This window comes from Mastigoproctus giganteus, chromosome 8 (assembly GCF_048544385.1).
Source record: "Mastigoproctus giganteus isolate SK-2022 chromosome 8, ASM4854438v1, whole genome shotgun sequence".
Taxonomy (NCBI): Eukaryota; Metazoa; Arthropoda; class Arachnida; order Uropygi; family Thelyphonidae; genus Mastigoproctus; species Mastigoproctus giganteus.
In genome coordinates this window covers 194887245-195031423 of record NC_143582.1, presented here as the reverse complement: position 1 = coordinate 195031423, position 144179 = coordinate 194887245, and the positions used below count along the sequence as shown (strand labels likewise).

General features: G+C 36.5%; 1 protein-coding gene across 1 annotated transcript; it reads left to right on the top strand.

Moving 5' to 3' along the window:
- Positions 1–39138: 39138 nt before the first annotated feature.
- Positions 39139–122607, top strand: fy (fuzzy planar cell polarity protein-like protein). The gene is made up of 10 exons (XM_090380002.1): positions 39139–39395; positions 83488–83609; positions 88266–88419; positions 90752–90868; positions 97004–97201; positions 98955–99050; positions 99273–99376; positions 105536–105729; positions 116669–116801; positions 122506–122607. The coding sequence occupies exons 1-10, from the start codon at positions 39243–39245 to the stop codon at positions 122561–122563; spliced, it is 1329 nt and encodes a 442-aa protein (XP_090236128.1). The 5' UTR covers positions 39139–39242; the 3' UTR covers positions 122564–122607.
- Positions 122608–144179: the final 21572 nt, after the last annotated feature.

The window sequence follows — 144179 nt, the reverse complement described above, 5'->3', positions numbered from 1 at the left end:
ATGCGGGTTCTCGATCGCCCAGATATGGTCGTTATGCGTGTTGAAAATTCCTTCCCTTGTGAAGGATGCCTCATCGGAAAACAACACTTCAGCAGGAAAAAGGGGATTTGTAGCACATTTTCCAAGGTACCACTGTGCGAAAGCAATACGAGGTTGAAGAAACTTCGAACACTTACTTTAATCCATGTACCTTTTGCTTCTTTTCATGTATTATTAAAACGATTTCTCACTTACGGTCTCTTTTCTTTTTATGGTGCTTCTGTGTACAACACCGCTTCAGGAAAGCATTTCCGACCCCACATTGCTATATGATTTCGAGTTGTCAGGATGTACCCTACCCCTCTTAGAAGTTCTGAAACGTTTAACTGAAACACCCTGTATATATATAATTTTCTAAATGAATTCAACAGTTCGAGATTTATATAGTCTGGATGGCGCACTTAAATATTAAAAGCTAAAAACCTACTCTCAGTAATTGCGCGTTGATCCCTGGTTCCTGCGACTTTGTAGTCCTGGAGAAGCTGCTAAATTCAGCCTTGGAATTCACCCCCAGACATTTTAATTCTTAAAGGTAAAATGCATTAAATTTTATTTGTATACAGCATAGTGTATGTTTTCTTAATTATAAGTTTAGGAAAAAGTTATATACCTGCCTATAAGTCAATCTTTGAAGCACAAAAAAAATCTAACATTTTAAGGATAGACTTATATGCCTAGTATAAAATCCTAAACTTTGATTAAAGGGACATGCTTAAAACGACACTAATTAATGCCGATATATATATATATATATATATATATATATATATATATATATATATATATATATTGTATTCTATGAAATTCTCGAAAAGTAAACGTTTGAAATTATCATGTCTTAAATTGAAGTCTTTACAGAGAAACCAATTTGCAGTACAGAGCTACACGGTCAACAAGGAACAGCCGTTTTATAATCAAAGCCTCCTTATTGATACTATGATATACACATATACTTTATTATTATTATTGCCCCTATATTATTTCACCCTGATTGTGGCTTCCACCTCGTGACAGGTATTGCTACTAAGTACACGGGGTAGCTGTTATTATGTCTGATGTTACTGTTGGTCGAGAAACTCTCTGACTATTCTACAGGTGTTCAGGATTGCGACTTTCTGGAGTTCCTTGTAGACTGTATATTATTATTATTATTATCCATAATATGGTACAAGGAAGCCTGAGGCTTATGCTGCACCAGCCAAACAAATTTCTGAGTCACCCTGGGAGAGAGGAATATCATAGTATCAATAAAAACAATTCAGTCGTCACCTGTGCTGTCTGTTTCGTGACCTACATAAGGAAGTACTATATTCGCTTACCGCTTTCTTTACAGTCTTCTATCTAACTTAATGAAATGTAATATTTTAAAATAAAATACATTTATTAAAATAAAAAAACAGAATTAATTAAATTAAAAAGTTGACAGTGGTTCTTAATGCATTTTTTTTTTTTTTAAATATAGGAGGGGGTAGTACTGTAACACCAATAACACGAAATGCTAAAGATAATTGTAAAAAAGGTGCTTGACTTATGCGGCAAATATATAATTAAGCATGTGTTTTCAATGCAAAAAATTGAACTCGACTTTAATATGGGTATGTTAAATATAAAATTAATCTCTTTATAAGCCTACTTGTCTAGGTAGTGGATACTTGCCTTCCGGTCAATGATTTCAAGTTAATACTTGGATATTCAATGAAATTAATCACAAATCGTCATAAACGTTTTGGACCAGTACTTAATTTGTCCTAAAAGTTCATGTATTCAGTTTTAATCGAAGATACGCAGCATTTTTGCCTTGTTTGATCCATCTAAGTCTCCAACTCTTATTCTAAATATTGGAAATTATTATTTATAATTTTTTTTAAATTGTATGATGCTATAACCCAACTTGATGATGGCAGTAGAGTGCTTTAGGTATAATTAACTTTGCCGCTACCTGTTTTTTTATGCGGTATTTGATGCATGTAGTGACATCGCTTCAAAAACCCCATCGTTCATGTTTGACTCAAGTATGTAGATTTTTCTCATTTGTGCTCGACTTGGTTTTTATCAGTTTTCCCACGTTGGTTACTGCCGGGTTAACAACACCATTAGCCTTACCTTGCTCTTCATAGATGTATTTTTGTGAGCTGTTAGCCTTAGGTTGAGAGATTAAAAGAAAAGGCCGAGAATAAGTACTGATAACAAAACAAAAGAAAAATTCATTATCATTACCAATATCTACTATTGGAAATCGTGCCTAGGAGGTCTTTGCGTTCTTTGATGAAACAGGTAGAGGGAGTGGCTATTCCTTTCGCATGCCAAAAACGTATCTGAAAAAAAAAGAAAGCCTAGACCTGTCGCCAATGGCTTTTTTGAACCGGTTCCTTGTCTCCATAGTTTGTTATTGAGGATGTGCCTATAGATGTGTGCTGAATGTCGGACACAGCGGAAATGAACGTCATGATCATTACTGGGAGCTGATGGGTTCGGGATGGGGTCAACATCACTCTCTGAGGTTCACTGAGCACATAGCACGTTCACCTCGCGGGGAAAAAGAGTAGCACAGCAAGTGTTGCATCTCTCTTGCTCTCTCTAACTCTAGTCATGTTTTAAGCCTTTATTTTTCTTAATAGTCTCTAAAACTTCGTGATGCATATGGGATCATGATGCTACCCTGACTACCTGAATTAATGAAGAATGTTAATGGATAATTTTAAGCGCATAATTAGAAATTGATTATATGAATTATCTATCATGTGCATTCTTCCTCCCTTCTATAAACACACGAATGGAGGGGGGGAATGAATTCTAGGATATGGGTTACCAAGAAGCAATTCTCTCTTAGCCCACCTAAAGTAGTGGACATTATTAATCAAAATAAAATTGGTTAGTATAGTTAATTTTATTGCTTTTTTTTTTTTTAAGTTGCGGAACATGGAAATCATTTGAGCTATAAAAGTACTCATTATAACAGCGCCTTTATTTCTAATCTAACAAGATAGAGAACCCATCTGATTAGGTTATTTCTTTCCTTAGAATGAAAAGTAGACTTCTGAAAGGTTCGGAGCAGTGGATGCCTATTGACATGTTCAAGGTTATATCAAGAGGAGGCTTGATGGAAAATAAAGTCGGCCACGAGTAACAATATTCAGAAACATAAGCGCCAGTAGCAAGGAAAATGGGGAGTTGATTGATTGGTCATTATAGTCGCATCAGTGACTCAGGCCATATCGCGTCGTATATAATGTCTGCAAATTCTGGGTCGATTAGCTATTTGCTGCACGAAAAACCGAATTTACGGGAGAGAAAAAAAAGGTACATTCGCCTGAGATCGACTAACTCATCCACATTCTGAAAAAGGCCCAAAAAATTCCTCCCATCATTGACGGTATTCAAACTCGGGTCTTTTCCACCCAGTGTGAAGAGGACGATGATTATATCAACTGCTATCCAGGAGGGCAAACTGGAAATACCGCCCACGGTCTGCAAACTGCGAGGATAAATATATCGCTTCAGCTCCTGCTCATTCTAAATAAATAATTTGCTTTTATAGGGTTTTAGGTGCATCAACAACTTAGGTCATTTTGCAATTTACAAACAATATACTGTATATGTACACTGGTGTTCAAAGAAGGTGCATCACCCCTTAAAATTGTAATTGTCGTCCGAATAACGTAAGTATATCGCAATATTTCTTACAGATTGCATCAGATAACATTGACACGCGTAGATAATGACGTAATATTGCAGGCGCCTCCTTAGCCAGGTGGGAAGGAGCAGCAGTGCGTAGCACACGCTTCTTGATTAGACCGGAGTTCGAGCCCGTCACTACCAAATACGAAGGATGCGGAAAGGTCAGGGAATGACCACCGCATATCCCGGAGCAATATGGCCTTAGTTGCTGATGCTCCTAAAAACCAAATAACAACAACAACAACGTAATATTGCATCTGCTGTTACTTTCAGCTATATAAGCACTGCAAGAATTGCAGTCATTCCTTGCTTATGTTAGGACAGCGAGTTACATGCAGTTGACGGCACAAAGAAAGAGTGCTTTTGTTGCTTTACGTGAGGAAGGATGTTCTTCCCGTCATATTGCTTATAGAGTGTCTTGTAATCAGTCGACAGTGAGTAGATTTCTTTCCAAACTCAAGAATACTGGTTCTGCTGATAGGAAAAAAGGAACCGGACGCAAACGAGTCTCTACGTCAAAACAGGACCGTGGTTTGAAGCTCTTATGCATTAAAAACGGTAAAGCTTCTTCGTCTGAGCTGAAAAGAGAATGGGAAGAAATTACAGGAGTGGTAGCAAGTGCAGTAACACATTCAGAAGACGCCTCTTCAAAAATGGAATTGTAGCCCGTCGTCCTAAGAAGAAGCCCCTCCTCACACAAAAAATGAAAAAGGCCTGATTAATTTGGTGTAAGGAGCATGTCAAATGGACCCCGAAGTTGTGGAAGTCAGTTATTTTCTCGGATGAAAAAAAATTCAACCTGCATGGCTCTGATGGGAGACAAACGATTCGCCGTAGACGTGGTGAAGAATACCACCCAGACTGTATGGTGTCTACAGTGAAATTCCCTACCAGCCAAATGTTATGGGGGTGCATTTCGTATCGTGGAGTAGGTCACCTGCAGTTTATAAAAGGTTCCGTAAATGTCAATGGATACCTAGCTATATTGGAAGGCTGCCAAATTAGGCTCTCTAATGCTGCCAATCATTAGAGACCATATCAACCTGCCAAGTAACTGCATCTTTCCGACTTTGCCCCTTGTCATCGAGCGAAAAGTATAAGTAGGCATGTCTGTAGTTACTTTAGCTTCATTTCTGTATTAGAGATTCGACAGTAATGTGTTTACATTTGTTACAGGTGAAAAACTGGTTGGAAGAACGGTCCATTACAACTCTTAGCTGACCAGGAAACAGCCCAGACCTGAATCCTATAGTGAACTGTTGGCATCGTGTGGAATCTGCAGTTGCCAGAAAGAAACCAAAGACCTTGAACTTCAGAATGCCATAATTCGTGTTTGGAACCACGAACTATCAGTTGATTATCTTCAGAAATTGATCTTGTCAATGCCTCGATGGTCTACTGCTGTCATTAAGGCCAGAGGCGATTCAACTAAATATTAGTGTGCACCTGGTGAACCTTTCATTTTGTTTTCCATTTAAAATGACAAAGTGAAGCAAATTGAGGTCTTCTGATAACATTTCAGCCATAATTGTCATGTTTACCAAAACTGTTGTATGAAGGTTGCAAATGCTCATTTTGGAATATTTTGAAAGCATCTGTCAAATATTACTTAGCTTTGCCTTAACTATTAATAAATATCTTTTGTTTATATTTCTATTTGTGATGCTAGTCATTAATGTAACATACCATCGCGAAAAAAGGTTAGAAATGTGAAATTCCTAGGTGATGCACTTTCTTTGAACACCAGTGTATAGTTGGTGTTTCAGTTAAAAGTTACCGAAGTCTGTCTCTATAGTTTAGTCCGCGCGTGTAGCACAGTGGTAGCGTCACCGTTCTCCCCCACACCAGATGGAGAAGGCCCGAGTTAGAATCCCGTCAATGATTCGAGGAACTTTTATGGGCTTTTTTTTTTTTTTTTCACTCCATAGCTGAGTTAGTCGGTCTCAGGCGTAGATAGCAAGGTTTTTTCCCTGGGAAAAAGCAGACAAATCGACCAGAGAACACACTCAATTTACAGACACAATACACATGGGCAGATGAATTAACTTTTCAGGTGATCTTAATAAATAGTTTTATTCCCCTAGTTTTTAGAGTTAAGACGTCGTGAGGAAGGATTTTGACGTATTTGAGCTGAAATTTTTGAATTTGAAATTGAGCTACATATTACCGTTTAGATTAGATTTCTAAACCGTTCGCTTCTATGCTACTTTCGCTTCTCAGTACACCCGTTTAGTACGAGTTCAGTTCTTTTGCGTCTTCTCATGCTTACAAATCATTGTTTGTTTTCTTTAAATGAAATCGGTTTGGGTTCGTTTGAAAAGTGCACCGATGACAGTTTTAAACTAAATTTAGAGCTGTGAACAACTTTCGCATTAGGAAAAAAGCAATTGATTAGACAAAATCTAAATTTATAAATGGTACAATCCATACGGTAATAGTCAGTCCAATTTTAATATCAAATTCATAAATTTCAGTGAAATTTTCAAATTCACAAATGTCTGTGAAATTTTCAAATTCCAAATGTGACAGAAAAAGTCCAGATGACAAATAGCCTAAACCTAAAAATAAGTGAGAATAACTCAGGTGCTATTTAATGGAAACATTCAAACACTTGTATATAAAACTAGCTTGTTCAGTCAATGTCACCTGTGGTCTTCAGATCTTGATGTCAGGAAAGCTCCAGATCCAGATAGCATTTCACTTGTTCTCAAACCTGGTGCGCTCAGCTTACTCCTGTTCTATATTGCCTTTTGCGCTTTCTTTTGTACCAGTATTTATTATTCTGCTTTGAAATTTTCTCGTATTATCCAGACAGTCCCTAAAAAGGGTGTCATGCCCCTCTCTTCCAATTATTGTCCCATTGCACTTACCTCTATTCTTTCCAAAGTAATTCAGGAATCCATCAACTGCGAACTCTTAAACTGTTTCCAAACTTTCCATCTGATCAATGATCTCTAATATGTATCAGTGTCGATTCACCGGTAATATGTCAATCACCTTTGGACAAATTCCATGGGAAAAGCTCAGTAAAATTCAAACAAATACTTTTGACATTTTGAACGTTATTTTGTCATAGTTTGACATAAAGTTATTCTAAACAAGTTCCCATCTTACGGATTGTCTTCTGTATTTGGAAACTGGGTAGTCATTTTGCTTTCTGACCGCTCGCTGTAGGTGATGATAACTGGCTGTCTGTCCTCTTACTTCTTGACTAACGCTGGTATTCTCCAAGGTTCGGTTCTTTCTCCCACTCTTTTCCTCTTTTAAGTTAATGACCTTCGTCCACCGACTGGAAATACTATACACAGTTTTGCTGACTGTAAAGGCTTCTATTTCTCCTTCAATGATGCGCAAGGACTGAAGAAATTGGATATTGGCAGTCACCTGCCTATTCGGAAGCCAACTTGTTTCAGAGATAAACAGAAATATCCGCTTGCAGTGGCGCTGAGAACGTCATAATGGGACAGTGGAATAATGGAAGAAAGTCACGTGGCCAGACGACTCTCGATACACTTTGTTTCGCACTGATGGTAGCCAGAAAGTCTGGCGAGAATCCCACAAAACGATAGACCCTACTCGCCTTGTTAAGACAACCCAAGCATCTGGAGGTAATATCATGGTATGGGGAATGTTTCGTTGGCACAGACTGGGTTCGTTGATACCAATGGAAGTGTGAATGTTATCCAGGAAGCGCCTGAATTTTGTATCAGATCTACTGCACTCTGCAACGTTACACTTTTGTCCAGAAGGTGATGGTCACTTTATAGATGACAATGTAACAGTGCATCGTGCAAGATGCACTGTTGCATTGTGGCTCGGAGAACATGACGTGGGGGGAGGGAAGATGATCTCAATCCTATTGAGAATGTGTGGCATATACTGGAGAGAACTATTTGACAACGAAGTCTTCTTCCTTCAACTCTATCGCAGCTACGTGATATTTTTCTAAGGATTTCAGTTAGACTAACACACACTAAAACACCTTATAAAACCAATTCCACGCCGCACATTTGCTGTTATTAAAAACAACAGCAGCCGATTCGATACTGAATAGAGGTTCGCATTTTTTTGGCCAGTGTGTCTGTCTTACTTTGAAGGGCATTATTCTCCATAAAAATTAATTTAGGATCTGTGACACTTCTGAAAAGCCTGGGTACTCAAAGATCAAGAACAAAGTGTAAAGTGTAAAGTGTGTTTAGGGTCTAACGGCACCAGGGGTTACCCCCATCTCCGTGTAGTCTACATTGTCGCGTGTTACAGAACACTGTAAAGGCCAGAGATTTAAAAGTGTATGGATATTGTTGGATGTAGTGTCGTGTACCGTTGTTCATCTGGCTATTTAGCCGCTGGACCCCTACTGAGGCCCAACGTTGCCCACACTTAGCCCCGTGGAGGCAAGCCAGGTACACCAGTATTTTTAAATAAGTACTCTGGCAGGTCCTGCCACCTAATTTCCTGGGATTTCAGTGGCTAGGACCAAAAAAAAAAAAAAAAAAAAAGTGGGGGGTGCGCTAGAGGTTGGGTCAGGCCAAGGAGTTTTAAGTTATACAGTGTGGAATTAAGAGTTTTGGGTGTAGGGCTAGGATAGTTTTGACATGGGATGAACGCTAGTTGGAAAGCTAGAGGGGGAGGGGAGACTAAAGGCTGGGGGGTGAGAGACAGAAGTATAGGGTCGATAGAGTAGATGACCCCAAAATCAGTGAGGCAGGCCCATGCCACACCAGAAGGAAAGAGGGGGTGGCAGGGAGGAGACAAGGGGACCTTCACCTCCTCCCTGCCAGGACAGGGGAGAAACAGGGCCGCGCAAGGGAGCACGGGTTCAGGATCGCCACGTGGCATTGGCAGCAATGCTGCGTGAAGTCATAGTTGGCAGAGTCCAGTCCGAGAAGGTAAGATTCGAGTAGTGCAGTCCTGGGACAGACAGGTCCCGTCCGGGTGGTGAAGTCATTTCAGTAGTGAGCTGCATGAAGATGTATTTGGTAGAGTCAATCAGAGAGGATCAAATCCGAGTAGTGTCAATCCTGGGACAAAGAAGTCCCGTCCAGATAGTAGAGTCATTTCAGTGGTGAGTCAACTTGGTGGGAGGCGAAGCCGGAGCGGCAGTCATGATAGATGAAGGTGATGTTGAGACTGCATTGTAAAGGCACAATTATTGTGCAGGTTGAAAGTCTTCACGGGGATTGCAGTGTGCTGAAGCAAGTAGTGGTCTTAACACATGGCTGTTTAGGCCGTTTCATTGTCTGGTTGGGTCTGATTCTGTGGTTGTGGTAGGGTTTTCCGCCTCGTGAAGAGGCCCTGAGCAAAGTTCGAAAAGGCTGTATAGGTATGGTGGTCTTCCAGGAGATGTTGCTCCTGATCTCTCGGGATGAAATGAGTTTGTGTGATGAGAGAAGATCTGAGGTCATCATATAGTAGGCAGTCATGCATCAAGTGGTCCCAGGTTTCCTGGGCACCACAGGTGCAAAGGGGGCTGTCGGAAAGTCCAAGAAGGTTCAGTTTGCTGCGAAAGGCACCATGCCCTGTTAGGAGGTACGTGGTTAGAAGGCCTGGGGAGAACCAGGATGGTGATTTGGGATATACTTTGCATATGTCTGGTATAAATTTGCGGGTGATGGCCCCTTTGGTGGATTCAGACCATCTGGCTTGCCAGGTCTGTTGTAAGTAGGTTAGGAGTCTGCTTTTTTCGCTGGAATAGGTGTTAGCAGGATCCGTGGTAAAATCAATAAAGGTGGTAGACTTTCCTCTGCTGAGTTGATACATCATCCCCACATGGGCCACCTCAAGGTCTAGGGGCAGTACACCGGCGAGGACTTGTAGGGCGTGTGTGCTGGAGGTGCAACATGCTCTGGTTATCGTAAGGAGAATTGGCCGTTGAATGATGTTCAGCTTTCTTCGTCCTACCACAGTGGAGGCTTTGGTGAACCATATGCCAGAACCGTAGGTGATAGCTGGTATGAATATGGCTTTATACAGTAAGGCTAGAGTGCGTTTTTTGAGCCCCCAATCTCGGCGGGTCACCCTGGCAACCAGTGCAATGTAATTTCTAATTTTCTTTTGTAGATAGTTGAGATGTGGGAGAAATGTTAGTTTGCTGTCGATGATAATGCCAAGGAGTTTCAGCTGAGTAACAAGCTTGATGGTTGTGCCATGTATCTTGATTTGAGGCGGCCTCCGCGGATCAAGATAGCCCTTCAGGAGAATGGATTGAGTTTTTGTGGATGAGATGGTCAGATGGTTTTTCCGGACCCACGCTTGAAGGGTGGTAAGAGCTCTGTTGGCAGATACTTCAAGTTGGGCCCTGGAGTCCCCTGCCAGGATCAGGGAGAGATCATCAGCATATGCCAAGGTCTGGACATCGCCTAAGTCAGTACTGAGAAGCTCGTCGAGTACAGAGTTCCAGAAAAGGGGGCCCAGGACAGAGCCCTGAGGGCAACCTCGGTGGACAAGACGAAAGATCAAGAACATATAAACTAGCCTCCAAAACGTAGTGGAACACTTTTGTTTTCGTAGTCCATTAGACCTTCCCAGATAAACAAGGGACTCAGACCGCTACATGATGAAGATGCACGAGTCACACATGTTAGTTGTTGTTGTCATGGCAAGTAGAGATGAGCTGACGGATTTCGAGTGAGGTGGTGATGATGTTGTCATAGAATTGAAGCGTGACGGTAGTACCGTCACGCTTTAGTTTTCCTTGTGCGTTGCTGGTACCGTCTAGCAACGCACAACGTAACTATGTTGTCCAGCAACCCTATAAAACATCAACCACCAGTTTAAGGCATAAACAGGGGTTGAGGTCTGTACAAACACTTTAGGTGCCGATAAGTCCTTCACAGGGTACAGCAGCTTTGCTCTTAAATTGTTGTTTTTCTGCCACATTTACGCCTTTAAGATTTGGAAGAACCGTTGCTTTCCAGATGGCCTAAAAACCTTTCAGATGGCTGCTTTTGAGAAACCAGTTATGTCCTTCGTTTCTTGAATCGTGGCTCCTGCTAAACGTGCATCCACGATTAGACCTTTTCCAACGTCTGATAGATCATGCGTTTTTCCTACTCTGGCTTCAGATTGTTGCAGTCCAACAGCCTTGCAGTCTTTATACTCACGAGGTAACATGTTATCACTCCACATAACAGTTTTCTTTGCATCTACCTGCATGTATTTGCATTTATTTGCATTTCTTCTGTCTGTGGATGTCTTAATACAGAGGTTCGTAATTGTTTGGACAGTGTGTGTATTCTTTGAATACAGCAGCCAGCCGTATCTTCGAGCCTGAATCCGACTAATCACGTTTGGAAATTTCGTGGAGATAAATTTAGGGTAAACGGAATCTTTCTTACCCTGAGATCTGTTCTTGAAAACACCATACGAACTAGTTAACGAATTGTCTCTCTGTAGGAGTGATCATACTCCTTATTAAAAAGTGATTTATGTAGGACTGGCCCCTCAGTTTCGGCAAATTGTGACCTCATGATTATTATTCACGAAGATAGACATATTCTTTACAAACTGAATATGGTTGCACCTTATAATAATATTCACCCACAAAATATTTCATACAATTCCATGAAGTACACATTGTTCTGAACATGTCCGACTTAATGGTTGTAAATTAACTCTTGAACATCAAGAATATTGTAATGCATAAATAAATTTAGTTTACGTTTTGTTTTCGTGTTTTGGAAATGCTACACCTAATTACTTCCAGCAATTAGGTGGAACATTAAGGCCTACATGGAGCCACTAAAGGCTACTTTTGAGATAAAACTTTACTGGAAAAGCCAGTGTACCAAAACAGTATCCCTATATAGCCTTTAGCCAATTGGTGGAGTGCTAACATTAATGATTACCGTCAATTAACCCCATTGTTCTCTTATTCTCTGTCAATTCTCCAAAGTAAGAGTCGAGTTTTTTCCTTCTAAATAAAAAGAAATAATTGGACTCTTCGAGTTCATTAGAGTTCTAAAATCGAATTGCTCTGATAACTTCTGAAAGGGCAAAAGAATTGGGGCAGTAAGCAAAATACAAATACTTCAAACACCACTTCTCACTAATGAGTGAGAAATGGTGTTCGGAACAGTCACTGCTACTAAGAAACTGAAGAGATGTTGCTCAACTTGCCATCTTGGTATAAGCTTTCGTAATCGGCTCGATATTTATTGAACCAATTATGGAAATGTGTACTAACGACAGGAGGGAAAAAAATATTCAGCAGCTGCCTTGTTACATTTAATACACGTAAGGCGAGTTAGGGAATTTTAATTCCGGGAAATAGGCCTTAGAAAATGCTTAAAAAAGCTTTATTTTAGAAGCGGACCTAGGTAATCTATTTAGCTGTGCAAATTGCAAAATTAGTATTAGTATTATAATGGCTAAATTATGGAAGGAAGCGGCTTTTTCAGCATCTGCCAAAAAAAGGGAAATTTTTCCTTTTTTTTTCTTCCCTTTAACCAAAGAAGAAGCTATCCAATTTAGTTTTAAGCTTTACCAAACTCTTCGCTTTGGCCATAGTCGCAGGAAATTCGTTCCAGTTATATAGAGCACGCTTCCTGAAAGTAAACTCCATACGGGCAGCGTTCTTCTTAATTCTGCCAGTGAAAATATACTTCCAACGTTCATACTGAATCTCTTCAGGGATTTATTTACCTCAATCAGGTTCCCCTCTTCCCTAAGGGGTCTAGTTGTCAAGCTTTGCTGTTCTAAGCCGTTCTTCATATGGACATTTATTAGCACGCCCTCGCCAATCAGGTTGCCATTCTTTGAACCTTTTTAGTATTAGAATTAGTATTACTCATAGTGCAAAGAAGCCACAGGCTTTTGCTGCAAAAAGAATTGCCCAAAAACTAAAATAAAATAATTAAATAAAAACTAATAATAAAATACCGTAAATATAATTTGGAAATCATCCATGGATGATTCTTTTACCATGTGGATAATAAACTAACTTTGTATTATCCACGTGGTAATCCCTCCTGATATAGGTAACTATCCAGCTGACCTTTGAATTTTCCCAAATTGTCAGCCTCAACTTGCCCATAGAGGTAATCTGGCTAAAAGAAACTTCTTGCAAATCCAATCTAAATCTCTTTCCCCGTAATTTGCATTTATGACCACTAGCTTTGGAATCACTTATAATGCCGTTATTTATTTTACTATGCCCTCCCAGAGCTTTATGGACCTCAGTGAGGTCCCCTCTAAGGTGCCTAGTTGTCAAGCTCTGTAGCCAACGTATTCGAAGTCTTTTCTCATACTTTTTTGCAGATCTCACCAAGCGTACTGCCCGTCTTTGGACTCTTTTCAGATGCTCTGTGTCCGTCAAAGTGTGGCCTCCAGACCTGAAGACAATATTCTCTATGTGATCTCACCATCGTCTTATATAAAGACAATGGCATCCTTTTCTCTTCTTGCCAAGGTCATATATATCATAGACAGGACACCGTGTGCTTTTCTAGCCACTTGTTTGCACCGCATTAAAAATTTTGTTTGACTGAATCGTAACCCCTAAGGTCATCATCCTGAATCACTTTTAGCTCCACACCCTTAGCATATAAATAACTCCTGGCTTTCTGTTCCCCAAGATGCAAAATCTTACATTGAGAAGCATTAAAATTGAATTTTCATCAGTGTCGTTTCACTAGAATTTTCATTAAATTCTGAGTTTCCCCCTCACGCCAGATTGCCGAGCAGGTACACACGTGACCTTTAACAACCATACCAAACTAGCCATCGAGTCCGTATTTCAGCAAATACTGTTTTTCAGTTTCGAGTAGCTAAGTAGAGATTTAAATTAAAACAATAAATAAAATTAAAAGATAAGAAAATGGAATGCTTTTTCACGGATATTTTTTCTGGGTTTCGATTGATACAGGATCTCCAACCGGAGTTACACAAAACCAGCGGGTTTTCGTAAATCCATTTTATACGCCTTAGCATATACGCGTAATACCTATTACCTTCGCCATGTTCCATCTGTCTATCTGTCCGTCCACATTATTATTATTATTATTTCTCCCTGATTGGGGGATTCCACTCCGTGAAGGGTACTGCTACCAAGTACACAGGGTGGTTGTAATGTCTGGTGTTACTGTCGGTCGAGGAAATCTCTGACTATCGTACAGGTGTTCAGGATTGCGACTTTCTGGAGTTCCTTGTAGGTGTTCTCTGGAAGACCTATTGCTGCTAGGCTGCTATGTAGAGTCTTTGGTACCATACCGGTGGTTGACACGATGATTGGGATGGTTGATACTTCTTCCGTATGCCACATCTCCTTGATCTCATGTATCAGGTTCGCGTACTTCCTAATTTTTTCCTCATGGGTTTTCATGTCCGGTCTGTTGTGCGGGATGGTCATCCGTTATTATGGCGCGGTCCCAGTACAGCTTGTGGGTTCGGGTCTCTAGTACTGCCTGGGGTTCGTACTTGTAATATGGTACACTTTCTTTGGTCAGCTGGTATTTCCTCGCTAGCTTCTGATGTATTATCCTGGCTACCTGGTTGTGTCTATGAGTGTACTCAGTCTGGGTGATCACCTTACACCCCGCGGTGATATGTTGGATCGTTTCTGAGGCCAGGTGGCATAGTCGATATGTGTCATCTGATATTCCGGGCTCCTTTGCGATGTATTTTCTATAGTTTCTGGTGTTGATTACCTGGTCTTGGATGGCCAGCATGAAACCTTCAGTCTCGGGGAAGAGCGTCCCGCTTGTGAGTCATGCATTGGAAGCAATGTTATCGATGTGATCTTGGTGGAGGTCATTGTAGTGTCTGCCATGGAGTGTCTTCTTTGCCCATCTTTCTAACTTCGTTTCTTGTACCGTCTGGGCGGGAGGGGTTTCCTTGCTTAGGTTGAGTGGGGTATACCACTTGTCTATCTTCCTTATGGCCTGGTGGAGTGCTGTGTTGTTCTCGAAGTAATCCTTCAGGTTAACTATCGCTTTTTCTATTGTTCTATCAGGTCTATCAGGCCCCTTCCTCCCTCGTTTCCGAGGTATTGTTATTCTCTCCACTGCTGACTTCGGATGGTGTTGGCGACTCTTGGTCATCATTGTCCTTGTCTTTCGCATGATATCTTCTAGCTCGGTGTTAGTCCAATCTATGACCCCGGATGTGTATGTTAGTACTGGAGCTGCATAGGTGTTTATGGCTTTAACTGTGTTCCCTCCGTTCAATTTTGCTTTCAGCAGGCTTCTGAATCTCTGATGATATTTTTCGGTCAGGCGCTTCTTGATTTCCTTGTGTTCTAACTGCTCAGCCTGCATCATCCCTAGGTATTTGTAGGTCTCTCCTTCTGTCATAGCTTCGATCTCTTTACCAGTCAGTAGCTGGTAGTTTCGGCCAACTAATTTTCCCTGGTGCAGTGTGTGGGTCTTGCATTTTTCTATTATTATTATTATTATTAGCTGTATGGTGCAAGGAAGCCTAAGGCTTTTGCTGTACCAGCCAAAAAAAAAAAAAAAAAAAAAAAAAAAAAATTCCTGAGTTACCCTGAGAGAGAGAGAGAGAGAGAGAGAGAGAGAGAGAGAGAGGAATCACCAAAAAAGAGAAGAATGATAATATCCAGCTCAGGACCCTGGGTGTGCCAAGCCCATACTCACCAGATGTGAGCCCCCTGGGGTAATGTAATAACTCGATTCCTAATAGACGGATTTTATAAAATTTTATATTTTGCTCTTTTAGAAAAATTTGTCGGGCCATTCCGAATTTCATTAAAATCAAATCAATAGAAATCTCAAAGTTATTTCTTTATCTGTCCGTCCTCATGTAATAACTAGATTCCCAGCAAATGGATTTTGATGAATTTTTATATTTAGACCTTTTACAAAAATTTGTTGAGCCTTCCCAAATTTCATTAAAATCAGACAGATAGAAATACAGCAATTAGTATTTATTTTTTTGCTCCCTAGGAATGCAAGTCAATTCAGTTTTTAATGATCTGTAATTGACTTGCATTCCTAGTAGATAAACCTGCCTGTCACAAGTTTTTCCCTTTGTTTTTTACCTAGTTTTTTTACTATCCCTTTGTACAAAAAATTTTTAAAAATGGTAAGACTAGAATTCCAAAGAATATTACACCTCGTGTTACTTTAGAGTTTCTAGAGCAATAAAAAGGTCTAGCCCACTGGCTCGGAAAATATAGAAGATAACGTCTTGTGTTTTTAGCTTTTGCGAAGATAGAAAAGCATTAAGTTTATGGTCTCGCAAAAAACTATGCTTCGGGCATCATTGATTACTTCAACTGCGAGATAATCGGTCAGGGGTGTGTTCAAAATTGTATCCTGACAAATAGTTTCAAACTGGTGTCCTTGTGTCTCATTAGGTTAAAGCATTCCTTTATGTACATGATTAATTTTCGAAAATTCCTCAACAATCAATGGTTACAAAATGTCTAAAGACAGGTTTTACGACTGGACATCCATGTTTAGTCTTTGGAATCCTTTCTATGGGGTTCTAAAATTCTAAACACGGCGGACTGAATGGGCCCACGGTGTTTGGAATTTTTCGTTATGAAATTCTTTTCCAGCAAGAGAATAATGTACCAGGCACTCTTATATATGGCCTTTCCCTGTAGTTTCGGGTTGGCATATTCCTATAACATTGCAAGATAGCTCAAGAAGTGCCTGGATTTTTAAAAAAGAATGAAACAAGAATACTCCCATACTACTGCCACAGTCCAGAAAGGATGGAATTGTTCTCATAGCATTCATTGTTCCAGAAACGATGACCAATGGTTCAAGCCAAAATCACAAGAGAAACAATCCTAGGCGCGGTGTAAATTAAAGTGTAAAGTGTTCGATGTCTAACAGCCTCAGGGGTTTTCCCCATCTCTGCGTTGTGTACTCTGTTTGTGTATCACAGAACTCTTTTTTTTATTGAAAGCTCCACTTCCAAATATATTATGGCGATCTTTATCGATTTTGAGAGCGGTTTTGATACTTTGTGGTGGGAAAGCACCCTCAGTAGACCGTTCCAATCATTGCTCTCTTCAGCTTTATAAACTTGTTAGGAATTACTTTGCTGATGGCAATGTCACCGTCATCACTAAAAGCACGAAGACTCACAGATCTGTCTCCCGTGGTTGCCCCTAAGGATTAATTTTGGGTCCCTTGATTTGGAACCTAGTTCTTGATGATTGGCTGTTTAGGACGACTGAATTTCAAAATGTGCAACAACTTGCATGTGCAGATGACGTTGTCATTTTGGTGAATGGAAACTCAAGATCTGATTTAGAACTCCATGCCAATAAAGTACTCCTTGAACTATCGTCTTGGTCCTCTAAGAACAAATTGAAATTATCCCCAATCAAATCGAAGATTATGATTTTTAAACACAAATTAGACTATGGCAGACCACCAGTTGTAAAACTTGACAACAAATCACTTCCACTTGTCATATATGCTGCCATAATCCCAATTACAACCTATGCTGCCAGTCTTTGGTTTAGACGTACTGCACATAAAACTGTACAAACTAAGCTATCTGCTATTCAACGTTGTTTTCTCCTTAGCCTACTTCAAGTTTACCGAACAGTATCCACTCCAGCTCTACAGACTCTTGCAGGCACTATACTACTTGACCTGCATGTTGTGTTTAGAGGTCTTTGTTTTTACATCCGCCGAGGCATTTCTACAGAATTTCAGAGATTCATTGTCAATCCTCAGGTGATCCCAAAACTGAACGAACCCGATGCTAGAATTTGTTAGTCAACACCTGGCAGAATAGATGGAATTCTACAAAAAAGGAGCTATTACCAAAAAATTCGTTCCTTACGTAACTGCACTACTTCATCATCCACCAGAAAATGGTTTTCGCCCTCACTGTGTACCTCCTACATACTAACTGGACATGGTTCGCTTAACGCAAAACTCTACTAATTCAGACTTTCTAATACAGTCTCCTGTCGATGTGGGCTACCGGAAGACTCTCTTCACGTCCTTTTTGAATGTTCCATTTATGAGGACCTAAGATTGGCTCTTAAGGCAACAGTTCCAAACTTCTCTCCTGGATGTGAGAAGACACTCATATCTCTCAATAATTTCCAAGCCCTTCAAACCGTCTGCAATGCGTAGTTTTCGCCTACCTTCCCGTGGTGTAGACGGATACTGGGCAAGCTTTCCAGATGATCGCTTGCCTGGTGACAAAACCGCCAGAAACAACTAAACAACACAACACCCACTGCACGAACATAATATTACACCCATTTCTGGCCTGTTACAGCGCTTTGTAACCATCACAGTGTTCAAAGGTGGAGTTGAACTTTCGTTCAGGTGCTGTCCTACCTAAGAGACTATACACGTTTACATCACAGAACTCTGTAAAGGCCAGAGGTTTAAAAAGTGTAATTTGTGTGTTAGCGTTGTGTAGTGTCGTGTTATGTTGTTCTTCTGACCAGTTAGCCGTTGGGCACCCTAGTGAGACCCCCGTTTCCCACACATAATAAATAATAAAAAAATAATAAAAATAATAAAAAAATGTGATGTTAGAGTAGGGGTAGAGTCTGAAGAAGGGGAGACGGATAGAAACATGGGGATGATAGGGAAGACAACTCCAAACTGGTCAGTGGGGACAAGCCCCACCAGGAGAAAAGAGAGGAGCAGGCAGGGGAGGGGACGGAAACCATTTCCTCTCCCTGCCCAAGGGATGGGGAGTAAAATTGAACTGGGCTAGAGTGTCTCGTTCAGGTCGCCAATATCAACAGTCACTGTCAGGTAATGGATCCATTATCCCAGACAAGAAGTACATTAAGGAGGCTGGCATTTAGTGTTATTTTGCCGCATCCGGATGTTTCTTGGTCTTCCTTGCCTTATAAATGGTCATTGTCTGGAAAAGTCAGGTCCAGTTTAATTGCCTCTAATAGGACGAAGTCACAGTTAGGAGTTGATGGTCTGAGTTTTCATTTCTCAAGGACAGCCATGGTGCATCTCCAGTGGCTGTGCTGGCTCCCGATCGAAGTACGACACATCCGGTCTTGTAAGATCGCTCCTGGTCAACAAAGGTAAGGTCGTCAGCGAACAGTTTGATTTCACTCTCATTGTTTCAAGTCAGTAATTGGTAGTAGTATATGTCGATTCTCATAATGGGTACAGTCCTGAGGGTATTGATCCATCCGGTAGGTGTTGTTATTCTCAGGATGCAATTTTAAGTCCAGGGTTTTCAAGTCCAGTGGTTTCAATTTCCTGTGTCTCTCATTAGAAGCATCATTATTTTGTCAGTTCATCCAAATGGTTTGTCAATTTCTGGTCAGTTTAGAGTATAGCCATGTAGTCAGTTCCATGGCATGCACTGACGGACACTGACATGGACCTTTTAAAAAAGGTTTATGTCAGTGTCCGTCAGCTAACTGTTTGATTTCGCTGTATTGTTTCAAGTCAGTGATTTGATAGTAGTACATGTCGGTTCCGAAATGGTTCCTAGGGTATGCTCTCTAGTAAGTGTTATTTCAAGGTCCAATTTCAAGTCCAGGGTTGTCAAGTCAGGTGTTGTCATTTTTCAGTTGCCTCTCATTAGAAGTATTTATTTTGTTGGTCATTTATATCAGCTCAGTTTGTCTAGGTAGTTTGTCCATTTCCGATCAGTTTAGTCATATAGTCAATTCCATGGCATGCATCAGTAAGGTCCATGCTAGTGGTCTATGTGGATGGCAATTAATGTCCTGAGTCAGGCAGAAATCTCCTGTGCATACCTAAGTAAAAGCCTTGTACTCTTCTGGTGAGTCGAGGAGATGTGATTCCAGATTCCGCGGGAAGTAAGTGATTGTTGTCATTAATCGGCAGCGAAGGTCCTCATAATGGGTACAGTCAAACATAATGTGTTGCCAGGTCTCTGCCTCCCCGCATGTGCAGCATGGGTCCTCGATGATCCCAAAGTTGGTTAATTTTGCGTTGAATGATCCGTGGCGAGTCAGTAGGCAAGTTGCGAATAGTCCGGGATGGAACCAAGTTGAGGGCTTTGGATACACCTTGTCAATATTGGGCAAGAACTTTTTTGTGATTTCGCCTTTTGTTGATACAGCCCATCAATCCTGCCATGCCTGCTGTAGATGCATTTGAAGTCTAGTTTGACGGGGTGAGGGGCGGCAACACATCTGACAATCTTCATATCTCGGACGACACACCAGCAACTTCCACCGGCATCCACCAGATTCCAAACCCTCTCAAGTAGCACAGTGATTATAAACATCGTCCTCTCATGCCGGGCGGAAAATCCTGAGTTCGAACCCGGGGAAGGAGGAATTTTTAACAGCTATTTCACAACCTGTCTGAACTAGCCAATCTCAGGCAGTGGAGTAGAGTTTTTCCGGCTCTATTCCGGATTGTTCTCAGCCCGCACTATTTGTAAATCGGTCCCCCCTGGAAAACACTATTACAGACATAATACACTTATTGTCATGAACGCACACTTGTTGGGGGGGGGGCGTTAATATCATTACCTATTCCTGACACGTGTATGATGAGAATGATTCATTATACCAAAATCACTACAATTGTTTTTGGTCTTTGGATAAAGGCTGCGTTTTCGACACAAGAGTATTACGTCTGTAAAAGCGCGTGTGTGTTCATGAACTGATTTTTTATGTTATGCGGGCAGAAAAGATCCAGAATAATTCGCAGAAAAAAAAAAAAAAAAGAATTCCCTACTCCTCCTCCACCTCAAATCGGTTGTATACAGTCAGGATTGAAGAAGTCATTAAGAGCGCCTGCAGTTTGAGTCCAGACTTTTCCAAAGGAGTGACAAGTGTCGAACTCAGTGAACTGTCACCAAGGTCCTGTTTAGAAGTGTGTTTCAGAAATGAAATATGCGATAATGCCACAGGTAGGAACTAAAGTTGTCCCGTCCACATATCTCTTGTTACGCTACTTATCTTCCCCAACCTCCCTGTTGTATAAAAAGTGGTCAAAATGGAGTCCACAGAGCGTAACGGTAATGACTGGAGGGTTTTTAAATTGTAAATTACTCAACTGAAACGAAGCTTAACGGATGCAATTCTGGTATTCAGAAAAACTACGATTTTTTGTTGTTTTTTTTTTTTTACTCCTTCAAAACAGCAGATGAAAATACAGAAAGTTAAAGTTACAGAGCGTGTTTGAATCAGTTGTTTCAAACCATAAATATTTATAATATTGTACATAACATAGCCTTTTTTATGAGCTATATCGGAAAGACAAATCGTAAAACCTGATAATTCCTTTGAGCCAAATATTGATACAAAGTTGCTCGCCATGACATATTACTAGATGTAAGTTGCATTTAAAATCCTGGAAAATAACCCTGTCCTGCAACCATTTTGTGGAAAATCACTGGCACCGCCGGAAAAACACACTATGTCCACGCTATTTTCTATAGCTTAGAGATTCATTTAGTTCTCCAGGGTTCGTTATACCGAATTCCGTTCACCCATGTCTAATCCTACATCAATGAATTTGACGTGGATCACCCGTATCATACGCACTTCTGTCCTGGTTGCTAAGCAATCCAGAACAGAAGTGCTAAAAAGACCTAAAAGTGCTAAAAAAAAAAAAAAAAAAAAACAGAAATCACGTTGAGTAGTTGTAAACGCGTCTGTCTTGAGGTAACGTTCTACCACAAACCCACACTCATCTATGGACCATGTTCATTTACTGCTTGCACTGCTCATGCGCATTTGCAATTAAACAGGCTATCAATAGATGACTATACTAAGCACAAAATAAAGAATGTAATTTATAAACTTTGTCTTTAGCTCTTTTACTCGAAGCTGTTCTCATTTTCATAGGCTTTTGTTTAAAATTATCACATGGTATTAATCATTTGCTAATCAGAAGGTAGTTGGGTATCATATTCTTCATATACGAGATGGGATTGACAACAGAAACCATAAAAGTGAATTTTTAAGTAACTGATTGTGTGCGTGTTTGGCAGCTATGTCATTGCACAGATAATGGCAATTACAGAACTATCTTAAAGTTATACAAGTTCATCCCCCCCCCCCTCCAAGAAGAACATTCCGCGTTTGTTAGTCATATACACGTAGGAAACCACTTGCCAAGAAAGACACATGTAATGGCATTTTGACACGTGACTGGACTGCACCAGGAAAGAAAAATGTTACCAGGAGGAAATTAAAGTCGACATCCGGTCAAATATCCGGAGAAGGTATTATGGTTGTTGTAATCCTTATTACCATTACTAGCTCAAACAAGCACAATTTATTTCTCTGAACTTTTTCAATAATTTGGTTTTACTTGATATGAATTCATGTAATGGTACTTCTTCTAATGAAAAATTGCATCTTTGGTCCATGCTGCAGATGATACTAGCTGGTGGGTAATAAAAACGTGGAAAAAATATTTAATTACTTATATTCTTATGCTTCGTGCATCATGCCACATAAGTTTTAATGGATCCCAAACACGAAAGTTTGTTGAACCGTAGCAGTAGTCTTTATCGTCGCTGAGAATTAAAAAAAAAACTAGTCAGTGTTGCATACTATAAAATTAAACGAGCATAACAAAAAATATTCCATATTACAATTACTCAAGAGAACAAACTCATCCAACCATTTATATTATGTTCATTAATTGCGTGTATTCTCTAGTCGGTTCGTCTCTTTTGCTGGATGAAAAACCAGAGTTTCGGGGGAAAAACGTGCTATCCTCGTGTGATACCTACTAACACATTCACGGTGTTTTTTTTTTTTTTTTTTAATGAAAACCCGAAACACGAGAGGTATCAGGACCTATAGCACTTAGTACCGTGCTTGGGTTGGAGGTTGAGAAGACTAAAGAAGATATTTGTTGACATTAGACTTGAACTTTTGTAGACTGTAATTTTCAGGAAATACGTGTGAAGGTTGTTCCAGAAAACGGCAGTTGATGAATAAACGAGGAAGATGAAAAGTTGGCTCTGTGAGTTTGAAGTTGGACAGTAAATGGGTGTTGGCTGTTGCGGCACGTGTTCGGACTGTTTTGAAAGAGAGAGCGGGAATTATAGAAGCCAATTCAGAAGAACAGTGCCTATGGAAGTATCTGTAGAAGAGGCATGCAGCAGAAACAGGACGTCTATGAGACAGCGAGTGGAGAGACTCTGTTAGAGAGGAGTCATTGATTAACCTAACTGCCCTCTTCTGAACGGAATCAAGAAGACTGAGAGAGGTTTTGAGGGCACCGACCAAGATGTGGGAACAATATTCCATGACAGGGCGGATTTGCGATTTGTACAGAGTGAACAGCTGTTTGGAAGAAAAGTAACACCGAGAGCGAAGGAGAATATCAAGTTTTTTAGATGCAGAGGAAGCAATATTTGTAATGTGCTTGTGCCAAGAGAGATTAGAAGTCAGGATAATCCCCAAAAGAGATATATCATTTTGCCTAGAAATCGGAGTGTCACCAAAGATAAGCATAGGAGAAGAAGAATCCTATTTGCGAGATATAAAACAGGACTGAGCTTTAGAAGGATTGAAATCAACTAAGTTGTCTTTGCCCCACTCGAGAATTACCTGAAGATCGGCATTTAAGGAATTGGCAGCAGATTTTCGAGAAGTTGAAGCTGATTGAGGAGGGCACGGTTTCTCAAAATGGAAAGTGGAATGCAATGTGCTATCATCGGCAAAACTATGGATAGAATTTCCAGTCAATGGAAGAAGGTTATTAATATACAAGAGGAAAAAAGCGGGGGAAAGAACTGAACCTTGGGGGACACCAGCATTAGTGGAAAAGTTAGAAGACAGAGAGCCATCTACCATCACCCTCAGTGAGCGATCACAGAGAAAACTGGATAACCAATTACAAAAAACAGTTGGTAAACCATAAGATAGACGCTTGTTTAGAAGCCCTTTATGCCAAACACGATCGAAAGCCGTTGAGATGTCAAGAGCAACTACTTGTGTTTCACCAAACTTTTCCATTGAATTTGTCCATAAATGAGTAACATAAGCCAGAATATCACCAGTGGATCGACACTGACGAAACCGATACTGGTGATCGTTGATCAGACGGAAGGTTTCTATGTACTTTAAAAATTGGCGGTTGATTGATTTCTCCATTACTTTAGAAAGAGTAGAAGTAATTGCAATGGGACGATAATCAGATGGGAAGAGTCTGTCACCCTTTTTAGGAACTGCTGGATATGAGCAAATTTCCAAGCAGAAGGAAAAACACCTTTGGAATAAGAAAGTGAAAAAAGGCGGCAAAGAACAGGAGTTAAGTTCAGGAGCATAGGTTTTGAGAACAAGTGGAGAAATTCCATCAGGACCTGGAGCTTTCTTAGCATCAAGATTCGTCAAAATTCTGCTGACATCCTTTTGACGGAAGACCACAGGAGGCATTGAATGGAGCGTGCTAGGAATGGTGGGAGGTGTTTTACCAAGATCATTAATACGTGAGTTGGAAGGAAAATGGGATGCTAGCAGGTCAGCTTTATCCTTGGCCGAAGTGACAACAGAACCATCTGGTTTTGTCAGAGGTTGGAGCAGAGATGGGCAAAAGTTGCGGCCAATAGCTTTGGCAAGAGACCAGAATGCTCGGCTACCATTAGGGCAAAAAGCAAGTTTTCTACTCTTAGTCTGTTCAAAATTTAGTTTGGACTGATTAATAACTGCTTTACAATTGTTGCGAGCTTTGGTGTAGGCAGAAAATGAAACTGAAGAATTGGAAACAAGCCAATTACGAGATGTAACGTTCTGTTATGGACCTTTTTTCCACGGTGTGGAAAAAATGCCCATAACAATTCCCCACGTCATTGAAGGGGATCCAAACCTAAACCTTTTCCAGACGGTGTGTGGAGGACGATGATTATAATCACTGTGCTACCATCGAGGAGTTGGGCATAACATAAAATATAAAATTATGTATTTCTGCGCACGTGCTCTGTAATATGAAATATCTCAGAGGAAAATATCACATCTATCTTAGTTATACAGAGTTGTACAGCAACATCTTGAGTCCAGATGAGTAGTTAATTTTTGGAATCATAACCTCACCCTAACTTTTCTTATAACATATTTGATTTTCATTATTAATATCGTAACTCTACAGACTAATTAATATATGAGATAAAGAATGTTTTAAGATGCCATTATCATTGTCTTCTCCTTACACGGCATATCGAATAAGTTCACCAATTGAGACCATCGGCTATCTGATGAGGGACTAGAAAGTCCCGAAACGTATTGTCATAATATCTTTTAAATAAGGTGATAAATTGGTAATACCATTTAGTGCAATACCTAGACAGCTTTTAGAAATATGAAATTTGCTGTATGATGAGTACGAAGATTATTTGGATATTCTGTGCAGTTTAAAATGTTGTAGCTGCAAAAATAAAACCCACAAAATCACACATTTTCTTCATATTTTATTTCTGTATACAACAAAGCTACAAAATCAATTTAACATTACAATTACATTAATTTGTCTTATTAAACACAAATAGGTTTACTACAAAAGCATCAGGAGCATATTATAAAAAGATCACCACGAGTGGCCTCAATTTCACTCTTCAGATACAACATTAACGTCACTTCCTTGAATGTTTCGTCAAATTTCCTAGAACTCCGCTCTCTGTCCTGATTTCAAAATTTGAAAATATGGTAAGCTCAGCTCTAAAGCATCGTTCAGGTTACCTGATACAGATAAACTTATACAGAATTTTAGCCTTAAAAATGCTAAGTCAGCTCATCGGGTTCTGTCAAAGATATACAGGAATTTTGACAGAAGGGGCAAGGAGGTAATTATTCTGTTGCATAAGGCAATGGTTAGGCCGCACCTTGAGTACTGCATACAAGTCTCGGAGCCTCATTTTAGGAAAGGTGTGGATCTGTTGAAACAGGTGAAGAGAAGAAGAACCGTATTAGTCAGGGGCACAAAAGGGTACTATTACCAAAAATAAATAAATAAATAAAATAATAAAGCTTTAAATGGATTGAGTAAACTAAATGCCTAAATGCCGACGGCATTCTTACTCTTTCTTGGATAACACACATAAGGGGACAGACTTAAATCGAAAAAGAGTGGTTGTAGGATAGAGTGTTAAAATTTTCTTTCGGTCAGAGTGTAATTGATTGTTGAAACACACTTCCATCGGTGGTAGTTAAATGTTGAATAAATCATTAGATAAATTAGACGTGAATTAGATAAATTATTGGAGGGGGGATGGACCCATGAAGTGATTTTTTTTTTTATTTGCTCTTTTCTTGGCTGATGCTGCATAAGTTTGTTCCTTACACATAATTCTACTACTGATAATAATTGCATACTAACAAGTGATCGCTGTACTTAGGCTGAGTATATGATCAGAGCCACATACATCAATAAATTTGATGTCTATAATTAAAAAAATAAAAGGATATGAAGTAACATTATGTCAATGGGTTACGTTTCATTTTGAATTCATTGTGAATTCCTCTAACAGAATTTACAATGATTTCGAAAAGGATGAAGACTGTTGGATCGGGTTGTTATGGTCCCGGGAAACTATAGATGATTGGTCAAAGCAAACCCACATCAAAAATGGATAAGGAAACCTATACTGGATAGTTTAACTGCCACAACTGCCTTCCCTGTGTCAGTTTAAACAGGGTTTCACATTACTGAGCTATCTTTAAAAAATCTATAAAAAATGAAGATGCATGAAAACAATATAGGGCACAAAAAAAGCGAGGCATAATTTTAATGTATTTTTTTATTTTACAGATAATGAATTATGGAATTGCTGAATTCCCATGAACTTTTCACTACAACAGAAGAATAAATACGTGACTGAGATATTGGAGATTTTATAGGCGCATCGGCGTCTATGGCCATAGTGGACTGAGATATAACTTTTACACTAGATCGGGTGTAACTCTTATACACACCTGAGTCCGAAGAATTAAAAAACGATCACAAACATTAAACGTGAAATTATTCGCATGACTAATCTTAGAATCAGTTAAAGAGCATTAAATTTGGGAAAATAATGATGATTTTCAGAAAATGAGCTGAAGCAATTATGTATATTCACTGTGGCAATATGTTTTTTAAGTTAATATTTTTTTATGTTAGAAACTCATGAGCAGAAAGAAATCGGCCGCATCCGTCCGTTGAGTCATCCGTAGCTTAAGCCTCATTGCGATCTGCAGCTGACATCCGAAGCAGATGTCTGTAACGGTTATTCAGAAACAACTGCTGCTGCTGAGCCATCTTGCTTGCGTACCTCTGCAGCCGCTTGTTACTATAGCATCAAGAGACACGCGACACTCACGAGCCTTTAATCTATGGCGCGTGCCACCAGGTTAGTTCCTACGGACCCTATTGTATTTGGAAAGCAGTTGTAGTAGGCAGCTGTGATGGAAGGCGTCAATATCGTCATCTGCTGGCAGTCTGAAGTAAGAGTACAAAGCAGTTTGGTGAATGCAATCAAAGTTCCAGATATCGAAGACCTTGATAAAAAAAAAAAAAAATCAATGAAAAGGTTTCCGGGAAGACCTTAACTCATCTCTCATGAGCAGGAGTAGGATATCCAGGATTTCCGAATGGGGAGAAGAACGGATATCTCTAGGATTATTTATATACTGTATGTGGGTTTTGTGTAATTCTAGTTACATCCGTTTCTCTTCCCATATAAATGTATCATTTAATATATTATTTCGTATATTAAATATATATGGTCAAATCAAAGTTTAATACAATATTATTATATTAAATAATATAATAAAATTTTTTCGTTAATTAATCAATAATAATTTTATAATTCATAGTTTTCATTTAACATGACGTCATACTTAAATATCGAATGCGCTTGGGGGCGCTACCACCTCAAATACGTCACTGAATTTTTTCAGATTATAACTGAAAAAATATATATATATATTTTAATATTTTATAAAATATTTAAAAATATATAAAATAAGATAAAACTATAAAATATTTTTTAAAAAATACTATCATGGAACTGGAAATATGTCAAGCAACATAGGGACAGATAACCTATTCAGTTTATAAAACTTATATTACATTTATGTTTATTCTTTCATCAAAATAAATAATTACGTTCATCAAAAGAGAATTCTTCTGCTTATGATGTTATTTCAGATATTAAACTTCATTAATCTTTAAATTTAAGTTATTTCTGTGAAGAGATCTGCAAATTTAGATTTTAATTTATCCACTGATTTCCCATATTAATTTGGCCATTAAGACAGTAGAAAAGTAGGCTCTATATTCACATTTCGGTTTAAAGGTGAAATCTATGTCAGCCTCCTTAAGACCATTCTATGTGACCCACTTATGCATAAAGATTGATAACTACCTCTTTAATATATTTAAGGAACTGTCCATTTCCTTCTGTAAACTGTAAGCAGATAAGAAACTATAAGTAATAAAAATAATTTTTAAAAATCACTAAAAATCTAAGGCAGCATCCAGTCTTTCCTTGTAAGCGCCATGCTTTACGGTTACTCACCTCTAGATTTCTAGTTTTCACACGATAACATATCCTCAAATGTCTGACAATGCGAACAACCCTTGTTATTTTGTCCCAGTTACAGAGCCGTTATATTATATAGAATCAGTCGGACCAATTCTTTTCCACACTGCTTTTGTGGATTGCCTACCGCTACTAAGGAAATCTTCCCTGTGTTGATGGTGTCATCAAAAACACCTGAAAACCATAAAAAGAGATTGTATTGTATAACAAATACATATAATGATAGCAACTCTATGATCAATAAAATACATCTTATTCTTCAAAAACGACAAACTTTTAAATTTTTCCTACTAATAAAGGAAATTTTTGTCACCAGGAAGGGCAATCCTGTTTCAAAAGTGGTTGTTGTTGTTGTTATTATTGAAGGTTTTGGTACAAGGGCTACAGCGGCCATATCGTGCCTTTCAAATTAATATAATGTTTCAAGTTTGTAAGTTTTTAAAGGTGAGAGAACATCCTTATCTTCTTTAGAAAGCAGAAAAATTCATCTAGGTTTGCTTCATTTCCCAAGATGTGCTTCATTGTTATAGATTCCTGTAAACTTCTGTGAAATAGAAATGATTCTAGCCTTTCCTGCTGATAATAGGGGCAGTCAAGTAAAATATGTTTTACTTAGAGAAAATTATGGCAGTGAATACACCGTAGAGGGCTTTCGTTTCTGAGAAGGTAAAGATGAGTTATATGAGAGTGTCCAATGCGTGCTCTTGGACACTTGTTAACTTGGAAACTTGTTAGCATGCAAGAACCACTTATTTTCTTACTTTTCTGGTGCTGTAGGTCAAGAAGGATGGCTGTGTCTTAATTTCTGTAAGTTTATTGTTGCTGTGTTCTTGCCCTATATTTTTCCATTGGGAGTAGTAGATTTTTAGATAAGGGTTTTGTAGTCTTGCACAGGAATCTTCATATCAATTATATTTGAATTTATTGGTTATTTTGCTACCTGATCTGCATTTTTATTAAGTAATAAAGAATACATACTTTAAAACACAATAGCAAAATAAAGTAATTGTGTGTGTGTGTTACAAAATACTTTTATCTTCCTCCCCTCACACGCAAACAGGAATTGATAAAATCTCAGCGGTTTCGAAAATCTCTATGAAGCAGGTCAGAATTAAAGACTAATTTTTAGAGCTGCAAAAATAATGCACCTGGAAATTCGCTTAGAAATGAACATATTTTGACTTTTTGGCACTTACAATAAAGTAAAAGTAAAATTCCTGTACTGTATATCATTGACAAAACCCCACGAGCTGTCCTGGCAGCCTGTTTGCGCTGTCCAGAGAACTTCATATCAGACTGCACAATTACCCCCAGGTGTTTTTCATTTTCCGCCACCCCAAGTGAAGTATACTACACAGTTGGTACATTACTCTGAGATCACTGTTCCCATATGCAGTACTTTGAATTTGTCAAAGTTAAACTTCAATTGCCATTTTCATTAGCACATCTGCCTAATTTTTCTAGATCCTGTTGCAGTAGCATACCGTCAATACTGTCGTTAACAGAATATGTTCGGTATTGTCCAGATCTGTAGCTTAAACCAAATATCCGGCGGAGAGTTCTATGTATTTTTAAAATTTAAAATTATAATTTTTTTTTAATGACGTTAACGATTGTTCTTCCCCTCGCACTGTCAGTATTTTTTTAGAAAGATTTATGACGACCTTTTTTAGGATTCATAATGAATGCATCATCGGTTTTTCAATCTTGCACTTTTACACTTCAAGAAAATTAAGTTTACATTTAATATTATGGATTACAAAAAGATTTACATAATTTAGAAAATTTAATAGGAAAACGAACTGATTTTTTTTTTAAGTCAAATGAAATTAATTCAGAGACCTTTTACGTTTTCTTATAACACAGGTGGTTCCTACCCTTCTCCTCCCCCGCCCCTCAATATCTGCCATATTTTGATAGTGCACTGTACTTTCAGTAGTCCCTCTTTTTACCTTCAAGTCACCTTAAATACTTTCCCCTTCATCGGTCTACAAGAAAAGTCAGTTTAAAGAATTTAAATCCTGGGCGACCACAATGGTTGACAGGCTATACTGCAGGTTTGGAGTGACTAATCTTGATATTGATAGTAGACACTTTCAACATTTGTTATGCGTTTAACCTATTTCACGTAGTCCGGAGTGTATTCAATGCCAGTTCTCTACATTTACAGACATTTATTGAGCAGATTCTACGTAGTAGATACGCCCTATATTAGTGGCATTATTACAAAGGATTTAGCTGATGCAGGGAAACAAACTATTGTATGTTCCAAAAAAAAAACAAAAAAAAACGCAACCTTCAATCTGGCCATCCAATTCCTAATTGAACTTTCAACCTAATAGTATAAACAATGTTGAATCAAGACTTTTCATCCCGGAGGAGGGAGATAATAGTAAATTTATTAATTTTCATAAATAAAAACAACAAAATATAAAAATATTAAAAACACAAAAGTGGAAGGCTATAACTCACTTTTCCAATATTAGGACAAAAAACCTATTGTATATTAAAAATAACAACAATTTACTGTTTATTTCCTAATAAATATTGGAGAGAAGTCGGGGAAAGGCATTAGCTGCCACATTCCAGTACCAGGAAGGACTGGCAGTGCATAACCGAAATACCTAGCATGAATAATATCCATAATATCTCCCGCGTTCAGCCCTTTTTATGGAAAAATAACTTAGTTCCGGATGAAACTGTTCCCCTTCAGTTGATAAATCATTCGAGCTTCCACCAAAATATGAATAAGATATTCAGGCTAATCCGATACACATTTACAGCACTCCTGAAATTTTCAAACAGCACAGGTCTTCAACTTCTTAGTAGTAATTTTTTTCTTGTTGTTTTAATTAGGAAGTTTCATTAGTATGTTCTCGTTCATCTAGAACTAATGCTGATGTATTACCCTTGATCGGGCCTTTATTTATTTATTTTTTTTTAAACCTTGCATGTCAACTTTCAAGGATACCCTGCAGTGCCAATATGAAAAAAAAGCGAGTGTGGCGAATTGAAGAATAAAGTAAACTAGACCTACTACTACTGTGTACTAACGAAGCCTAAAGTTTAAGACTTGTTCCACGAATTCTCATAAAGTTATAAACAGCTCTTCCCTCAGGACTTTCTGTTAATTGCAACCCTCATGAATCACCGAAAGAAGGAAATAAGAACGACCTGGTTTCTGACAAGTTCTTTCCGAATTGGTGGCCACAGACATTAGATCCCATAATGGACAGAGGTGAGAGACTCAATGGTGTCGACGACTTATGTTTTTATGTAGGAAAAATTTTCGTATTTTATGCAGCTTTTGTGTTACATCCTAACAAACTTTTAATTAAAACTCGAGATAATTTAAGTTAATTTTAATTTAAATTTGTGGTTTCATGGTATGATTATAATGAAATTCAACATGACAAGCTCTTCTTACAGTCCTAGTATATGACAATACAGTGGGTTCGCCGGTTGTCATTCATTTGGAGAGGTTTGAGTTTAAATCCCACCCGAAACTAAAGAATTTCTTGATGGCTCTTCAAAAGAGGTTGTAACTATTTAGTCAGGTGGGTGAAATGATGGTAGTGTGTTAAACGCCAAGTAGTTAAGGCTATGAGGCGTCAGTGTATTGTATTGTATATGTAATTGCGTGAATTTTTAGGTCGGTTTGCTGGTCAAAAAACCCGAGTTTTCAGGTCCAAAACACCATTCAGTTCTCACCTGAGACTGAGAACTGAATGTTCTCTCACGTTTATGAAAATAAGAGCCCATGAAAATTCCTTGCATCATTAACGGGATTCGAACTGAGGCTTTTTCCCGGTGTGGGAAGGCGGTGATTATAATTTATAACCACTGTGCTACACGCAAGGATAGACAGAGAATAGAACCCACTCTCCCGTGAGTTATTCCGGTTTTCATCCTGCACAACATGAAAATCGGCCTGTGGACACACATGCATAAATGTGTGTCCAATGTAAATACGTTTATACTGTGGATATTGAATATAATAATTGTCTTCTTTCTAGGCAGATCAGTAAGTTCTGCATAGTCCTGATTATGTAAGATATGGAAGTACCGTTAACTGAATGATGTTTTTTTTTTTTTTTTTATATATATAGCATTTTGTTTGTTTAAAATTAAGGAATATGCAATGGTAAACAAATAATGGTCACGAATTATAGCTGATAAAAGGAGGAGTAAAGAAAATTTTCGAAAATCGAAGCAGTATGTCAAAAATCTACGAGTCTTTGCAAGAAATTTGTGTATGTGATCTTTCATTAGAGACACTGTTTTCTCTCGAGTGAATCCAATATTGAACGTAAATTTCGATGTGGAAGACCTCAAAATACTGACGGAATTATTGAAAACGAAATTAAACTATCGCCAGAATTTTGAGGCTGATTTGTAATGATGATGAAATTGTAAGTGTTTATATCATTTTTACAGGATATTTGTGAAAGAACAAAATTGGATCTCGTTAGATATTCCACGATTTCACTTTGGTGAAAATTTAATGGGAAAGGGATGTTTCCATTTTACAACGAACCATTGCGATTGACGAAGTATGGTTGGATGTTTTGAATATGAATTGAAACGACAATCAGCTGAATGATGCCATATTTCAAACCCTGACTCAAGAAATTGTTCTTTTAGTGAACATGATGATCAGGTAAATAAAAACAGAGAAAAGCGAAAATTTTAAGTACTTCAACTTATGTAGAATATAACCTATCTTTAATTTGTTAAAGGAATAATCTACAGATAATTCTCAAGCATTCTGTGGTTACCTGAATCACTTAGGAGGTGTCCAAGCGGCTCGCTTGCTGCCCATTCTTTCACATTGTCCAGTCCGTGGTCATGTAAGCAACCCTAAAGTGTTATACGTTTTTCGAGTTTAAAAACACTAGCGTGTCACAAATACAGAGTCGTATTGATCTTTGAAAATATCCGTTTTTAGCAATATTCGATTTTTCTTCAGTGTTTTCTTGTAATGTTTTTATATATCTTCTTGTGCATTTAGCAATATTATTGTAACCATATGATTAGAACGCTACCAGTGTTATATAATAATTGTTGAATTTTTGTTATTTAATTATTAAATGTAAAAAATAAATAAACTGTAAATATAGAATTTAATTTTTGAGAGCAAAAATTAAATTCTGTTCGAATAATAAAGTTATTTAGTGCCAAGGAACTGTTCTTGCAGCCTAGTGCCCGCTAGAATCCATGCAGCCTTCAGCATTTTATGTTTCGGCCTCTGACCAATCACGGTTGGACTATCCTGACTAGGTGTGTGAAGGATAGCAATAGGTGTAATTATTAGGATAGCAATTCAGTCACCGAAGAAGTAGTAGTATAGGAAGTACCATGAACGTCTGAGAATTATCTCTATTCCTTTAAGAAATTAGACAGATTTAACCCTACGCAAGTTGAAGTGCATAAATTTTCATTTTTCGCCAGACCCAAGAACGAAAAAATAAATAAATACCAACAAATATTAAACAAATGATCAGTACTGCTTATACATCTTCAGGTATTCTTTGTGGGATCCTAAAGAATAGTCAGTCGACAGAGATTATTATGTTTAATTTCCAAGAATATTTTTGAGACCGACACTGACAAAGAGCAACCAGACTAATTAAAGCGAGGTCCATTAATTTCGTATGATAATGTGTCCTGTCACAAGGCCAGTATAGTGAGTGAGCTGTTGCAAGAATACAATTGGGAAATTTACTCCACCCTGCCTATATTGAAGATCTCAGACCCCCAGATTTTGATTTGAATGAACGATCTTCATTATGAACTAAAGGGAAGTACAATAACTTAATACATAATACCTGTCATAGCGAGATGTCAGGGGCTTAAATGAGAGATTATGAGAATAGAACAAAAAGGTATCTCAAAGACAATGTAACATGCAGAAAAACTGGTATAATGAAAAGATAAATTATAATACATGCAGACTGCTGTACAGTGTTCTTGAAAGGTAATCGTACTTTACACGAAATGTTCAGCACATTTTTTGTTGAATATACCAACAAATATTTTAAATAAAAAATTATAAATTCACGGACAGGAAACATTGTTTCAACATTGGCATCCAACTCGTCTTGTTGTCGACATTTTAGAATCTGAATCCTTTAGGAGATCCAGTCAACCAATCTGGCCAACCTATGGAGGATTTTCATTCTGTAATGGGAATCTTACACGAAGGATGTAAATCAGAGTCGGAAGAAATCTTCCTGAGAGAGAGAGAGAGAGAGAGAGAGAGAGAGAGAGAGAGAGAGAGAGAGAGAGAGTCTATTGTGTTAAAGCATGGTAATAAGATAGGATTTTTACGGAGACAGAGCTTTAAGAGGGCTATTTATTTCCAAAGTCGAAGAAGCTCATTTACGGAGGGGAGCCCAGGTTTTTCACTCTAGATAAACTCAGTATAGTAGTGGACAAGATTTATACATTTTGAAAACTCCTTTCTCATTAGAAAGCAAATTAAAACTAACACTCATAAGTTGGATTTCACGCATTGCAAAAAAGTACTGGTTACAGTTAGGTTGTCCAAAGCACGGTGGGACGCTCGAACAACTGGTTGGAAACTCTGATCTACAGTTGTGCTGGTTATCATTAAAATGTCTTTTAGAGTAAAACCAGCCAACCATTATAATGTTACTTTCGATTTTATCATTTATTTGCAATTGAAGTATAGACAATTAATCTCTTATTTTAATGCAAGCTGGTATTCTCATTATATAATAAAAATACTCTCAAAAATCTTTAGAAGTTTTAGTGATTTGCAATTTAAAATAAAATAACTCATTTTGTGTAAATTTATTATCTTTTAAACAGCAGTTTTCTTTTTATTAATTTTTTTAAAGTAATGAAATTACGAATTGCCAGAATTGAGAATCCCAAACACGAAAGGTTTTAGAACCTATAGTGCTTAGTACCGTGCATGAGTTGAAAGCTGAGAAGACAAAAGATACTTTTTGACATTAGACTTAAATTTCTATAGATTTTGAAAGAAGGTTGTTCCAAAGAACAGAAGTAGAAGGGATAAATAAGGAAAAACAGAAGTCATTCATGTGAGTTTAGGGTTGGATACAGTGTATGTTTTTTGCCAAGCGGTGCAGCTTGACAAGATATATTGACATCTGTAATTCCACCCAGGACCGTGCAGCGGTACCGGGGACCAGGGCTACATGGCTGATTTTGGGCCCCTCCCCCTTTTCTTCTATTGTAGCTATGTCATGCCATTTAAGAAACTTTGGGGACCTGGGTGCGTCGTATCTAGCGCATCTCCCTTTTGCACTAATATCTGTCAACAAAAATAAAATTAAATATATTTTATGTCGAAAGTTTATGTGCCAGTTTTCATTGGTTGTGATATGCGGAAGCCATGATTAAAATTACAAACGTGCTCGAACTTGTAATCGTCAGTGACCATCTTAACGTTCTGGAAAACGTTTTTTTTTTTTGGAAGTTTAACAACCGGAATGCTTTAAGCTTGATTAAACAAAAAAGAAAAAGAAAACTTGTCAACCGGAACGGCGTTTCAGTGTGTTTCAGCTCAACTTGGATGCTATCAACACCCAGTTTGCCAACCCGAAATATTTAGGAACCCTGCTAATGACACATTCTATCCCCGCCTCCCTTCCTTGAAATAATATAAAGATACAAATAGAGGACACCTTTTACGATTTCTGTTAATTCCAGTTCGATATCTCAGGTTGGTTCTGGTTGGATTTGGTGGAAGAGAGAAAGTAGGCCCATCATGATTATTCAAAAAATCAGGTACAGAAAATTGTAATGTAGCAGCTGGGAAGATTAAGATTGCTAAACAACTATAACAAATTGATAGTTGCTTATAATAATTATCAGTAGCTTCTCTAGCACTGCGACGTACAGGACATGCACCGAAATATATTTGTTTATTCATTATTATAATGTTTTATTATTAAGTTATTCATAGTATGTACTTTAAACCCTTGAAACTCAAAATCATTTAAAATTATAAAATCTTTATTACTGTTATTTTTATAATTGATATTATTTTTATGCCCGCCATATCTCGAAATTTGGACTTTTGTCCTTCCCCCCTCTTTTTTTAAAATTCCTACCGTCATTAACGGGATTCGAATGGGGATCTTTTCTTTTCTACGAGATGTGGGGAGGAGAGTGATCATAACAACTGTACTCTCCATGACAGTAGTATGATACCTCTTCATGATATACAGTATCATGAAGAGACTGCTAATTATATAAGACCAAGATTCTGAACAACCGAAAATAATTTTCATGGACAGTGAAAAAAAATGTACGAACAGCTGGATATTTTTTACAGGCATATTTTTATGTAATATTAAAAGGGGCTAAAAACGACAAAATGGACGATTTAAGCCTTTAAATGGTTTCAACAAGCTGAATGCTGATGGGTTTCTTCCTCTTGCTCAGCTTATGCATTTGAGGGGATGTAAATTCAAATTGAGGAAAGAGAGTTGCAGAATAGATGTGCAGAAATTTGCGTTTAGCCAGCCAGTGGTTGATTGCTGGAACAAACTTCCATCTGTCGTTGTGGAAGTTGACAGCTTAAATAAATTCAAGGAAGAACTAGACAAACGTTTGGAGCGGATGGAGAAGTGAATGGGAAGTGTTTTTTTTTTTTTTTTTTTTTGGCTGATGCTGTATAAGCTTGTTTTCTTGCATCATATGACTACTACTAATGCTAATGCTAAAGTAATGGAAGTACACGCCTGAAATAGACCTGTAGTACCACTGGAAGAAACCTGTAAGCGGAAATGGAAACTAAATCCAGCACATTGCTCACCCCACGATTAATCTTCATGGTTTTGATCCTTTTATTTCGTTAAAATGAAAATGTGGAAAATGAAAAGACCTGGGGATAATTGCGCAGTCAGATATAAAGTTCTCCGAGCAGTGCAGACAGGTTGCCAGGACAGCTCGTGGGGTTTTGTCAATGATATACAGGAATTTTGCTAGCAGGGATAAGGAGGTGACTATCCCATTGTATAAGGCAATGGCCAGGCCACACCTTGAATACTGCATACATGGTCTGGAGGCTTCATTTTAGAAGGATGTAGCTTCTAGAACGAATACAGAGAAGGGCAATGAGATTGGTGAGGGGAACAAAGGGATGCTCTTTGTGCAATTTGCAGTTCTGTAAATTGCAGCGTCTGGAGACTAGGCACTTGCGAGGTGATCTGATTGAGGTGTTTAAGGCTTTGAATAGATGGAGCAAGCTCACTGCTGATGGGATTCGTCCTCTTCCTCAGACTACGCACGTGAGGGGGCATAAATTCAAATTGAGGAAGGACGGTTGCAAAATAAATGCATGGAAGTTTGCCGTTAGCCAGCGAGTGGTCGATCACTGGAACAAACTTTCATGTGTTTTTGTGGAAGTTGATAGCTTTAATAAATTTAAAGAACTAGACAAACTGTTGGAGGGAATGGATAGGTGAAATTGTTTTTTTTTTTTTTTCCTTGCATCATGTTACACTAATAATGCTAATGCTATAAAGAAAGGATCCGATCCTTTCAAAAATGAAAATATATAATCTTTAAACCTTCGAATTGTCTTAATGTTTTTACAGAGTTTTATGATTAACTATAAAAGTCCGTAAAAACATTAAGAAAATTCGAAGGTTTAAAGATTATATATTTTCATTTTTGAAAGGATCGGATCCTTTCTTTATAGCATTAGCATTATTAGTGGAATATGATGCAAGGAAAAGCTTATGCAGCATCAGCCAAAAAAATTCACCTATCCATTCCCTCCAACGGTTTGCCTAGTTCTTTAAATTTATTAAAGCTATCAACTTCCACAAAAATCCCTCGAATTGTCTTACTGTTTTTACGGACTATCCATGATTTATAAACATTTGGAAATTCTATACAGGACTACGTACATGTATTAATTTCTGAGCAATAGAAGACGACTGGCAAGAATCCGTAGTTTTCCGATGGGAGAGCCTGACGTAGCCCAGTGGCCATAGCACGCGTTCCTTGAGTGGACCGGGGTTCAAGTCCGTGACTACTAAATACGATAAATATTTGTATTGACGATTAATTGTAAACTCTACTGACTTGGTTGTCGTGCCGGAGTATAAACAGAAAATGTAAAATTTAAAACAATATTTCCACTAATACTATGCAAAGTCCAGAAAAACGCATTTGTTATTGAAGTTTTCCGTATTACTTTTGTACGATAAGTTTTATTAGAATAGTTGTATTAATCAAGAATATATGAGTTAGATTTACTGAATAATTTTTCATTACAATTTGCTTCACAGATATCACAGAATTGTAATTTTATCTAATGCAGGTGGTGTAGTTGTAGAATTGTTGATCTGCTCCTTACACTTTCAAAAGTTCACCAATAATCGTATGACTAGTCCTCCCATTTCATGACGTCATGGAATGAAGTACCGCCTCACCGTGGCAAAGAATCAGGATGATCCAGGACTGTTTGTAAACGGTGGCAGTTGCGTTCGTGTTGTCAGAAGTGCGGTAGAGAGAGCTAGAAAAGGTTGCGCTCTGTACGTAATAGGATGAGTTAGTTTTTAACTAGACAGTATCATAGTTTTTTTCATCTTTTAGATTTTTTCTTTCTTGTGATTTTTAATATTCACCGGTAATATAGTCGCATCGCATTTTTTTTTTTTTTTGGACTGTTTTAGTTAATAATTGTCCATCGAAAACTCAGAACCCAAAAAGGGATCATTAATGACAATTTTCTGCGCATGTCATGTGGTAAAATCAGCAATAATGTGTTGAAAAGTTTTCCTGATTCATCATGTGTGTATTTGATTTTTTGCCAAGATAAGATGAGTACTGCACTTCACTTATGAGAAAATCACATGGATTTATGAGACTGTTTTCTCCATCATTTGACTATCTCTATACTGTGATTGTGAATAGAACGAAAATCTTCCTCCTTAAAGTCAATTAAGAACACTTCCAATGTTGCGGAAATGTCTTATTACAAAAAATGCATTAAGTGTAATGCTTAATTTTATGCAAACAGTATAGGAATATCGCACTTACATTGAGTGTTACTGTGCATTGGAGCACTGTCAGCTGGGATCATGGGAAAGCGTCCACGTTCCGGATTACCTGTGACAACAGTACCGAATACGCATGCGTCAATTCATGGAAGTAAAATGGCGGCTCACCTCTTGGCATTGACAGCCGATGGAGGTGTGCCGTTGTTTACTCGTAAAATTGGAGATGTGAAAGCAGTAAGTCTCAGCCTTGAAAATTTTATTATTTACAGTTGATTATTTAATTAGTATTTACTTTCGATAAGTGAAATAATTTTATTTCTCTTGTTGGTATTAATGTCCTAACATTTTGTTTTTATCACTTGGTAACAGTTTTATTGTCAGCAATAAATTGCGAAACTATTTGACATAAAACAGCTGAGATATTCCCTAATAATTAGTGAAGAAAGCATTTTATGAAGAAAACAACAACTTTTATTTACGTTCAGGCTTTTTAATTAAGTATTGTTTTATGCCACAGCTTAGGACTAATCTTGCTGCTCCGTAGAGTTACACAACTTTTCCAAGAAATGGCTTCAAAAATATACACAAAATTTGATGCGAGATGCATATTTACTGCATTATTAAGTGTTGTAATTTTTGACTAGCAGCATTTTTATATTTTGGTGTTGGTATATACTTTCCTCTCCTGTGTAATTGGTAAATTGTAATTCCGGGATTGATAGTGTCTGAAGAGCAATATAAATAACAGTAGCATTCTAATCTAGCGTTTAGATTTGATTGTAGTCACCTCGGATCCACTGTTATTCATTTACAGTGTAAATGGATAAAAGTGGATATTTTTACTCATTTTGATTTTTGCTGATAAAGTAATTGTAACATCTAACTTAGTTTATCATACATTAGTAATTAACTTTATTGTAATTTTGAAATTTTAATGTTTTCACTGCCTGCCGGCTACGTTTTGGTCTTTTTGTTGCTAATCCAAGACCTGAAGAAAGAAACAAAATTAATATATATATATATATATATCCCAGTTTCACAGAATTAAAAATTACAGTTTCTTGTCTGACAACGTTTGTCCTTAGAGGTTTGAAAAAAAAAAGTTACTTTAATATTAGTTAATCCTTAATTAATCTTTTACACACAGAAAAAATAAATATAACTTAATAGTATGCATAATAACATATACCTTTCGGAAACCTAAAATAAATATGTGCAAATTTTTGACATGAATGCAAATAAGTACCTGCTGTCTTCATACATAAATAATACCATTATCCAATATATTTATTTTAAAACTATTTTTTTTTTTTTTATTTGTGAAATTAGTTTTTTATTTTCTGATTAAAATCCTCCAGTTTAAAATGTGTGAAGTACTCACTTGAAGGTTGAATGAGGATTAGTCTTCATTAAAAAACTGTATCATTGTCTTATTTCTGTTCCACAACTGAACAGAAACAAAAGATTCAACTTTTCACATGGTATTTTTATAATATAATTGTTGATCTTTTTTTACTTTCATCTGTCTTTTTTTTCATGATAGTTTTTCATGCAAATCACCTTATGGTAGGATTTTTAGTTTCACTGAACACATTTTTAAAACTGTCACCAAGTTCCAGCAATTAGAATGGCTTTTGTAAAATTCTGGAAACATTTGATTTCCATTGGAAAATTTTTGCGCATACTAGATGAATGCTACATAGATTGGCAACTAGATTTTGTTTATGAAAGTTTATATCACCAAGTGATATAAACTTTCAAGTGATGAAAACATATATTACTTAGTGAGCTACTCTCTAAGTAATATATGTATATTTTTAATTAGTTAAGAAAGATGCATGTGCTACTATGAAATTTGGGGAAAAAGGATATTAATGGGATTTTAGAGGTGAAGATATATACATTCAAAATAAAGTGCAAAATTTTAACTTTGCATATATATAAAAACCTTTACATATATATATTTTTAAGTACTTCATTTTGCTATACATAAAATGTGTTTTAAATTTTTTTGTCAATTTTGTGCTCCTTGTATTTTAAGAATTTTTTAATTTAAACAAAACATTATTGTGGTTATTTAATGGAGGATCAGGTGCCACATTTTCCAAAATTGTTATATTTGCCAAGATTAAAATATGCTTTGCTTTATATGGAATATCTTAACTGCACAAAGTAGTTAATTTTATGAAGACTGCAGATTTCTTTTTTTTTTTTTTTTTCTTTTTTATCATATATTATTGCAATACTAATGTGTTTTCAAAGAACAGAAGTTGATTTAATCACACTGAAAGGTTATTTTGTTTTGCTTTCGAATGTTATTGAGTTTAAAAGAATATTAAAAGTTGTTTTTTAAATTATTGATACACACTACTTTGATCAGCATTCTTCCAGTGATCCCGAATGGTATTATATGCTTGCTTTAAACTGATTTTTTTCCCAAAAATTCGTTAATTTGATGATAAACATTAACTTTTTTAATATGCTATTTTCTTTCACTTTATTTAGGTTTAACTATCCAAATGTTGTGATATTAATTACGTTTTTAAACATTCTTATCAGTAAAATTAATTTAAATACACCTAATTTAATTCATTTACAAAAGGCAATGATAGTATTAATGATGCTCATTTATTCTGAAATACTGTTTATGTGATGTATACAAATTGCTTACAATGCAGTGCTCATTTTGTTGTAATCTGGCCTTAGCCTATAGGGCTTGTGAAGTGTAAATGAAAATGCTAAAAAAAGTTTTTGTATAATTTTAAAAATGTTCTTGAGTGTAAAAAATAAAGAATTATTTTTTAAAAATTCTCATTCCACATGTTTTAGAGAAAATGTTTTAATAAAACAATTGTTTCTATACAAATAGAAATATATTGAAAAATTGAGTACACTGAATATAATTTTATAAAAAGTTTTTAATAAATGGTGCATATGTTAATCTTTAAAATCTTTTATTTTGGTGAAAAAAAATTAACTTGTTGGCACTCACAAGACCAGCTCTAGGGTTTGCATAGAGAAAAAAATAACTGTACGGCAAGGTGCAAAATAACTGCTAGCTTACTAGTTAGTATTTAAGAGACCTGTCTGTTATTAATTTTACAGATAGGCTTAGAACAATTTATCATTTTGGAAACTTTTGCTTTTCCACACCTTTTGGCATCTCTTACCTTTTTGAGTTTATAAACCATCAATGAATTGTCAGTCTATTGGTGAGGTACTGACAAGCAACAAAATAGGCATCTTGGAGTGTCCCCACATTAATGAGTAACAGTATTTGTCTCTTTTTAGGTGTTACTTATTAGTTTTTTTTTGTTATGTTTGTTATTTGGTTTTTAGGAGCATTAGCAACTAAGGCCATATTGCTCCGGGATATGCGGTGGTCATTCCCTGACCTTTCTGCATCCTCCGTATTTGGTGGTGACGGGCTCGAACCTTGGTCTAATCAAGAAGCGTGTGCTACGCACTGCTTCTCCTTCCCACCTGGCTATGGAGGTGCCCGTTACTTATTAGTAGTGCAGCATAAGGTAATTTATGATGGTAGCCTTACAATTTGAGAGATCAGTGCTTTTCATTAGATTGTCTTTTTCTGCCTGTGCTCTGAAATATGCATGCAAGTCTATTTATTTAGCATATTTTCTTTAATGTGTAATTTTGTAAAAGCTTAAACTGATTGGAAGTTCGCAGGTTGTTCGAGTCTCACTGGTGGTATGCATATTTAAGTTACTGTAGATAAGTTGTGCATAAATGTACCTAAATGTTTTAAAAAATATTAATTGTTTATAACTAAAAAAAGGTGGATTTATGAGTTTATACAAATAAATCCTGTTTACAGAAAAAATTAATTTATATAAAAATACCATTTTAACCCATAATTGGAGATGCTAGTGTTTTTCTGTTCCTTACATCCAGCTCATGAGTAACTGTGTCAAAATAGCCTACTAAGTTAGTTAAGCATGATTTTCCCTTAAAAAAGCCATGTTGTGTCCACTTCAGAAAGCCATATCTATCTAAATGTCTCTGGATTACACTCATAATCATTATCTCTAAGATTTTTCATACCACTGAAGTCAGACTAACGGTCTGTAATTATCAACTTCACTCTTAGAATTGGTGATACGTTGGCACTTCTCCAATCCAAAGGAATCTCTCCAGAATCCAAAGATGCCCTCATAATTAACTTAAACGGTTCAATATACTCCCTAGTGGCCTCCTCAAAGTTACTGGATATATTACGCCATCAGCTCCAAGAGTCTCACTTGCCTTTATTCTGAAAAGGTTTTATAATAAACAATCATCTCTAATTTACAAATTATTAGTGTCATATGACTCAGCCTCACTTGCGCTCACCCTGTTCTCAGCATCGAGGGCCTTTCTTCAGTAAAGACAGATGCACAGTACTTGTTCAATTCATCAGCTAGGTTGTCTAAGAGTTTCCCACACCCAGTGCACAAGGGTCTGATCTGATTCACTTCTTTTTTTTTTTTTTCCTTGTATTCACATACATGAAAAATTCCTTGTCCCCATTCTTTGCTCTCTTAGCCAGTGCTTTCTCGTATGCAGCCTTAGCCTCTCTAACGTTATTTGTAGTACTATTACAAATCAACTTGTAGCTGTTATAGGCTCAAAATAAAACATTGCAGCACTTTAGGCATGTTTTTCTTCCTCCCTTATTTGTGAGTTTTTAAAAATGTTTATCAAAAAATGCACACATGCACATCAACACTTGTATGCCAGCCAGACTCTTCCATAATGCAAAGTCAGAGAGTGTAATGACCAGATGTGTGGGCTTCAAGACTATGTGATTGACTAACATAGGGTTGAAGACACTATGTTAGTTAATCACATAGGGTCTTGAAGACCCCATGGTGTCAGTTATGGGTTTATATTTCTTAAAAAGTAATTCTGTTTCTATTTAATGCTATTATATTGCAGAGATTCAACAGCTGAGTTAGTCTGTATTCAAGGTTGCAACAATACAGTAGGCAGTGATATCAGTGCCTGAGGCAGATTTTTAAATCCTCTTCCCTGAAAGTATTTTTTAGATTAAAAACTGAAGTATCTAAAAATTATTTAAAAACCTATTATATCTCTGCCTGAGATCAGCTAACTCAGTGTACGATAGGGACTACAAAAAATCCTCTTATTACTGACAAGATTTTATCTTGAACCCTTCCATATTGATGGGGTATATGCTAAACTGAGTGCCCCACAGAGGTATTGCATATGGGGGGAAAAGTGGTCACCATAATTAACAGTGCCCCATATGATATTGTATTGGATTATAAAACTTATTGTTAATTGAGTGAATACTTAAAGGGGCTGTAGTTAGCTAATCTTAGAGGAAGTAATGTTTCCTCCATTCCATGTAATAACTCCGTGGGTTATTTCAGGTTTACACACAGTTCATCTACTAATGCTATAAGTACTGACCATTGCAGTTAATATGTCAAAAAGCTTTAACCAGCCAGGCTCATCAGGTTAGTTAATAAATAATTTAACTCACTCTATGAGATGAACAAGTTAGTACAAAGCATCATTTTAGTTCATAATAAATGACCAAAGTTGGTGAAATGGCATTGTGTTTGTTACATCTGATATTAGCAGTGGCAAATGAGGCAAGAAAGCAAGCTTATACAACATAAAAAAAAAAAAAAAAAATGACACCTCACATTTCACCTATTCATTTCCTCCAATAGTTTGTCTAGTTCTTCCTTGAATTTAACTATCAACTTCCACAACAACAGATGGAAATTGGTTCCAACAATCACCCACCATATTATGAATGTCTCCACTTTGAGTTGTCTATTATTGCACTACCTTGAATAAGCAATGCTTCCCCTGTAGAGAAGACTAATGTTACTTATTCTTGGCAGATACCACCATTGATGCCATATCACCTACTTCAGTGATTTACTACAAACTAAAATATTCTTTGCACTCACTTGTTCGTCTAGGAAATTTCCCGTAGTCTGAGGCTTTCAGCCCTAAACCTTTTTAGTACCTCAATCTGTGAGTTAAATCACAGTATTCTGTGCCAATTCTATTCCATCTTCTTTGTGATCAGGTACCCTGAGATCTGTCTATGAGAAATATCAGAATTCTGCCTTTAGCAAGAGGGAGGGTTAAGATATTGATGCCTATAAGCACTAAAAAGTGCTAACTTTTTTTCACCAAAATTTATAATAAACTGCACATTATTGTTATTTGTACACATGGCCAGTCTTTTTTTTTTTTTTTTTATGAAACACGAAAGGTATCAAAACCTATAGTACTTAGTACCGTGCATGGGTTGAAGGAGAAGTATGGGGGGAGGGGGATGCCGGAAACTTTGCTCTAGAGACTAAACATGGGTTTCACCACTCCGCAGAGACGCCCACCTCTCCACTAACCCAGATTTTTCTTCCCGCTTAAGGTGCAAGCCAACCTGGAATAAATGTATTATACTGAAAAACTTGTTGCTTTACTTGCCTGAGTGTTCACTTTAAACCACCAGGAAGGACTTCTTCCTTCTGGATCATATTGTACTTGTACTTCCGGATCTTATGATTAACACACTTGCATAATGTATTTTCAAAAGTTTAGCTTTGCAGTCCTCAGGTGATTAATAAATGCAACTTTGCTTTATTCCCTTTGAAATTAGATTAGCTATTCATTTGTGTAGCTTCCCTATTTGTGTAGTTGTGTATTTAAACTTCCCCATTGCTGGGCAACTTCAGTTTGTTTTATGGAAAAGCCAGCCAATTCAGGTTTTTTTTTTTTTTCTCTCAAGCAGCCCAGTCCAGTTTTTTTTATTCTCATCATCATTTCTCAAAATAGGTGGTTAACTAGAAAGATAAATGAACATCTAGATGTGAATGATTGTGTGTTTTTTATTTTTTAACAGGTACATAGGAACATATTTTGGTGCCCTCCCTTTATGAAGCCCTTGCATCTTATGTTGTTGCCTGTAACATTAAGTGATGGCTTCCACTCTAGGTATTGTTTTTCATTATTGACCTCCTGACTTGTTTGATGTAGTATATTTCATTTTCTAATGCATTTTTCTTTTGCATTCATCCCAAGTTCTTTAATTTGTAGCTATATTTTCTCTCTTTTAGCTGTATAATAATGTCTCCCGGAGTTTGTATTGAAAGTTTAGTCTTCCATCACTTGCACCCTCAATTTTAGCAAGGAAACTTGCAAGGCATCTGTGTGATCCCCCCCCCCCTTTTGTTTTAATTATAAAAAATTACTTTTCAGCTTTTTACTGAATTAAAAATGGTGATTTGCTAAACTCAATTCAAAAATGTGGAATGAAAATAAATGAGAAACCAATAATATTAATAAAGTTTTTATTGTATTTTTAGAATTTCAAGGTCGCCAATTCCCCAGATTGAAACCAAGGTGCTCATGTATGTACCGTGCTGTCTGGCAGATGCAATGTGAACTTCCATATTTTTTAACCTGTTAGCTTGAGAAATCAATGCATTCTGGCAAGATTAAAAACCTGTCACCATTGTCTTATAGATGCTACATGGAAATGGCAGTTGCTTAGGAGAAATATAGAAACTTTTTCTTACCTGGAATCTGTTAAATGTCAAGCAAAATTTAATGTCCCATAATTCATAGTATATTAAAATGAAAACAGGAAAGACTGTATTATAACCAGTTAAAGAATATTGGTGGGCAAAGGTACATGGAAGGATTTGATTTCACTTACAAATAAAAAAAAAAAAACAGAAAAATTTTAAAAAGTGGTTCCTGTTAGATGCCATGCTAGCAGGCACAGAACACAAATTCCAGGCAAAAAATGGGGGATTCCTAATAAAATTAATATACTTGCAATGCCAAGCTTTGTAAGCAAAGGCCACCCAAGACTAGCACTCAGCACTTGAGACCCCTAAGCAAACAATAGAATCAGCACTCCCTCCCACAAACCACAGGTTTATGCTGAGGTTTTTGTTAAACTGGGAAACATTCTCTGAGCTGTTGAGCTATTTCTTAGCAAAATTCTTTTTTATCTTTGAAGTAAATAAAAGATATGAAATATTAATAAATTCCCAGAAATGTAAAGAAGTGAATTGTCATATACCTTCTATATGTGCATGGGAATCGAAAAATTATATCTTTATTTTATTTGTATATTTTTTTTTCATATATTTTTTTAAACATGATTCCCTCCCCCAGATTTGGCACCCTTAACTGCCCATATGGATGAACTGCCCCTGTCTCTGTGTGCACTTGTACAATTTTTGCAGTTGGGAGAGTAAAAGTTTGAATAAAAATTCAAAGAGCACTGTATATCTTTAGACAGTGAATTTCAGTTTGATAATGCACGTGTTTTTATATTGCAGTGTTTTCAGATATTGTGGCTAACCTAATTTCTTGGCTTATTCTGGATATTTTTTCAAGCAGGTTGTGGTAGATGGTCTTATGAGGAGGTGCAGTGCATTACATGCACTTAACACTAGAGTAACTCTCAGTTAGTAGAACAAATAATTATTTTTTGGGTAATACACATAATTCACAGAATAATATACTTCTATGTAATACACAGAAGTTGTCCATTAGTTACTCCTAGTTTCACTTCTGACAGTCATCATTTAATAAGATAATAAGATGCCATTTGACCATTTTGAGAGAAGGAAGTTATACTTTTATAGTTGTGTTCTTAAAATCAATGTGATTCATCAGTAATTCATTAATTATCACAGTGGCAGAATTAAATCTAGATTGCGACCCACTGAAGACTACAGTGGCATTGAGACATTTTCTCAAAATGTTTTTGTTAACAAAAGCACTTGCTATGCATTATGCAAGTAAAATAAAAAAAAAATGAGAATGACTATCAGCTTTTCTTGAAGTGAATATATTTGTTTATTTTTATATCAGATGAGTCCAAAAAATATTACTGTTTAGGACTCCAAATGAGCTAATCCTACTGCTGCATTATCATCTCAAGGAGTCACAAATATCATGAGATACATTAAGAAGAAAAAAGAACATCTTTTAGTTGAAGCATGCTCTTTTTATATTGTGCAAATCTGGACTAAATAATTTTTTGCATAGATAAACCACTTTGCTCATTCATATATAACAGTAACTTTCAAAAAGAGCTCTTCCTTGGTTTTTCAATAGAGAAAAATTCTGAAGAATTTTTGTATGCCTGCCAATGAGCTAACAAGATAATAATACGATATTTTTGTTTTTCTATCAATTTTATTATCATTAAAATCCCAATTTTATCCTTTGATTTTTATTGGATTTTTGATAAATTAAATAAATTCAACATTCTGTTTTTTGGCATTAAGATTCAATTATGGATTGCATCCCACACCTGTATCTCTTGACTGGGAGAGGAATTGCAGTCACTGACTACTTGCATAAGAATATTTGCTCTCTGACTGGCAATACTTGTGAAAAGATCTTTATAATTTATAAAATATAATGTATCCCCAGCAAAGTATAAAGGTTTCAGAATTATATACCATTATATACCAAGCATCGAAATAATTTGAAAATTGTGTACATTTTTGAATTAGCAAAATTCACTGAATTCAGAAATGTTATATTTATTTTAAATTCATTTTCAAATAAATAGCAGATTTTCACCTAAAAAAAGTGAAAACAAATTTATGCTGACTTCAATATTGAGTCTAAGTGAGCAACCAAGTGTTGTATGGAATAAAAACTTCCAATTAAACCCACCAAAGCTTATGTACCTGTAACTTCTAATACTGGACTGCATTTTCCCTATGCAGATATTACAGATTATGGTATTTTTGTTTTTATAATTTTTTATTCATTTTACTATAATTTTTATGAAATTTAGTAACCCTACAAGAGTATAATCCTAATAACTTTAGAGATAATTTCCATTAAAAAAAAAAAAAAATTCTTGGAATGTATTTTCCCAAAGTTGCATTAATTTAGAATATATTAAAAACTACTTATACTACTTCCATATGTTCACACACTTGCATAAGTAGTTTTAAAAGAACTTTACCCTTTGACTCTCTTCTTTTGGTCTACTACATAATTACAGTCATTGTCATTCCTACAATGTGACAGGCAGTCTGTAGTTTAAGAGACAGGATGCTAAAAAATCCTTTGTGTTCATTTGGATGTCATTTTTTTGCAGTGTGCTGACAAGTCACTGTTTGCCCCGTAAGCATTTTTTAAAGGGAGACTAAATCTATAGAGACTAGGTCTTGATGATGCTTGGCTGTCAGACAGTAATGACGTAGTGTCTCCATCTTTTAAGCTCTAGTATTTTTCAGTTTGATCGACTTTATGTTAATGTACCTGCATATTTTATATTTCTTGGAAGTACTTATTTATGAAGTTTTAACATCGATTTAAAAAATGCAGATTATCTGAGCCAAACTATTTAATATTTTCGGTGAATGCTTCAGTTAATATATTTGAAGTTCATCGAACTTCCATGATTGTATATAACCTGTTAGGATTCCAGTCATCCACAAGATGGTATTTTTCTGCATTACAACAAAAATTTACTGCTTTTGATTGAATAATGAATTTTATTTAATAAAATGAATTTAATCAAATTCATATTTTTTATGTTGACAATATCTGATTATTTTTGCAAAAATGTCATCTTCTTATATGGAACTGTTTAACAAAAATAAAATAATTTTACTTACATGTTTAGACAAACAAAGTAATAAACAGGATTTCAGATATCATTAGTGGATCGAGTAATATGCACATGTGCCATTTAATTTAATGTGCTTAATGTAGTCCGCGCCACACTGTCAGTTACTAAAAAAAAAAAAAAAAAAAGAAGAAAAAATCAATTACAGTTGCATTCCGCTAATCGCAACAAGAACTGTTAATTGCAAATAAAAACTTTGATCCCTATTAAATACTTCAATCAATTTTCCTACCAAAAAGTTGGTTAAACTATCTAGTGGTAAAGACATATAGTTGTTATATTTCCCTTTCTATGCCTGCATTTAAAACTTTTCTTAACTTAGCTTAATAAACTGTTTAGGGGGTTGCCTTTAATTAGATTACAAATCAAAGTGCTAGAAAGAGATAATTTTTTTTTAATTTCAAATTTGCAGTTAGTAGAATGCTCATATGAACGAAATTTAAACATTACACTGATTAACTGCTCTGCCAATTCTTCCCAAACTAGAATTTGAACACATTTGTTAGAGTCCCTTAATAAATTTTAGCCAATTCAATATATAAACAAGAAATCACGTAATAGTTGTAAATTAAACTTAGTTTAGCATTCTGTCTAAAGATGTGGTAATAATTTCATGTTGTTTTTGCTTATACAGGGTGTTTCAATTTAAAATGCTGATCTGTATCACTTATTTTTAGGTTTAAACTATTTGTTGTCTGGACTTTTTGCCATATTTTTGGATTTGAAGTTTAAATTGGACTGAGTATTACTGTTTATGATTTCTAAATTTAAATTTTGCTTAATAAACAGCTTTTTTCTAAATGGAAATGTTGTTTTCCGTCCGCGATTTAGTTTAAAAAATCATCGGTGTACTTCAAACGAACATAAACCGATTTTAGTTGAAGAAAAAAAAGGAACGAACACATCGGTCGAGATGCGTTTATCTCTGTCGAACAGCTAGTTGTACAAAGGCAGTTGTATCGCGTCTCCTTTTGCAAATAATGGCAAAAGAAATAACATTCAAAAGAATTACTTAAAAAAAAAAATAACTATCAGGAAAAAAAAAGGAAAAGAGAAGAAAGATAAATAAAACCGGAATTTTTTTTTTTTTTTTTTTTTTGCCGTTTGTGATCAATGACCAGTTATCAATAACATTCAACGACATTGTATGGCTGCTGCTGTTATTTCCACAAGTGATTCTAATAGTTTATTATACAGTATAGCAAAACAGCAATTACCTCTAATAAATTACAATGAACATTCTTTAGAATAACTGTTTTCAGCGCATGCATTGCGTATATTCCCTTTGAGATCGTCTGAATTGTCAGTAGATGTTTCGTACACTTTTGTTTTAACAAGATCTCAAAAGAAAAAGTCGGGGGAGGGTAACGTGGTGGTAAAGACGCATTAACCCGATATCCTATACACTTGCATATGCGTCGTACCTACTGTTGCACTCCTCAGTTTTGTGCAGTAGGTGCCATCGTACTGGAACCAAAGATATCGGACTGTGGTTGTTAAGGAACTTTTTGATCAGTAAAATACATTAATGAGAAGTAATTCTTAATATTTTACCCCAATCAGCGTGGCATGAAGAAAAACTAGGCCGACAGCTTCATCTCCCCTTATGCCTCACCACAGATCAACAGACAATTCTCACTAGATGGCAAGTATTTCTGCAGCAGTATAAGTTTTGACGCATAGGAGTCAAGTAACAGGAACTGTGCCTGTTGGGAAAGCCATCTCGAGTGAAGATGGCTTCGTCAATCTACAGGATATTGTAAGGTAACGGGGGATTTTTTTCCATCTTGGTTAACAGAAAATTAAAAAACTCGAAGCGTTTTGTGTGATCAACTTTATGCAAACCTTGAAAAACAACTGACAGGGACGCAGTTTGTTCTTTCGAGTGATCCTCCACAATTTATTTCTTAAAATTATTTATTTTGTCATTATTTGCAAGAGGAGACGCGACACAATTCCCTTGTACAGCTAGCTGTTCGACACGGGTAAAAGCGCCTATCAAAATCGACCATCACGGGCAACTATTGTGTTCGTTTTTTTTCCCCGTCACATAAAATTGGTTTATGTTTCAGAAGTACACTGATCATGTTTATAAACTAAAAACATCATTAAACCGAGGACGGGGAACAATTTCTCCACTGAAGAAAAAGCAAAGTTAATTAAGTAAATTTATAAATCGTAAAATTCAAACGGATTACCATTTACTTAGATCAGTTAAACACCAGATTTAAAATTTTCAGCCGAAATATGGCAAAATAGGTCCACAAAAAATAACCTAAACCTAAAAATAGGCGAGATAAATCCCTATGCGTTTTAATTGAAACACCTTGTATGTTGATTTGTTGCCAAGACTGCCGTAATATGTGAAGAATAGATGTCTGGGGCAGTTATCTAATGTACGAGTATTGCTGTGGTTCTGTTTGTTGCTCAAATTTTTCTTGTTACCTAACTTCTCTGAGTGTAACCTAGTTCTTCTCTGAAAGTGGGGGCGCCTCCGTAGCCAGGTGGGCAGTGCGTAGCACACGCTTCTTGATTAGACCGGGGTTCGAGCCCGTGACCACCAAATACGGAAGATGCGGAAAGGTCAGAGAATGACCACCACATATCCCCGGAGCAATATGGCCTTAGTTGCTAATACTCCTAAAAAAAAAACAAATAACAATAACAACTGAAAGTGGGATTATCCCCTCCAGTCACTGTGCTATCACTCTTCGTGGTGAGAAGAAAGGAGTTCGCAAGCAGGGCTTGTGCTAGCCTGAATACAGGTTCTGCCTTGGGACAAGGCAAGCTAGGAGTTGCCTCGTGCCCTTTACTCCACAAAAAATAAAAAAAAATTAGTCAAAAATATAATGTTTCATAGATAAAATGCACTCATACCAGGTACGTCTCATAAATTGTTTACTAACACACATTGCTCTCAGGATTCTGACTTTTTTTTGATCACTCTAGCATCTGAAGAAAAGTGTTTTGAAACTAATATTAGAAGCTTACATATGGTCAGTGTACATAAGGTGGTTATCCCATTTTACAAGGCAATGGTTAGGCCGCATCTTGAATATTCTATATAGGTCTGGAAGCCTCATTTTAGGAAGGATGTAGATCTGCTTGAACGGGTGCAGAGAAGGGCAACGAGATTGGTGAAGGGAAAGAAAGGGTGAGCTTACCAGAAAAGCTTTATTTCTGCGAATTGCAGCGTCTAGAGACTAGGCACCTACGAGGTGATCTGATTGAGCAAACTTCATGCTGAAGGTATTCTTCCTTTTGTTCAGACTACTGTACATGCATGAGAGGGAATAAATTCAAATTGTGGGAGGATGGTTGCCGTAGATGTGCAGAAGTTTGCCTTCACCTAGCGGGTGGTTGGTTGTTGGAACAAACTTCCATCTGTTGTGGAAGTGGTAGTTTGAATAAATTCAAGGAAAAACTGGACAAATTATTGGAGGGGATGGACATGTGATGTAGGGAGCCTTTTTTTTGCTAATTCATTGTAAGCTTGATTTCTTGCATCAGCATCATTTGCCTCTTCTAATGCTGTTAATATCGCTTCAAAAACAGGTTAACACTGTTTTGTCATATTAAAATGATGTTAGAGTAAATTAGACTGTAGTGAATTGGTTTTTGTTGTTTTTATTTATTTATTTTTTTAGGAGCATTAACAACTAAGGCCATATTGCTCCCGGAATATGCAGTGGTCATTCCTTGACCTTTCCGCATCCTCCGTATTTGGTGGTGACGGGCTCGAACCCCGGTCTAATCAAGAAGCGTGTGCTACGCACTGCTGCTCCTGCCCACCTGGCTACGGAGGCGCCACTGTAGTGAAATTTAACGGATTGTGCTTTAAGGTGTGTGCGAGTTTATAAGTTGTTTGTTGCAATATGCAACTTTTTTAAACTTTACAATTTTAAGAGTTCTGTGTATCACTTTAATATTCTTTTTTTTTTTTTTTTTGGAATTAGTAATTCATTATTCTATAGCTCCTGCTACTCCTAAAAATTCAATGTTTTATTTTATTTTAAACCCAATTTTTGGCAAAAAGAAAAATGTAAACAAAATAGTCCATTGCAAGTGATATTTAGTGCAAGTAAACTATAGTACACTGGTATGCAAAACTTATGGACTAACACTATTTCTAAAGGTTACAACCACAAAATCTTTACTTAAGGTACTCTTTACTGATGAGAGTATATTCAGTCTCAGCAGCTATTCTGGACGTCAGCTAATCTGGCGAGAGGGTGGCACACGTTATCACCCCGCAAACATCGCTGAAAGAGATCGATATGGCGGTCGAGGTGTTCTCGTCCGGGGAGGCGTTATCTTGGATGGACGTACACAACTCCAGATACTGGAAGACGGTACTGTACTGAGGTAATCCTTCCCCATGTGCGTCTGTTCTGAGGTGCCATTGGCCCAGAGTTCGTGTTTATGGATGATAACGCCACACCCCATCGCACTGCAGCTGTTGATATGCTTTTGGAAATCGAAGACATTGTTCGTATGGATTGGCCTGCCCGTTCCGGCGTCTAAATTCCATCGAACACATATGGGACGCTCTGGGAAGACGCATAGCGCCACGTCCACACCCACCAGAAAATGTTCACCAGCTGAAGATTGCGCTGACAGAGGAATGGATGATGTTACCGCAAGAACTTATCAGCAACTTTGTTCTAAGTATGGACAGGCGGTGCAAAGCCTCATCGACATTAGGGGTGGCCACATCTCCTACTGAGGACCACCTCTTTCCTTTGTTCCATCTTTGGCAGTGATGCATCTGTATCATGGCAGCCAGTGCTATGTTGCCATTTTTGTATAAAGTCCCTATGTACTACCGTTTTGTTTCCGTTGTTGTGTCGTTATTGTTTCCTTCATTTCTGTAACTCACGAGGTTCCTTTGGTATGCTTTTCCCGTATACAGGCCACTCCTATGAGAAGCTACAGGTGAAAACCTGACTGGTCCTTAAATTTTGCATACTAGTGTACTTACCAGAGGGATACCCATCTGTCGTGCTACCATGGGATCTCAAAACTGTAAGTAGGCCTTGATTGTCGCAATAAGCGAGAAGCTTCAGTGCTGAGAGATTTTCCAAAGTGGTACGGTTTAGTCACTCATCGACGACTGGAGAAATTTTTCAACTCCTCTTCAATCGAGGTTGTAGTTAACTGATCTCAACCGAAGGGATTAGGGTTTTTCCCGCCAGTTATTCTGGGTTTTTCATCTCTTACAATATACATATCGGATCATGAAAAGGTACTTATAGGGATATACACTGAATGATCACTGAATTATGATCACCTAACTAATATCGCGTTTGGACCACTATTCGCCTAGACACTGACTCCACTAAATGTCGAAGACGTCCGTAGGTATCTGCAGCCATGTTACCTGCAAGGCTTTCCACAGATGACGGTTGCGTGTCCACACCCTCACTTCCTATTCCCACAGGTGTTCAAAATTGGATGGAGATCAGGCGAATTTGTTAGCCAATCAAGATGGGTGGTATCTTCACTGTGTTCCTCGACCCACTTGTGAACATGCGAGCCCGGTGACACGATGCATTTTTGTCTTGGAAAATACCGTTTCTGTCCATGAAAAAATGCACCATGCTAGAGTGCACAAGGCTCATAAGAGCTGCCCCAGAGATCCTAGTTCTTGACAGCAAAACATTCCCCATATTAAGAAATCGCCGCCACCTTCTTGGATAGCGGGCACCGATGGATCCATAGACTCATGTTACTCGGGCCACACACATAGGCCTCCGTTGACGTATTACATCAGGTATTTGGACTCATCCGACCAGCACATTCGTTTCCAATCCTCCAGTGTGTTGTGTTGTTGACACCACAGCATTCGCCGTCGGCGTTGATAGCAGTGAGAAGAACGGCGCCTCCGTAGCCAGGTGGGAAGGAGCAGCAGTGCGTAGCACACGCTTCTTGATTAGACCGGGGTTCGAGCCCGTCACCACCAAATACGGAGGATGCGGAAAGGTCAGGGAATGACTACCGCATATCCCGGAGCAATATGGCCTTAGTTGCTAATGCTCCTTAAAAAACCAAACAACAAACAGTGCGAAGAGGGTGTCTCTTGGGTCGTCTGCTGTGTCCCCAATACGTCTAAGTGTGCGGCGCATAGCCATTTGGGGTATTGTTCTTGCATTCCTGATATTGTATTGTGATGTCAACTGTCGCACAGTGATCTGTCGTTGAGCCCCTACAATGCTCTATACCCTTCGCTCGCCACTAACATCCTCCTTGCGTAATCCTTTACAGTTCTGTCGGCGGGAGGTGGTTTGACCGTTCGACACCATTCTTTGTATACTTCAACCACAGTGGGACGTGAGTACAGAAAAAAAACGTGCCATTTCCGATATGGAAGCACTCGACGCACGAGCTCCCACAGCCATGCCTTTTTTGAAACTCCTGATATCTTTACGACGTTCCATAACTGTTAATTTATCACTTTGACTTGCCCCACCAGATGCAAATTAAGACTGCTGTAGCATGCGAAACTGTTCGGCTTTTTATGCTGCATAGTCCATTACGGATGGGGTCGTCATAATTCATGTTCACTGAGTGTAAGTTATGCTTGAGAGCCGTTAACATAATAATTTATAAAGTGACACGTTACTGTTCCAGGCGATTGATTGCTCAGTTAACCGTCATTAACGTTTTTCCTCTCCTCTGAAACCCTGATGTAGGTTTATTTGCAAATAGACATGTGAAGTGTAGTAACCTTTTATTGGAAAGTAGAATGTTTTGTATCTGTTTTTTTTTTGTATTTCATATTAGGCAGTTTTTTGAACGGATCAATTGTTCCAAACAACTAGCCATCAGGTGGATGGCTTCCACGTTTACGAAACCAGCAGAATGTGTTAAATATCGCTAATTAAAACGTTAAGAGATAGTGCAATGCCATTTGAGGACTTCCTTTTTACCTTTGAAAAAGTGGGAGGAGTATGGTTTGCTTATCGGTAGGTTTTTAGTAATAAGCAAACCATAATCATATGCAAGAAGGATGTAATTGCCAGTTTTCGTTGTGATTTCATTATCATGAAACCATTAATAGCTAGTTTCATTTGAATGATTCCGATCTTTATTTTAACTCTCGAATCCGTAATATATATTTTAAAAATTCCTATTGTGTTTTTCTTTTGTATTACATTCTTGAAAGGCTTTGTAGCTTGCATCGTTTGATTGCACTACCGGAAACTGATAATTGGCGGTGTTCCTCCGTAACGGGAATGGAAGGGGTCGTTATTGTTTAGATGCAGGATTTTGACAGCTTATCACAGTGGGCATCTCATGAAATCACTTCACCTTTGACGCGATGAAAACGCAAGATCATAATGAAGTGCGCATTAGCTTGATAAGACTGTAGAGGTTATAAAAAGGAAAGGAAAAGGGGGCTAATAGGGGGAGTTTCACTCTTGGTGAAGGTCACCTACAATACAGGAGAGTCCAAAACCGCATGAACACATACAGACGCTGCGTGAGTACATGCGAACATCGAATAGTCACAATAAAGTTCAACACACACACACACACACACACACACACACACACACACACACACACACACACACACACACACACACACACACACACACACACACACACACGTGTAATTATGTCTATAAATCATTCTAATATTATCCATCCCCCATCACCTGTTCCAGCAGCTGGAAACAGGTGCACAACGATTCGAAACCTGTTTCTCCGTTATTATTCAACAGTAAGCCGCAAAGGATGTCAGTATACCATAATGCGAATATTTTAAAGAAAATTGGACTTTCCATCATTTCGTTTTATTTACTTCAATGTATAACATTTTATATATATTTATACATAAAATTCTTTGCATTTAGAGCTTTTTGTTCTTATGGAATTGAAGGACATAAATCATGCAAGTCCACTACATAAATTATGTACGTAGACATAATTATACAGTAATATAGGGTGTCTATAAATTATTCACCTGATTATGAAGCTCGATTAAAATTTTATTGTAAATATGCATTGTAAAATGGTTTACAATATTAAGTGATCTTCATCACTTAATAAAGCAACTCAAAGAAATTCTTATCGTACTTCACTAATCCTTCACATGGTCACCTCTGATAGCATGTAGAATATCAAGACAGTAGCCGATTTCATTCCAAGTGTTTTGAAGCATCTCTTGAGAAATGGAAGTCACTGCCTATTCAATCCGGTCTTTTAACTCTGTGATGTTGTTAACTTTTTTTGCATACGCCCATAGTCCCATACAAATAAATCCATAGATGTGATATCCGGGGAACAAGGAGTCCGTAGAATGAGACCATCCCGGCCGATCCATCGGTTAGGAAATTTTTTATTGAGGAAATCGCTCATATGCAAGCTCCAGTGTGGTGGTTCCATCTTTCTGATAGAACAAATGCGGCTACATATCTTCCAGCAGAGGTGCGGCATACAAATAGAGCATATCTAGATAATTTGCGGAGTTCACAGTGTTTTCGTTGAATTAAAAAGGCCCAATCACTTGACCGAAGGACAGTACGCACCACACATTTACCTTGGCACTGTCAGTTTCGTGTTCACGAACTGAGTGGGGATTATCAGATTCCCATATGCAACAAGTGTGTTAACTTTACCAAACAGGTGGAATGTCGCTTCATCACTGAAGACGACATTTTCCAGGTGTTCATCTTCGTGTCGAACCACAGTGTGCAATGTTACTTGCGGTATTTGCAGATATAGATATTGCTTATAAAATACAGAGATTTTGTAGGGCTTCTGGTAAACACTTCCTGAATTTCCAAAACTTTATCTGAGGTATACTAGGCCTACCTAATCCTTTCTGACGCGGCACACTGCCGGTTTCTTGAAACTGTTTCAGCCATCGCCTTATTGATTGTTTCGCAGGTGGATCTTTCTGTAATTCCCCTTGAAAATGGCTCTTTACAGTCACTGGACATTTGGTATCCCACAACACTCCTGCACTGTTGCCATTTGAATGCTGTACTGTTGGAATGCTTACTGGGATCAAGGCTGCCAACAGCATGGGAAAAAACTCATTGAGTTGCTTTGAGAACTGCAGCAGACCATTTTAAGATACCTATTACAATAAAATTTTCATCCTGTTTCATAACCAGTGAATAATTATAGGCATTGTACACTATGGGATCTTTTTGCTTTGTTAATTTATAGTGAATTTGAGAGTCCAGTTTTGTCGTTGACTTCAAAGGTAAATTCCATTGGTTTGAGTTAAATCTGAAAAAAAAAAAAAAATTAAATTAACTACTTCATCTCGAGTAACGATGAAATTTTTACAAAGCGACATTATTTATAAAATTGCTTTTTCCATTTTTTTGAATTTCCTGATTGTTCACTAGATTTATTGGACGGAAGAGTAACAAGAAATTTAATAAGTTCATATTAAAACTTAAATTTGGATAGGAATGGTTACCGTCGCGAGATGTTTGAATAGTTGCCATAACAATATTTATTATTATTATTGTTTATTTTATTTTTTTAATGGGACATCAGTCATTGAGAAAGTCATAATCAGGGTTACTCCTTATTGCGTCATTGTATTTGTTGCACAATGCGTGGATCGGTTCAGCATTCACTTATGGATGACATTCCAACTGTAACTCTGTTGGCAAGACGGTAGACTGTAGATGGCTTGACATACCGAGTTGTTCGCGCGAATGTACAGTAGCACACGCGTTTGAGTTAACGGTGGTTTAAGCAGAAGTGTAATTCCTTAAATTGACAGATATCGTGTACTCGAAGATATGTGTAGTAATTAAGCACAGAAAAGTTAAATCAGTTCATTGATGGATAGATTATATATATATATATATATATATACTAAATGTTTATTAAAAACTTTCAGAGTGAAAATAAATTGGAGTTGTATTGCGAGATAAAATCGTTCCCAATTATTCATTATAAAAGCCATCTTAGAAGAGGGAAACCAAGGCCTTTTCCAAAGTTAATTCTACAGTTTCTTTTCTTTGCGGATGTGGAGAAAAAGATTATGTGGATTAGTTGCCAACATCAGCTGCAGCTTTCAAAGCCAGATTTATAAAAAAAAAAAATATCAAAATACAAAAGGAATTTGAACTTTTTTCGTTTTTGCACTATTGTAACTGCAGAGTTGCAGCTAGAGATGATTTATTTTAAATTTTTTTTCTGTTTATACTCCGGCACGACAACCAAGTCAGTAGAGTTTACAATAAATCGTCAATACAAATATTTATCGTATTTAGTAGTCACGGGCTTGAACCCCGGTCCACTCAAGGAACGCGTGCTATGCACTCTCGCTCCTGACCACTGGGCTACGTCATTTTGATTGTAATGGTGAAAAAGTAATTGAGATTACTTTTTGAAAAAATAATATAAAATTGGATTTTACAAGAAATACATTTGAAGGATTAGTGTCCAGAATAATTGGTGCTTTTCATTGAAATTTCCATACTTTACTTCAAATAAAGCTTAGTAACTACAAATGTTTGAAAATCATTTAGAAAAAAATTAAATTTGAAGGATTCTTTTTTGGCGCTTTAGCATAATGCCTAAAGCGCCTGTTGTCTTCACCATGTCCGTCCACCCCCATCTAAAAACTCGATTCCTAATCAATGGATTTTCATAAAATTATGTATTTCGCTCTTTTAGAAAATTTAATCCAGCCCATTACGTATTTTATCCGCATGTCTGCATTTTACTCCAACAAGTGGATGGATTGTGATGAAATTTTATGTATGGCTCCTTTAGAACGCTTCTTCAACCGACATATCGTCCTAAAATAGAAATCGTCCTTGTTTTCATACAAATTTCATTAAAATCGGACTTACATAGAAATCCATTCGTTTGTCCGTCCACATGTAATAACCCTTAGATGGATTTTCATAAAATTATATATTTAGCTCTTTTAGAACGATTTGTCGAGACTTCCAGACCTGGTCTGATTTAATTAAAATCGGACAGAAATAAATCCGGCATTTTATTTCTGTCCGATTCACATCATTGTCATAAATGGAATTTCCAAAGAGACCTTCCAAGTCAACAGGGGAGTCCCACAAGGTGGTGTCCTCTCTGCTATGCTCTTTGCAACAGCACTGCATCCTTTTCTGACCCAAAATCAAAAACAATTTGTCGTATATGCAGACGACTTGAAATTTTTCATCACCTCGAATCACCAAAACACATCCTTACAACGAAGCAAACTCCAAAATCGCCGAGTTGCAAGAATACCTTAATTGCATGGGGCTCCGACTAAACGAACACAAAACAGCACAAATGGTTTTCACCAACAAGGTAATAAAGAACCACACATATCAATACGCGTGAATGGCAGCGTGGTCAAAAAAAGTCAGGACACATATTGATCTTGGTCTGAAATGGGACGAAAACCTAAACTTCACGTCGCATTTCGGACATGTAAAGAAGAAAACTTACGCAGCGCTATGGGCCTCCAGACAGGAACTGGTAGATGTCAGGAACCCTGACCTGGTTAAATAATATATTTTACGATGCGTCATCCCCATCCCTCTCTACGCAACTCAGATTTGGTCTTCTGTCCCAAATGCTACCATCAAGGCTTTCATGGGTTTAGAGTACTGGATGCTGAGATGGTTAAACAGGATCACTATGCAGCCATTTACAAGAACTATTTTATATGCCAACTTGGATGTCACGCCTTGGTCTCACATAATTGTCACCAAGAACATTCTCACGCTTGAAAAACTGCTGACCGAGAGACTCGACTCGCCGAAAACTGACTACCTGCTGACTCGGTCCCGCATGACGCAAATGTGGGCGAATAAGACACCATCCCCTCCACTCAGTAGCGCGCTCACGCAGCGGGAAGCCTTCAGCGATTTTTTCCTTTAAACACCATTAAGATGTACAACGATCTTCAAGCAGACCCAGAAAAGCTTTGCACAGAGAAGAGGTACAGGACTGAAATGTTTCAGAATGCATTACTCCACCTATAAATGTTGAGTGAAGCTCACAGATGAAAACAAAAGAGAATGCAGGAAATGAAGAATTAACTGGTCGGGATTGTTTTTTTCTCCGCAGTGGTGCTCCTGTTATGTTTACATTATACGTCTTGTCTTTCTGTTATCTCGTTGTAAAAACTGGTATAGATGTGAACATTCTCTAATTCCTTGTAAAATTGCAAATTATGCTTATGCTCTCTCTCTCTCTCTCTCTCTCTCTCTCTCTCTCTCTCTCTCTCTCTCTCTCTCTCTCTCTCTCTCTCTCTCTGCCTGTCATGTAAAATAAGGCAATGATATGTATAATATAATTAACTAGACAATGTATAATTTATTAAGACAATGATGTGTATATAACTTATATTTGTATATATGAATGTGCACCCCCTGGTTAATAGCCGTAAGCGGGTGTCTCTTAGGAGAAAATAAAGATAATAATAATTTCTTCTTGCTGCTGCTTCTTCCAGCTATCCATATATTGTATTTGAAGCACTAGATATTGTTTTCTACCAGGCGCTGAACGAAAGAATGAATGGGCATGGCAATATACAAGTCGTTGCTTTTTGCTCTTTTTAAGATTGTATCATGAAGGTCGGTTTGTTTTGAGGGGAAAAAAAGAAGTGTATAAATCAGCAGTTTTAGAGAGAAGAAAATTCGCACGCTGGGTTGATATAATGTCCCAAAAAGTCACGCATCCATAAAAGCTATTTCATTTGCTTTATCATGACAATACGTGAGATAGTTATTATAACGAACGCACGCGAATGCTGCTCAGTGATGAGTTCGAGATGACCTCTACTTATTTGTAAAAGTTTTTATATATCTGTGCCTGATTTTGAATCTGGAATTACACACCAGCTATAAAATGTACTTTGCTTTGGTACTAATTAGTTCCTGTTTTTAAGTCCTTCAAGTTGGTTAACTAGGGTTGAACATTTAAAGTTTGAGTCACGACAGTTCAAAACCAGTTAGCAACGATTTATTTGTTAGAACGCACAATGGGGCTGTTAGAATGACTAATGCGCCCCACGAAATGTCTGTTTGTTGTCAAACAGATTGGTATTTTTCACATTTATTAATTGCTCATGTCGACGTAGGTTAGTCGTGGATTATTTGTTATGCAACTCTACATGACATCCAGCCGTGGATCAATTGGTAGTTGGTTTAAATTTTGTGATTATCGACAGGACGACGACCCTATCTTGTAACGCTATTTCTCTTGATGTTATTTATGTGCGGGTACCATTATTTGAACAAGTTTCGAAGTAGGTTATCTTAATCTTGATCATATAATGAAGTATGTTAGTGAGGATGACGTTTTCTCGCTTCCCGATGAGAAAATTTTGTCCATTTTTAATTCCGCAGAGTGATCACTTACTGTACTGGGATGATAGGATTTGTTCATGCGTTGTGTTATTGCTCATCGATAGTGAAAGATGCTCTATTCAATATGAACAAGTTTATTATACAGGCATGACAAAAACATTTATAGGGATTGCGACAAGACTTAGTTGTTCAGTAAAGTAATGCACAGTTCATTTAAGTTCTTTGTATATCTATCATATCTCAATAAAATTTCTTTAATTGAGAGATCTGAGCTCTTTGCGGGTAACCAGTAACGGGAGACAGATAAAATTACTGGCCACTGCCAGTCCACTCCTCTAGAAATATAGGGTGTCCACAAACCTCTTTTACAAAACTAAAACATTATTTGTGTGAATAGGATAAAAGGTAAACTGCAGCCATTATCAATCCACTGCACGATGGAAATCTCCTCAACAATTCATGTTGAGGGAAATGGACCATGATCTGTAACACTGGTCCAGTGCTGGTTGGCAGATCGACTGTATTTAGCAGTCAGGGGCTTGAACCACAGTCTACTCAAAGAGCGTGTGGTACTGCACTCGGCTACATGGCACAAACGCGAAACCAGTTTCAGGTGATCGAGGACGTCTTCAAGTTTTTATTTGCCAACCGAAAAATGTGCGCGCTGCAGTATATGATAGCATAATCACGAAACTAATCAGGGAGAAATTTGTAAACCCCGAAAAGGCGCAGTGCGTTCTTTTGGTTTAATGAGCTTCCACCACTATTTTGCGTATCAAACACGGTATTGAAATGAAACCACCGAGTGGACCTACAGTTCTGCAATGATACGGAAAATTTATAAATGACGTCTCTTTATGCTCAGGTGGTAGTCGAATAAAAGTCAGTGAGCGTACAATGGAACTGGTTCGAGGAGGTTTTACGCAGAGAAATCCATACGATGTGCCAGTCGGGAGTTTTAACATGTCAACCCATATAACGTGTTATGTTTCCGTCTGAGGCTGAAACCATAGAAATTACAGAAGCTGTCGATCGACAACAAAACCAAGAGGATGGAATTTTGTTGGTGAATTCCGTCATGAGTGTTTTGCAGTTATGCTGCCACCTACTGCAGCGGGCACATTTACGTCCACAAGGTTCAAACTATTTGTGTAACATGTTGAGATAAGTTGTTGGGTTGGCGGGATCTGTCAAGAAATACGGAACTGAACAAGTGCATTGCAGCCCGTATCATAAAGTGTGGTGGGTTATTCAGAGCGGTGCGAGTTCGCCTTCATAAGTGAACATTTCTAATTTTTTCACTTTAATCACTACCTTTTTCTCAAGAATATAAATATATTAGCTGCATTACACCAGTAACACTACATTTTTTTTTTTTGATCGGGTTGAACAGCAAATATAAGCTTGCGTACTGCCAGTATGTGCTCGTGGAATTGGTCTTCAAAATAGCTCATTGGAACTAAAGAAATGGAATGATTGTGGCTGCCGATAAATTGATGGAATTGCGTATTAATACTAATTATTAATTTCAAAGCAGTGCTTGTGCGTCATGTTACAATTTATCATATAAAGTAAAGCAAACAAGTTGTTTTTAAACATTACACAGTTAAAATTTCATGACTGGTGACGCCACATGATCAAAAGGTCTTTCACCTGGAAGCATCTAAGATGTGTGCAGAGAGAAAGAGCGAAACGTATGTAGTTCACGGGTACAAATAAAAGTTGTTAAATAATATATAAAAACGTGTGAATTTTTTGCAGCCACTTCCTGCGCGACTCGTTAAATGATTTTAAAAATACGCAAAAAAAAAATAAAAACGTGCCCATAAGTCTCTAAAGCCATTTACCAGGCTTGTACTCAAGCGTGGCAGCCATCAGCATTATTACAACTGTTCTTAGGCGGAGGGCATCCAACTATGGCTAGCGGGCCGGCAAGTTTCAGAGAGAGAGAGAGAGAAAAACAGTGATCATTCTAGCGTTGCTTCAAATTACATCTTGATTACGCTGAAGAACGTTGTTTGTTGGCAGTGACGAACGGTAGTTGTTTTGGAAGATCGGAGGTCAGCGGTAGTCTTACGAAAACCAGGATATTGCTAATATAATAATCAACTTTAGTGATTATCCGCTGGAAGAAGGACGAAGAAAATTACCTTGTCGCTCAAGCACGGTAATCTATTGTTAATTTGACATTGGGCTTTCTGTTTAGTAAATGACGCAGTATTGCCATAGACGGTACGAATTACTAGCGATATCTTCTTTACATACCCTTCAAATCTTTATATATTTGACATTTTAAGATGGATGTTAGAATAATACTCATTATATTTCATAAAGTTATATTTATTAATGGTTGAGTAGTTTTTACAGATTCAAGGGCAAAATCGGAGTCGCAATGCTGCTGGACCATTTAACGATCAACCATTTGTTGTTTGAAAATAATGAGTATGCAGAAGAAAAAAAATAATGATAAACATGGCCAATTTGATTGACCTAATTCGAAACAATGTGTTGTCTTTTTTGGAAAATAATTGTTGAAGCAGTGTTCCATAAGGATCTGAAAATTGACCTTGATCCATATCAACTAGTAAACTATCACCTGGAAGTAGGCGGTATTCTCACGTTCTGATCACACGTCTTTACTATAGTGATGGGACAAAATATGTCATTTTAAAGGTGTGCATCCACCTCTTTAGCTAGTGGGAAATGCTCCTCATTGGACACACCTTTCCGTTTTATGACTCTCAAGTGTCAGGTATTTCTGTTGGGAGTGCTTACGACTGGGGAATGGGAATTTTGAGTACTCTAATGGGTTCGGGGGTTAATGAGGCCTTTAACTGCCGCAAGGGTTTTTCGGTCTACCGAATATGGTTTGGTGTTGTTATCGATGTTTTGGTCTTTGGAAAGCAACGGGTAGTTGTATGTTATTAGGTATTGGAATTTTTACTGACCACGTAAATATTTTGGTCTTTCAAAGATGAGACTATCCGAAAAATCTCAAGGCTGATGGTAACTGTTACTGGACAGCGGTAGCACCATCCTGGGGTGCTACAATACCTTTTGTGTAAACTATTATGCTCATGAATTCTTTCTTCAGAATGCGACTCTTCATGACGTTAAAAATGCTGTTTTAGAAGTAGTTGTTTCGCTTGTATTTTATTTCATGTTCTTTATATTTGTAAGTTTAGAAATGAATTCGCCGATCCAATTGTCTTGTAGTAAAAAACATGCTGATATATGTGGGAAATTTGACCATTGTCGCAAAAAAAATTCTAATGTTTCGTGAATTTTTAATCTATTTTTTTCCCCCGTTTGTATTAACGCAGTCGTTTGATTGAACTTAACACACGCATTATTTTTTATGTTATCGTTGCTCCTATCCATTCCATCGAAGACTGTCCGTGAGTTCCAGTTAAAACCAGTTTTTCGAGGCTTCTATTAGATACGGAATTTCAAAATGAAAGGGAAGAAACCAGTATCTAACACCAGTGATCGATTTACTATGTCGTCTTTTAAAACTTCCTAAATGGATTTTAAACAATGATCCATTGTGTATCGTGATTGCATATTTTGTGATGTCGTGCAGATTCGAACATTCCTACATTTAATTGTTGAATTCAGTTATTACTGGATTTTTACTTTGCTTACTAATTCTAAATCAGTTTGTAACCTATGCATTATTCAAATACAAGGTAATCATTTTAAATGAAAACCACCTGAAAATGTGAACAACTTCCAGTAAAAGAGTGCTAGAGACATTAAAATTTACACGTAACGTTCTTTATTCTGTGCATGATAACACTGCGCATGCACAGTGCTAGTGTAAATGAACAGGAGCGCATGTTCCTAGTGGAACATTACGTTAAAACAGAGTCGTTTAAATCTACACACCCAAGATTTTTGTAGGCAACTTCAGTGTCATAAGACACCATCGAAATCTGGTTAAATGAACATAAAAATACATTTATTGCCATACAGGAAAGGAAAAATAGCAAAACCTTGGTATGGTAATTCAGAGGGGCTTACCAAATAAAAACTTCCTCAATTTAAAAAGATAGCTTACAAACACTGAGTACATAGTCATAAGTAGGCTAGTAATATAATGACTGTAGTGCAACTTAGACTCCATTGATCCTTGTCCACATAAAATGGATTAAAAAGAACCCCAGTAAAATTCAGAAAGAAGGCATCCATTTTCTTTATCCTAGTTAATACTGAACACAGCTGGAAGACATTGCTACCATTGAGACGATCATGTAGGCATTTTAATTGAAGTTATTAACTTTTTCATGGGTTCTAATTTTAAATTATCCTATACATTTTGTAGGAAGTAACGTTCTACTATTTTGGTAGCGTCGAAGTTACAGATGCATTTGATTTAGTTCTTATTGAGGTTTAAAGGAGAGATGAGATTATTCATCCCATTTAAATGAGGTGTCAAATATACCCTTTTATACGCTGTGCTACCAAGCGTGCACACAGCAATTATCTGCTTCAAATTCCAGTGCGTTCGTTAGCGTTGTGTGCCTTTTTTTGGAAATATGATACCACACTAATGCTTTATTCATTTGAATCTGACTGTTATTTTTATTTGATTTTTGTTATTATTATTTTATTTTATTTTTTGTAAAAGTAATTTCCTTTGATTAGTTTTCGGTCATTGAATGACTATCATGGATCACTGTAGAATGACCTAGACTAGAGCAGTGCTTCTCGAACTATCTTTGGTGAAGGACCAGTTCCTTTTATTTAAATTCCGTCTTGGACCGGTACTTTTGTAAAAATACGTCTTCGCGGACCGGTAACAAGCAGTTCGCGGATGAAACTGGTCCGCGGACCCCACTTTGAGTAACACTGGCTTAGAGAACTATGGTTTTGTTTTTAAATTAACATTTCCAGTGTGGTGTAATTAGGGTATCGTGGATGGGGGGGGGGGGCACTGGCCATAGGTACCGAATATGACACAGAACAAAACACTCAGAATAAGCGAATTTATAATTCATTTTTAAGGCTAACAAGCAAACAGATAAGTGTTTTTTCCCATAATCTCGTGTTTCGAGTTTACTGCATAGTGACTATTCCAGAACACTTTTTTAAGTATGTTCTTCCCCCTCACCTTCCTACTTAGCGGATAAATAGCTAAGGATTGCAAACTCATAAGAAATGTATTCACTTAAAAGTGAAATGCTGTGGACTTTCTATTTCCTTTGCCTGTACTATTTTGTCGTGCTGGGTGTTTTAATAGGGTTGCAGGGCGTCTGTTGTAATGTGTTCATAGATCACGGTCCCCTCCACAGTTCTCGACAACGTCAGTGATACCGCGCTTGTTAACCACGATAATAAAAACGAATCTAAAACGATTCGCTTTTTATAGGTTTCCTGCCTGGCATAAAGTAAAGTAGAAATGAGCATTCATAATAACTGGCATAATTATAAATGTGGTATACAGTTTGCCGAAAATCATTTGAGACCAAAATGACTTCTCAGAAATATAAGTCATTATCGGTACTATATGTATTAAATTGAATAGGGGATGAAAAATCATTGCCAATGCCTATCGGCAAAAAATTGAAAAAAAAAAAAAAAAGAGAACGAAAGAACATAAAATATTGGCCTGTTTCCTTTACCTGCCATCTCGTCTCGTTCACCTGTTCGTTGTCTGCCGAAGGCGAGTATTATTTACTGCGAATGTCCTCCCTGAACCAACCCTTAATGTAATGGTGCGGCAAACAGATAAGGCACGGTGACGGTTAATTGCAAGAGGACGGTACAGTGCCTCGAGAAATTTCTCCGGCTCACACGTGATGGTAAGAAGCCCCGTAAGGAAGACACGCCCCTAAAAAGTACAGACTGGAACGCAATCACCCCAATCAGGTGAGCTGCACTTGTTTCTTTGTGAAACAAATTGGTGTGAGCTTACACAGTGAAGAGTGTGCAAGGAAGGCGGCCTGTATTTTCTACCCCCCCCCCTCACCCTCCCCATTTACTTACCGAGGGAAAAACTGGGTCATCTAGCATATTCACAAATGGGATTCCGAAGATTTGGCTCTATCCTCAGTCAACTACTGTACCTATTTTCTTTTTGCATATTGTTAAAGTTCTGTGTACGAAACTATTTATAGCATGAATAGACAATGAAAATTGTCCATAGTTTTTAAGTTAGTTATTAAGATAAATCTTGTGTGTACTAGTTCTGCTTTAGCATGTTTTAAGGCGCCTTGGTTTCGTAAAATTTTACGTTTTGGGCCTTTTAGAAGGACTTTTCGAGTCCTTCAAAATTTCATTAAATCGGACCAATAAGAAATCTGGCAATTATTATTTTTAGTCCGTCCGCTCGCATGTAATAACTGAAGTGGATGGATATTCATAAAATTTTATATTTGGCTCTTTTAGATCGGTTTGCTGAGCCTCCGCAAATTTTATTAAAATCTAATCAATAGAAATTCCGCAATTATTATTATTATTTATTTTTTCATACATACCACAGAATGTGGGCTGAAAAAATCCCGAAAACGCTATTCCTCTCTCCCTTGTGATCGGTAACTACAGGCTAACGTTATTGAAGAGGCCTTTTACAATTCCTCCAGTCTCCGACGGGAATTGAACCTAGACTTCTCCATACGAGTGCCGAGTGGCGAACCAGCTCTACTATCGCGTAGGACTTAATGTAGCAGAAGTTCAGTGTAGAAATTCATTTTTTATAACATTTAACCAATCTCATTTGATTTTCCAGACACGATACCTGGATATAACCACTGGCAGCAGTCCTATTGTTATTAATCCAGACAGTCCAACGAAATTCGCTTCCATTTCGACGAACTGTCCAGTGGTTCAATGTTGCGTTACATTTGTTCTTTTGCTTTATTGTAGACAAGTTTATTTTTGTTTTTCATTTATTGTATACTAGACTATCAGTTTTGGTGTTAGTGTGATATTAACTGAATGAACTTCGTATTTTGCTTCTCTAGTTACATAGTTTGAAGCGTGTTGAAATATCAGGGATGACCTGCTGGAGTTATTCAATCGAGACTTGACCTTTTAAATATAAATATGTAGTGCGAGTTCAGATTTCGAATCACTTAACGCGCGGAGAACTAAGCATGAAAACAGCTCTTACCTTCTGGCCTTCTAATTCCCTACTTTATCTGCTAGGTTATAATTTTTTCAAACAACGTCTTACCGTGAACCACCCACCATGTATCTCTTCTATAAGATCGATTTCCTCGTGATGTGAGTTACACCCTAACTTGACCCGGCATAGTTGACCTGAGTGTCAGGAAGCGCTGGCCACAGAAGGTGTGGTCAGTAGTCATGCATCTTTCTGACAGCCCGAAGTTTGGAGTCTTAAACCCTTCTTACGTGTCCAAGCCGGAACCTCATTTTCCACTGTAAGAGGAAACAGCCAGCAGCTCTTCCCTAATGGCCACTACCTATTTGGATCCCATAACTTGTCTGGACCCTCACCGATAATTGTAGAGTTTTGTTTTCTAGCGCCCTTCCGGCCGTATCCCCCTCTTTTAAATGACCTATCTGGGAATCCTAGTTATGCTCTTCCTGTGTTGTGAGAAAGACGAATTCTTCTCTCAAACTGAAAATGGCTAAACATCGCATGAATGCCCCCACTAAAAAAAAAATAACAAAAAAAAAAACAAACGTATACTGTATATATTCTACCATATATAGGTTACCAGTATTGAATCGACTTTTTTTTTTTTTTCCCATGGTTTCTGCCTATCCATAGTTTAAAAAAAGCCAAATATGCCATATTTAATACTACAGAAGCTATCTTTGGTAATGGTATATTAGCATAACTTTCAGCAATTTTTATTATATTTTTTAGTTGTTGGCTTGGATATCTTCTTACATGTTGAGAATTTTGGATTCAAGATATGCAAGTATACTTTCTTGATTTATTCTGATAGACTTGGTTGCAAAAGCATTTTTAATAAAGATCACTCGTATTGATTCCTGCAGTCACACATTTTTACAAAGAGCACGGAAAAAAGCAACAGGCGGCTCAAGGCAACTCACTAGGCCTTCTCTTCCAGAGTGTTAGTACGGAGTTGAGAAGTCAAGTGAGCTGCATGTTTTTCTCCCTACTTTACTTACTATGGTATGCGTGTGTAGCACAGTGGTATCGTCACCGTCCTCCTCACACCGGGTGGAAAAGGCTCAAATCCCGTCGATAACGCGAGGAACTTTAATGGGCTATTTTCACTCCGTGGCTGAGTTAGTCGTTCTCAGGCGTAGATATGGTTTTCGTCCAGCAAAACAGACAAATAGAGCAAAGAACACACGCAATTAACAGATATGACACACAGCACGGCAGATGAATTTAATTTTTCGGGTAGCCTAAAAATAATAGTTCGGTTTTTCACTTACTATGTTTCTTACTGTAATTTTGTTGATGGGGAGTAAACTGTTTTTTTTTTTTTTGCATTGTTTTGGTTGGGGTTGATTATTTTATATATATATATATATATATATATATATATATATATATATATGTTATGTTGTAAGTCATCGTGTGTCTTCGTGTGTTTTTTATTGTATTTTTTATTATTATTTGTATTTTTTGTGTATGTCTTCGTGTGCGTATGTTTTTTTTGTTATGTTTGTATGTGTACTGTACGACTTCGTGTTTTTTTTTTTTTTTTTTGTTTGAGGGCAGCCCGTGAGCAGGAGTGCTGGCACCCACCAGTCTTGTACTTCACTGGTGGGTGCAGGATGATTATATTTAACTGCACAGAATGAGATAGCGAACCCAGGCCCGGCTCCTTGTGCCAGAGCCGGGTTGCGTTTGTCTATTTGTTGGCTGTTCCCTGGTGGTAGAGAGGCCTAATACCCTTACAGGTCAGGCCAATACGGTTGATAATTTTCTTTTGTTTTTGTATATAGCGGACACAGGTGGAGATACGCTTAAGCCTGGGTGCCACCGATGACAAGATTTTACTTACTATGTTATAAATACAATTTCGATCAACGTGGTGTCCATATTTATATTCCCAGTAAGCGTTGTTAATATTTCAGTTATGTATTGCTTTGTTTATATGTCGATGATGATGACTACGATTATATTTTTCTGTTATACTCCGGAACAGCCATATATGGTCAGAGGAGTGTACAAGATAGTGAGAACAAGAATATTGCCGCATAACTTGGATTAGAACCACGCACTAATGCACTTTGGCTATACCCAGTGCTGTAGTAGTAAAATTATCAGAAGGTGTACTCTATGAATGTTATTAATGATGTTAAAATGTTAAATATTTAATAACATTTGTTTTTTTTCAAGTTTCAAAAGCCAAAAGTTATACGCTACTCACCTAAAAAAAAAAAAAAATCCAGAGGGTATACGACGTATACCCTCCACTACAGCCCTGGCTATAATCATTCGGCTACATCAGTCCTTAAATTTTGGTTACCCTTCTTTCTTGCCATAACTGTCAACTCTTAAGAGTTATGAAGATTAGTTACGAACTTTTGCTTAACTTCAGCAACTCCACAAGACGTAATCTTCATGTGTTTAATTAATTTTCCATACAGGGCGATCGAGAGTGCAGTAACACGCGCTATATGAGTGGTCCGGGGTTCAAGCCGGTGACTGCTAAATACGATTAACGTTTGTATTGATAATTTATTGTAAACTCCACTGGCTTGGTGGTCGTGCCGGAGTATAAACAAGAACATTTTAAATGAGAATCTATGAAAATGCAAATAACTTCGATAGAGAGAAACATACTTTGCAAATAACATTATTTATTCTCTGACGTTAATTTGTGAAATAAAAAAAAAAATGTTTAAAATGAACACCACCAGCACAACATAATGTGAGCATGATGAAGCATATTCGAAAGGCCTGTCTGCAGCATGCGAACACGAGTCAACATTTCTACTATTGCTGAACGCAAGCTTCCATATCGCGATTTTGATAGTGCCTTACGATATCGAAATTGCCTACAAAAATCACGTTATGTTTAAAACTATGCAACTTAGAGAAGTATGTGTGTTCCACCTGAATATTCTCCTTCCTACTCTGTTCGTTAACTGATTGTACTGCGCATGAGCATCCTCTATCTTGTGTAGATAAATTCCACCATGGATATATGCACCTGATCTATAATGCAATTCAAATAGTCTATGGCATTGAAATGTTAATCGACAGCTATTAGGGGCACCTAAATGTAACACAAAAATATGCTTCAACATCATTGTGGCTTCCACAGCCAGCCTATAATGTTTACGCCTGACAAGATGGGTTCATTGATTCAGGCTGCCGTAGCCATATGCTGATCTTGTTTTGACATGGAACAACTGGAACCGGGATTTGTCGAACCAGGCGACCGTTTTCCACCGCTCGAATGTCCAGTTTTTTTTTTTTGTCCTTTTACCATTCCATAGTTTGTTTTTAGCTGAGTGGAACCCGTGCTGGTATACTCCGTCCTTGACAGGATCCAACGCATGCGTATTCCTTGCACACAACTGCTGGGATGTCATTCTTTTAACCGTTCGCCAACCTCTTATATCAACAAGCTGTATCCAGCCATGGAATTGCCGGAGACGCCTTTTTAATATGGGATCCAATTAGATGATGTAGTGAAAAGAATGGTTGGATGTTTTCTGATTGTTGGACCATTATCAGCATACTCTGTATACTGCTATACATGAACGCCCCAGAAGAGCATCATTTTCTGTGATACTTGCACCAGCGCGCACACATTCATTCGTCCACACTAATATTCACTTATCCTAATGTCTAAATGACACGGAGATAGTTTGTATTATTTTGACACACATTTTCATGCTTAGCAAATTCTAATTTGTTTATTGCACATTTGTTTTTCAATTTACACTGCAAAGCTTACTTTGAGTATACAGAGAAAAAGAGATTATTTATTTTTTTTACCCCCTTTCTGGGTTAGTTATGTTACAAGAGGAGTGCTAACACAACTTCAGCGCCCAAAGATGGGACTCACTTAGAAACGTACCTATTACATCTTTATTTTTTCATAAAATTTTCGGTCGGATATTGTTAAATAAGAGTTTATTTATTTCATCCTTTTGTTTTGTTATTCTCGGTGCGAAAATCTTGCGTGTGAAATCAATATTATTAAAACGCATCTTTAATCATATAATGAAAATTAATTAAAAAAAAAATGAGTATCGTATAATGCTAAGACGTTCTCACGAATGTATTTCTTTCGTTAATCAAGATTGCCCACACTCGTGGGGTGAACGAAGGTAACACGCTTAATTAGTTGATTAATGGCTAAATTATAGAGCCAATATATTAAATGGATAGTGTTTAACAGGAGTAATAAAACGTTTGTGGTGATTGGCCCATAATCTCTACTAGGAAAAAATAAAAAAGGTTATCAATATCTTTTTATCTGTTGATAAATGGCATGGGTTGGAACTTGCCCGGTTGTGCAACTGTACGAATCTTAAACGACCAATACATGAGTGAAAATAAAATCTTTTTAGCGGAGCTGGAATGGGCAGTTGAGGTCACGAGATATCGTTTGCCCAACCCTTGACGTGGCTCTCTGAATAGTGCTAGAGATGTGAAGCTATCACGCTGCAAAGTTAGCTCTATCGTTTCACAAAAGGGTGGGGTGGGGGACATTTTTAATACCGAGGTGAATCTATGCAACGAATCGTGGGTGGATGTTTTAAGGATTAGAGAAGAATCGCGGAGATGTTGGCTGCCATCATGTTGTGCGTGGGTTAATCGTTCCAGTTGAACATGAGAGGAAAATGAATCGGGTCGATGAACCCTGCGAAAACATTTTGTAAGAAGCTGATTTTACTCTAGACCCATTCTACAGTGAAATTAGCTTCGTCGAGTATATAACATTCGCGAAACAACATGCATTCGGACTTAATGCACCTGGGCAACCAGCAATCGGAAGGGAGGTTTGACCACAAACACCAAATTGTAATTTTTAAAAATTCACTTTCTGTTATCTCTTTAGTAGCTGTCCAGTTCATCATCTGTAATTGTGATATCCATTATCACAGTGGTTGATTCCTATGGAAGGGAGGAAATAAAAAAGTTTTTTTTCTTGACGTTCATAAATGTGGATTCTCCAAGTTGATAAAGCAGAGAGGTCCGATCAGTCGTTGGCAGCAGAAGATAACGTCACTACAGAAGGTTTTATGGTATTTCATATTACATTTAAGAAACAAATCTTTATTTCCGTTCTGCTTCAGCAAGGAGACTAATTAGAACGGAAGTAGGAGTAGAACTGACCGGAAGTAAGTAGTATTTATACTATTCCTTAGAAGGCTGAGTAAAGTAAATGTTGCTACTTTCTGAAAGTCATTTGTGTTTTGGAACGTACTCTCTCTCAGGAAGTTGAGATTGCATCTATTATTAAAGCCGTCAATGAGCAGTTTTTTAGCTTGCTATGGTAATCCCAAATACTTTTATTTACACACGCTATTAATGTATTTTCTGTATAATGTGGTTTTCGGATTGGCAATATTGCATTCATTTGTATTAATATACAAAAGTCGTGAGTGCCTATCCATCTGTCTTCTATCTTTCTGTTTAAACAAAGTGAATAGAGTCGAGTCTGAGTGAATGCTGTGTGTGATTTCTCCGATCACGTGACCGATGCAGAAAGGCTGCACTACTCACTTGATCACTGCACTATCGTAAACAAAACTGGTACGAGTTGTAGTAGCAAAGTTAAGCGGTGTTGAGTAATGTCAATCTCTCGAGGAGGCGACTTCTTTAGAACATTCAATATGGTTTCCTTCCCAGTTTAATTTATTCAAATTTTATTGGCTTGCAAAGCTAGAATTCGAGAAAGCAGTTATAATGGTAATCCGTATTACGGTTTTGTGAAAAATTTTGTTTATATATTTTATTTTGGTAAATTTAAAATTCGTCCATTTAAAAAAAAAAAGTATTTACAATATAATTTAAAGAGGGTTGGGATGGAGGTGGAAGGATTTGAAGTTGCGCCTCCCCATCTACCATTACAAATTGGTCAGACGACTCGAACAGGGGTCGTCATCTAAACTATTCGGAATGGTACCACAGTTTCATTTAATTTAATAAAAAGTTATTGGCACGAAAGTCACTACAAACAAAGACAGGTGCGTCCAGTCGAATTTTAATTTCAAACTTCATTTTGATATTCTTCCACCGATTTCAAAAATTCACTTGTGGTAGCAGAAACCCCCACACCAGACTGAACCTGCTATCCGAACTCCTCCATGTGTTTTGGTATGGTAGGAGGTTATCCATTATTATCTTTGTAATAGAGGAAAATTCGGATGCTAGTATATCTGCTTTATCCTTAAATAAAGTTGGAAAAGACCTGTATGGATGAATGGGTGGAGAAAATGTGGCCTAAATCACGCAAACCACTATCCCTACGAATAGGATTATGCAGCAGCATCACTAATTGTGAATTTTATCAATGCGCAGGAAAATACATTTGATGGCTGTAAAGGAGAGCTGATTAATTGCAGTTGGAAAGTTCATTGCTATTTATCTCATAGCAGCTGACTATTGAGTTGAAAATAGGGTTGTTTTTCCAACGGAACAGCAGAGCACTAGGATTTGATTTAGAATCGATAAACAAGTGATAAATATTTCAGACTGTCTTCAGTGCATTCCAGCCTTCAGAGATTAGATGTTATTGAAATTCAAGTCTGGTGCTGCTACAGATACTTTCTCGGAGGTTGCGTTGAAATGCTTGTCACATACATGCTGATTTTAGCCTACAGTGATCTCAGGAAGCGGAATCGGGCACTTCCTGACATACCTGAGTGCTTAGAATTCTGTATCGTGGAAGGATGTCTGATTGAGGTATCTGATTCAATCTTATTTTTTTATGTGCACGGAAGTTGATCTGTCTCACTGGTTAATTAATGTCTACTTTTCTTAATTTCATATATCTTTCAGCCATCGACTGACTAAAATTTTTGTAGCTGCGTTTAATGAACCATAGTAATTTATGCTCGTACTTGTCCCTAGAAAAATAGTTCCCATTATTTTTGAAATAGTGTACGTTTCTATTAATACATATTTATTTTGTAAGTGGTGCCCTTGATATTCAAATATAAGGCATGGTGTCAATAATCCTTTAATTATGGGAAACCGTATTTAAAATTAGTACATTATTTAAAATAATTATTTTAAATCAACTTATTTTTATTGTTTTTAAATAATTTCTTCACTACAGAAGACATTTTATTTTATATTAATTATTTGGCTAATAACATGACGATTACTCCTGGTGCCAAACATGAGTATATTTTCTCTAAGGCTCCTAGCATTTTTGCGGAAAACTGTGGCATCCAGGAATAAATTTCTGATAATTACACGTTATAATAGTTTATTAATTTAATCCTCCCTCAAAAAATATCAGCTTCATGAATATATAATCACATTTGACTAGAACGCAGACCGATGATAGAGAGTGGATTGGTGTTCTTGATGGGTTGGTGAAGTGTTTCTGATTCGCAAAGGCAATTCATGCTGAAAGCGTCAGTAGAATGAATGAATGAAGGTTGGTTCAGTTCACAACTGGAAGAAAGCTTCTCAGTTGAGACTGAGTTGAGTGATCTTTTGCACTTGGGCTCTGAGAATCTAAAATTCTTTTACGAATCGAATGGGTTCGAATCCTGTCTTGACTGGAAGAAGGCTTATGGGCTTCTTTATACAGTGATCGAGTTAGTCTTACTCAAGTTAGGGATGTATATTTTTTTATTCTATAGTATGAATCAGAGCTGTAATACTCAATATGTTCTTCGTTGATAATAATATTAGTAAATTAATAAGAGGAGTTTACCTCAATATAATACGTGGAACACTTCCGTATGATACCCTCCAGAAATAAAAACGAAAAAATCGACAACTTACCGGTACATTAAAGTAAATTATAAATATAATTAAAGTAAAATATAAATAATTAAATAATCAATTTAACACAATTCAAAATCAATTCAAAACAATTAAAATTCAAATTAACGCAATTAAAAGAATCTAACGAAAATATTCAAAACGATTTTCCTTCCTGAAGCTGACAATGCTTTTCGACCGACTGTCGTGATCACAGGAATGAAAATTACCGAATCAGACTAAACCTGCAACTTAAATAGTGATTATATGTCTTCGCGCATGCGCGTAAAGGTCCACGCATCGGAGATCAAATATGGCCGCCGAACATTAACAGAATTCTCGTGTAATTTAATTTCAACGGTTTCTGCAATTAATAGTCGCGTATAATTACGTTGAACGTTAAGTATTTTGGCCTCGTTAAATAAAAAAGTATGTTTTTCGTTAATGGCATGAAAGGCTAATTCTGACGCTGCTGAACGAGAAGCACGAACTGAGGCTTCGTGTTGATTTACACGAATATTAAGAGAAAACCGCGTCGAACCCTGGTAAGACGAGTCGCAATCACCGCAAGAAATGTTGTATACTAGATCATTAATTTGTGTTGCGAACGCGGAAAGAACCGAGCGATTGTTCAGTATAGTGTGTAACTTCCGTATAGGCCTAGCTATAATTTTAAATTCGGTATCTTTAAAGAATCTGTTAAGTTGTTTGTGCCACTGTTCAACATATGGGACAGAAATAAAGTATTTTTTGATATTACTATTGTTGATTGGTGTAGTATTTTTTATCCTATCCTTAGCTTGTACCCTAATTCGATTTATTGTGTTAATGGGATAACCCCTGTTCAAGAATCTGCTAGTTAATATTTGTATTTCTGAGTCCAAAGCAGAATCCGTCGTTGAATATTTATAGGCATTTAGAAATTGATTAAAGATAATCGATCTTTTGTAGGTGAACGGGTGGTAGCTATTATAATGAAGAAGCATACCGGTGTTTGTGGGTTTTCGATAGATGCTAAATTGTATTTTGTTCGAGTCACGGACAAGTAAATATAATTTACTTTAATTATATTTATAATTTACTTTAATGTACCGGTAAGTTGTCGATTTTTTCGTTTTTTCCGTTTTAATTTCTGGAGGGTATCATACGGAAGTGTTCCACGTACTATATTGAGGTAAACTCCTCTTATTAATTTACTAATTTTTTTATTCTGTAAAACGGAAACCGATCATGGAATGCATGCAATTTGTAGACACTAAATGCCGATGCATAGTGGCCTTAATTGCCTGTTGCAATTTCGAAAACAAAAATTAAAACTTCCTAAATTTTTTTGTTGTTTATAATGTGGACGCATTTATAACCAAGTTATCCGCATTTGATTCCAGATGACCTGATCACAAGTACTGTATTAGGCAATAATTCTGGCCAATATCTATAATTATAAGAATGATTTATTTAATTTTACGATCAGGTGCATAAAGGACACTTGTTTTCTGTTGAATATTTTTAATTTAAATTTAACTTCCAGTCATTCAAGTTTACAGAGATTACAGATAAGGCAGATATGATTCTGCACTGGATTCACCACATAATATAAGTGCATTGAACATGAACGGAAATTCTGAAAATTTGTGTTATTTCTCTTTACCTCATTTTGTATTTTATCATTGACATTAACTCGAGAATCATCGTGCATATTAATAACGAATTCGTAATGTCCACGACCAGCATACGATTGCATCCTCTGGCGAGTTCATTCACTCACGTGTAAAGCCCTCAACGTCATCTGAGGTCACACCGGCAGACAGACACACCTTCAAAAATGAAATTCAAATTGTATACTCATATTGTATTTGGGTCTTTCGCGGCCTCGGTCTTTGCGGACACGAAACTGTGTCAGCTTGTGAATGTTAATGACCTTTCTTGCAATGTTTGTTTTCTTTCTCACGCTGTCAACTGAACGAACGCCCTTGAAATGTTGTTGATCCACTGTTGGTAGTTATGTTCGGCAATGAATTTGTGTTTGAAGGGTACGATAGCATCTGGATACGTCATTCTTACGAGAACCATCACTTGATGGTTGCTATGCATGCGGTCAATGTGATACAAAGAACTCAACTGCAGAGCTTCTCTCCATTGCAAAAATATTGAGCTGGCAGACGGGGAAAAACATCGTATAAATTTAAGAGAAAAGTACTCGTAATTAGATTTTGGTCTGACTTATTCGAAATACTAGGAACTGATAACTAATATATTTGCCTATATAGGCATTTCTGTGAAATAATAGAAATACATTTTTTTTCGTGAATTTTTTCTTAATAATGCTTCGTTATATGACATTTTCTTCGAAAACTTATTCACAAGAATTAGCAAAATTGCACCATCTATGAGACAAAAAGATGTCGCAAGTATGCAGAATAAAATTTTAAAAAATTCAAAATATAAGTATGGAGGTTACATGTCCAATCTGGGATAGTTTGCAATGCGGGGCAAACGACTTAAATCCTGGACTGTCCGCATAATCCGGGATGTTTGGTCACTTTAGTCTAGTCGGTACCCTAAAATTTTTTTATGGATCTTTGTCCCGATTGTCAAGGTCTTTTTCTTTGATTTCGTCTTCCTTCTTCAGTGGCTTCACGGTCACCAAATAAAAACTAGAGCAGATGTTCAACTGTGGTTCGAGGTTTTTCTTTTTTGCTTCAGGTTTTTAAATGCGACTTTTTCTTTCCCCAGTCCAATGTTTATTTTATAAAGAAAGGTCTATTAGTATTTTATTTGACATACAGATTAAATTTTAACCAATAAAAGTGGTATACTTATTTCTTGTCAAATTCTAACGTAAACGAAATCATCAGTTTTAATATTGCAAGGGGATTTCATTAGTAATGTGTATGTGGGGGCGGGGGGGGGGGCGTACAGATTCGTTTATCAAAGTTTGAGTCCCCTGCCATAGAGCATTTGTAGGAGTCGTGATCTGAAACATGAAACTAATTGAAAATACACTCTTGCCTCATCTCTCAATATTCTGTAGTTCCTCCCTTCCTTTTTTACCACTTTATTCGAAGCCAAATGCTATTCGTTATTTAAGCAATTCTCATTTTATTTGTTTTAATTAATTAGTATAAATTTATATAGATTAATTTACAGTTAGTGTATGCAGAAATTTTTTGTCTCCATTAGGACTGAGGACACTACAACCTCACACATGATAAAAGAGCATATTTTTTCAATTAATTTTTCTTATTTGATTGTGATTTGAATTGCATTCTTATAATGCGGTAGTAAACCTACAAATTCTGTCCCCCCCCACGAGATCACGAACGGCCCCAATTCTAGCCAACCTGCCTCCGATATGATATTTTTGCAACTATAACCAGTTATATAATTATATCTGAAGTGTTTATATATATATATTTAATTTAATAGACATTATCATACAGAGCTTGCAATCTCAATTCATTGATACCAGATTACTGATATCAATAAAAATCATTTATTTAGAGAAATGTGTTATGCGATAATTTCAAGTAAACAAATAAAGGAAAATAAGAGTTCAGTTTAGGTTAAAATGCATTTCAGAAAATGTTCCCAAGAAGTTCACCACGGTGATCTTTTATAATCCTTAGACCGTACTTCCTTTTCTCAGTTAGCCAAGCATGAACCGTAACGGGAGTTGTGCAATATTTTAGCTACAACTACCACCATTGTTCTAACTGGAACATATTTCTATGTACAAATGAGGTGTGCCTTAACCTGCACAAATTAGTGGGATGTAGTTGGAGGTTTTGGTTCTGTTGGGTACATTTAAATATTGGATTATAAAATATAACACACACACACACACTCTTGTTTATATAGTTAACAGAAGCTTTTCGTTGTCTTTCAATAATTTTTTTATGTCGAGCTCTTGTGCAAGGCTAATGGCTGTTTGCGGGCCTAAGCATGATGTAAAAGAAAAATGCTGTGTCGTTTTTCTTATTTATTCAGTTCACTACCCTACTAAAATATTTGTACGCCACTTTTGGAAAAACACGTTTTTCCAAAAAAAAACAAGTTGTAGACACCTTTTTGCCTTAGTGACAGCATTACTCCGTCGTGGGCTTTCGAACACCTGTAGTAAGAATTTGTATATTCCTGTTTAGCCATTTTAGGGCGGCGTCTTCATCACGTTCTGATTTGGCGTTCCAGTTCAAGCCACAGATCGGATTCAGGTTTTGACTCTGGACTGGTCAGTTGTTGGGCATCGTTTTCTTCGAACCAGGTTTTACTGTATCTACAATGAATGTAGCATTGGTGTGCTGGAACATGGAGGAGCTCATTTTTTACGAAGCAGCATGATGGAATTGTCCGAGATTGCAGTTTACGACTCCACATCGGGTGTTTTTTTTATTTATTATTATTATTATTTTTTTACACTACAGTCTTCTTGTGGTCCGAGTTTGAACCACTTGAAGCAGCCCCCATGCCATTATCCCGTATTCTCCGAATCTGTTATATTGGTAAACACACTGGTAAATTACATTCTCCACACCAAGACCAGCCCATCTGGTCTACTGACTTTCTGTTTTCACCGTTCTATGGTTTAGGAGCTACGTGCCACAGCAAATTACGTCTGGTGTTTGTAGGTATGTTGTTGGGGCTTGTGAGCAGTCTTGCCTTAAAAACTCATAGCGTGCAATTCCTTTTATGTAAATGCTGTTACGGACACTCCTGTTGACAGCTGGAATTCCAGGGAAATATTCTCCAAGGATATTGCTCGTTTTGTTTCAACACTTTTTTCAGTTTGTCAATTCCTACTTTATTTTTTAACTGACTTGGCCGTTTTTGCACACCTACACCGGCCTCGTGGTTCCAATTGTTTTTAAACATACAAAACAGTAATATAAAATATGTAATATCGATTTAACTTAGATGAAATTAAACTTAGATGATCGTGCTTTTAATATAAACCTTTTACAAAACCAATGCCTGGTTAATGGTGCATAAAATATGTTGATATGTTTTAAAGAGCGTTGTAAGTTTGCAACAAACTGCACACTGTTTACGTTACAGGCTTAAATGAGATGTGGGATTGATTATCAATAGAGCAGATAAGATAATGACGGGAAATTTTTAAGCGCGCGCACACACTACATGAATTACATTACACGTGTTCTTTATGGTATTAGTATTTAGTGATAAATAAACAAGGAAGTAATAGCATCAGTATTAAAATAAAATGAAATAAATTCCCAATCCGTTTGCCTATCCTTTCTTATAATTTTCCTTCTTTAAATTTATTCAAACTACTCACTGCCACACAAAACCAAGTTTGAGTTAAATTTCCACACGTGTATTCTGTAACTATTTGGAACTTATTAATGTCCATTCTCCAAGAATTTAGGCAATAACGTTACCACGCACATCGCGGAAATAAGTTTGATTATGATATTATAGACCAATATTACTTAAATATAGCGTGTTTAAATATCAAGTTGCTGCAAATTAACTTTCTCTGATTATTTTTAGCTGCCTTATGCCACAGTTGGTACATTGAATGGACTTCACATGTTTTCTCGACTGCGTGGTTCCGAATTGTTAAGTACAATTACTGCTTCAGAGAAGCTCATATGGCGTGTCTATCACGACAGGTATGTGATTTAAATAATTGTAGTGCTGCCATCTACCGGCTAGAACGTTATTAACATTCTTATTTTTTAAAAATAAAAGTAGTTTTATTTATTTTTAAGTTATACTGCTGACAGTTTTTATTTTTGGTGTGATTAAGAAATTAATGATAATCTTTACATGTTAATTAGTTTTGTGTTTAACTTTATTTTGATGTTGCCAGAGAGCTTGTATCAATATTCAAGGTGGCAGCAAGTTTACTTCACATCAAGAAATTTAATATTTCACGTTTCTTATAATTTCTTTAAAAAATCGCATGGTTATCTTGCTAATATAATACTGTTTGCAGTAAATTTTCACACTGCCTTTAATTACCCCATTTACTGGCAGTGAAAATTGCATTTATGCCTCAGCCTTCTTTAATATTCTTTCTTATAAGTCCGTAAACTATATATGCACATTTTAAATAATTATGAATTGATTTTTTTAATTTTAAGGTTATGTAGCTATGTTATCTGGAATTACTGTGTTTTGATTTTCCCAGGATTTTAAATGCCATAAAGGGTTTTATTTATATTAAGTCATTTCAGCATTATACTATACATTTATGTTTTTATTATATTTTTGGGACTCTATATTAGTTGGTCTAGTGCTTGCTGCCATTTGTTAGCCTGACTTAATACTGTTTATTGATTATGATTAAATAAACACTAAATACCAACCACATTGATAAAAAGATATTTAATAACTTTTATACATATTTATATATATTCTTAGATTAAGTCTGACATGTAAGAATCACAGGCTATGTATAGTGTAAAATTCTGTTTTGTCCAGATTTAAGACTGACTTTAATTTGATAATACTGTACTGTAAAAATATATATTAAAATTATTTTTTTTTTTTTTGTAAAATAAACAAGTAATAGTAAAACAAAATGAATTCTAATTTATCTGATTGTAATAAATTATGTAATATTTGATTTTTGCTTACATTTTAAAAGAAAAATAAAATCATATATAAATTATTACTCTTATTTATTAGATGCATATCATCTGTAAAATGATGCTATTTGAATAAAAATATCGAGATTTCGTCGGAAAAGGAACACATGCACTAGATATTGCAACCTGGTAAAAGGGTTGATATGAAAAGAAAATTTGAGAGCGAGATGCGATGTGATACTTGAAATTTGCAACTACAAAAAGTAAAGATAGATGAGGTTGCAAGGGAATAGTTCTGTTCTTATTCCTTAGGAGCTGTTAGTATTATTCAAATGGTGCAAGGAAGACCTAAGGTTTTGTTGCACCAGCCAAAACAAAGAAATAAAATAAATAAAAAATAATACAAGATGATGGACACTTCCACTCAAATTCTCTATATATTCTTGAATCAACAACTAAAGTTGCGAGGGGGACAAATGCCTCATGGTCACTCACCTGACTTCCCACTCTATACTAATGGTATGGAAAGAGAGCCCAAGTAAGTGACCTTGAAGTTCTTGTTTTTTTTTTTTTCCCTCCTTAACAGTGATTCTCTGCCCAAATAAATACTTATCCAGCTCACTTTTGAATTTCTCCAAGCTGTCAGCCTCAACCACCAGTGGAGGAAACTTATCCTGATAATTAATGCACTGATTAAAAAAAAAAAACTTCCCAAAATCCAGTCTAAACATCTTTCCTGTAATTTTGATTTATGGCTCCTAGTTCTGATATAATATATAACTGTGAAAATTTTACTGTCCCCTCTCAGATCTTATAAACTTCAGTCAGGTCCCTTCTAAGGTGCCTAGTTACTAATTGCTGTAGCCTGCAAATTCAGTCTTTCCTCATATGGATGCCCTTTTGCTGATTTCACTATATGCATTTCCTATCTTTAGATCCTTTCAAGAAGCTGTCTGTTTTTTTTTTTTTTTTTTTAGGTGTGACCTCCCTACTTGGACACTGTATTCCAAGTGTGGCTTACAAGTCTTGTACAGTGGGATTATGACCTCCTGTCTCTACAAACAAATGTTTAATAAATAATTGATAGGACACTATTCCCCCCCCCCCTCCACTGCCTGTGTGCACTGTATTGAGAACTCTGTTCACAAATCTTTTTTTTTTTTTTTTTGTTTAAATTCAGTCTGACCAAGTGTATAAGTTATTTTGGGATTGCTATTCCTCAAGTTTAAAACCTTGCATTTTGCTGCATTAAAACATAGCTGTCACATTTCCATTTCTGATGCCTATTTAAGTAGCCCTGATCATTAGCTGCTCTTAACATAATCTTCAAATTTTGAAATCACACCCTGTATCTTTTTGTCAATGTCATCAGAAACAACAGTGATCTCAGTATTGACCCTTGAGGTGGGCACCACCTCAGACTTTAACCAAATTTTAGAAGTAGCCATTAATCACAAACCTTTGCCTCCTGTAACCACCATGCAATCCACCTGAGATCCTGTGTTCCAGTATATATAGTAACCTGTTATGGGGGACTGAGTCAAATATTTGCCTTACTACAATCTAAATAATGTTGAAATTATTTCCTATATAACCTAAATAGCTAACCTGGTTGGTTAAACATGATTTTCACTTTACAAAAACAAATTGTTTTCTTCAGAATTCAGTTCTATCTACATGATCATGTGTTGCACTTTTGATCGTTGCCCCTATGGTTTTTCCTACTACTAAAGTCAGGCTGACTGTAGTAGTAGTAGTAGCCCACTTCGCTCTTATATCTATCCTTGTGTATTGGTGACACCTTTCCAATAAAAAAGGAATTGCACATTATGACCAGCGAGTCGTTATGCAAATCGAAGCAACTGCAGGTGAACTATGGCATGTGTGCAGGTCAGGACACGGTATAAAAAACACCTGATACTGAGCTCCATTAATCAGTGTTACTCTTGTTCTTCAGATGGGAAAGGCAGTGGACTTAAGTGAGTTTGACAAAAGCCAAATTGTAATGGCCAGACAACTGGATCAGAGCATATCCGAAACAGTATGGCTGGTGGGGTGCTCACAGTCAGCCGTGGTTAGTACCTACCGAAAGTGGTCCGAGGAGGGAAACCCACAAACCACTGGCGAGGTGTTGGACAACCACAGCTCATCGATACTCGAGGTGAGCAAAGGCTCTCCCAGATGGTACGTGGCAACAGAAGGGCGACTGTGGCGCAACTTGCCGGTAATTGGAATGCTGGTGATGGGAGTAAAGTGTCACAACACACAGTACGTTGAAACTTGCTGAAAATGGGGCTGGGTAGCTGCAGGCTGCTCCGAGTGCCCATGCTAACCATGGTTCACTGGTGACAGCACCTACAATGGGCACACGAGCATCAAAACTGGACCTTGAGCGATTGGAAGAAGGTCATCTGGTCTGATGAATCACGTTTCCTGTTACACCATATGGACAGCCGAGTACGTGTGTGTGTGTCATTTACCTGGGGAAGTGATGGTGCCTGGATGCATCGTGGGACGAAAACAAGCCGGTGGCTGCAGTGTCATGCTTTGGGCCATGTTCTGCTGGGATATTCTGGGTCCAGTCACCCATGTGCCGGGCACTCTGACTGCCACCTACCTAAACATCATTGCATCTGTACACCCTTTCATGGCAACAGTCTTCCCCTCTGGCTGTGCTGTCTTTCAGCAAGATAATGCGCCATGCTGCACCACCCGAATTGTTCGAGACCGGTTCGCGGAACATGAGGAAGATTTCTAGGTATTGCCCTGGCCTCAAAATTCCCCAGACATCAATGTCATCGAGCATCTGTAGTTTATGTTGGAACAGCAACTCCGATCTGTGGTGTCTCAACTACAGCCCTTACAAGAGTTAAAGGATGTGTTGGTACCAGATACCACAAGACACATTTAGAAATCTTGTAGCATCCATGCCTTGCCGGATACGAGCTGTTTTGGCTGCACGTGGAGGACTAAAATCATATTAGGTAGGTGGTCATAATGTTTTGGCTCATTGGTGTATGTGACGTGTTGAATATTCCATGGCTTAGAGATTCCATTTTAGAAAACTCAAGATGTGGCTCTGTTGGAAGGGGGTACATGGTTGGAAAGTGCAATGATTAAGAGCACAAATGGGTATTCTCATCTAGAAAGAGACTTGAGTTTTGTAAGATGTGGTGTTTGGAAACTGGGTTTCTGTAGGATGATCCAATTGAGGTGTTTCGAGCCTTGAAAGGCATTGAGTAAACTAAATGTGGAGGGAATTTTTATGCATAGTCATGTAACAAATTTAAATTGAAAGGGAATAATTGTAAACTGGATTTCTGCTAAATTTTCTTTTGGTAACCTACCTTCCTTCCTTTATGAAAGGTGACAGTTATTACTTTTTTTTTTTTTTTAGTTTGATTTAATTTTGGCTAGTGCTACATAAGCTTGCATCTTCAATTTTGGTGATTATATATGAAAAATTCCATTTTTTCTCCCCAATGTATGTCATGTTATCCATAGAAAAAAATTATTATCCACTATGTAACCGGTACTTTGCACTTAGGTGCAGGAAGTGGATGAGATCTATAGTTTTGTTATCATGCATCATATAACAAAACTGCCATTACATGTAAAAATATTTGTACTTTTTTTTTTTTTTAAGCTTTATTCTTAAGTTGCAGAAGGTGATATTTAATAACGTGTTGTTAATGGTTGTTTTTTTGGCTATAAATATGACTTTTTTTTTTTCAGCATTGTGTTAATACTAGTCACAGCTGATGACAATGCTAATAACTGCCATCTGAATCATTTACTGGATAATATCTTTGCAGCTATGGTACTTTTTGTTGGCTTAGATAATCTGTGCAATGTTCATAATGTTGATCGCTTGAAGAGAGACCTTAAGGTAAGTGTGCTAGACCAAGTCTCTAAAATATGTGGATATATGCTTGTTTTAATATTTTGATACTACTTCTGTATATATTTTGGCATGAAAATATTAGGAACAGAGCCTTCTAATACAGGGTATTGCAAAGAAATTAGTGATTTTAAAAACTAGTTTTTTTCCTTAGTAATTTGGCTACCTATGTTTTTGGCATCACAGCATTTGGTTGACTATAGTGAAGTGGTATGGTGTGTGGCATTCATTTAATATCATCATTGAAGTGTATTATAAAAATGATGATAGACTTTTTTTTTTTTTTTTTTCCTGCCATTTCACCATCAACAGTAATAACTCCAGTACTGTCTGTATTAAGAACTTTGAGAAAATGGTTCTGCACTAAAGAAGAAGCCTCCATTTTTCAGAAAGCATTCTATATGGTGGTAACCATGCAATTTTGGCAGATTCTGACATTTCAAACAGGAGTTATGACATATTTTGCATAAAGACAAATTTCCACCTACACAAAATCCAGGCAACAAAAAATTACAATTCTGTTAACCACTCAAATTTTTATCAACTCCTAAATCTAGATGAGAATGAAAACTTTATTCACAGCCTGTGTATAATTGATGAAGCACATTTTCATCTTTCTGGATTTGTTAATAATCAAAATTTTTGGTATTGATCAGACAAATCTCCAGTGCTGAGGTTACAGTATAATATTTATTGTAGTCTTTTGGCATTATTGGCTCTTGCTTCTTTGAAGACAGCAATGCAAATGTGACAACATTGATATTGCCCCCTCACCACTGTCACAATATTGATGAATACTGCCGTGCAGTAGCTTTTTCGCCAAGCATGTTATGACCAGGGCTGGGGCCATTCCATGTCTGCAAGATCACCTGATTTCTTAAATAAAACATTTTACTGAGTTCTTGAAATTTTATAATTGCCCATTTCTCTGCTACACTCTATATAAATTTCTAATGATGCCATGAAGGAACTGGTAATTAAATCTAAAATTAACTCAGTAGGTGCTACAAATAAAATTTTTATATATAATGAAGTTGCTATATACAAAACCTCTTTTCTGTGATATTTAGTTCCTCTACTCCACCATAGTAGAATTAGTGTTAAGTGGAAAACGATGGAAGGAAGCAAGCTAGCTTATACAGCATCAGGACAAAAATTACCACCCACTTCATCTGTCTATTCCTCGCAAATAATTTGTCTAATGCTTCCTTAAATTTATTTATACTATCCACTTCTACACCAGATGGAAATTTATTCCAACAATCAGTTACTCTCTGGCTGAAAGCAAATTTTTCCACATCTATCCTGTAGCCATCCTTTATCAGTTTAAGAATATGTTTCCTTATGTATTGTCTGAGAAAGAGTAAGGATACCACCAGCATTTAGTTTACGCAATCCATTTTAAGCCTTAAACTCTTCAATCTGGTCTCCTTGCGGGTGCTTGGTTTCCAAGTGCTGCAATTTGCAGAACTGAAATCTTTCATGGTAGGAATTCCCTTTTATGTCCTTGACTAACCATATTGCTCTTCTCATTCCAATAGTTCCACACACTTCCTAAAATGAGACTTTCAGACCTGCATGCAGTAATCAAGTTGCAGCTTAACCATTGCACTGTATGCAAGCAATGGTTAATTTTTTTTGAATTACTCAAAAAATTATCTGCCTAAGTAATAAAGAAATGACCCAGTCTAATTTTTTCTCAATATATCTCCCCTTGAGGCCAAAGAAGAAATACTTAGTCTTTGTCATTATCTCTGAAAAACACACTTACTGCTTCCTTGATTGTCATCACTTGAAAATTGATACTCATTTAGGTGTTTCTTCAGATACCCAAAGAGGTAATAATCACTGAGGGCCAGGTTCAGACTGTATGATGGTCAGTTTAACTCATGGAATCCACAACCTCTCAGAGCATAAATTACTCTCTGTTCCTTTATGGCTTTCTCTTAAATTTTTGAGAGCAGCAGCAGCATGCATCCCCAGTGATTGTTTTTCTTATGTGTCAGGTAGTCCATCAAAATTCCTTGGACTACCTGATAACCTAACTGACTGCTTCAGTTTGGTTATCACTCATTTAGGAAGTGTTATGGAGGGATTGATTGTGCTTTTAGGGTAACAAATATTACTTAGCGTGTGGAGGTAGGTACTCACCTCCACATGCTAAGTACCCTTACCCTACTTTGTTCATTTTTTTAAACTTTTTTTTTTATGTGATGCTGTTCAAAACTGCACTATATCTAAATTTACTTCTTTTTTTTTTCTATGTTTTGGTATAATATTGTGAAAGTTATATATTTTTTTTTTTTTTTTTTTTTTATAGGTTTCTTTTGGATTAATTGATCATTTATTATTGCAACTGGATCAAGACTTATCCACTCTGGGTGACTTAATTGGAGCTGTGGACTGTATGTTATGTAAAGAGAGTCAGTCACTTCAGGTATCATAATTTATATATATATATATTAACAGTGCACATTTACAATGAATGTGCTACTGACAATTAGTAAATATCAGCATTAATGGGAATTATAAACTGAACTCTTACCCACTAATATTATCTCTGTTAAGTGATAAAGCATTCCATATAAAAGAGGTCTAAAGAACACTGACTATACATTCCAGGAAAGCACCATTGTACCTGATAACTAGACGTGCACACACACTGCATTGCACACTACTGTGAGACATTGCAACTGCTGCATCATTATATTCAGTATAAAAGATGTCTAAAGGAGACCTTTTGCCCACAAAAGCACTGTTGTACTCACTAACCAGGTTCTTGCACAGATTCACATTATGTTATGTTGTGTGCTACTGTCAGACATAACAGTGGCCACATCTCTGTATGTAGACTTGTACACATATTGGTTGTCTATAGAGCACTGCTTGAATTCAAACATGTAGTGCCCCTATCAGCAACCTACTAACATCCATCTTGTGAAACCTGAAAGCATAACACTCAGTTTATGTTATATATGTGAAGGTTTTTAAATATTAGGTTTTTTTTCTCATCTTTTAATTATTATAAACCGTTGATGTGTGAACTGAATTCTTTAGCTATTAAATTAATAATTATTGAAGCACATGAAATTCATACATCTTCTTTTAATCTTTTTGAAAAGAACTGATCACTGCTCAATAAAAATCTAAACATGTTATATATTTATTATAGGAAGGGGGTTCAAAGAAGGTTTCTATTCACCCAGAAGTAGTTGTGATAGAAAGATGAATTTTTTTGTTTAATACCTTGAAATCTCTATAGCAGCCACCAATTTTGGTTTTGACCTGACAGTTAATTTTTTTTTTCTATTCAGTGCTGAATGAGAGCAAAGTGTTGCAATGGATAAAGTGGAATACAGATTAGTGATCTGGTTCTTCTTTCTCTAAGGGAAACACTCCAATACAATTCATGAAGAAATGGTCATTGTTTATGGAGAAGATTACCCAAATTAGTGTTGTTGCACATTAGTATAAACAATTTAAATGTGGAAGAGGCTCAATGCACGATGAAGATATCCCAGGATGCCCAGAAACTGCTGTAACAGAAGAGTGTTGCAAAAATTGAGGCATTAATCCTGGAAGATTGCTGTGTTAGTGTCAAAGAACTAGCTGCAGAGTTCCAAATTAATGTAGGGTCTGTGGAGAACATCATCCAACAGTTGCATATGAGTAAAGCATCTGCTAGATGGGTTCACAGATGTCTGACCCATTACCAGAGGAAGGAAAGGATAACAATGTGCACATGAAATGTTATTGATGTGCCAGGAGAAAATTGAAATAATGCTGCATCCTGCTTATTCTTCTGACCTTTCCACCCTTGGATTTCTTCCTCTTTCCTGCCCTGAGGTCCTTTCTTTGTGGAAAACACCTTGCTGCTGATGATGAGGTGATTTCTATTGCAGAGTCATGATTTTAAGGACAGTGAGAGAACTTCTACAAAACCAACTTGTGGAAGTGTATTGAGATGTAGCAGAAATGTCATTTTGTCTGGTTATCATGTTGAAAAATATATGTGGTGTTTGTTTCAACCTTCTGTCACAACTGCTTCTGGATGAATACAAATCTTTTTTTAAACCCTCCTCCCTTCATATATATATAATGTTTTATATTTCATATAATTTTCAGATTTTTATCCTAATTGTGCAGTGTTACATTAATTTAGATAAACACAGAAAAGTATGTGCCTGTTTATTTTTTGAATGTTCATTTGGGATATGCATTATGTTCTGTATTTTCCTAAATATTTCGATTGTGCATCCTATTTTTCATCAACATTGTGTCCTATTTTTAACACAGCTTTATAATTATTTTTTAATTGTTAGGCTGGTAGAAGCACTGAATATTAAAAGCACTAATGATAATATATATACTGAAAGACAGCAGTAGCATTTAGTTATTGTTGCTTCCTTTTTCAAGGTTCACAATGAAACTTGAACGTTTCATTGTGGACCAACGAATGATATATACTGTGATGCATGCGAATGTTTCATTTTGATTCGCCATGAGCTGAATGCTAGAACTGGTTGTTCTATGAACTGTGAGTCTGAAGTCTGATTCAGTTACTGTACAGTCTTCTGGCGAACAAGCATTCCGGTACTATTTTTTTTTTTTTTTTTTTTTACAATACACCTCTGCTAGTGGCCAACCCACAAGTTTCAATTAATTAATATTTAGAAAGTTAATCTCCCATTGTAGGACATTCTGATTTAGTGGCCCACTATTTCTCTGTATAGTTGTTTGTTATATACTCATATTTGTTATAGTCATCTGCAATCTGCATAATGAGTGATAAGTATAGTTGTTAGGCCTATAACACACTACTACTCTCATTTTTGTTTTCCCAGTGCTTGTGTCATCCCCAAACTGACTCAACATATGTTGAGTCAGTTTGGGGGATACCTATGTTGACTGGATGCACTGCGTTAGGTTTAATATGCTTAACTAAGAACCTAACCCCTCCCCTGCTGTCCTTTCTGTGCACATTGTACTCCTTATATTTGAATTCTGCATCCTTTATGTCTGAGTGACACCACATCTTCAATATCCCTACAATGTCTGCATTTCACTTAATCAGTGCTTCAAATTTATTTACTATATTCCTAGCATTAGTGTATGTGCAAGTATGCATGCACCTGTTCTTATTCTTAGTTACCCTAACACAATCTATGTATTTACTTGTTCAACGATCACCCACAGCAGCGCTTGAAATCCAAGAATCTTTGTTTTCCATGCTGCTGCACCAAGAATCAATTTCATCTGTGGCTGTAGTTAATATTAGTCTGTCCCCCTCCCCAAGCTAGCAGTTTTCTCAACCCAACTTTGATGTCATATGCTTAAATTTTTGTAAAGCTATTTGGATATAGTTCCCACATGATTACTGGGAGATTTTTGTTTAAATTTAAGCAGTGCAATAGGGGCCCAATGTGAATAAAGGAATGGTCAAATGGTAGGAGACAATAGTTATAAATGGCCATGGCTCTTTATGGTTTAATGTTATGAGTGGGTTCAGTTCTTGTCCCCTTTAACATTTGTATATTTAGGTATTTCAAGCTTAATGTATATGTTTGCTGTTGATACAAAGTGAGAAGGATAGTTAATGACAGTATCAGGGTATGTTATTTCAACAATACGTTGATTTTTTTTTTTTTTTTTTTGGCTGATGCTTATGCTTCCTTGTGTCATTTTGTCTCTGCTAACACTAAATTATTTGGTTGGGCTGAGAAATATGGCAGCTGAGATTAAATGATGGTAAATGCAAGGTCTGGCATGTGGGTAAATAATGAAAAGGACATGAAAGTAACTATACAATCTGATATGAAATTTTCTGAACAGTGTAGGCAGGCTGATAGGACATTTCATGGAGTATAGGACTTTGCCAGTGGAGATAAAGAGATGATTATTCCATCATTTAAAGCAGTGGTTAGGCTACATCTTGAATACAGATTTGGGGAACACACTGTAAGGTTTGTCAGTGACACAAAAGGGTATTCTTATTTGGAAATTTGAGGTTACAGTGTTTTGAAACTGGTGTTTATGTGAAGTAAACTAATTGCTAAGGCGCATTTAGGGCTAGAGCCTCAAGCTGCGAACAAATTTAGACTATGTATATAAAGTGCTTAGCATCATAATACACAGCCATTTCTGAATAAACAGAAAATTTTTAAGGTGGCATCGTTTTAGGTTATATCTCATATTGTGAATACCTTCACAACGAGTTGCCATGATATTGCACTACTTCGAATAAGTAATGCTTCACCTAAGGAGAAGACTAATGTTACTTATTCTCAGATAGGTACCACCACCCAGACAGCACCGTTTCAGGGCTATTTTGTATGTATGTGAATATCTACTCGAATATCCACTTGTCCCTATTAGACTTAGAAAAGCAAAATGTAGAGGGAAAGTTATAGTAGGAGTGGAAGAGGAAAAGAAACGGTGTAGAAGAATGAAAGGGACAATAACTCCTACTCACACCACTCAAAAACTCAAACTCCTCGAATAGGCAATGCTTCCCCAGTGGAGAAGGCTGTTGTTACCTATTCTTGGAAACTCCGGACATCATCAGGCTCCCCCTGGCGGCACCGTTTCAGGGCTATTTGGCCCTTCTTCAGTGAGTGGGTAGGTACCCAAGTGATGCAATGCTGGCAAAAACAGTTATGAAGTATAACTCCACAATATGAGAGATGCCTGATGGTGTATGATGTATTTAGACTAAGGCGCATTTAGGGCTAGAGCCTCAAGCTGCAAACAAATTTAGACTATGTATATAAAGTGCTTAGCATCATAATACACAGCCATTTCTGAATAAACAGAAAATTTTTAAGGTGGCATCGGCCTGAAACGGTGCTGTCTAGGTGGTTGGTACCTATCTGAGAATAAGTAACATTAGTCTAAATACATCATACACCATCAGGCATCTCTCATATGTTATACTTCATAACTGTTTTTGCCATCATTGCATCACTTGGGTACCTACCCACTCACTGAAGAAGGGCCAAATAGCCCTGAAACGGTGCTGTCTGGGTGGTGGTACCTATCTGAGAATAAGTAACATTAGTCTTCTCCTTAGGTGAAGCGTTACTTATTCGAAGTAGTGCAATATCATGGCAACTCATTGTGAAGGTATTCACAATATGAGATATAACCTAAAACGATGCCACCTTAAAAATTTTCTGTTTATTCAGAAATGGCTGTGTATTATGATGCTAAGCACTTTATATACATAGTGTAAACTAATTGCAAAAGAAATTTTTATGCTTAGTCACATTACATACATAAGGTGGAATAAATTTGAATTGAGAGGGGAATAACTGTAAACTGGATGTTTAAAATTTTTCCTTTAGTCTAAGAGGGATTGATTGTTGGAATAAACTACCATCTGTTCTTGTCTCCACAAGAAGTTTATCTAAATTTAAAGAACAATTGGATAAATACTTGAAGGAAATAGGTAAATAAAAAAAGGTGTCATTGGTCACTTTATTTTTTAAATTTAATTTAAATTTGATTTATTTATTTTTTGGCTGGTACTATATGAGCTTGCTTCCTTGAATCATTTTGCAAATACTAATATACTAAAATTAATCCATACAACAATTTAGTTTATTAAAATTTTTGAAAACCTAACTATTGTTATTATCAATATGATTTGGTTTTGCTTATACTATTAGTGATCAGGGATAAAAATGAGAAATACTATTAATGCCTTTCCCACAAGGTTTTGATTTTTTTGAGGGTAAAATAGTTTCTGCACAATTCATTGCGCCAAATTGTCCATCTGTTAATTAAGGTTAACATTCTAAATCTAGATGTAAATAAAAACTTGGATTATATTTAGTATGATGTTCTTGTATTCTGGTTATCTTGTGAACTTCTCTAACCTTATGTGGTTATCTCAGAGTATATAAACAGAAAGTTTATGTTTAACGACTACTGAATGTTTTTTATAAATTTTAAAATATTTCTGTAACTTTCACCATCTATATCAAAAAGAAGCCAATACAACATTTAAACAGCAATAGATGCGTCATTTTTAATCATGATTAGAGCCTTGTAATTTTCTGATTTCCCTCTATCATCAGCTTTCCCCAAAGAAGTGTTAAAAACTGTATTATTTTTAAGCTTAATTTCTTATGTGAATTTTGAGTTTTCCATTCTAATTTTCTAGATAGTATGAATCAGAGCTGTACTACTCAATATGTTCTACGTTGATAATAATATTATTAAAATAATAAGAGGCGTTTACCTCAATATAGTACGTAGAACACTTCCGTATGATACCCTCCAGAAATTAAAATGGAAAAAACGAAAAAATCGACAACTTACCGGTACATTAGAGTAAAATATAAATGATTAAATAATCAAATTAACGCAATTAAAAGAATCTAACGAAAATATTCAAAACGATTTTCCTTCCTGAAGCTGACAACACTTTTCGACCGTATGTCGTAATACGTCCGTATGTCTGGAGGGTATCACACGGAAGATTTCTACGTACTATATTGAGGTAAACTCCTCTTATTATTTTACTAATTCTAATTTTCTTTACACTTCTCCATTCTGTTTTTACTTATAGAGCTATTTAGAAGCATTCACAGATGCTGCAGACAGTGCATATGGCTGCCTCCTTGTAAAAGGGAAAGTTGTGGTGGCCACAAAAAAGTGGTGGTCATTGACTGGTCAGGAAAAATCACTACTGTCGTCATTTGTAAACTCCTCTCCAAAAGCAACAGCCAAAGATGTCCCAATCTATCTTCCTAGTAGCTGTCCGAAGGTAAGTTCCTTGATTTAAAAAAAAAAACTGTTTAACTATGGAATGACCATAATATAGGGTCATAAAAGTTTGTATGTAAAGTTGGAAGTTTATAAAATATTATCTTAATTTGAATATGTGGTATAACTCCATGTTTGAACTTGCCACTCAGCTTTGGTCATCTTCTTCCTGGGACTGTGAGCTGTCCTAGCAATCTGTTTGCATTGCCGAGTTGAATTCATGTTGAACTGTACAATTATCCCTAGCTCTTTTCCTTATATTTAATTACATTTATTTTGTTAAACCCAAATTTAACAATATGTTTTTGTGTCAGGTTATTGTTTATCCTGGATGCATAATTCTGATATGGACATCATTAAATTATCTCTAGCCACTCTGCTGGTTTTGTTCATCTTGAAAGTATACACATTCTGATTCTTGTTTGTGTGGCACTACACTCAGGGTAGTGGAGAATGAAAAAGACCTGGGGTAATTGTGCAGTCAGATATAGCATTCTCTGAGCAATGAAGACAGGCTGCCAGGACCACCCATGGGGTTTTGTCAATGATATACAGGAATTTTTCTAGCCGGGATATGGAGGTGATTATCTCATTGTATAAGGTCAGGCCACATCTCGAGTACTGCATACAAGTCTAGAAGCCTCATTTTAGAAAGGATATGGAGCTGCTGGCAAAAAATACAGAGAAGGGAAACAAGATTGATGAGCAGAACAAAGGGATGCTCTTACCAAGAAAGGCTTCAGTTCTGCAAATTAAGGCATCTGGAACCCAGGCACCTGTGAGGTGAATGGATTGAGCAAGCATCAGTGATGATGGGATTCTTCTTCTTGCTCAGATCACACACACGAGGGGGAAAAAATTCAAATTGAAGAAGCACGGTTGCAGAATAGATATGTGTAGAAGTTTGCCTTTAGCCAGCGGGTGGTTGAGTGCTGGAACAAACTTCCATCTGTTATTGTGGAAGTTGATAGTTTAAATAAATTCAAGGAAGAACTAAACAAACTATTGGGTGGAATGAATAGGTGAAATTGGAATGAGTTTTTGTTTTGCTAATTTTGTATAAGCTTGCTTTCTTCGTCATTTGCCACTGCTAATTCCTGTAGTGAAATAGCATAATTCTGCTTAGTATTGTCTTAACAAAAGCTATATAAAGTAGTTTTCTTTGAAGTTATAAAATAGCTAATGTTGTTTTCACCTTCAGACAATGAAAATAACATTAGTTATTTCATGAAAAGTACACGGCCTTGTCTTCTGTTATATTATACTAAGATTTAAACTGTGTAATAAATATAGCAGTCTTAATACTCACAACAGAACAAGCTTCACTTTACTATGGCTTTTCTTGCATTGCAATTTTTATTGTTATTATAGCCAAAAAGTTAATTTGCCTTTCATATAAAAGAGAAGACACTGCTATGCTGATAGCTTGTCCTGGGACTTACTGTCCTATAAACTTTGACTTAGACCCAAAAATTGAACTTGCTCCATATGAATTTGATTTTTAGCATGTGTTAAAAAGGTTATGAAAAGCTGTGAATTAATCATTAGAACATATTAAATTTGAGCTTTTCATTCTGATTTAATACATCATTAAAAATGTGTAGAGATTTGGGTGTAATCCTAGAAAAAAAAAGTGATTGTAGATAGCACTAATCAGAATAATTAGCACACTAATATAAAATTAATGCTTTAACTTTAATTAAATATATATATGAAGAAACATATGCAAAGTTATATGTAACATTTTGTTTCAGATGTGTAACAGGCTGGTCATACTTCATTTAGTTCAAGGAGTAGATTTGTGCATTCTCTGTGGTCCTAGTCCTTCATTAGCACAGCTAGAAGAGGAGGTATGATTATTTTAAATTCTTTTCATTGTTCATGAACACATACTTAACTAGGGTTAAGTGTTCAAATCTAATTTTTTTTTTCTTAAATTAATTGTAATTGTTTAATTCTGCCATTGCATCCACTACAGCACAAAATAAAAAGATTTTGTCATTATCCAAATCCATTATATTCAGTGGATCTGAATTTGCAGCTTAGTTTACTGTTTTTATTTTTCATTTCAGGTGCTTAGATATTGGAAAAGTGCCTTTGAATTACTAAAGTCTTCATCTAGTCTTCATCCAAGAAATTTTCCTACAAGCATAACCCTAGAGAAGAATATCTTGGGGTGAGTATAGTTGTATGAGAAATACATTGAGTGCAGATGCAAACAATATTTTATGATTCCAACCCATCCTATATTTTGCTTAAATGTAGTAGTAGTAGTAGTAGTGGCATGTGATGCAAGAAAGCAAATGTATGAGCTTATGCACCATCAGCCAAAAAAAAAAAAAAATCACACCATTCTCTCCAAATGCCTGTCCAGTTCCTCCTTAAATTTATTCAACCTATCAACTTCCACAACGACAGATGGAAGTTTGTTCCAGCAATTAACCACCCGCTGGCTAAAGGCAAATTTCCACACATCTATTCTACATCTGTCTTTTCTTAATTTGAATTTATGCCCCCTTAGGTTCGTAATCTGAACAAGTGGAAGGATCCCATCAGAATTCAGCGTGCTCAATCCATTCAAGGCCTTATATACCTCAATCAGATCACCGCGCAGGTGCCTAGTCTCCAGCCACTGCAATTTGCAGAACTTAAGCCTCTCTTGGTAAGAGGATCCCTTCATTGCCCTTCTCTGAACCCGCTCAAGTAAATCTACATCCGCCGACCGGGCTAGCTGGGTGGGTAAAGTGCCTGCCTGGCAACCCAAAGGTCGCGGGTTCGATTCCCGCCTCGGGCTTGGATCAATGTACTGCAAAAACCTTGGGAGGTGCATTATGGCCACAGAAGCCTATGCGCCAACAACTACCAAAAAAAAAAAAAAAATCTACATCCTTCCTAAAATGAGGTCTCCAGACCTGTACACAATAGGCGTGGCCTGACCATTGCCTTATACAGAGGGATAATCACCTCCTTTTCCCTGCTAGCAAAATTCCTATATATCATTGACAAAACCCCATGACCTGCCCTGGCAGCCTGTCCGCATTGCTCAGAGAACTTCAAATCTGACTGCACAATTACTCCCAGGTCTTTTTCATTTTCTACCACCTTAAGTGTAGTACCACACAGTTGGTACGTTTCTCTGGGGTTATTTCTACCCATATGCAGTACTTTGCATTTGTCAAGGTTAAACTTCAGTTGCCACTTCTTAGCCCATCTGCCCAAATTATCTAGATCCTGTTGCAGTAGCACACTGCCATTACTGTCATTAACAACCCTGCCAACCTATGTATCATCTGCAAACTTCGACATTAAGCCTGATATACCTTCATCAATATCATTGATAAATATACAAAACAACAGTGGACCTAACACTGAACCCTGTGGGACTCCACTAATAACATTAGTCCAAGAAGAGCAGCACCCATTGATTACCACCCTCTGTCTTCTTGCACTTAACCATCCTTTTATCCATTGTAGCAACTTACCCTTAATACCATTCTGCTCCAATTTGTACAATAGTCTTCCATGCGCAACAGTGTCAAAAGCTTTCCTGAAATCCAAATATATGATATCAAAATTGTTTTTTGCATCCAGTTCCTTTGTAACCACATCATAATATCCTATCAAATTTGTCAGACAAGACTTTCCCTTAACAAACCCATGCTGTGTCTGAATTATTGCTGCAGTCTTGTCTAGATGATCCTGCAATGCATCTTTAACCAACGACTCCATTATTTTACCCGGAACAGAAGTTAAACTAACTGGTCTGTAATTACTCGTGTCACCCTTCGATTCCCCCTTTGTGAATTGGGGATACATTTGCACATCTCCAGTCCGTGGGAACCTCCCCTGAGTCCAAGGATGCTCTCATAATTATGGCTAAGGGTTTGCTTAGTTGCCTTGCCGCCTCCTTTAATATAACTGGATAGATCCCATCCACCCCAGGTGCTTTTCTTACGTTTAACTTCAACAATTTCTCTTCCACTTTGCTCTCAGTTATTACAAGATCATTAAGCACCCTGCTACAATTTGATAACCTTCTGCCATTTTCAAACCTTAATAATTCCTCACGTGTGAATGTAGATGCAAAATACTCATTCAGTTTGTTTGCTATCTGAGCAGACAGCAAAATGTGGTATCTTCATTGTGACGTTCATTGTTTTGCTCTACTATGCATCTTTTATCATTCACTTCTAAATACTACTTATGAAAGAGAGTTATATTACACTACTCTTAAATTATAAGTCTTGCCAGCTGGGAGGAGAAAATATCCAAGCTCTATTGTTTGTGAGAATGCCCTTCACACAGATCACAATATACTTGTACCTATAAAGTAAATAGCCACAGCATAATATTGTATGAATAGTTATTTAGTATTGTAACACTTAAAATATCAGTTTGTTATGTGAATAAGAAATATATAGGGGCTTTCAAAAATGTCCTGCATAGGACTCAGCCAGAGGAACGAAGTAGATCACAACTTTAGTAGATTCATCTTTTAAAAAAAAACACATTAATAAATAAAAGTGTAAGAGTACACTTATTACAAAACAATAGTTAATACCACACTGTTATTAGTTCTTAATAACATAGTATCAATAACTAATTTAATTTAGGAGAAAATATCAATCTTACCCTGTAGGTAACATTAGGCAGCCAGAGAACTTAATTATGTGATCTCTTAATAAGTAGCATAATAAATTTGCATGCAACAAAGACATCAATATTGTTTAATCTGATAACTTTTATATTTGTTTGGAACGAACTTATCCAAAGAATAGATTTCATCACAGTGAAACAAGATGTAGTTTTGTTGCTCTTTTCTCTAGGGAAGATTGGGGGTATGTATATACTGACACACACACACACACACTCTCTCTCTCTCAAATGGAAGACTGCCATTTATTATTTAAAGAGTTCAAAAAAAAAACTAAGAAGGGATTTAATTTTTATTTTGAAGAGGGAGCAGGAACTTACCAAATTTATGATTCATAGAACATAATCATATAGAGTTATAACTTGATGCATCTGATAAAGATACTAGCAGAAACATCTAAGGATAAAGGTGATAAATAAAGAGGTGAAAAATATTTGAAATCGTTGAACATTCTTAAGTTTAGGTACTGAAACAGTTATAATGGAATTAGGATAAACTTTTGAGATAATTGAAAGGGGGAGATTGTTTTTAGCAGACTCACAATGGGCACATTGTTTTGAGTTAATGTTTAAGCCAAATAATTTGAAATAGCTAGCACGACAGGAGAGGGAATTATTCATTTCAGCCTTATTAGTTGCAGTATCATAACTTGATTTATAAATCCAATTACATGTGAAATTAATATGATATTCTTAATACGGAATGGTGGAATAATGCTTGTAGGGTACCACCTTCAAGAATCCCAATGAAGTTGTGTCAGTATGCTTATGATCCAAATATCAAGACTTGTTCTCTCCACTAGAAAGCAAAGTTCGTATTTCTGTTTCCCTTATTCTAAAAGATTAAGGAGGATAGAAGTGGAAGTTAAGGTCTAGATACAGCACCTGTAATTCACTTTTATCATTGTTTCAGTAACTGACAAATTTGTAGTCACAAATTACTAATTTTTGATGTGGCATGATGTCATGTCACAAATTTGCAATCCCTGTCACATTGAATGTTTTTAAAGTTAGTTGGTAGAATCTGAACAAGCGATGAAGAAAATGGTGCTCTTTGAAATAACTTATAACAATAAGGAAGACTAGCTTTTGGCCCTCAGTCTTTAGATTCTGTTGTATTTTTACCTTGGGATTGTAAAAATTGTACCCCTTAACCAAGATATAAATAAATACATACATAACATAAGTGTATTATGTCTGAAGAAGTGTATGTTCATTGGACAGTTTGCATGTTGTGTAAGCTTAAAAATCTAGAATAACTAGTGGGGGGAGAAATCTCTGCCTGAGATTGGCTAACTACATCCTTGAATGAAGAGGACTTTAGAAATTCCTCCCATTATTGACAGGGAATCAAACCCAGACCTCTCCAAACTAGTGGCAGACTGATGTATTTCTGGCTGGGCTGCCATGGAGGACTGCCTTAACCAACTTTTAATAGGTGTCTTTTTCACTAAGACACCTATTAAAAAGACATAGAATATTGCTACTATAACCAACTGGTCAGGCCTGAGTGAGGCTACACTAATAAATGTGTTTGAGTTGAATGTGGTTCAAGCCAGTGTGACTGCTGACTACGGCTCTGTTCTTGTATTCTCTCTCTCTTGCAGGCTCCTGTCCCTATGTGGCTATCCTGGAGTAAAAAGAGAATTTATTTATTTATTTAAATTTCAGATAAAGTTTGATATTAGATGAGAAGCCTGACATGGCAAGAGAAAGTATCCACTTAAGAAAATTTAGATCAAATACAAAAAAAAGTGATGGGGGGGTGGGAGACTGCAAAAAAGATTAGCAGTCCATCTTAAAGGCAGTTGGCATTGGTTTTGTATAGGATCATTAATAATTATCAGTCACTCTACACAAATATGTCCAAACCTGATTGAATGATTAATCAGTAGATCGATTCAGGAAAAATTTGAAGTGGAAAACAATTTTCATAATAGGAAGCTTTTAGGCTCTAAGATTTAGATTGTGTGTTTTTAAGATAAATGAAATATGCTCAAGTTCTTCCAGTATCAAGTAATATTTTCTGCAGAGGGTATTTTCTGATATATACTGTAAAGTTTTTGCTCCACAGACAAAAGGTAAGTATAGATTCTTCCAGAATTTTCAGACATGGGTGAAACAGAATTTCAATTTGTATTAACTGTAATGCATGTGAACCATCTTGAGAATAATTCACTCGCCAGGTCAAGTAGATATTTCTGGAAACAAATACCAAGGAAAAATTGACTATAGTTCTAATGATAATAGAATCTCAGGAATTGGATAGAAAATACAACTTTTTCATTGACAGAGTGCTCTAGTCAGCATTATGTGGAAAAGTAGTTTTGCACATTCATCTCAATATGTCAAGGTCAACTGCAAATGATAGAATCTAATTTTAGATTGGTATTCTGAACAAGTCATGTTTAAATATTCATATACATTTCCTCCTTCACAGAAGAAGGAAAATAAATGTTTTACAATTTTATAATCTATACATTTAAATGAAACTACAACTAAAGTGAAATATTCTGTCAATATTCTATAATTATTCATAGAAAATAGAATTTGAAGATTTCACCTTACCATTTTTTTTTAAAAGGTGTATCTAAGCCCCTACCTCACTTATTAGGTCCACTAGTGAAGTAAGAATTACATCCTAATGATGTTAAATCTTCGATAACACACCTTGACCACAGATAATCTTTTCTGGAGGATTCTGATATTTTGAAAATAGCAATGGATATGAAGAAACTAATTATTACAGTTATTAATTGAATTAAGCACTGGCCAATTCTCTGACTGTTGTGAGCAGCAAATTATGAGAATATGAGGAATGAATGAGATGGTGGCCACTGATATGCTTGATAGACTTTTTTTACTTTTATTAAACAATAAAGAAAGGTATGAATTCAGTCATCAGGCTTTTTGTTTTTAAATATTATTGCGATGGCAGTTGTTACTCACTAGTTGGGTAGAAGCTTCTGGAATGAAGATTACCTTCTCTGAGCCTAAAACTATACCATGTCATTCTATGGTAGATCATAATTTGATGTCTCTAATGATGGTAGTTTTTTGCATTCTCCTTAGATATACTATAATAAGAAGGAATTCCAAAACCTGATATAACGTGTAGTTCTGTCAAATTAAGTTGGCAGTGTCTTCAAAATAACAGCTGTCCTATCAAGATTGCACCACTGTTTAGTAGCAAAAGAGAAATTGGAATTTTACTGCCTGCACATTTTAATAAATATATAATGGAAGAATGTAAATATGAAATTTGTGTAAAGGGAAGCTTTGACTATTTAATGTATTTCATTACTGTATTGGAGCTCAGGACTCGATGATTATGCTCATAATTAAAAGTTTTGTACTTTTAATCATGAGCATTAATTTAATTTTAATTAATGTTGAGCTTCCAACAGTATACAACAAAAAAAAAAAAAAAAAAAAAAGTGTTTCAGAACAAACTAATAATGATTAGTTACTTGTTAACAATTATATTTATTAACAAAAGTAAGTCTTTGAGCCAGCTTACTCAGTATTTAGTGTTCTACTTGATCCCAGAATACATAACCAGTATAGTGATATCTAGAGAGGAGAAAAGCTATTTAATTGCATTAAATGTTTATATTAATTATTTATATTAATGTTTATATTAATTATTTATATTAAAATGGTATATTAATTTTTTATACAGATTACTTCTGATTAACAAGGAACAGAGTCAGTGCTTGTGTAGTGTCCAGCCATTGGAAGACGATAGTGTACGACTGAAAGAGGGAAAATGTGTAAGCTTGCGAAGGAGACAGGAAATATTGAGGGCATTATACAAGACTGTAGTTGGAACTTACTTTCCTGCTAAAAGTACAGAAGAAGAAGAATTAGAAAATAGTAAGTATGGCTAGTATTATGCATATACGGGGATTTGAGGTGCCATTATTTTGATTTTTCTGTTATCTCGGAAGTTTTATTTTTAATATATTTAATGCAGAAATCTTCTTCTTCTTTTGATGCCATCTCCTATTGGAGGTGTTGACGATCACTGTACTGTACTTCTCTCTGTCTTGGGCGAAATGAAAAAGATCATTATTTCATTATTATTATTAGCCATATGGTGCAAGGAAGCCTGAGGCTTTTACTGCACCAGCCAAAAAAAAAAAATTCTGAGTTACCCTGAGAGAGAAAGAAAGAGAAGTAGAAGGGAATCACCAAGAAAGAGAAGAATGATGATATTCAGCTCAGGACCCTGGGCATGCATGTGTAACAGTATCAAAAACTTTCCTGAAATCCAAGTATAAGATATTAAAATTATTTTTTGCATCCAGTTCCTCTGCTACTGCATCATAGTATCCAGTCAGACTAGTGAGACAAGATTGCCCCTTATCAAATGCATTCCTGTGTAGATGGTCCTGTATTGCTTCTTTAAGCAGTAACTCCATTATTTTCCCTGGAACAGAAGTTAAGTTATCAGCTCTGTAATTACTCATGTCACCTTCGATTCTCCTTTGTAAATTGGGGATACATTTGCACACCTCCAGCCCATAGGCATCAATTGAAAGCTTTTTTGGTGAAAACAGTAGTTGGAGTGTTAATAAAGATCCTTTCAATCCCGATAGCACTCCTACTAATATTAGCATTAGTATTAGTAGCTGCCAATGATCAAGAAAGCAAGGTGGTGCAATGTCAGCAAAAAAGAAAGGGGAAAAACTTTCATCTGTGCATCTCCTCTGACAATTGTCTGATCTATCCTTAAATTTATTCAAACTACTCACTTCCAGAACATCAGATGGAAGTTTATTACAACAACACTTAATCTGTGGCCAAAAGCAAATTTTTGCACATCTCTCTCTCTTGCTTCCATCCTTTTTCAGTTTATATTTTTCCCTGTACAAAAAGAGAAAAAATAAGGATGCCACCAGAATTTAGTTTACTCAATCCATTTAAAGTCTGAAACACTTTTATCAGTCTCCTCACAGGTGCATAGTAGTTTTTCTAGTCACTATAATTTTCAAATCTGAAGTCTGTTTTGGTAAAAGTACATTTTTGTGTCTTTGACTAATTTTTTTGCACTTTTCTGCACTGTTTCAACAGCCAATATGAGTATTCCAGACCTGTATGCGGTACTAAATATGTAGCTCCACCATTGCCTCATACAGTGGAATAATTATTTTATTGTTCCTGCAGGCAAACTTTCTGTATATCACTGACAGAATCCCATAAGCTGTCCTAGCACCCTGTCTGCACTGCTCATGTAACCATGTTAGACTCTATAATTACTGCTAGGTCTTTTTCCTTCTTCACCACCTTGAGTATGGTACTACCCAAATGGTATGTTACTCTGAGATTGCTGCTACCCATGTGTTAAAAACCTCAATTTCCACTTTTCAGCCTATCTGCCTAATTTTCTGTTTTGTTGTAGTAGTATGGTTTGATTTGATTCCTGTCATTAACCAATATGTCAACCTTTGTATCATCTACAGTCAGATATGAAGTTTTCTGAGCAGTGTAGGCAGGCTGCCAAAGCAAGTGCTGAAAACACTAAGGGACCCAGCAATGAGCTCTGCACTCACTAATAACATTAATCCAAGAAGAGCAAGTCCATTTTATAACCACCCTCTGTCTGTGTTCTGCCACTGAACATCCCTTTATCCATAGCGGTCACTTTTTCCTAATTTCACATACCACTTCAGTTTGTATGGCAGTCTTATAAGTGAAACAATGTCAAAAAATTTACTGAAATGTATGTAAAGGGTTGTTAAAACTAAAGCACCCCCATCCTCACCTGATATGCCAGTCCAGTTGCAGATGTTTTTCAGCCAAGAAAGTTTCCTCCTCCCCACTCCTCTCTTTCCCTTTATTATTACTTGAAGCAATTTATATTTCACATTTCTAAGGATGTGTCCCGGGTAGGCAGCTTTCCTTCTTTTCGCTAAGCTCAACAATTCACATTTCTTTCCTGATCTTTTCAACTATCCAAGATATTTTTAGTAGCTAGTAATTTTATTAACTGCACATAAAGAACATAAACATGTTGACAATCCAATGTCACATTTTGCCATTACTACACTCCTACTTATGGCCCTCTCTGTTTTCTTTATTATATCAAGTTTAGTCTGCATGGGTAGCACAGTGGTATTGTCACTAGCCTCGCTACACCAGGTGGAAAAGGCCCGGGTTTGAAACCTGTCAGTTGTGTGAGGAAGTTTTATGGGCTTTTTTTCGTTCCATGGCTGAGTTAGTCAGTCTCAGGTGTAAATAGCAAGATTCCCCCCCCCCCCCACCCACCCAGAAACTGGGGTTTTTTGTCCAGCAAAATGACCAGAGAACATATGCAATTTACAGGCACAATACACATGCCTATATGAATTAACTTTCCAGGCAACCCTAATGTAATAGTTTGGATTATATTAAGTTTGTCCACAACCTTTAATGTTGTACTTCTTTTCTTCTCTGTATGAGGTTTATTAACTTTAAGAGCCATAGTGAGGGGTTTTTAATTTAAAATAAATGTAAAACAGCGGTATAATCCATGATATCAGTACAGAATTCGCTTTCAAAATGGCAAATGTAAACAAATACAGTAATCACGTGATTTGCCGTTTTCTTTTTTTCGGCACTGCAAGACATCTGCGCTGTATCTAAACATGCGGTCTTAATGTGCCATTAGCTTGAATGTTCCATTATTTGGGGTGCAGTATTTTGACAGTCTATTGTATAAAATTTATCATTTCATTTGTTCATTCCTTGTAATAATTTATCCAATCCTTTAAATTTATTCAGACTGCCCACTTTCACAATACTAGATGGAAGCTTATTCCACACCATTCAATTACTTTCTGGCTCGCTGCAGGTTATCTATTCTGTATTCATCCTTTTTCAATTTATATTCCTTTGAGTGTGGTGTCTGAGAAAGAATAAAGTGCCATCAGCATTAGTTTATTTACCCCTTTTAAATTTAACCTTATATTAGCATTAGCATTAGTAGAGGCATTTGATGCAAGAAAGCAAGCTTATGCAGCATCAGCCAAAAAAAAAAAAAAATAAAATAAAATAAATAAAAAATAACCACTTCCACTTCACCCCTCTGTTCGTTCGAAATACCTGTCCAGCTGAGCCTTAAACTTATTTAGGCTATCAACTTCCACGATAAGGGATGGAAGTTTATTCCACCAACCAACCACCCACTGGCTAAAGGCAAATTTCCTCACGTCTAACCTACATCTGTCTTTTCTCAATTTGAATTTATGCCCTCTCAGGTGATTATTCTGAGCAAGAGGAAGAATCCCATCAGCATTGAGCATGCTCAAACCATTCAAGGCTTTATACACCTCTATCAGATCACCTCGCCGGTGCCTAGTCTCCAGACACTGTAATTTGCAAAACTTAAGCCTTTCTTCGTAAGAGCACCCCTTTGTTCCATTCGCTAATCTTGTTGCCCTTCTCTGTACTCGTTCCAGCATCTCTACATCCTTCTTGAAATGAGGCCTCCAGACCTGTATACAGTACTCTAGGTGTGGTCTGACCATTGCCTTATACAATGGAATAATCACCTCCTTATCCCTGCTAGAAAAATTCCTATATATCATCGACAGTACACCATGAGCTACTCTTGCAGGCCGTCTACACTGCTCAGAAAACTTCATATCTGCCTGCACAACCACCCCCAGGTCCCTTTCATTCTCTACCACTGTCAGTGTAGTACCACAGAGTTGATACGTTGCTCTGGGGTTGCTGTTTCCCACATGTAGTACTTTACATTTGTCAATGTTAAACTTCATTTGCCACCTCTCAGCCCAACCTTTCCAGATCCTGTTGCAGTAGCATAGTGTCAGTAGTGTCCTTGACAACCCTGCCAACCTTCGTATCGTCGGCAAACTTGGACATTAAGCTTGATATACCATCATCGATATCATTTATAAATACAGAAAACAATAATGGACCCAATACTGAACCCTGAGGGACTCCACTAATAACATTAGTCCACGATGAGCAGTGTCCATTGATTACCACTCTCTGTCTTCTCCCTCTCAACCACCCCTTTATCCACAGCAGCAATTTACCTCCAATGCCACACTGCTCCAATTTGTGCAGCAGTCTTCCATGTGCAACAGTATCAAAAGCCTTTCTAAGATCCAAATATATAATATCAAAGTTATTCCTTGCATCCAGTTCTTTTGTGACTGCATCATAGTATCCAATCAAATTGGTCAGGCAAGACTTCCCCTTAACAAAACCATGCTGTGTCTGAGCTATGACTGAAGTCTTGTCTAGATGATCCTGCAGTGCTTCTTTAACCAGTGCCTCCATTAATTTTCCAGGAACAGAAGTTAAGCTCACAGGTCTATAATTACTTGTGTCGCCCTTTGATCCTCCTTTGTGAATTGGGGTTACATTTGCACATCTCCAGTCCATGGGTACTTCCCCTGATTCCAAGGAAGCTCTCATAATTATGGCTAAGGGTTTGCTTACTTCCTTTGCTGCTTCCTTTAATATAACTGGATAGATCCCATCCACCCCGGGTGCCTTTCTTGTATTTATCTTCAACAATTTCTCCTCCACTTTACTCTCAGATATTACAAGATTCTCTAGCTTACTGCCAGAGTTGAATACACCTCTGGCATTCCCCTCGCTGAATAATTCCTCATGTGTGAATGTTGATGCAAAATATTCATTTAGTTTGTTAGCTACCTGAGCAGGATCAACAACAGTTGACCCATCGATATCAAGTGGACCAATCTGATTCATCCCCTTCCTTCTAGAGTTTACATAAGTAAAGAACTCTTTGCTGTTTTTCTTTGCATCCCTTGCCAAAGATTTCTCGTAATCTGCCTTCGCCTGCCTAACCTACTTTGTAACTTGGTTACAGATCAACTTGTATCTATCATAGGCTTCTGTGTCATGTGTTAATTTGTATGTATCCCATGCATTTTTCTTCTCTGCCATATGTCTTATTAGTTCATCTGACATCCACTTAGGCCTAAACCTTGAACAATATTTCTTAGTTGGTATGTAAAGCCTAGTAGCTTCCAAGATAAGTTCTTTGAATGCTTCCCATTTTGAATTTGCTGTTGGTAACATCATCAGTTGGTCCCACTGTATAGAATTTAAATACTGTCTCAGTCCATCGTAGTCGCCTTTACGAAAGCAATAACCCTTCCCTTTACTCCTAATAGTAGTTACCTCTTTGAGTAAATCCCACTTCAGCACACTGTGATCACTGCCACCTAGTGGTTCATTTACCTGCAGATTCTTAATGCATGAAGAATCACTACTGATAATCAAATCAAGAGTATTACTCTCTCTAGTTGCCTCCCGAACATGCTGATGTACAAAACAATCATCCAATAAATCCACAAAAGCCTTGCTAGTGTGTGAGTGACCAGCCCCCAAATTCCAGTCAATATCTGGAAAATTAAAATCCCCCATTATAAGACTCTCTGATTTACTGGCCCACTATTTCCCCGTACAGTTTCTTATTATACTCATCAGAGTCATTAGGCCTATAGCACACTCCTACTCTCAATTTTGATCTCCCAATGCTTATGTCACACCAAACTGACTCGACACTGCACTGTCCAGCAATGTCGACTGGCTTCACTTCCTTGGATTTTATGCATTTTTTAACTAATAGCATAACCCCTCCTCCCTTCCTACCCTGTCTATTCTTTCTGTATACAATGTACTCCCCAAATTCCAGTTCTGCATTCCTTATATCTGTGTGACACCACATCTCTGAAATCCCCACAATATCTGCCTTTGATGTTTTGAGCAATACCTCAAATTCATCAAATTTATTTACTAAACTCCTAGCATTGGTGTACATGCAAGTATACATGCACCTGTTCTTTTTCTTAGCTACCCTAACACAACCTATGTGTTTATTTGTACCCCAATGATTCCCAGCAGTCTCTGAACTATCCTGCATCTTATTTTTCAGGCTGCGGTTATACTTCAGTTAGATCACTATGCAAATGCCTAATTTCCAGTTTGTTGCAATTTACAAAATCAAGGCTTTACTTGATAAGAGTACCTTTCGTAAGTTTACTAATTTTGTTGCTCATCTATGCATCTGTTCCAAGATCTGTGTTCTTCCTAAAATGGGGCTTCCAAACCCCATTTTAGGCAGAATGTAGGTGGTTAGGCCATCTTTTGAGAACTGCATGCAGTACTCAGAATGTAGCCTAACCGTTGCTTTTAAAAATGGGATCTTGCTCTGCCACTGACATATATTATTGACAGAATCTCAGTTCTTCTGGCATTTGTCTGCACTGCTCAGAGAATATGAGGAATGTACAGTTACCCCTTGGTCTTTTTCCTTCTTACCTGCCTACTTCGATACTTCATAATAATACACATTTGCTACCCAAATATATATTATTATGGGATTACTACCACCCAAATGCAATATTTTTCATTCATCAATGTTAAACCCCAATTGCTATTTTTAAGCCAATCTCCATACTTTAGTTAGACCTTGATGTTGTTGTTGTTATTTGGCTTTTAGGAGCATTAGCAACTAAGGCCATATTGCTCCTAGGGTATGCAGTGGTCATTCCCTAACCTTTCCGCATCCTCCTTGTTTGGTGGTCACGGGCTTGAACTCCGGTCTAATCAAGAAGCGTGTGCTGCTCCTGCCCACCTGGCTACAGAGGTGCCATTAGACCTTGAAGTATCTGGACTGATATCACTAGCAACCTTAGACATCAAATATTAATTATTAAAAACAATGAGATAACCAAACATCCTGAAGCAGTTGACGTGTAACAATAAAGCAAATCTACCTGTTATTTATTTCACTTCTAACTTGAAACATTATTTTTATACACCGATTAAAAAAAAAATCTTCCCATTATTTTATTATTTATAATCCAATATTTAAATATCATCGTCCTTATCAAAGTATCAACCAGATAAACTGTGAGATATGTCGAGAAACCCGGTGCCAATATCTCAATAAAAAATTAAAACGTGAACCCAGTGCCAGCAAAATCACAATTAAAAAACTTTTCTTAAAGTCAGACTAAAACCTTTTTTGAATGTGTTATTATCAGGAATGAGGGTAAGAGTGAAAAATTTTGAAAGAGTCACACATTTATTATTTGCAGTACAAGTCTACTTTTATAAAAGAAAAAAGGGGGGTATTACTTCTTATGTTGACTGGCATAGTTCCTCATGTCTGACAGACATTAATGGAATTCTCATTAATTTTCATATGTAACATTTCAGAAATTAGTAGTTGAAATATTAAAATCTGACCAAGTTTTAAAAAGTAACAGGGATATGGCATGCTGTGCAAGCTCAGCAGCTCTGGAATGACCATTGTGAACAACAGAAATCTTTTAATTGTTGGTTCTATCATGTAGAGCACACTGGATTGACCCCAAATGCGAGGAGGTACAATCTGAGCACTCCACATAACATATCAGGCTATGTCTAGATGTAATAGTTTCCTCATATGATATATCGGACCATATGTAAAAATACTTTCCTAATTTTACTAAGTGATGGAATACAATAGCTATTTCAGTATTTTGAAAAATAGCACATTAAATTTTGCATAATGTGAAGATATGAATAGCAGGCAAAACTGGATTTTTTTTCCTAAAAAGGAGGTCTTTCAGTATTTATTACAGAAGTATACCTATTGAGAACATTATTTTTAATGCAGTCAAATATCTTCAATTTAGAAATACATAAATGATATTATTTATTTCTGGCACCTTGTCTTCCTGCAATGTGTGATGAATTTAACTGCACGTACTATTGCATTCTACTGTGGTTTTTTTTTTTTTTTTGTGTGCGCAGAAAGGATGAAAAATGTATTACAAAAACTTTGTTTTCACATAAGAGCGAGTTTAAAAAAATTTGAAGACAGTTGTTTTTGCAAAGATTTTTTTTTTTAAATGCTTACCAGAACATGTAACAAAACACTTGCACTCAAAAGTAACCAGTATACTATCATTATGACTGTTTGGAGCTAATATGAACAGCTTAGAAAAAAAGTTTTACTACTCATCAGCCAAGTCAAGGTAACAGTGGTAATAAATACCATTATTAGCATATAGATTTTTTTTTTTGTTAGTTGTTGGTGCATCGGCTTCTGTGACCATAATGCATCTCCCAAGGTTTTTGCATTTTACTGTGATCCAAGCCTGAGGCAGGATTCGAACCCGCGACCTTTGGGTTGCCAGGCAGGCACTTTACCCACCTGGCTAGCCCGGTCAGCTATTAGCATATAGAAGTGAGCCTCTTCATTCTTATCATTATATAAAATAATCAAATCTTTGCTGGTAAATACTGTCATAAGCAAAATAAATAAATAAAATATCTAGGGTATCATAACCTTTGAACTCTGAAAAAGTGGCTAATAAAGTTTGATAAGCAAATGAATACAGAATTGTGGTGTAGTTTCATTCATAGACAATTCTTCGATGCATATTTTCAGAACAAGTTTAGGCGCCTCCGTAGCCAGGTGGGAAGGAGCAGCAATGCGTAGCACATGCTTCTTGATTAGACCGGGGTTCGAACCCGTCACCACCAAATACGAAGGATGCGGAAAGGTCAGGGAAAGACCACCGCATATCCCGGAGTAATATGGCCTTAGTTGCTAATGCTCCTAAAAAAAAAAAAACCAAACCAGAACAAGTTTAAAATCTAAAAGTATGATATTTTTCCCTTTTGGCATTGCAACAAAAGTTCAAACCCACATTGGGAGTTATGCAGAATTTTAAACTTTTATTGGCACTCTATTGTAAATAAAATCTATGAAATGGACAAGAATAATGAATTTGTTGGTATGAATCAGTTTCAATCTTTTTGAAGCATGTGGAGTGATTAACAAAGTTTGGCAGAAGAGTTAAAATCAATTGCAAATTGTTTTAAAAAGAAAATGGATAAAGGTAGCTGTCTAGAAGGAAAAGTGGATGAATCAGGGGAGCTTGCAGAAATCTGAGGAATAGCAAACCTTAGTGAAACATGCTGAAACAAATTTCAAGAACTATGTACATTCTCTTACTTGCATATTTAATGACAAGAAAAACAGAAGTTATTGCCACCACTTTAGATAATCAAAATGATGAAGTAGAGGAATGTATTCCATTCCTAGCAGAAATAATCCAAACATTGGAAGACTGGATTCCATTTATACCAAATGCAGGAAATAGCTTCAAGTTACTTGAAGACTGATTATTAGTTTTAGTCAATCTAAGTCAATTAAAAAAAAAAAGAACATTTTTCTTATCAAATAAAATTGTGATAATCTTAAGTGATTTTACTGTATTGTAATTGTTATTCAATGAAACATTTTGTGCTACAATAATAATAATAACAAAAGCTCTTAATACTAAAATTACTATTATGTTATAAAAATCTACAGGTTAATAATATATTTAAGGTTGTTATTAGAATTCTCTTATAACTTCTCCATAATTAAAATATCCATACTGGGTAATTTAAATCACAGATATTTAAAATTTATGAGCTTTAAATTGGAATGATTCAGGTTTGACTGTATTACAACAAAAAAAAAATAATAAATAAAATAAAAAATATGACTTTAGTACAGTCGTGTTGTTGTTTGTTATGTAGGAGCATTAGCAACTAAGGCCATATTGCTCCGGAATATGCGGTGGTCCTTCCCTGACCTTTCCGCATCCTCCGTATTTGGTGGTGACGGGCTCGAACCCCGGTCTAATCAAGAAGCATGTGCTGCGCACTGCTGCTTCTTCCCACCTGGCTACGGAGGCGCCTACTGTAGTAGTAGTACAGTTACCATCCCTAGAGATATTTATTGGCTGATTCATTTTTACACACACACACACACACACACACACACACACACACACCATGGATATGCACCTATTGTTGTTTTCTCCATGTCTACATGGCTGTCTGCATGTAACAACTTAACTCCTAGTGGATGGATTTTCATGAAATTTTTATTTTGGCCTTTTAAAAATATTTGTCAAGTCATCCATACTTTATTAAAATTGAACAGATAGAAATCCAGCAATGATTATTTCTTTTTTACACACAAACTGTGTGTAAAACAGAAAGCATGCTTCACACATATTGTTAATTATTATCTACATGTGCAAGGAAGCCTTATGCTGCACCAGCCAAAAAAAAAAAAAAATTCCCCGAGTTACTCTGAGAGAGAGAGAAAAAGAAAAGTAGAAGGGAATCACCAAAAAAGAGAAGAATGATGATATCCAGCTCAGAACCTTAGGTGTGCCAAGCCCATACTCACCAGTATGGGCCCCTGGAGGGGAAATGCAAGACTTGAATATGGTGACACTTGCAAAGAGATAACACACACACTGTGGGAGAAGAGTAATAAATATTATAATCTTAGTAATTAATTGATAAGAATATAACTATATTTACTTTTCATTTCTTTAATCATAGAAAAAAAAACTAAAAAAAAACTGCAGATTACTGATATATCAGATTTAAGTGAAACATCACTTATTTGGAACAAATAATTCGATATTAATGAACTATTTGAAAGTGACGGTTTCCTCCTGCAAGTTGCCAGATGTTAAAATAATGAAAATGATCGTTTGTTACTCTTTCTTAATAGACAATGCTTAGTGTCACTTAACTAGAACAAAACTGTTGACTGATAAACACTTTTCTGTTTTTTTATTATGAAATTTAATTTTAAAACCTCTAGTAGTGTAAGACAATTTTTAGATTTTATTGGAAACTTCAGCAGTGATGATTTTTGCATTAACTAAAATTCAAGATGTAACCTTAAATATAGCAGAATTATGCTGCTGCTTTTTTTTCAATTAATGCATTATTTTTATGTATGCCATTTATATTTCAGCTGTTGCTGCTGGTCAGCACAAGGCTAAGGAGGTGTATATATGCACTGAGCACTACAAATGCTACGTAATGGAAAATCATCCCTATCAATTCTTCTTGCTTTTTACTCCAAGTGTACCAACATTTGCAATGCGGTAAGAAATGTTCTCTGAACTTAAATGTTTAGAAAACAAAGTTAAAATGCTTTAACTCAATTTTACTGTTTTATAAACTAGAATTTTATTATCATCAGTGTTTTAATAAAATAGTGCAATATGTCAAAGCAAATAGCTGAAATTATTCTGAATAATGTGGTCACTGAATCAGAAATCATTAATAACTGAAAATACAAAATATATTTTTTTTTGGCAAAAGTGTATATAAAATGTTCAAAGATTTCTGTTATTTCTCAACACTCAGATGCCATGTTTAACGACTGGAATGGCATTATGGTTTATTCTGCTCCAAATTACAGTTATTGGCTACACGTGTACTGCAACTCGTAATTTCTTTAAAATGATAAAGCTTTTTGTGCGAATTTTTCTTACTCGTTATTGGAAGAGTCATTGTATTTCATTTGGAGTTTTAAAAAAGGAACTTAACACTCCAGAATTGACATATAGTACCTTTTGTATCATTTATAACTTCAGGCTGTGATATTAAAATTAATAACATAGCCTGAAGCTAATAGCTTTAAAATTAATGACAGTTTTATCATTAATTTCCACCACTTCTGTTATTATTTTGACAGAGAGAGAGATTCTCAGTGGAACCCTTGGTTAAATAGAGTTAATAGTCTGAAAGATGCTTTTCAGGGCTCCAAATTTTCATCATCTGAACAGTGATGACATGCGGGAGAAAATTCTTTCTTGTATGCATCGCTCTTGGCAAGTTGGGCAGTACTCTCCAGCCACAGTAGTCTCATAGTGATAGATTTCAGACAAGGCCTACAATTAGTTTAACAAATTACATTCGGCTTCCTTAACACTGTTCCCCTCTTTTTTTTGTTAGTGGTGTTGCAAACTTTTTGGATAGCTTCTCAGAAAGCATTCCAAATTATGCAATCTCTGCAGGTTTCTTGGCTTAGGTGGCCAAGTCTAGGTTTATTCTTCAAAGCTACCTTTGAGCAATTTTGCAAAACTGTTTTCTTGAATCTTGACATGATTTCCAAATGTAGTGTTTAATGGGTGTTCTTGTTTTCTCCTATAGGGCCCATGCAGGTGTCACAGTATTATGCAGCATATAAAGTTCTTGCCTCCCTTTGGCTGATTATTATTAGCCATATGGTGCAAGGAAGCCTGAGGCTTATGCCGCACCAGCCAAAAAAAAAAAAAATCTGAATTACCCTGAGAGAGAGAGAGAGAGAGAGAGAGAGAGAGAGAGAGAGAGAGAGGAATCACCAAGAAAGAGAAGAATGATGATATCCAGCTCAGGAGCCTGGGTGTGCCAAGATTTCATAGGTTTAGGTATAATATAGCCAAGTGGTGAGCACTGAAGTGCAGTAGCGTGCACACACACTGGATTTGACTTTGAATCCTCACAACTTGCCTCAGCAAGGCAAGAGCCCAGTTGCTTTTGTAATAAGCTTATGCCAGATGCAAATGTTATCTGCTTGGTGTTAAATGGAAATCTCAGACTTTTTCAATGAATTCCCTGGGGATTTGGTGTGCCATTTAATCAAGCTGTCTTGATTAAATTAAATGGCTGCTTACAGTCTATTAGCATGTGCACCTATATAGAACTAAGTAATGGTGAAAATTCAGTTGCTTTTTATGTATGACACTTTGTATTTATCTTGTATGAAGTTCTAAATGATAGTGAAGGCACAAATAGATGCAGTTGCACTTTGACAGACTGTCAAGTTAATACTTTATTTCTTTACTGTTGTATGGTGCTGAAGTTATGTGCAAAGCATAAAATTGTTGAGAAAGCATGTTCATTTAGTGAGTTTGTGTGGATAATTAACTCCTCTCCTAAAGATTATTCAAAAAAGCATGTGTTTGCATGGTTTGCTCTGCATTATCTGTAAAAAAAGAACAACTTTACTATGCTGTTATTCTCTCCCTTCACCAACAAACATGAAAAGATAGATCTGTAGTGCCCTTATCCCATCTGCTGAGAAAGTGATAAAAGTTTAATCTTTCATGGCACTTCTGCAATGAATTTCATTTTATTTCATTTCTTTCCTACCTTTTGTGCAAAAATTTTAAAAACATATAATGATGAAGCTTTGCATAAAGGGCAGCTCACGAGAAAAGATATCTTTGACTTTTTTTTTTTTTGTCTGGTCTCGTCCATTACTAATTATTGCATTACTTCTTCAAATTCAGTTCACAATAAATTTTCCTAAGATTGGATGTATCATCATGAACTTGTTAACTCTTCTGGCTGTAGTGGCCCTACAGAATATAAAGAAAAACTTGTTTATAAGCAAATTGGAAATTAAGTTAACAAGAAAAAGATACCATATTGTTTTGCGTTAAAGACCTAAGTATTATCTGATCAAGTACTAAAGTTTTATTTACATACCAGCTACTTATTTGAGAGAGCTACTATCTTAAATTCAGGTGGCAGATCAGATGTAATGCTACTCGTACATTTTTAACTGCATTTCATAAAATTCTCCCAATACTTGATATAATAGTGTAAGCATTTTAGAGAATGACTTTTTAAATAGTGTACAAAATGTGAAATTGATATGCAATGTTATATGGAATTATATGAAGTTAAGAGAAGACAGAATATTCCTCCTAGCCCCTTATAATTTCAATAAGGCCAAATAGCATTAGAATTTCAATTATAATATAAAATAAATAACTTAATATACCTCATGGCAACCTACATTAAATAGCTTCTTTACAACTGTCTTATCTGCATATTTGATAAGGGATCAGAAAGTTCTGAACCGGTTGTGGAAGATTTTTTGTAACAATCAAATTAAAATCAAAGTTTTTTTAATAAAATATAATGAAATACCAAATGAAATAAAATAAGAATAAAACTGATAAGGGCAATAAGTAAAAGTGCTAAAATAAAGTAAAATAACGTGTAGCTTATGAGGTGGTGTGCTCCTTAATCAATTTCAAAGAACGTATAGCATACAGTATATTCTTTTAAATAAATAGCACATGGTTGTTACAGACCAGAAATGACTGGGTATGACAGTGTTTAAAAAAAAAAACAAAAGAAAAGAATTAAACACGGATGATGAAGAATGACACATACAAGATGTTCCTTGGGGATTCCTAAACAGACTCTCATAGCTACATATGACCCCCCCCCCCTTTTTTTTTTTAATAAATGGCAGATTAACCTTTTTCCATGTCATTTGTTTGAAATATAGTACAAATACTAGGGCAGTTTGTTCTATGAGTATTAAGACCAGTGCATAAACTAATGAATTTAGCCTTTTTTTGAAGCATGTTTTTATATGTATATATAACATTTCTCAGTATGTTACAAATCTACTAGTAACTACTACTACTATCAGTTTTATTTTATTTAATATTTCATTCTTGTTTATGCAATACAATAATGACACTAATGACAGTACGCTACTACAACATGATCTAGAAAAGTTGCGCAGATCGGCTGAGTGCTGGCAACTGAAATTTAACATTGACATATGTAAAGTACTGTATATGGGTAGAAGTAGCACCAGAGTAATGTATCAACTGTGTGGTACTACACTCAGGGTGGTAGAGAATGAAAGGGACCTGGGGGTAATTGTGCAGTCAGATATGAATTTTTCTGAGCAGTGCAGATGGTCTGCAAGAGTAGCTCATGGTGTCTTGTCAGTGATATACAGGGATTTTTTTAGCAAAGACAAGGTGATTATCACCTTATCACCTTAAGACTATAAGACATGGTCAGGCCACACCTTGAGTACTGTATACAGGTCTGTAGGCCCCATTTTAGGAAGGATGTAGAGCTGCTGCAACGAGTACAGAGAAGGACAACAAGATTAGCGAAGGGTTGCTCTTACGAAGAAAGGCTTAAGTCATGCAAAAAGACAGTTGAAGAATAGATATGCTGTGGAAATTTGCCTTTAGCCAGTGGGCGGTTGATTTCTGGAACAAACTTCCATCTGTTGTTCTAGAAGTGGACAGCTTAAATAAATTCAAGGCAGAATTAAACAAACATTTGGAGTGAATGAATGGATGGGTGAAATGGGAAGAGTTTTTTTTTGGCTGATGCTGTATAAGCTTGCTTTCTTGCATCATATGTCTCTACTAATGCTAATCTCTTTCTGTATTTCTAAGCATTTGTAGACAGTTTATAATAGATGGCATTATATTTCACAGCTGCTGTTGCCTGATTTTTTGCTTACTAAAGCAAAAGTTCTTTGGAATTCACATACAGAAATACTTTGTATGTGTAAAAAAATAGTATTAAATTCTGATTTAGTTTGAGAAATAGTGCTTATACTACATTGTGAATTTCTTACTATACTTCCAGCGGGGAAGGGAATAATGTTGCCTTCTTAGGACAGTGCAGAGCTTGGGTTAAAACTCTTTAGAAACTAGTACATTATCTGTGAATTTATTGTTCTTTAAAAAGTCAAAAACACTTTTTTTTCTAATGAATAATATTCACCTGCTACTACTTGCTATTATCCATAGTAATTTATCTGAGTTAGGCATGTTGGGGTTGACGAGAACCTAGACAATATTTTGACAGTTTGAGCTGTGTGGATGAAGTAGACAAAGCACAAACTTTTAATAGAGGTTTATGAAAATTTTACTTGATTTCTCCACAAAAACCTGTTATCATACAATTAGAAAAAATTCATGAATTAAATTAAATCTAGTAAGCTGGCTTTACCAATACATGCTCTGCCTTCATGTCTTTGAAACATCATCTGGAATCAAGCTGTTGATGTGCATGTTTTACACTTCATGCAGCAGGCACTCCTGTTATTGACAGGCTGGCAACCAATTTTCTGTTTGTTGAAGCCCATGTGCTTTTTGGTTTGCATTTTACTCACTGAAAGGTCTAAAGAAAGTGTTTTAATTTCAAAAATTAATTAAAAATATGTTTTTAATATAAACAATGGATTTTTCACAGTGGCCTTCCCATCAAGAAGGGGAACAGTTTTGAATTATTTTGCCTGCACAAGCAGAGGGAAGATCAATCATTTGCACAACTGCTTACAGGTTAAATGATATCACTTTAAAATTTATTTAACCAATGTACACAAAAATTACTAACAGAAAATTCAATAATCCACCATTTCATTATTTATATTATACTTCGAGTTCTCAAATAATTACATACCTCTTTTTTCATAAGTAACCCTATAGAACAGTGTAATTCTTATAGTAGTTGTAGTTCCCTGATGGTGAAAAAGCTGAAGATCACGAGCTTAGAATATTGGCTGGTGAGTTGAAACAGAACACCAGATTTATATCCAAGACTATATTTTGACTATGTGGTCTCTGCAGACTGTTGGATAATCATCTCGACAAAGGCTTTTTATTGGCTTAAGAATGCCATCCAAAAAATTTGTAAACAAAACCATCTGATGAAGCAATTTCAAGCAAAATTAAGCATTTAACCAGCATATTTTATAAACTAGATAGACATATGATAATGGTGAAGGAATGATAATTTTTACAATTTTTGCATTCATTTTTATTAATGCACATTTGGGCTTGAATGAGAAATTACTAAAAAGTTCGCAAACTTTTTTTGATTTATGGTAAATGACATATTAGTGGTTGTCATTTTATTATTTAACTGTAGATTGAGAACTTCACTTCTTAAATATTTCTATGTACTACATTAAATGAAATTTATTATTCTTTTTAAATAGTTGGGAATGTTCCTCTCATATGTTACTCCTTGTTTCTTTTACAGGTCCGTAACCCACAGAACATTCAAAGTGCTCACAACACACAAGATGTACCACTTATAGCATCACTGAAATATTAGATTCTAATATATCAGTATCAATTAGAAGAAAGAAACCTTCAGAATAGAATATACACATGCTATAATTTTAATATTCTATTATATTCATTGTTGTGGCATGAGATCTCTAAGCAAAAAAACACAATTCACTTCCCTTAATCAAAACAAATTGAAAAAAAAAAAAAAAAAACTTGTTAAGCACAAGTTAAGATTTGTTTTCATTAAGTTTGCAGTTGTTCAGATTTGTTATTCAGGCAATAGAAATACTAACACTATTTTAGTTTCATGCCGACTACTCTCTTTTATCCCTGGTACAAAACACATCTAGAATGCATTTTATACTGAGGAAGAAATCGGAGTAGTTGGTTTGAAACGTGCCCATTTTGTATAAAGAGTTAATGTTTCTATTTCTACTTTATAATACCTATCTGTTATAAGAACTTTCAAATCGATTATACAGTAAATGCAATGAAAATATAAGTTACTTAAAGTAGTTGTCCCCTTCAAAATTTAGCATGATAATTTAAATTCTTATTTAGATCTTGTGTGAAAGGCATGGCATGGATAAATAATTAACTTTAAAGCAATAAAATATTTAACCTTGTGATAAATAGCCAAAATACAGTTTATTGGTTTCGAAGTTAGTACAGTTACTAAGAAACAAGGTTAGAATATCCAGATAATCTTGTCCTAAATCCGACAACATTTCGTAACCTCTTTGGACCCCATTTTCAAGTCAGACACATAACCAGAATCTGCTGTATGCTGCATAGTGTTAAAACTAATACTGACAGTATTTTGTTACTGCAAAGAGTAGAACAGATCACAGTTGTGTGTTTGGCTTGATAATGTAGCCCAAAGAGGTTCTGAAATGTCAAGTCCAGGATGAGATTATCTGGCTATTTCTAACTTACTTTTTAGTAATTTTACTATGCTTAGGAACCAGTAAACTGTGATTTTTTTCTGTTTATCATGTGGACTTGAGTGTTTTATTGCTCTAATGTTATTTTTTTTTTTTTTTCAACATTCACATAATGAATTTTAGGAAGCTTGAAATAACTTGTCAGATAGATTTGGATATCTCTTGTGTATATATATGCAAAGTGTGTTTATTTTTGCCATATGTTCATTGGAAAAGGTACATGATGGCATATTCTAGTCACTGGAATTTCATATATGTTGAAGGACATTTGAGCGATCTCTTGTACGAACATTAGCATATGGAAGAATAGTTTATTATTAAAAAAAAGTTATGTATCTGATTGTACATACAGTTAGAAAATATTAAATTATTTATGTGAAAAAAATTCATAATATAAATAAAAATCTAAATTAGAGTTGAGAGTATAGTATGAATGTCAAAGATATTTTCTTATGGAAGAAAAATTAGTTGCTATTAAGATTTACTGCTGTTAGTTATTATTATTGTCTCATTAATGAAATGCCTATTTGTAAGCATTACAATATTTTATATTGGAGTATTTTTCTCTGTACTAGCCTCTTTCTCCCCCCCCCACCCCTATACTGAAAACTTGATTTTCCAGTGGTAGCTTTTTGTTCAATATTTGAATTGCTGCCATTCTGGATGCTTTGAGCCAAGTTAAAAATATGAAATGTTTTGTCATACTTCCAAAAACTTCCTTACAATATTCCTGGCACAACATTTAAAGAGTTTTTTTCTCCACTCTTTTAGTCACCTACACAATATTTATTGATTTTTGCATCCTCAACTATACCCTCCTAGTTGAGTAGCTGTTCAAGGGTGTTTAATGATAGTAAAATGACTTTAATAATAATATCTAATATATATACTTATTGATTTTTTTTTTCTTAACACTTTGCTGTCCATAGATTAGCAGGAAATAATAAGCTTTTTTATGACAGAAAGGATAAGTCAAAACCATTTTTAAGGCTTTAAAAGCTAAAATGAAATGCAAATGTTATTATTATTTTTTTTTAATTTTTAAAGATAAGATTGACACTGTGATGACCTTTTCCCATGGTATCTCTTAGCATTAAGCCAAATATGGTTGATATAAGTAGATAATTGAAAAATATACAATATGCTCTTTGTTTCAAAATGGCAGAGGAGATGTGTAACCCAGCTTAAAATGTGCTCCTTGTTGAGGTGTACCATTTAGTTGAAATTTATAATAGTATGATATTTTGGGTATATCGTTGGCCTCCATTTGTTGTACATGCACGAACAACAACAGTGAAGTTGTTAAACTTCTGGATTAGTTAGAAATTATAATATAATAACATTATTATAGAATTCTGTTCACTTTCTTACAATCATTTTCTAACATTCTATTGATTGTCCATACAGATCTACATCAACAGATATTAAAACCGTGGGGGGAAATTGTACTCATATTTATAATTGCTATATTCATACTGATCAGAAAGGAAAAAACACACTCACCCACCATGGCAATGGTGGGATGAGCAAGGCTGCGTGGGCTTCAAAGCCATTTGCCATATAGAATAGAATAAATCTGTTCCCATTGCCTGTTTTATGAAAACTTCATAGTATCTGGTGTTATTACAGGATTCTGTAACACTTTGGGGTTAGCTTGTGCTAGTCTGTACCCCCCCTCCTTTACGATATCTCCATGCTGAATGAAAACAATCAGATTACTTTTTTTTAGCCAATTATTTTCAGGATATAAAAGGAGTAAAAGTAAAAAATCAATGTTTAGGTTTGCACATTCATTATTTTATCTTGTTTTCTTAAAGTAGAATACAATTTTTTTAATAAAAATATTTAAGAAAAAATTGGCAAACCAAGTTGTCTAGCCAGATCAACCCGTGTTCAAGCACGTTACCCTAAAAAAGTAAACTGCAGCTATTATCAACCCACTGCAGGATGCCTCCTCAACAATTCATGCTGAGGGAAATGGACCATAATCTGCCACACTGGTCCAGTGCGGGTTGGCAGATCGACCATATTTAGCAGTCAGGGGCTTGAACCTCGGTCTACTCAAAGAGCGTGTGCTACTGCACTCCACGCTCTTGACCACTCGAATAAACATTGGTCTTATCCTACATGTCCTAAAATACAACTCTTTCTTTCAGTAGAAAATGCCTTCCTTTCTCCTCACCATTCTGTCTTTCAATGGGGCAGATCATATAATTAAAAAAAAGTCTGCAGTAAATTGTAATGCATTTCACAAAACAATAAACCAAATTCTATACATACAGGTACAATGAAAGAATAAACATGCACAATTCAAATGTGCACATAAAAATGATTTCTAGATCATTTTACATATTCCAAGATTTTTCTGTTAAAATAGCTTTTTCACAACAATTAATTTCATATTGTATTTATTTAATAAATAAAAAAAGTTTCAAACAGCCGGGCATTTGGCTTTTCAAACGACATGTATACCACTCCTCCCATATTTAATGGAAGAGTAGTATACAGAGAAATTGATAGGAAAATAAATGGGACCAAAATAGAGAGAGAGAGAATCTATTCATTTTTAGAGCAGATGACAGCACTAAGTGGCCTTAACACTATTCTCATATCCAGAAGAACCACAATAATAATAATAATAATGCTATTATATTATAATTCTATTCAGTATTTTACAATAATAGTGTTTTAAACATGTTCACAGTGTTACATCTGATGCAAACAATTACTATGGTTAAATTTAAAATTTTATTTAAAACAGTCTTTGATAGATAGATGTATTATACAATATGTTTTTTATAATGCAAGAGTTACTGTTCTAAAACTTCACACAGAAATTTGATAACAGTTTCATTTTACCGAGTGGTCTGATCTCTTGGATGTCTATTGATAAAATTTTCTATATTCTGAAATGTAAATATCATGTATATAGTGTAAAGTTTTAAATAAAATGATTTTAACTTGTTATACATGTGTAGTTATTTTTATGAGCACGAGAAATTAAAATGTTATTTTCTACCTAATAAAAGTCCAAGTAATATAATATTATTTGAACTTTGTTCTTTATTTTATCCTTAACTGTCTAGCAGGCAAGGGGAGGGGGAGTGGCTCCAAGTGCTGCACATACAGACCTCACTGGTTTGGTTTATTATTTTTTTTTTCTGTTTTGAAATAAACAGTTAAAAATGGGGAACTTAATAAATTTTATTCTGAATTCTTACACTGTTTTGAATAATAAGATCAAAAAACAGATTTTTTTTTATATATATATATATAATGGCACTGCTATTTCCTTGAGTGCCTCTTAAGGTCTCTTAATTGGAGTCGCCAAAGTGGACAGAATCTAAGAGCACATAAAACTCTATGGGAAATTAACATAGCGGTAGTAGGGCAGGTTCTATTTTACTCCAAAACAAAGACTTAAAAGAATTTATGCTATACTTTGCTTAAATTGCAAGAAATTTCTACCCCTCCATATATAAAGCAGTTCAACAATTGCTTTATGTACTCTGTAACTGTGAGTACTATAGCTAATAAATAAATTTGAAAAAGATGGCCTAGTTTATAACTAACAATACTTTTAGTTGCATATTTTGGAATTTTGTGCAGTACGAGAGAGAGAGAGAGATGGTAGTAGATATTAATGCTTCATTTTTGCTTTCGTTCTGCACAAAATTGCAGAACAAAATTGCAGAATATACATACAAAGTGTGTATGTATATATTATACAGTATATAGACATTTGCTTCTGTAAGTACCAGAAGTGGTACATGCAGAAGCGAAGCCACAGTTGTGCAAAATGTTTGGCTAGATTTGCCTTTCACGCATCTTATATCAAGAAGCAATTTAATTTCTTACGTCCAATTCTGTATAAGTTTCTAAAGTGAAGTCATGGTGAAGGTATTTCATTTTCCTTGTAAACTGTTTCTCACAGTTTTTTCTGTAGCAGAACACTTTAATTAAATTAGTTTTACAGCACATTTAATTTTTGCCCACACCCTAAATTGAACAAATACACTTGTGTGGCATCTGTGAGACAGCTCTTTTCTGAATTGAAAATAGTATTCTATTTAATTATGATCTGCTAAACTCAGTTACAAAATATTGAGAAAAAAATAAAAAATAATGGTGATAAAGGATGATTTTATTGTTTTTTTGGGAGGGAGGGAGGGAGAATTTATGGTTATTCTCCCCTGACCCCACCACAAAGAAACACAGATGCCCATGCAATACCTGGCTGACACCACATGAACACTGTTTTTGTTAGCTGTAAAAAAACCAGAGTTCTGTGGCATGATTAGACAGTCCTCTCTACTATCCCACAGGTATCATGGGATTTGAGTTTAAGACAGTTTAAAACACCAAACAGAGCCCATGCATATATATATATATATATACCTTATCTTGTCTAAAAATTTTGAGTGTTGAAGATGAGCACAGGAGTAGAAGACTTTTGTGAGACACGCACAAGTGTTAGGATTCATTTTCAGAAGGACCAAAGGACTAAGTTGTGTTGTCTGCACTAGAGAATTATCTGGCGATCAGCATTTAAGGAACTCGTAGCAAATATCTGAAAGTTGGAACCATTTTGTACAGAACAGAGTTTGCTGAACTGGGATGTTAGGTTAGTTAGTCTCAGTTTTGTTAGGTTAGTTTTGCCCAGTCAGTTTGCTGGGCAAAAAACTAGAATAACCAGGAGATAAAATCATGCAACCCTCACTGAAGGATCTCTTATATGCACCCTCCCAACTCTGTAGGGAGAGTGCATATAAAAGATCCTTGTGTTGAGAGAGAGAGATTCAAACCCAGGCCTTTATGTATGGTGTAGAACAGTGGTTCCCAAACCACTGAGGTCTATGGACCCTTTCAAAAATCAAAAAAAGGTTTATGGACCCCTTCAAAACTCAAAAAAAGCTTGCAGACCTCTATACACACACACGAGGGGGTATCAAAAAGGTTGTACCCTGACCTAGATAAAACATCAGTAGGAAGATGCCGTTTTTAATATAAGTTGTCTACATATTCAATAACCAACATGTGAAATTTCATTCCCATAGGTGATTGTACACTAGGGTGGAGCCCGGAATCTGAGGAAAGATGCAATGGTTGACAAAGTGGAGTATCGAGCAGTGATCAAGTTCCTGCATTTGCAAGGCAAAAGAAAGCTTTGGAAATTTATGAAAAAATGAAAGCTGTGTATGGGCAGAATTGTCCATCCTTATGACACTGTAAAAAAGTGGAAACGGGAGTTCCAGTGCAGTCATACAAATGTCTTTGATGAGCCAAGAGAAGGAAGGCCATCAACATCCACAGACAGTGAGACGGTTGCAAAGGTTGAGCAACAGATGTGTGACAATTCATTTAATCACAAATGCAGTAGGAATTAGTTATGGGTCTGCCCACAGCAGTTTACATGATCATCTACACGTCTAAGGTCTCCGCACAATGGGTTCCAAGATTGCTGATACCTTTGCAGAAGCAATGTCAAATGCAATGTTCTCGCCAACTTTTGGATTTGTGTAATGCAGAACTTTTTTTGAGTTCTGCATTGAGAACTTTTTTGATCGATTGGTGATGAATGCTGGGTGTACCAGTATGATCTGGAGACTAAAGACATGTCAAAGCAGTGGAAGTGCACCTTCTCTCCACCACCCAAAAAAGGCAAAGACCACTCCATCTGTAAAGAAGGTGATGTTGCCTGTGTTTTGGGACAGAAAAGGGATTATCCTGACAGATTACCTACCTTATGGTTCCACCCTTACTAGAAAATACTACAGAAATCTTTTGAAAAAGTTACACGATGCTTTGAAGGTGAAAAGCCATAAAATGTTAACCAAAAGTGTCCATCTTCTGTCAGACAATGCACCGGCTCACACGGGCATTGTCATCACCAACTTTGTTGCCCACTGCAGCACCCACCCATTCTCCTGACCTAGCACCATTAGACTTCTTATTTCAAGAAATGAAGAAACCATTGCATGGACAGTGCTTTGATTCGTCTGAGGAAGTCATAAATGAAGTGGAAATGGAAATCATGATTTCAGGAAAAAAGTGTGGATTCTGTGATCAAGGCACTAAACAACTGATGCATAGATGGGAGAAATATATTGCTATACATGGAGAGTACATAGAAAAGGATTAAAGTTCCTGTGAAGTTTTACCTTTTTGAGGCTATTATTTCTAGGTAAGGATAGGAACATTTTGATACCTCATCGTATATGCAATGTTTCTCTGTGTGTGTATATATGTGTATGAACAGTTCCAGAGGGTCCGTTTCGTGTACCCCCCCCCTAGAACTGGTCTACGGACCCCAGTTTGGGAAACGCTAGTGTAGAAGAACAGTGATCAAAAGCCCTGTACTAACTGTGAAAAGAAGAGGAAGTAAAATGTAGTGCACTATCATCAACAAAAGTTAGGATAGGATTTCTAGTCAATTAGAAAAGAACAAATATAGATGGAAATTCCAGCATCAGTTGAGAAGCTTGAAATGAGATAGTCGTCTACCATCACATGCATTAGGGAGATAACTAGTGATACGACTACACAAAATTAAAGGCAGACCATAAGGTGAATGAAATAAGAACCGGACTTGCTCCAGACCTTTCTGTGGCATTTATACACTGGTGCAATCAATAATATGGAAAATTTCAATTTCACAGGCTGTGTAAGAGCGGATGGTTAATTAATGAATTTTTCCCTAGTTTGGATATTATTAAAAGTAAGTGAAGTAGGGCGGTAACTGGAGGTGAGGGATTGTCACCCTCCCCTTTATTTTTGGAATTGCTTGGATATGAATAAATCGAGCAATAAAGATGTAGCAAGTTATTAATAAATCCTGTAAGGATTTCAAGAAGACCAAGAATAGGAAACTTGCTTCTTGTCCCAATGAGTCTTCTAGTCTTTTGCCAAACTTATTGATAGAATTTCTTCCAGACATATGTACAGCCAAAGTTGTACGTAAGTTTGGTTCTATTGCAGCGATGTCCAACCAATGGCACGAGTGCAACAAGTTTTTTTTTTTTTTTTTGGTAGTTGTTGGCGCATCGGCTTCTGTGGCCATATTGCACCTCCCAAGGTTTTTGCAGTACTTTGATCCAAGCCCGAGGCGGGAATCGAACCCGCGACCTTTGGGTTGCCGGGCAGGTACTTTACCCACTCGGCTAGCCCGGTCGGCAGTGCAACAAGTAGTAGTACGCATAGGAAGCTATTACGGCATGCAGCTACCTATAAATATTATTATATTATTTGAAGAAATGTTTATTTTATGATCTGTCAGCCACATCTAGTAGTGAAAGCCACGTGTAAAATTATGCAGCAATGTTTCCATTAGAAACTTGCAAGTTTTTTTTTTTATATATATCAACGAAAGATATTTACTAATTTTAGTCTACTTTTTTATTATGGCACTTAAATTTTTATTTTATCATTCAGCTTATTTTTAGCATGCATGCTGCAAAAGATTCCCATTACTGTTTTATTGCATACTCAACTGAAGATTACAGTTGGTTTACTACAATCTTACTCAGTGCCGGATTAAGGCACGGGGCGGCATTCTTTTAAGGGGCGCCAAATTTTACAAATCATGAAAAAAAAAAAAAAAATATATATATATATCCAATTTTTAAATTAAATAAAATAAAATAAAACATAAGCCAGTAGTATTTCGTTCGTTTGTTTATTTGGATTATTTTATGTTAATTTTTGCTCTACAGTTTTTGCCATACTACTGGCTTATGTTTTATTTTATTTTATTTAATTTAAAAATTGGATGTATTTCAGCTTCATATGGAGGAATTGCATGTTGCTGCCTCTAATGAATGCTTAATTATTTATTTATTCACTTTATTATAATTTAACTTATGTTAATATTTAATATAATTCAGTGATAGTATATATATATATATCTATATATAACCTTAGTAAAGGGGGCGCCGAAAAATCTTTCCGGCACTTATCTTACTTCTACACTAACTCAGCAGTTTCCAACCTTTTTCAGTCGATACCGCCTGGCTTCAGTGTAAGATGTTAGGTATCCTATCCCCCTCCCCCCAAGAAGCAAATGGTTTACTACCATCTGACTTCTACACTAACTCAGCAGTTTCCAACCTGTTTCTGTCAATACCACTTGGTTTCAGTGTAAGACGTTAGGTATCCTATCCACACCCCGAAGAAGCAAATTTCCTACTCTTAGCCTTTTGAAATCCTTACAGGATTTATTAAAAACTTGTTTTATCCTTATTACTGGATTTATTAATAACCTTGTTCATACCAAGCAATTCCAAAAAGGGGGTGATAAATTCCTCCCCCCCCCCAAGTTACTGTCCTATTTCACTTACCTAAATAATTTTCAAACTACGGAGAAATGCATCAAATTAAGCATCTGCTCTTACACGGACTTGAAACTTACCATATTATTAATGATCGCCAATATTGATTCCAACAGTGTATAAATTCTGCAGAAAGGTCTGGAGAAACTCCAGCAGTTGTTCTTATTTCATTCATCTTATGATCTGCCCTTTATTTTGTGATCAAATCATCGGTTGTCTCTCTAATGCATATGATAGTAGATGACTATCTGATTTCAAGCTTCTCAACTGATGCTGGAATTCCCAACTTTGTTTTGTTGAAGATAGTGCACCGCATTTTACCTTCCAGTTATGCAATATAAACCTCTCTTGCAACTTCAAGTTTCTGCCGTATGCCCTTCCACAAATATTGTTCTTCTGAATCTGCATTTCCACCTCTTTTTATTGAACCAGTCCCAACGCGTGCCTCAACTAGTCAACATCTATTCACAATTAAACTCGCCGAACCAACTTTTCCTCATTTAATCCTACTTTTGTTCTTCAGGACAACCTTCCTTCATATTTATATCCTCAAAATTACAATGCATAAAAATTTAAGTCCATTGTCAACAAGAATCTGGCTTCTCATAAATCTACACATAACAAGTACTAAAAATACTTGGGATCACCATTGGAGGAAAAAAAATCTTCAAGGTATCGTTGAAGATGGATTATTCAAGGTATACAATGCGCTTGGCTGCAACAATAGTCAGAATTCTTGAATAAAATTCCGTTTTAAATCCAAACTTTTTCAAGCCTGCAAGTACTAAAAGTCTTTAATACTACAGTAGTAATTTGTTTACATTAAATTTTCGACTCATTCGTGGGGGTGGGGGGTGGAAGAACATGATTTAATGGAGTTACATAAATCTCTTAACAGTTCTTGTATACGATGAAATCCTAAGGAAGGTGATAAGACCAAACGATGAATATCTAACCCTAAGGACGATAAGAACTTCCGTTAAAGACCAATTACCTGATGCCGACTTTGGAATTCTTTAACCAAACATTGATAAAGTTAATGGATGCCCCAATTCTTATTTAAAAGCACTAGGGAAAAAAACTACTCAGGTATAAAAGTTTCAATAAGGAGGCCACGGTCAGGGAGAAAGAGCGAGTCGTGCTCTACTTGTCGCATCCGTGACTGAGTCAGTTATTGAGTTACAAGGCATGGGAGTGTCAAAACAGGAAGTCATTTAGATAATATGCGGTCTTATTAAAACAGCTGAAGAAAGGACGCAGAACTGCAATGGGCTCAGATCAAAATATTTACTAGGCTTGAAGAAAAACGTCGCCTTTGAAGTTCTTGAAAATAAAAATAAGAAACGAAAGCATGGGGTTTTATTTATTAGGGTTTAAAGGGCACTTTCCCTTCCCCATCTGAACATTATATGAGGAAGGATATTTAGAAAATCAAGAAAAGAAAGGATCATGTGGGATAACTGAAATCCAATAACCTAAGAAGAAGAACATAAATAAATTCCTTAGGCACAGCGCACTGAATTATATATGTTAAACTGATTGAGAAGAACAAATGCAGACAGAATTATTTATAACATCACGTGATTTAAAACAGGATAAAAGATCCTAGTGTTTTTATAAAATGCATCAATTGTGTGTATTCTATATGCCAATGTGACGCAGCTGAAGAAATATAAGCACTGACATCGATGGAGTATATGCTTTGGGCTATTGCATTTTCTTAACGATTAAGATTGGTTGTTGACGTGTAACCAGAAACACAATTTACCCTTTCACCTCTTGTCAAATATTTATTGTGAAAACATCGTAAATCCTTTGAGAAATGCATTCAGCTTTTGACAGCCATTGCTGCTCAATTATCCTGGTTTGTTCAGTTGTTTAGAAAGAATTTACAAACAAGTAACTTGATTTGAAACAGGTTTAAATTTGCCTTCTTATCATTTTAAGTATAATAAAACTAGAGAAAGTCAGACTGAAAATTATCCAACCAATTTTTATAACATCACAAATTGCAGCCTGTTCCGTGGTGACAAGTTTATTCTATCCTTTATAAATATAATTAAAAACACTGAATATACGTATATATGTACTGTGTAGGTCTATATGTGACCAATATTTTACTCATGAGCCAAAACACTATGACCACACCTGTTTCCACGAGTGATGCATCCTACAACATCTACGAGTGACGTCAATGACCAGCGAAACATATATAGTGACGGCACGTGTAGTTAGTGTCTTTCAGTAAGAAGTCTCTGCAATGGAAGAAGGGAAAGACCTGAAGGAGTTTGAATGGAAGAATGATTTGTGGTGCTAGGAAGACAGGGGCCAGCATCTCAGCGCCCGCAGAGATGCTGGCCGAGGGCCGCCGTAATGAAGGTGTGGCGGAATGATCCGAAGAGGGACAGGCAACCATCCAACGTGCCGGAACGGAGAGACTACCACTGGTTGACATTCGAGGTGAACGCCGGTTAGCACGTGCTGTCCGAGACAACAGACAACTCACGGTCGCTCAATTAAAAGCAGACTACAAACATGGAGTGCAGATAAATGTTTCAGGGCACACCGTCCAGCTGACGCGAATAGGCCTATCCGCGCATATTTACCGACCGTCATTGACACCTCTGCCTGCAGTGGGCACGGGAGCACCGTTCCTGGACGACTGGAAAAGAGTCGCCTGGTCTGATGAATCAAGGTTCCATCATGCCGATCGACGGTGCGTATTCGACGGCGAGCAGGTGAACAGCTGCAACTAGACTGCACGGTTTCACGGAAACAGGCCGGTGACGGTAGTATCATGGTTGGAAGGGCGTTTTCATGGACATCACTGGTCCCCTCCTCCTCACTAAACAGTCTCAGATCCTACCTTGGCATTGTTTCCAACCAAATTTGCCCTACATGGTGACCGTGTATGCCGATGGCACTGGGCTCTTTCAACACGACAAGGTCTCGTGCAGGAATGGTTCGAGGATCATGTCCTCCAAGTTGTAGTTGGTTGTTGTAGGCTCTGTTGTTTTTTGGATGAAAAACCAGAGTTTCCTGGAGGGAAAAAACCATGCTGCTCTTGTATGAGACCAACTAACTCAGCCACGTGAAAAAGATCCATAAAAATTCCTCACTCATTGACGGGATTCGAACTAGATTTTTTTCCATCCGGTGTGGAGAGGACAACGATTATACCAACTGTGCTACTCACGAGAATCACGTTCAAGCATTTCGTGTGCTTCTCTGACCGCCAAACTGCTCCGATGCCAATCCGATCGAACATTTGTGGGATCCAGGAAAACGCAGGATTCCCCAGTTCACACCAGTGCCTCTCTCTCTCAGTCATATAGAAGAACTCTTTATTATATGACTATAAACTCATGGCTATACATTTATCAATCAGTGATGGGCAGTTTATAGAGGCCTCACGGGATATCTCTGGTCTTGGGATAGGGGTCGTGATCACAGATAAGCATGCTGCACGTTCGAATCCGTGGGTGAACTGGCGTAAAAATGCGCGGCCCAGTATTAGGTTAATTAAGCCATCGTTATTGGCTACCGCAACAATGAAGTTGTAAACTCCTCTTACCGCTGGGTGGCAGTCTAGGAGTATAAAAAGATTTTTTTTTTTTTTTTTTTCATCTTGCAAAAATGGAACTTAAAACAAAGCTTTTTACAGACTCAAGAGAACGTATACTAAAGAACCCAACTTTATAGGGGTGTGCTGATATACAATATCACGCCACTTTGTGGTACTGTATGTATTATAAAGGGTTTTCCAATAGTAACGCTCGATGTTTGGCAACAGCGCATGACGAAGTCGACAGTCACACAGGTGGTATCTTTGGTAGCCGTATTCAGTTAGTCTCTGCATTTTATTATGGAGCGTTACACGACTGAGCAACGAGTCGAAATTGTAAAAAATCAAAACCAATGTTCTACTCGTCAAACGTTTCGTGCACTCCGTGCAGTTTATGGTGTCGACGAACGTCCTTCAGAATCCACAATTCGCCGTTTAATAAACAAATTCGAAGCAACTGGGTCTGTGGCAAATCTGAAAGTGCCTGTAAGTCAGCGAAACGCAAGATCCGTTGAAAATATTGCTGCAGTCCGGGAAAGTGTGCGTGAGAATCCGCAACAGTCCATTCCGCGTCGGGCTCAAGAACTTGGCCTGTCTTCGACAACTTGGCGAATCCTGCATAAGGACTTAGGGCTTCACCCTTATAAAGTGCAATTAACCCAACAACTAAAGCCCAACGATCATGCGCAGCGGCGTGCATTCGCTGATTGGGCGCTAGAGCAGTTGGAGGTCGATCCTGATTTTGGGCGAAAAATAATGTTTAGTGACGAGGCTCATTTCTGGTTAAGTGGCTTTGTTAACAAGCAAAATTGCCGAATTTGGAGCGACGAAAACCCACGGGAGATTCATGAGGTCCCACTACATTCCGAAAAAGTTACATTAGGCGCGTTATTGCTGAAATTGGGCCACTTTTATGCGATAACGTCATCACCAATTGGGTATCCAGGATTAACCAAACCAGACAAAGCCGCGGCGGACATTTATCTGATATAATTTTTAAAACATAATGTTAACACATATACTTCATAATAAAAATAAAAATAGATCACTATCACTCTCACAATTTGTTTTATTGAGTTACAAAAATCGAGCGTTACTATTGGAAAGCCCTGTATAATCGGTTTTGCCTTTGTTAGATTATAAAAAAAAAAAAAAAAAAGAGTTTTCTGGGAGGGTGGGGGTAATGAACCGTACAACCCTTGCCGAGACAGACTAATCCATCTACATAGCCCATGCTCCATTAACGTAATATGCAAATAGACAAGCAAGGGCCACTAATATTTCAAAGTTGGACCAATATTCGAGGCCCATGCTATGAAGCCGATGGTCAGAAGGGAGCATCAATACCTACCTCTATCATTTTCTTCTCCCCCCCCCACCCGTTGTAGTTTCCCAAAAGAATCATTGTAGTCCAACGTAAACTTAACCAAGATACACCAATTTGTATTTATTTATAGGCAAAAAAAGGTAACAAAATCGACCGTGAAATAATTGCCTGAGGGGAAAAAAAAGGAAAATATTCCCAGCGCGTGAAGTATGCACTTACACTAACTGCTTCGACTACCGCCTTCCTTTTTCTTTAGCACATTCCCTAAATGACTGGGAAAGCTAGATCCCCATTATCAGCTCACTTAAGGAATTCTTCTTGGGGAAAAGAGAGTGCGCTGAAGAATGAAGCGTCCAGAAAAGGTGTTTTATTCTGGCTCTCTCCCCTCATAAATTGTCGAATATCTCTGCGTACCCTCTAAAGATCTGAGTGAAGTGACGCCAATGTTTATGTCTGACGAAGATTTACGATGCAACGGAGATATACAATCAGACAGTTCTTCAGCTGTAAGGAACTATTAATATACTCAAATTATGTGGAACACTAAGAGGGATAGCTTGCTTGTTTTACGTTAAGATTTTCTCTTATCTATCTATGGCTTGGCGATCGCAGTAGAAACGAATATTTTCGATGGATCTGGCTGCCAAATGTGGCTAATCTAATCAGAGGTTGGTTGCAAAAAAAAAAAAAATAAATAAATAATTCAAAGTATGGTTACGTTCAGAACGAATTTGTAGTTCGTCTACATTTAAATTTATCCACCAAGTTTGCTGCCCATGGAAGAAACAATATAATATGTCAATAGTCCAAAGATTTTGTAAAAGACTCTGAGAAATCGCAAGAACATAAATTTATAAACTACATTGGACTTAAAAATGTTTATCGTTTTTACACGTCTTTCATGAAGTACGCACAGCAAATCTCATTCACGAAAATTCGGCTCAATTTGGATCTTCAAAATTTTGATCCGTCGGAAAAAATATATATAACTAGCAGTCTGTTCAATTCGTATAATTTAAATAAAAAAAATACTAGCTTAAATTATTATTACTTAAAAAGTACTAATAATTTAATTAATTACCAGCTCCTTACCATAAAAGCTATGGTCAAGAGCTTTTATGTAACTTTTTCTGGCGTAGGCAGCTCTTTTTTTTTTTTTTTTTTTTTTTTTTGAGAGAGGGGATTCAGAAAATAGTAACCACTAACTCTTAGTATGAAACAGAATTACTTGTAAAAAAAAAAAAAAAAAAATCGACTTAACATACTCGAGTATTCTGCTGGAATCGATCGGATACAGTATCAAAAGATGGATCCATCCACTGTAGTCACCTTAACATTGGAAACACGTTTTGCAAAGTACCCTACCCCAATTATGAACGGCTATCTATTGTGTTCATTTCCATCCCTCAATTTAGAGATGTTAAATACTTGTAACAGATAATTCCATAAAACCATAACTTCTAGTCTCATAATTCTGAAAATTCGAAACTTTAAAATATTTCTGCCGGTTGAGTTCGAATTTTGGTCTCGGGAACAAAACAACGAACCACAGGGAGCTATTAAATCTATGGAAGATGAGGATCAGAGCCATGTCGGTTTTGGTCAGAAATTGTTGCACGTAGAGAGAAGTGTATGACTGCTGCATTTACTCATTTTGTCATATGTAGCAACCATGAGTGGCATCTGTCCGGGCATTTTGAGCCTGATCCTTTTGTAAAAGAGCTAGTTAACATTTTGCCCACTGGAACTCGTTTCTTTTTCTGGACTCCGCTGCTTCCAATAAAACAGAAATAATAGGATATTCAGCGAATGAAATAACACACTGATCACGTCCTCCCCACACTGGGTGGAAAAAGCCCGGTTTCGAATCTCATCAATGACACGAGGAACTTTTATGGGCTTTTTCACTCTGTGGTTGAGTTAGTAAATCTCAAGCGAGGAAAGCAAGGTTTTTTTCTCCCGAAAATTCGGGTTTTTCGTCCAGGAAAACAAGCACACCGACCAGATGAGGTTTTTCTCGAATAACCCTAATATCACACACAATTTATGCTAACATCAAAAAAGATGGAATCTACCCTCACTAACAGTTTAAAAACAATCCCGATTCCCCCCCCCTCCCCCCACACACTTTTCCTGGGAGTCATAGAAAGGTGTGTTAAGGGCTACAGCAATACGAAAAAGCAAACAGAAGACTCGCAAGTTCTGGGTTACAAAAGGAAATTGGGTTACGTTCAAGAACCAGTTGCCAAAAATAATAATTATTAATTAAAGAGTCACAGCTACCACACTATTAATAGAACTCAACGTAGCAGTAGGTAATTAGAAAAGCTCTTGAGTCTAGTTGAACGATGACAGAGAGCATTTGAAAAGTACTTTTGAAACAAAGAAATTAATTCACGTAGAAGATAAACCTAATTCTAAATGTTTATAATACCTTTAGTTAATCAACATGATATTTATGATGAAAGTAAACAACGAATGACAAAGAAATGGAAAATTATTAATTTAAATTTTTTTTTGGAATAAATAAAGACAAAATTGGCTATTTCATTGTCATTCACTCTATATAAGACCGAAAGTCTCGGAATACTAAGCGGCTTTTTGAAGAGATATACTAATGTTATTGTTTTTGGTTTGCCAAGGTAGCTAAGGACAGAAGGTGGCAGTGTATTGTCCGTAAATTGTGTGCGAGCTATAGTCAGTACGTAGAAAGAAAAAAACCCAAGTTTCCTGGAGGGAGGGACAGCAAGAGAAACAGCCCACAAAAGTTTCTCGCATCTAAAACGGGACTTAAGCCTAAGCCTTTTTCGCAAGATGTGGAAGGACGATGGTTGTAACTCCTGTTCTAGATTGTGTACAAGAGATCATTTAAAGTTACTTGACAATAGCGAAATAATCAATCAATAGCACTATTTTATATAACTATACAGTACATGTATGAGAATGGACGAGGATTGCACTTTTATAATACAGTATCTTCGAGTATTTAGGTCAGGAGGTAATCATGGTCACACAGTTGCATCTGTAGGTCAGGGAAAAAGATGCCCTTATTGTTTCGTATTACCATCTCACTCTTCGAGAGGGGAAAACAAAAAAGGAGGCAGTTGATTGTCGCTTTGAAGAAAAGATAAATCAACATTGAATTATAAAAATTAACACCGCACGGACAAACAACCAATGTCTTCCTGCAATAGATATATTTTTAAAACTACTGCTCAAAGGTGTACATAGAGATCTGTCTTTAAATTTATTATTATATTTTTTCAATGCTGTGTGTATATTACCAGTAGTAGTAGTAGCTAACTTCTGTGTTAAATGATGGTCTCTTTTTCTTTCTCTCCCCTTTAACACTATTTTTATTCTACTATCCTCTAAAACATCAAAGAGCAAGTTCTATATTTAGCCCATCTCCATTCGTCTCCCAGTTCAATGACCTATTGAGAAAGGTAAAATACCAAGTCCCTTCTTCTGACACAAGGTCAGCCATCTGTTAAAATAAAAATCACAAACTCCATTAAGGTAAATGACAGTAATATTCCACTACAGGACACGTGGGTGTCTCTCACCTCCGCCCCTTTTGCCTGACGTATGCAGCGGAGAGAATTTGGAAATAGCTAGATGGTAAAAATCTAATCAGTACAAAACTTGTCCAGGAAAAAGAATAAAAGATTACGAATACGATGATTTGAAAATTTCGCTCAATACATGTCATCTCTTAATGCGTATATCACGAAAAATAAATTCCCTTGCGCATTTTTGATGGCACATCAAACTTTTATGAATTTAGTTAAATATTATATTGATAGATGGCAGTGCGTTCGTAATTACTTTCGAAATAGGCGAACATATAGTAAGAAGGAGGGGGTACGTATTAAAGATGGTCTGCCATCTGCTTCAGCAATTTTTTTCTCTTTCTTTTTCTTCATGGAGAGGAGCTTCTTTGCTTTTTTTTTTTTTTATGATCAGAGCAAAAATAAAACTACAGGAAGCAACCATACCTCACTCACATTGGGAGAAATCAAAACTGACTGATTTTGCATATTTGCTTATATAAAGGCCATAGATCTCAGCGGATTTTGTTGCTCTCACCGGTGATAATTGTTGCTCCACCACACACAACGTAATGATTAGTCGTACGACCGCATGCTTAACGAAACAAACTGTCGTCAGTCATGTCAGAGATGACGTAAGCGTGGTTTGTGAGCTATTTGCATCGCATGGGAACCAATTAAGAGAAGCTCTCCTATTCTGCGAACACTGAGCTCAATAATTTGTTGGTTTTTCCAACTGAGTTCCGTGAGAGCTTGTTGTGGTTCTGTGAGATTTTTAATGAGTGTGTGAGAGAGAGATGAATTTTCATTCGTAGCTATTTTTTATTTATTTAATGAAAGAGGAACAGAAAACATAAAAAGAATTCTGGGATGAAGATTTTTGAGATACCTCAACATCTTAATACGGATAAAGAATATCCAAGATTCAGAACTGAGTAAATCGTTATTTTCAAAGTGCATTCCATTAATATTCCATTAATGTTTAATCAGTTTTTTTTATTTATTATTTATTTTTTTATTAGGCGCGTTAGCATACTGTATATGCATAATGCTTCACCCTGCCTTCGTCTGTCTTTCTGTGTCCTCATAGAAAACTGCACTCTCGGTGGACGGATTTTTACAAAAGTTTATATTTGGACCTTTTAAAAAGATTTGTCGAGCCATTGCAAATTTTATTAAAATCGAACCAATAGAAATCCGGCAATTATTATTTCTTTTCTTTTTTTTCTTCCATCCTCGTGTAATAACTCGGCTCCCAGTGGATGTATTTTCATGAATTTTTATATTTGGGCCTTCTAAAAAGAGTTGTAGAGCTGTTCCAAAGTTCATTAAAATAGGACTAATAAAAATTCGACAATTATTATTTATCTGTCCGTCCGACTGCATGTAATAATTCGACTCCCAGCATAGATTTTCATGAAATTTTATGGTTGGGCCTTTCAAGACAGATTTGTCCAGCCGTCCCAAATTTTTTTTTTTTTTTTAAATGTAAACCCCCAAGGACAAAAGGTATTAGAACCCATATTACTTAGTACCGTGCGCGGGTTGAAGGTAAGAAGATGAAATATATTTGTTGACATTAGATCGTCCCATAAAACGGAAGGAATAAATGAGGGAGAAGAAAAGTTGGTTCTGTGAGTTTCCCGGAAGCTTATTTAGAAGACTTGTACCAAACACGATCAAAAGCTTTTAAAATGTCAAGGGCAACTGCTTGAGTTTCACAAATTTTTCCATTGAATTTGCCCATAAATGAGTAACATAAGGCAGTATATCACCAGTGAATCGACACTGACAGAATTCATACCGGCAATCATTGAGCAGATGGAAGGTATCTAGACACACTGGTGTTCAAAGAAAGTGCATCACCTAGGAATTTCACATTTCTAACCCTTTTTCGCGATGGTACATTAATGACTAGCATCACAAATAGAAATATAAGCAAAAGATATTTATTAATAGTTAAGGCAAAGCTAACTAATATTTGACAGGTTTTCTCAAAATATTCCAAAATGAGCATATGCAACCTTTATACAACAGTTTTGGTAAACACGACAATCATGGGTGAAATGTTATCAGAAGCCCTCAATTTGCTTCAAGTTTATCATTTTAAATGGAAAACAAAATGAAAAGTTCACCAGGCGCAAAATAATATTTAGTTGAACCGCCTCTAGCCCTGATGACAGCAGCACACCGTCGAGGCATTGACAAGATCAATTTCTGAAGATAAACAACTGATAGTTTGTGGTTCTAAACAAGAATTACGGCTTCCTGAAGTTCACGAAGGGTCTTTGGTTTCTTTCTGGCAACTGCAGATTCCACCCGATGTCAACAGTTCTCTACAGGATTCAGGTCCGGGCTGTTTCCTGGCCAGCTAAGAGTTGTTCGCCCGATGACAAGGAGCAGTCTCGTCATAGAAGATACAGTTACTTGCCAGGTTGAAATGGTCTCTAATGGTTGGCAGCAAATTGCATTCCAATATAGCCAGATATCCATTGGCTATATTGCAATGCAATTTCTACGGCGAATCGTTTGTCTCCCATCAGAGCCATGCAGGTTTGAATTTCTTCCCATCCGAGAAAACAACTGACTTCCACTGCTCGGGGGTCCATTTGACATGCTCCTCACACCAAATTAATCGGGCCTTTTTCCTTTTTTGTGTAAGAAGGGGCTTCTTCATAATACGACGGGCTAAAAGTCCATTTTTGAAGAGGCATCTTCTGACTGTTGCTGCACTTGCTACCACTCCTGTATGTTCTTCCCATTCTCTATTCAACTCAGACGAAGAAGCTTTACGGTTTTTAAGGCATAAGCGCTTCAAAACGCGGTTCTGTTTTAGCGTAGAGACTCGTTTGCGTCCGGTTCCTCTTTTCCTATCAGCAGAACCAGTATTCTTGAGTTTGGAAAGAAATCTACTCACTGTCGACTGATTACAAGACACTATAAGCAATATGATGGAAAGAACATCCAATAGTAGTCTTTCTTCGTGGCGTCAACTGCACGTAACTCGCCATCCTGACACAAGCAAGGAATGGCTGCAACTATTGCAGAGAGTGCTTATATAACTGAAAGCAACAGCTAATGCAATATTACGTCATCACCTACGCATGTCAATCTGTAAGAAATATTGCCATATACTTACGTTATTCGGACGACAATTACAATTTTAAGGGGTGTTGCTCTTTCTTTGAACACCAGTGTAATTTAGGAGTTGGCAGTTGATGGATTTCTCCATTACTTTAGAAAGAATAGAAGAGTGCAATCGGACGATAATTGGATGGGAGGGATTTATCACGCTTTTTAGGAACTGGCTGGAAATGAACAAATTTCCAAGCAGAAGGAAACGCAATAGTGGAATAAGAAAGTATAAAAAAAAAGAAACACAAAAGAGGAGGAGCAAGCTCAGGTCAGGTCAGGCCAACGCTTATTCCGGCCAATAGCCTTGGCAAGAGACTAAAATGTTCGACTACTATTTGGAGAAAAAGCAAGTTTTCTATTCTTAACCTGTTCAAAATCTAGTTTAGACTGATTAATAACTGGTTTACAATTGTTTTAAACTTCGGTGTAGGCAGAAATTAAACTTGGAGGTTTGAATACAAGCCAGTTGCGCTATGCAACATTTTTATCTTGGAAAACCTTTGCGCATTTATTGGAAATCAAAATTGGCAATTATTATTATAATTTTATTTTTCATAGATACACCGATGAGCCAAAACATTATGACCAGCGAGTCGTTATGCAAATTGAAGCAACTGCAGGTGAACTACGGCGCGTGCACGGGTCGGGATACGGTATAAAAACACCTGATACTGAGCTCCTTTAATCAGTGTTACCCTTGTTCTTCAGATGGAAAGGCAGCAGACTTAAGCGAGTTTGTCAAAGGCCAAATTGTAATGGCCAGACGACTGGGTCAGAGCATATCCGAACCGGC

Excerpts from the sequence above, each read along its gene's own strand:
- fy (XM_090380002.1), top strand. The coding sequence starts at position 39,243 with ATGGGAAAGCGTCCACGTTCCGGATTACCTGTGACAACAGTACCGAAT. Across the intron at positions 88,420-90,751 it reads GCTTGAAGAGAGACCTTAAG|GTTTCTTTTGGATTAATTGA; the intron begins GTAAGTGTGCTA and ends TTTTTTTTATAG. Across the intron at positions 97,202-98,954 it reads TTCCTAGTAGCTGTCCGAAG|ATGTGTAACAGGCTGGTCAT; the intron begins GTAAGTTCCTTG and ends ATTTTGTTTCAG.